The following is a 123,090-nucleotide window of genomic DNA, read 5'->3' on the forward strand; positions in this document are numbered from 1 at the left end:
TCTCACTTCATTATCCATGTATACTCAGCGTTCTTAAAACAACTGATTGTGAAAAGGTCAAAAGAGTTCGACCGTGATGAGCTGTTGTCATGGAGAGCGGGAAGGAGGAGTGGAGAGATGTGTGTTCTGACTCCCCAAACCCTCAGTGCTTGCCTTCCTTACTTTGTGTCTGCAGGTACAACTGACAGGATCAGAGAGGCTGCTGTCTACTTTAGAGTTACATAGAAAAAGGTAAATGGGGTGTATGTGATTTCAACATATCAATCTCCAATGGGAGATATTAGATCTAGCTATCACAGTTTAATTAGAGTCCCGTTATCTTGAGCTTCTTATTAGTCAGTCGATGCAGCAGCATCTAGAGCCTGACTAGACACAGCCTTCAGTCTGTAGCTTTGGTTTGTTAATGAGTGCCGCTGTGCCCCAAATGCTAATCCGACGTTACGGGAACAGAACGCAACGAGAAGTGGAGTGCCTCGGAGTTGGAAATGACACTGCCAGTTTCTCCCATCTATCCCTCTGCTTTTTCTTTGACCTCTCTTGCAGTATTTCAACACCACTGTCGGCATGTTCACTCCCTTTAAAGAGGAGATGGAGGGAAGTGTATACTTTTTTACAGCACAGCGTTCATAGCTGCAAAACGTTAAGGACACCTGCTCTTTCCCATGACGTAGGTTGACAAAGTGAGAGCTATCATCCCTTATTGGTGTCACTTGTTAAATCCACGTTAATCAGTGTAGATGAAGGGGAGCAGACAGGTTAAAAGGATTTTTAAGCAACTCAATATTAAGAATGTTATTGTTTTTACACAAATACATCCAGCAGCCTGAAGAATCTGGGTCATTTGTTGCTTGGGACCAAGCAACAAATGACCCAGATTCTTCGGGCTGCTGGATGTATTTGTGTGCACACCACTGTGGTGACATTGTCAGTCAAAATATTGCTTGTGTTGGATTAAGTAAAGGAGGTTGGGGGGGGGTTTCTGGTGGAATCTTGACTTTAAAGCTGACAGTTCTCCTTCCTTTGTCTATAACTGAAAGGGGAGTGTATCACATACTGTAGCCAGCAGTAGCATAGCCTCAGCCAGCTGACTGGGAGGTGTGGATGAAATGTGACTAAAACATTGATCCTGCGGGGTCTGTGTTGATAGTTGTAGTAATGTGATGGTGAAGGACCCACCACTCTACTGTCACATTAATACTCTTAACACATCAGTACACTCCTCCTGATGGTGATTGACTCCAAGGCCATTTCAATGTTGAGCTGAATGCTTTTTTCTGGCACTAAATCAAAGGGCACGGTCTTTTACACAGATTCCATGACACACACAAGCCAATTTACACACACACACACACTTACTTACTTGGAATACATCCCATTATGAATAATTTCCCCATCCCATTATGACCAATTTCATTTCATCTGAACAAAGACTGTGTTTATTTGAATTCAGTTGTGTCTTTGCTTGATGCAGTATGTCATTTGTGATAAAGTGCGCCAAAATAATGAACCCCAACCATGTAACTCAACAGACCCAAAACAAGTACGGAGTTCCTTACCGCATCTATTTGGATATAAACAGTATTTCAGTGGATTTTCTTGTCTGTATTCCCACCACATCCTCCAATTATTATATATTATTGGAAAACGTTTCATTTATCACAGTTTCCTCATTTTACCATGCCGTTTTATACATGTGGGGAAATATTTCTCAATATCTTAGCCTGTCACGCCCTGATCTGTTCCACCTGTCTTTGTGATTGTCTCCACCCACCTCCAAGTGTCACCTGTTTTCCCCATTAGTCCCCGGTGTATTTATCCCTGTGTTTCCTGTCTCTCTGTGCCAGTTCATCTTGTTTTGCCAAGTTAATCAGCGGTTTTCCTAGCTCCTATTTTTCCCAGTCTCTGTTATTTCCCGAGCCCTCCTGGTTTTGACCCTTGCCTGTCCTGACGCCGAATCCACCTGCCGGACCCCTCTGCCTTTCCTGACCTCGAGCCTGTCTATCGCCTGGTACTGTTTGGACTCTGACCTAGTTTATGAACTCTCGCCTGTCCCGACCTGCCTTTTGCCTACCCTTTTTGTTATAATAAATATCGGAGCTCAACCATCTGCCTCCTGTGTCTGCATTTGGGTCTCGCCTTGTGTCCTTATAGCCTGAATAATCCTGAAATGGGTTTTAGCCATGCACAAATCTTCTGCAGCACTCCAATCCCTACTACTCTGCTCTGTCAGATTTCTGGTTATCTCGTATTAGAGGAGTATGATGTTGCTGTCCTCTGAGGTCACCATGCTAATGTATCAGAGAACCCCCAGAGGGTGTATAGCAGAGGAGGCCGGTGGGTGGAGCTGTAGGAGGACAGGCTCATTGTATGGCTGAAATGGAATAAATGGAACAAAGTCAAACGTGAATTCCATGCTGTTCCAATTATTCCATTCAAGCCATTACAATAAGCATGTCCTCCTATAGTTCCTCCCACCAGACTCCACTGGCATATAGGTGTAACACTGGGCCAGGCGGAGGTGCTGCTGTGACAGGAGCGGACCCCTGTGGCTATTGGCTAAGCAAACCAACACACACACACAGGGCTGTTCTGTTTCCCTCAGTGGCTTTGCTCTTTTTGTTATAACATACGAGAATCCTCTCTGTCACCTCAAAGGAAGCTTCTGATTAATCTCATATCTACTGACTCCTGGCATGAGAAGAAGCCACCCTGCCTGGGCACAAAGGAGAGAGAACACTGGGAGAACTCGGTGAAAACCCAGTCGCTCTGTGAACTCATGTCTCAGGGGTACATACTGATTAGGCTTTATTTTACAGCAGAGACCAGGCTGCAGACTCGTGGATTAATCACACGTACACTTGATGTGAAATAAACGGATTGAGTCAAATGTTCCTTGAAAATATTGTAAGCTTGGCTGGATGTATTTCACTAAGGTCTTCTTGAGAAAGAGAATTTCTGGACAAGGCTGTTAATAATGACAATTTACAAACAGTACAAAAATCATTCATATAGAAGTTGTTACCTAGAATATTTTTTATACACAAGAGTGTGGGCTAGTTTGGATGTTATTCTAGGCCCATGAGACAAACCACAGGACTTTTTCCTCATTCGATTCTAACCTTGAGGAGTAGTTATGGACTTTGAGTGCATTTACACGTGCTGCTCTTGGATAAACACACAAAAGGAACTTGTAGCAATTCATTCCCAATATAATTTACTTAATTAATAAAATGTCCACTTGCACTGAAACTTCAAAGCAAGTTGTGCACTGCATTGCTGCTATGCTAATGGGATGTTCCTCTTGGCAAGAAATGAATGCATGTTGGTATCAAAACCCAAACATCTTCATTATTTTTCACTGCAGTCTACACAATGACCTTGAATTTGCTCAAAAACAAATGTTTTCACAATTTTATTGTGCATAATGCAAAACATAAGACAATTATGGTTTCACTAAATAGTTCACTCATGTATAAAGCATAAAAGCGTTATGACTTGCCAATTGATGGAAGTTCTCTTCTCTCTTTAAGAGACCCAGACGTGCTCAGGGAAAAGGCCAGTGTGGTCTTGTGTATACCATTTTGGCTCATCTGTGTTCTAGACTAGTGCAAAAGGCCAGAGCACCTGGGGGAGGGAGGCAGCCCTGCGGCTGAGTGGTGATTAAGCCTGGAACAGGGATGCTTCGGACACGGTTCCAAGTCTGACCTAGAGTACAACCCACCCCCGAATCCGTCTGCATCCGTCCGCATGCACTCACACTACCTCCCCTCTCAGCACTGTCTGTAGTCTGAACCCACCACTGTCTGTAGTCTGTACCCACCACTGTCTGTAGTCTGTACCCACCACTGTCTGTAGTCTGAACCCACCCCCGCATCCGTCTGCATCCGTCCGCATGCACTCATACTACCTCCCCTCTCAGCACTGTCTGTAGTCTGAACCCACCACTGTCTGTAGTCTGTACCCACCACTGTCTGTAGTCTGTACCCACCACTGTCTGTAGTCTGTACCCACCACTGTCTGTAGTCTGAACCCACCACTGTCTGTAGTCTGTACCCACCACTGTCTGTAGTCTGTACCCACCACTGTCTGTAGTCTGTACCCACCACTGTCTGTAGTCTGTACCCACCACTGTCTGTAGTCTGAACCCACCACTGTCTGTAGTCTGTACCCACCACTGTCTGTAGTCTGTACCCACCACTGTCTGTAGTCTGAACCCACCACTGTCTGTAGTCTGTACCCACCACTGTCTGTAGTCTGTACCCACCACTGTCTGTAGTCTGTACCCACCACTGTCTGTAGTCTGTACCCACCACTGTCTGTAGTCTGAACCCACCACTGTCTGTAGTCTGTACCCACCACTGTCTGTAGTCTGAACCCACCACTGTCTGTAGTCTGTACCCACCACTGTCTGTAGTCTGAACCCACCCCCGCATCCATCTGCATCCGTCCGCATGCACTCACACTACCTCCCCTCTCGGCACTGTCTGTAGTCTGAACCCACCCCCGCATCCGTCTGCATCCGTCCGCATGTACTCATACTACCTCCCCTCTCAGCACTGTCTGTAGTCTGAACCCACCACTGTCTGTAGTCTGTACCCACCACTGTCTGTAGTCTGAACCCACCCCCGCATCCGTCTGCATCCGTCCGCATGCACTCACACTACCTCCCCTCTCAGCACTGTCTGTAGTCTGAACCCACCACTGTCTGTAGTCTGTACCCACCACTGTCTGTAGTCTGTACCCACCACTGTCTGTAGTCTGTACCCACCACTGTCTGTAGTCTGTACCCACCACTGTCTGTAGTCTGTACCCACCACTGTCTGTAGTCTGAACCCACCACTGTCTGTAGTCTGTACCCACCACTGTCTGTAGTCTGAACCCACCACTGTCTGTAGTCTGAACCCACCACTGTCTGTAGTCTGTACCCACCACTGTCTGTAGTCTGAACCCACCACTGTCTGTAGTCTGAACCCACCACTGTCTGTAGTCTGAACCCACCACTGTCTGTAGTCTGAACCCTCCACTGTCTGTAGTCTGAACCCACCACTGTCTGTAGTCTGTACCCACCACTGTCTGTACCCACCACTGTCTGTAGTCTGAACCCACCACTGTCTGTACCCACCACTGTCTGTGTCATGTCTCTGTTTCAGCAGCAACCTGAGCTACTGCACACGTCAGCACTGTCTGTAGTCTGAACCCACCACTGTCTGTACCCACCACTGTCTGTGTCATGTCTCTGTTTCAGCAGCAACCTGAGCTACTGCACATGTCAGCACTGTCTGTAGTCTGAACCCACCACTGTCTGTACCCACCACTGTCTGTGTCATGTCTCTGTTTCAGCAGCAACCTGAGCTACTGCACACGTCAGCACTGTCTGTAGTCTGAACCCACCACTGTCTGTACCCACCACTGTCTGTGTCATGTCTCTGTTTCAGCAGCAACCTGAGCTACTGCACACGTCAGCACTGTCTGTAGTCTGAACCCACCACTGTCTGTGTCATGTCTCTGTTTCAGCAGCAACCTGAGCTACTGCACACGTCAGCACTGTCTGTAGTCTGAACCCACCACTGTCTGTACCCACCACTGTCTGTGTCATGTCTCTGTTTCAGCAGCAACCTGAGCTACTGCACACGTCAGCACTGTCTGTAGTCTGAACCCACCACTGTCTGTGTCATGTCTCTGTTTCAGCAGCAACCTGAGCTACTGCACACGTCAGCACTGTCTGTAGTCTGAACCCACCACTGTCTGTACCCACCACTGTCTGTGTCATGTCTCTGTTTCAGCAGCAACCTGAGCTACTGCACACGTCAGCACTGTCTGTAGTCTGAACCCACCACTGTCTGTGTCATGTCTCTGTTTCAGCAGCAACCTGAGCTACTGCACACGTCAGCACTGTCTGTAGTCTGAACCCACCACTGTCTGTACCCACCACTGTCTGTGTCATGTCTCTGTTTCAGCAGCAACCTGAGCTACTGCACACGTCAGCACTGTCTGTGTCATGTCTCTGTTTCAGCAGCAACCTGAGCTACTGCACACGTCAGCACTGTCTGTGTCATGTCTCTGTTTCAGCAGCAACCTGAGCTACTGCACACGTCAGCACTGTCTGTAGTCTGAACCCACCACTGTCTGTACCCACCACTGTCTGTACCCACCACTGTCTGTGTCATGTCTCCGTTTCAGCAGCAACCTGAGCTACTGCACACGTCAGCACTGTCTGTGTCATGTCTCTGTTTCAGCAGCAACCTGAGCTACTGCACACGTCAGCACTGTCTGTAGTCTGAACCCACCACTGTCTGTACCCACCACTGTCTGTACCCACCACTGTCTGTGTCATGTCTCTGTTTCAGCAGCAACCTGAGCTACTGCACACGTCAGCACTGTCTGTAGTCTGAACCCACCACTGTCTGTGTCATGTCTCCGTTTCAGCAGCAACCTGAGCTACTGCACACATCAGCACTGTCTGTAGTCTGAACCCACCACTGTCTGTACCCACCACTGTCTGTGTCATGTCTCTGTTTCAGCAGCAACCTGAGCTACTGCACACGTCAGCACTGTCTGTAGTCTGAACCCACCACTGTCTGTGTCATGTCTCCGTTTCAGCAGCAACCTGAGCTACTGCACACGTCAGCACTGTCTGTGGTCTGTACCCACCACTGTCTGTACCCACCACTGTCTGTACCCACCACTGTCTGTGTCATGTCTCTGTTTCAGCAGCAACCTGAGCTACTGCACATGTCAGCACTGTCTCTCCCTGCTGTACAACACCTATTCCAAGTCATTTATCATCCCCATCACTGAGTCCCAGTACAGTACCCACATCACGACACTCACGTCACACCATGCAATGAGCCTTTGTACATTCATCAACCCATACAGTGTGACTATATGATTTCAGTAATGTGTGCAAACGTGGCAATGTTCGCTAGTTGACGATTGCAGAACAGTGTCTGAATAACTAAATAAACAACCAGGGGTTTACTGTATATATTTACAGAGAGGCTGTTATTGACAATGATACCTCACTCTGGGTCAGCCAGAATGCGGTACCCCTGACAGACAACACAGCTCATGCTGGTAGCCATTTGGACAATTCTTTGATTCACAGGAACCAGCAGGGGTCTTACAGTGACAGTTCACTGCCATGTCTGTATTGCTTAATCGTTCTTGTACGGGGGGGGGCATGTAGGACGATCGACTGCAATCCATGATTTCTGGATGATTACTCTGCTTGACATTTTCATCAACCATTGGGACCACTTTCCCTGCCGCACTAATGTTATGACAAAATCAGATGGGGTTTCTTGTGATTTTCAATCATTCTGACAAGTGTCACCCACATTTCTCCATATGTCATGATTTTCTACCTCTCCAACTGGCATCTCTGTTCAGTCAAAAGCAGCTTTTGTCTCATTCCATCATATTTCAAAGACCCATCTGACACAGTTCTATCTCTTCCTCCCATTTTGTTCCAATCGGAAAATGCGTCCGGAATATGATTTATAAGTTATACAACGGGTGAGTCCAATCCTGGACGATGATTGGTTAAAACCGCATTCAAGGCGGTGTCTATTCCACAAATTACCACCCGGCTAAATCTAGAACGTCGAAATGCCTATTTACTCTGTTCCATCTCACTGCTCAATCCACTGTCTCATCAGCCCCAGCCAGAACATTAATGAACTTGATCTCCACCGTAAAAAGCATCTAGACATTATCTCCCATTTCTCTGAGACTAGCATTTGGTTTTCAACAGCGGAGATTTGTGTAAACCTTGCTGCCTGCATTTCGCTTCGTTTTACCTGTTTTCTATTGACATTTCTTTGTGTATGTCCATAAAAAGGAAGCTGATTCATGATTTCGACTGGCTGCGAAAAGCTGCCTGCCTGTCCGTCTCCTCCCGACTCCCGACCCCTACATGTTCATTACTATGGGACAGCTGGAGATCCAATTTCAATATTGAAACAATGTTGCATATGTCAGTCTTTCTAGCTTCAGTTTGAAGCGGTTGTGTTAGCTGTGTTGTTGGCTAGCTTCTCTGAACAACAGTGTCCTGACGAGAGAGAACATTTTCTATGCCAGGTGAAATCTTTAAGTTGGCCGTAGTTGGCTAGCTAGCAAGCAATGGATAAGAACATTGCCAGCCAGTATGGCAATAGAACATTTAGAACGAACGAAAAGACTGAACGACAGGGTCGTGTCTCTGGCAACCGAACGAACGACCAACCGGCTTGGGTAGCAACCCTAGATTTGTGTCGGGCCTATATCTCGTGGAAGGATGAAATAGTATGAATAAATTAATCTAACATTTTTTTAAATGAAAATACCTCAATCATTATTTGAATATGCTGGTAACCCATTGTATAAAAGTGATAATGCCCTCAGAGCCGATGTTTGGAGGATATTGGCAGGGTTTGCTCTGGCATTATCACTTAATTATATTTTAGACAATAACAAGAGTCAGGAGCACTACATGCTAAATATTCACAGTTTAATATTTAGTGTTGAAAACTCTTTGACATGACTTGGACCGTGCCGGGGGCCCACTTATACCGGTTTCACTGCTACCTAGCCCTGGGACTAAACTGTGGCAGCCTGGCTACAGCGCAGCACAGCCTCCTGGGCCTGTCTCGCTGTGTTCAGCCGTGGATCTAGGGCAGTGCAGTTAGCCAACACTTCTCAGAATAAAATGTTGCCGTGACGCCTTCCTCGGGGCCACCCGGCTCTTGGCTGCCAACCCTCTTGCGTGACAAAATGGTGGTTAATTATTCAATGGTTAACTGGGCATGAGGTTGATGAGCATTGTACCCGGTAAAAGCCAGAAGCACTTGCACAGTTCCACATTACACTGAAGACTACAGTGAAAGGTTGACTATGTTATTGATCAGCAAAAGCAGGTGAGGGCACAGGGATCTTTTTTTCTTCTCTCTTCCTATGACGCAATGCTTTGTTTTGTATTGAAAATGCTTATTGTATGGCCCATTCTCTTCCTGTCAGCCTGAGTATTGACCTGCAACCAAGTCAACCTTTAGATTCCACCATATACAGTGGGGAGAACAAATTTGATACACTGCCGATTTTGCAGGTTTTCCTACTTACAAAGCATTTTTGGTCTAAACTCCACTCGCGTGTTTGGAGGAAGAAGAAGGATGAGTACAACCACAAGAACACCGTCCCAACCGTGAAGCATGGAGGTGGAAACATTCTTTGGGGATGCTTTTCTGCAAAGGGGACAGGACGACTGCACCGTATTGAGGGGAGGATGGATGGGGACATGTATCGCGAGATCTTGGCCAACAACCTCCTTCCCTCAGTAAGAGCATTGAAGATGGGTCGTGGCTGGGTCTTCCAGCATGACAACGATCCGAAACACACAGCCAGGGCAACTAAGGAGTGGCTCCGTAAGAAGCATCTCAAGGTCCTGGAGTGGCCTAGCCAGTCTCCAGACCTGAACCCAATAGAAAATCTTTGGAGGGAGCTGAAAGTCCGTATTGCCCAGCGACAGCCCCGAAACCTAAAGGATCTGGAGAAGGTCTGTATGGAGGAGGGGGCCAAAATCCCTGCTGCAGTGTGTGCAAACCTGGTCAAGAACTACAGGAAACGTATGATCTCTGTAATGGCAAACAAAGGTTTCTGTACCAAATATTAAGTTCTGCTTTTCTGATGTAAGTAGGAAAACCTGCAATTTTCTCTGCTTTTCTCTTTGCTCTTGTTTTCCTTAACAGGATGTCTGTGGGCAGAGCTGGGAGGGTCGTCAGCGACATGGGACACACCTGGGCCTGAGTGGGTCCTGGGATAAATACACCTCTTCCCCATTCATTGAGAAGACTCTTTCCATGCAGTCACACCGTTAGATTTTCTTTGTGGCCGTTTTGTTGGTTTGTTTGTTTGCTTGCCTGCGTTGGCACCTTTCAACACCGCTCATTGTCACATTTATGCACGCAACCACTCATTAACACTACTGGTTACTGACGACACACACCATTGTTAATTGTATTTAGGTTACTTCAGTTAATAAATATATTTTTGTTATTCCTTATATCCACGTTGTCTCCCTTTTTGTTACGGACTTCGAGCCGGTTCGTGACAGTTAAGAACAAATTCTTATTTACAATGACGGCCTACCGGGGAACATTGGGTTAACTGCCTTGTTCAGGGGCAGAACGACAGATTTTTACCTTGTCACCTTTCAGTTACCTGCCCAACGCTTTAACCACTAGGCTACCTGCCGCCCCTATCAGACAGAGGGCATCACAACAACCCTGGCTTCACTCAGAGGGGCTTTATTTTCAAACCAGACAGTGTGTTGGTGCCCAGAACACGCCAAGGTATCTGCCAGGTCTGTGCTCCAGTCCAACCCCTTCCTAACTTCACCCCCTATCCCTCTCCAGGTCACTGTACTGATCAGCTGGGGAGGCTGACTATCCCTCTCTGGAGAAGAGTGGTTTAGGTTGCTATTGACAAGGGCATTAACAACATGGTTCTATATTGGCATGCTCCCAGGCATGTGATGGATCCATAAGGAAAGGCATCTAACAGACAGGATGGGCTCATTTATAGCGTCACCATGGGGAGAGAGCTGAGCGAGCGAGAGCTGAGCTGAGAGAGAGCGAGAGAGAGCGCGAGAGAGCTGAGCGAGAGAGAGAGCTGAGCGAGAGAGAGAGCTGTGCGAAAGAGAGAGAGAGCGAGCTGAGCGAGAGAGCTGAGAGGGAGAACTGAGCGAGAGAGAGCTGAGCGAGAAAGAGAGAGCTGAGCAAGAGGGGGTAGATAGAGGATATGTAAATTGACATAGTGTGAGAGTGTGGGCAATAGTGCTTTATACTGCTCTCGTCCTGGCAGTACTCAAAATCAGTCTCCTTAGCTCTCCTCTGCATAACTGTGCAGTGCCACTGGTTGCCGTGGTAACCAAGCTCCTCATATTAGCAGTTAAAAAGGAAATTATTTTTAGTCCTTTTGTTTGCTTTTCTCCCATTTAACTCTTCTTTTTAATGAACACACCAATCAATAGGATCTAAGGAGAGAGGATTAACCGGTATGTTGAATGTACAAATCTGTTCTTTATGCAGATCATGATGACATCTAGTGGTAGGATAATCATGAGAACGCTGGTACATCCATGAGTCAGTAACGTTCATAAAGGATACTGAATATCTTTCTTATACTAACTAGTAAAACACGTACTATTGCAATATCTCTGATTTGTTTGAACAAAATACTAAATTATTTATGATTGTGACCTGGGGTCTACAATGCAGTAAATTATGTTCTTTATGGGAAATTAGTACATTTGAATTGATAATTTTTTCTTAGTCAACATTTTAAACATTTCAAATGTCGCTGTTAGAGCGACTGTTTCCTCTTGGAATTAGTGAGACAGCACTATGGAAGTGGTTTGTGTTAGAAGAGAGACCAACGAGATAAACAGCCCTAAACCGCACAGGAAGTCAGAGCAGGATAGAATGCCTGAGGATCGGTTATCCACAACATTGATTCAGAGGGGTTGGGTTAAATGCAGAATTTTGGTTGAATGCATTAAGTTGTGCAACTGACTAGGTATCCCCTTTCCCTTCCCCTTCCCCTTCCCCTCCATCCATGCCAGGATTTCCTATGTGGAGGCCCTCAGTCTGCTGTGTGACATGTCTCTGGGAGGGCCAGCTGTGTGCCCCTGAGTGGCCCACCCGGGGATCCAGTCTAAACCTGCTCTGCTCACTGGACTCTGAGGGTAGAATTACACTGAAAAGACCTCCCAGAAACCATGTGACCATGTCATTACGGGGCTCCTACTGCCAGGGGCCTGGGACAGGGGTGGGAAGGTTAAAGAACGTTCTATGAAAGCTGTGTTCCACTACTTTTATCGTATTCATTCCATAAGTAGCATTGAAGCGCACATCCACCAAATAGCGGAGATTATTTCATATCTGACAGAAATAATATTACCAATTGAAGTCTCCAGTCTTGTGTATTGATGAGTTGATTTGAACGTCTGCCAAAGACGCGGAACTTCCTCAGCCCATTAGCTGGCTTTTCCATGGCGACTAGTGAGTAAGAAGCCGTGCGGCCACAACACCTTCAAATTGGGGCTACGGTCTGTGCTGAACAGGTGGATGGAAAAGCAGGTGTCAGATACAACACTGTAACACTACCTCACTGATGCGTGCAGAGCGTGACGCTTTCCGGTGAGCATGAATCCAATTTCATTTGAATTCCACTTCCTCCTCTTTTTTTCTTACGGCACGTTGTACATTTGCTCCGTGACTTCTCATTGCCTTGTAGGAGCACGTTCCTGCAACCACAATGCCTGTCATGACATTGCTCTGCATGTTGAAAGCTGCAGGTGACATTGCCGAGCCACGGGGAGGTTTATGTGACATAGAGCCAAAGGCCGTCACTTTATGGCTGTGATGTCATGTGTGTGGTTATTCAAAATCGTAAGGCATTCCATAATATTTGCATTATGGAATGCCTCTGAAAACGATACATCACAGAGCCCCGGTGTTCAAAAGCTTTCATTCCCCCTAAGTCCTTTTTCCTCCCTCTGTACGGCTTTGATGTGTGCATTTGTAGTGTTCATAATTAGTTGAGCTAATATCTAATTAGCCATCGTTTTTTTCACTCTTGTGCTTCTTTCATCACCCCTAACTGGTGACTAAAGAGACACCAGGAGGTTGTACACTGAACTGCATAAAGAAATGTTACACACTGCAAGAGCAGATCGACAAAACGTGCCGATCAACACTCAGTAAGAAGCTGCCGGCTTCTTGTCCCTGTCCCTCTCTCAGTGACTGATCATACAGTCTCAGTCTGATGTCAACCCATTCCAAATGGTAGCTGTGGGTTTTTTGTGGCCCGGCACCGGCACACACCAGGAATGAGCTCTGGAATTTGTTTTTTAAGACCCAGTGCAGTCAAAAATGTGAATTTCCTTCCAATTCAGACCACTCCCAGACACTCCTAGCTTGAGAAATATGGTTTTCTTTAACCATCCCACTGCCGTTCTATACCATCACTCATTCATATATTTTTTTGAATGTACATATTCTTATTCATTCCTTTACACTTGTGTGTATAAGGTATTTGTTGTGAAATTGTTAGGTTAGATTACTCGTTGGATATTACTGCGTTGTCGGAACTAGAAGCACAAGCATTTCGCTACACTCGCATTAACATCTGCTAACCATGTGTATGTGACAAATAAAATTGGATTTGATTTGAATCACTGTTACTGTAAGGAGCGGACTTCTTCTGAATGTTCTCCTGATGTTTTCCAGGGTGTCAGAGCAGTGAGTTAGGGAGTCAGTGTGTGTGGGGCTCATTGGAGTGATTCAACTTGACCGAACTAGGTAAGACTGGAGGCTGGAGCCTGTCAACATTCATCCCTGTTGATCCACTGCAATCAATAAACTGGTCAGCAGCTACAATAACAGTCCACCTCTTCTGTCTAACTCTGTAAACTAACACTAACTGAACAATGAACATTGTGCAAATTACTCTGACAGAGAAATACCTGATCAAAACTCTACCCCAGTCTTGACTAATCCTTCAGACCTTACATTGACTGGTTGCATTACTCACATCTGGGAGTGTCTACTGTCATAGCTGTTCTTATTCAGATTGAGTGTAATTCTAAAGCCAGTTAAACCCTATATAAAGCACTGTGTATGTGATGAAGCAGTGTCTGGCCTATGTTTATGGGGAGGAGGGTGTTTCTATGACAGCTTGTGCATTCCACCCGGTTGAGCATGTCGTCTTCGTGTCAGGCTACTCATATTAATCTGCAGTATTAGCTAGCAATGTTGGTGAAGCTACTCTGAAATATACAGTTTACCAGGCTGCTGATTTTTTCACACTGTAAGAAGTTAAGCTACACTTTAGCTGAAAAAGTAGTTCACTACATCCAAACTACTTTGTGAAAAAATATCATATGTAAATCTGAAATGTCATAAACTTCAAATTGCAAGGACAGATCACTTTGGGGTCAGATGTTAACAGCATGTGTAGTTGAGCCTATTAAACACAAAAACAAGAAGTATACAAAAACAAGAATAAGGTGGGTCTCGTGCCAAAAAAGAAAGGAAATTATTGCCTACTTCACCCATATTTTATTTTCGTTTTGCAAAGAGTAGTGTGTAGTTCCAGTAGTTAGCTACACAGCTGCATGGCAACAAAGTAATTAACTACTGAAAACACTACCTAGATTTGAATTTAATGAAACTATCACCAAAGTTACTGCAAAATGTAGTTACATTACTAGTTGAACTACATGTAGATCACTACTCTTCAACACTGTTTGCTAGTAACCTGGTGGTTACCCATTACTCGCTAAAGAAAATACCCCAACTGAACACACACTGAGACAAGTGATGATAGAATTGAAAGGATTTTGACAGGGGAAAGTGTGTAGAATAGGGCGCTGCTATGTTCCTAGCAACCTCTCAGAAATGTAATATAGGAAATATGGGCTGGTTTTCCCGACAGCTGGTCTCGGCCCGTATTACCACACAATGTAACCGTAAACAGATGTGGAGAGAGGAGGGAGGGACTAATAGAGATGGAGAAAGGAAGGAGTGCAGAGATGAAGGGGGTGTAGAGCAGAAACGGCCGGCCCTAGCCTTTTGGGCAAAACATTTTAGTGCCCCCCCTCTTGACAGCAGAGAGAACATTTGAAGTTTTAAAGTTAATTTCCTGCAATTCTACATATTTTGCCATGGGGTATAAAGAAAATGTTGCCGTTTTAAAGCATGTTTTCTGCAGTTCTACACATTTTCCTGGTGAGTAGAGAGAATTTTGAAACGTTATAAAACATGCCAGGTACTGTAATTCTACTAATTTTGCCATGGGGCAAAGAAAGAAAATGTCCGTTTTACAGCTAATTTCCTGCAATTCTACCCATTTGCCATGACTTATGCCATGTTAAGGATATCTGAGTTAAAGTGACTAACCAAATCAATGGGCTGCCCCTGGAGGTCAGAGCCCCTGGGCATGTGACCTGCATGCCCGATCAGTATTCAACCATGATTACTACACATTTAGTAGGCTGGTTAAACTAACTGGCAAATCAAAACATTGTTAGCTGACATGGCTAATAGAGTTACTGTTAGTGACTAACATAAGATAAAAACTGCCGATGCACAACATTTCGAACTTGCTGCTTGTGTATTCAGTAAGCTAAGACTCTGACAGAGTTCCTAAAAGAAAAAGAGGATCAGGGGCCCCCTAGTGCCTGAGGCCCCTAAGTGACCACTTATGCCGCTTATGCCTGAAACCGGCCCTGGGAGCAGATGAGCAGAGAGAGGAAGGAAGGATGAGAGCAAAGAGCATAGTGTTATAAAACTGAGGCAGGGAGTGGTGGAAGCTGGCACTGACAGTCTTGACATGACTGCTAACTGCCAATGTAAGCTTCAGAAACAAAATCCACCTCTCAACCCTTCAGAAAGTGTAGGCCTATTCATGTAGAACACTGGTGTGTTGATCTCAGAGCATAATGACGTGCTAATATTGAGGATGACCTTTGGAATCCACATTTTTGTCATTTACAGAGCCTTTAGAAAGAATTCACGTCATTACTTTTTCCACATTTGTTGTGTTAAAGCCTGAATTACATTTAGATTTTTTTGAGATTTTTTGTCTATGGCCTACACACAATACATATAATGTCAAAGTAAAATTATGTTTTTCAAAGTTTTGACAAAGTAATTACAAAATAAAGATGAAATACCTTGAGTATTCAATCCCTTTGTTATGGCAAGCCTAAATGAGTTCAGGAGTAAAAATGTGCTGAACAAGTCACATACAGTTGAAGTCGGAAGTTTATATACACCTTAGCCAAACACATTTAAACTCTGTTTTTCACAATTCTTGACATTTAATTCTAGTAAAAATTCCCTGTCTTAGGTCAGTTAGGATCACCACTTTATTTTAAGAATGTGAAATGCCAGAATCATAGTAGAGAGAATGATTGATTTATTTCATCACATTCCCAGTGGGTCAGAAGTTTACATACACTCAACTAGTATTTGGTAGCATTGCTTTTAAATTGTTTAACTTGGGTCAAATGTTTCGGGTAGCCTTCCACAACAAGTTTGGCCCATTCCTCCTGACATAGCTGGTGTAACTGAGTCAGGTTTGTAGGCCTCCTTTCTCGCACACACTTTTTCTTTAGGATTGAGGTCAGGGCCTTGTGATGGCCACTCAAATAGATTGACTTTGTTGTCCTGAAGCCATTTTGCCACAACTTTGGAAGTATGCTTGGGGTCATTGTCCAGTTGGAAGACCCATTTGCAACCAAGCTTTGATGTCTTGAGATGTTGCTTCAATATAATTGACATAATTTTCCTCCATCATGATGCCATCTATTTTGTGAAGTGCACCAGTCCCTCCTGCAGCAAAGCACCCCCACAACATGATTCTGCCACCCCCATGCTTCACGGTTGGGATGATGTTCTTCGGCTTGCAAGCCTCCCCCTTTTTCCTCCAAACAGAATGATGGTCATTATGGCCAAACAGTTCTATTTTTGTTTCATCAGACCAGAGGACATTTCTCCAAAAAGTACAACCTTTGTCCCCATGTGCAGTTGCAAACCGTAGTCTGGCTTTTTTTATGGCGGTTTTGGAGCAGTGGATTCTTCCTTGCTGAGCAGCCTTTCAGGTTATGTCAATATAGGACTCGTTTTACTGTGGAAATAAATACTTTTGTACCTGTTTCCTCCAGCATCTTCACAAGGTCCTTTGCTGTTGTTCTGGGATTGATTTGCACATTTAGCACCAAAGTACGTTCATCTCTAGGAGACAGAATGCGTCTCCTTCCTGAGCGGTATGACGGCTGCGTTGTCCCATGGTGTTTATACTTGCGTATTATTGTTTGTACAGATGAACGTGGTACCTTCAGGCGTTTGGAAATTGATCCCAAGGATGAACCAGACTTGTGGAGGTCAAAAAAAAAAATCTAAGGTCTTGGCTTATTTATTTAGATTTTCCCATGATGTCAAGCAAAGAGGCACTGCGTTTGAAGGTAGGCCTTGAAATACATCCACAGGTACAGCTCCAATTGACTTAAATGATGTCAATTAGCCTATCATAAGCTTCTAAAGCCATGACATCATTTTCTGGAATTTTCCAAGCTGTTTAAAGGCACTGTCAACTTAGTGTATGTAAACTTCTGACCCACTGGAATTGTGATACAGTGAATTATAAGTGAAATAATCTGTCTGTAAACAATTGTTGGGAAAATTACTTGTGTCATGCACAAAGTAGATGTCCTAACCGACTTACCAAAACTATAGTTTGTTAACAAGAAATTTGTGGAGTGGTTGAAAAATGTGTATGTAAACTTCCGACTTCAACTGTATTAAGTTGCATCGACTTTGTGTGAAATAATAGTGGTTAACATGATTTTGAATGAATACCTCATCTCTATACCCCACACATACAATTATCTTTCTGTATAGAACATTGTGACATCTGCTGATGTAAAAAGGGCTTTATAATGACATTTGATTGATTGATCTTTAATTGAGCTCAGTCGAGTAGTGAAATTCAAACACATATTCAACCACAAAGACCAGGGAGGTTTTCCACAGAAGGGTAGATGGGTAAATTACACTTTGGATGGTGTATCAATACACTCAGTCACTACAAAAATACAGGCGTCCTTCCTAACTCAGTTGCTGGAGAGGAAGAAAACCGCTCAGAGATTTCACCATGAGGCCAATGGTGACATTGAAACAGTCACAGTTTAATGGCTGTGATGGGAGAAAACTGAGGATGGATCAACAACATTGTAGTTACTCCACAATACCAACCTAAATTACAGAGTGAAAAGAAGGAAGCCTGTACAGAATAAAAAATATTCCAAAATATGCATCCTGTTTGCATCAAGGCACTAAAGTAATACTGCAAAAAATGCGGCAAAGAAATTAACTTTATGTCCTGAATACTATGTGCTTTGTTTGGTGCAAATCCAATCCAACACACAGTATTACCGAGATCCACTCTCCATATTTTCAAGCATAATTGTGGCTGCATTATCTTAGCAGTATGCATGTAATCATTAAGGACTGGGGAGTTTTTCAGGATAAAAAATAAACGGAATAGAGCTAAGCACAGGCAAAATCCTAGAGGAAAACCTGGTTCAGCTTGCTTTCCACCAGACACTGGGAGATGAATTCACCTTTCTGCAGGACAATAACCTAAAACACATGGCCAAATCTACACTGGAGCTGTTTACAACGAAGACAGTGTATGTTTCTGAATGACCAAGTTACGGTTTTGACTTAAATCTACTTGAAAATCTATGACAAGACCTGAAAATGGTTGTCTAGCAATGATCAACAACCAATTTGACAGAGCTTGAAGAATTCTGAAAATAATAATAATGGTACAATCCAGGTGTGGAAAGCTCTTAGAGACTTACCCAGAAATACTCACAGCTTTAATCGCTGCCAAAGTTGCTTCTACAAAGTATTGACTCTACAAAGTGTGAATATTTATGTAAATGAGATATTACTGTATATAATTTTCAATAAATATGAAGAAATGTCTAAAAACATGTTTTCACTTTCACAAAAAAATTGATTTAATCCATTTTGAATACAGGCTGTAACACAATAAAATGTGGAATAGATCGAAAGGGTATGAACACTTTCTGACTCTAACTGATGTTTTTGTTTCCAGTTGCGGAGTAGAACAGTGTCTCTAGACATTGCAGGCACCAAAGAACAGAGGAAGAGGGCATGAGAGAACTGGGATCAACTGTAACCATTGTAAAGCGCTTAATCCTTCATAGTCTCACAGAAATTCCATTTTCACCAGTTATGTATTTTCACATCGCAATTCTTACAAAACCACTTTCATTTGGCTCTGCAATCTCAGCCCTACATTCTTAGAATTAGTGGTGACTCGAGGAACCCTGGATATCCTCAAGGAACCATCACTAGTAAAATGTTCACAGCTGCATCTTTGGTTAGTTGTGGGGTTCTTGGAGGAACATTTCATGTTTCTATGTAGCAAAGGGTTCCTGTAGGAACCCTGGACTGGAGGCGTGGCTTAATAGGGGAGTGGCTTTTAAATGTATATTTTTGGGCTTCCCATTAGAGTAAATGTCATTCCTGTTCATTTCTATTGTCATGTTAAGGTTAAAAGCTGACATTTTTGTAGCTTCAATGAGGCTTACTGAGGTGTAGGAGTTCCCCAAGAGCCTATGCAACTTCCAAAGTTTGAAAAGTTACTATCTACTATTTGTAATCAACAATATTAATATTACACTGAATAAATCCAACATAAGGAACTCCTTCCTAATATTCAGTTCCCCGCCCCTTTTGCCCTCGGGACAGCCTCAATTTGTCAGGTCACAGACGTTCCACAGGGATGCTGGCCAATGTTGACTCCAATGCTTTCCACAGTTGTGTCAAGTTGGCTGGATGTCCTTTGTGTGGTGGACCATTCTTGATATACAAGGGAAACTGTTGAGCATGAAAACCCCAGAAGCGTTGCAGTTCTTGACACAGACCAGTGCGCCTGGCATCTCAAGGATTAAATATCCTTGTTTAACCTGTCGCGTCCCCTTCATCTACACTGAGTATGGTTACATGTACACAATAATGTGATTACTCTGGGTACTCAGATTAATATAATAGTTTGATTAAAACATTTACATGCTTTGCAAGAACGATTTCCCTTATAATACTGTTTACATGCACACATCTGAAATCAGGCACTCTGACAAATACAGAAAATGGCCAATCAAAATAAACGTTCTCCCACATGTTATTTTAGGAAGCATATTTGATTCTGAGTTCAGGCATATAAAGCTTGTATAAGTGACGTCAATAAGGGATCATAGCTTCACCTGGATTCACTGGGTCAGTCTATGGGTGCGGTTCAAACACTTAAAAGACACACCCTATCCCCTCAAATTAAGTGGACACTTCTGATGACTTATCATGACGTCTGACGAGAACATGCAGGGCAAGGCAGAACGGTATGGGGGGGTGATAAGAGACCTAGGCCTAGTAAGCCTAGGCAACCATACCACTTGACATGACATGATACTAACGTCTGCGTGACTCCTGCGTTACGTGTCTGACTGACATGGCATGATACTAACGTCTGCGAGATGCCTGCGTCACGTGTTAATGAAAGTCATAATATGCACCGTTTATATTTATATTAATTCAATCTCAACCATAAATGTTAGAAACATACAGTTTTTCCCCCTTGGACCGAAATTCGTCACTCGTTCATCCCGCGATGATTGTGTTTCAGCCACAGTAGGTGCTTTATATGCGCTTCAGTCAATTATACGTGTGTCTAACTTATAATTATTAATATACTCCTACTGTATGATAGCTAGCAAATGAATTAGCTAACTAACGTTAGCCTGCATAGCTGGAACTTCTGAAGAAGGAAAATGTTTTATTTCTACAATTTCCAAAAGATAACCAAACAGAAACATATTTACTTTTTACAAGACGTGTTTGTGCAGTCATGTGCATTAGTAGCACAATTTCTAACTTATCTGCATTCGATTTTTACTTACACTTGTAAGTAAACTTTAAACTCCCAGTTCTTCTTGACACCTTTACTTGTAAGAGTGTATAGGGGCATTAGTTAACATTTTGGTTTTGTGTTTTTTATAGAACAATGCCAAAATATAGAAGAAAACAATACACTCAACCTGATTGGCTATTCTACCTTCATCCTTCTCTTGGTCCAGCTTATGCAACTGTTTCAAAGTGTTGCTTTCTTTTGACAGTTAAGCTCAGCCTATCTCCTCAGTGGAAATAAGTAAGTATTCTATTCTGTTGAGCTTTGATTTCAGAGCAGCAGGTGGGCGAGTCCAGTCAAGTTATTTGGTGATCTGACCTCGTTCAAACCCTGAACACATTCTTAACCAGCCAGTGTTTGGGACAGTCATACAGCCAGTAAAGGGTGAGAAGGAGAGGTGAACCATTGAGGGGAAGGGTTCGGTAGCACTGACGCGTGTCTGAGGGTGAGATGTGTGTGAATCACCCTGGGCAGCAGACAGAATCACCCTCAACCATTCACTGTGCTCCAGCCCTGACAGGCAGAAAGAGCACTATTAATGAACAGGGCCTGCTCTGAAAAAAAACTGCACATGCCAATGGAATGTAATAGGAGTTAATCTGGCAGTTACCTCACATACAGGGGCAGCAAGCGAGAGGCACACACACACACACACACACACACACACACACACACACACATTGCCAAACCCCCATGGAACAGAGAGAGAGGTGCAGTGGGAAGAGAGGGATAATAGCGAGGGGGGTAGAGAAAGCAGGGAAGGGTGGATGGGGGAGGGAGAAAAGAAGGAGGTGATTGTTGGGGAGTTAGGAAGAATGTATAAAACGAGGGCCAGAGAGAGGGGGAGAGAGTGAATGAACAGAAAGAGAGCGAAGAAACATTGGGTGTCAAGATTTCGAAAGCAATAAAGGACTATCGAAAAATCAGGTGAATTGATATTTTTATGAATATGAATCAATCTAAAATTATTGTCTAGTCCTTCTTCTATGTGAATTACTAAAGAAAACATTTCTACAATGTTTTGAAGTCTATTGACACACATCTAACTCTGTAACTACTGGCATACAGTTGGGTTGGGTCGGGTTGTCTCTCTCTCACTGTTAGTGTAGTTCTACTGAACCTTACCTATGGTTGTTTGGTGTGTGCTGCTTGCTGTTAGATTAGTATGTTTATTAATCCATACTTGTTTATTTAGGGAATCTGTCAGGTAGATATATTTGTATAGAATCATGGGGAGATTGCACTGGCAGCTCTGCTGTAAGTGGGAGCAGCTGACAGGGCTGTTCTGTGTGCTAGATGTGTAAAGCCTGGCTCGAACCCACTGTGCAGATGTATTCCTCAGTGCTTCACAATGTTCCCAAAATGTTCAACATAAAAGGGTAACTGTGTGTGCAGAACTTTTGTACAGTATGGTCATACTGTATGATGAATATTAATCTAAAGCATCATGAATAACATAAAACTTGATGTTACAATTTCTACATTCATGGAGGCTGGGGATTCATTGTGGGATTGGGTCTGTTTTTTTTACATAACAAAGCTTTGGGTTTCAGATTAGCGTTTTAAATCCCAAATGATGGTGGTGCCAGTAACCACTTCCACGTTCACGTTTTAGCAGACAATCTTATCTAGAAGAATTAGGGTTAAGTGCCTTGCTCAAGGGCACAGACAGATTTTGCAACTTGCCGGCTTGGGGATTCGAACCAGCTACCTTTTGGTTACTTGCCCAACTCTCTTAACTGCTAGGCTACCAACCGCCCTGTGTGAATCTACGCTGGTCTGATTTATAAAAAGGGTTGAGGGAAAAAAAATTCTCATGTGCGATATCCCATACAGCACATGAAATCAAGCATTATTCACAAATGTAAGAATAACAACACATTTGGAATATATACAGAACCAGACAAAAGTCTGGACACACCTACTCATTCATGGGATTTTTCTTAATTTTGTACTATTTTCTACATTGTAGAATAATAGTGAATGCATCAAAACTATGAAATAACACATATGGAATCATGTAGTGACCAAAAAAGTGTTAAACAAATCAAAATATATTAGATGAGATTATCCAAAGTAGCCACCCTTTGCCTTGATTACAGCTCTCAACCAGCTTCATGAGGTAGTCACCTGGGATGTATTTCAATTAATAGGTGTGCCTTGTTAAAAGTACATTTTGTGGAATTTCTTTCCTTCTTAATGCATTTGAGCCAATCAGTTGTGTTGTGTCAAGGTAGGGGTGGTATACAGAACAGAGCCCTGTTTGAAAGAAAGACCAAGTCCATATTTTTGCAAGAACAGAGAAACGACTGTCTCTCATTACTTTAAGACATATAAGTCAGTCAATCCGGAAAATGTTAAGAACTTTGAAAGTTTCTTTAAGTGCAGTCACACAAAAAAATCAAGCTCTATGACGAAACTGAAAGACCCAGAGTTACCTCTGCAGCAGAGAACAAATTCATTAGAGTTACCAGAAATTGCAGCACGAATAAATGCTTCACAGAGTTCAAGTAAACAGACACATCTCAACATCAACTGTTTAGAGGAGACTATGTGAATCAGGCCTTCGTGGTCGAATTGCTGCAAAGAAACCACTGCTAAAGGACACCAGTAAGAAGAAGAGACTTGCTTGGGCCAAGAAACATGAGCATTGTACATTAGACCAGTGGAAATCTGTCCTGTGGTCTGATGAGTCCAAGTTTGAGATTTTTGGTTCCAACCGCCGTGTCTTGGTGAGATGCAGAGTAGGTGAACGGATGATCTCTGCATGTGTGGTTCCCACCGAAAAGCATGGAGGAGGAGGTGTGATGGTGTGAGGGTGCTTTGCTGGTGACACTGTATGTGATTTATTTAGAATTCAAGGCACACTTAACCAGCATGGCTAGCACAGCATTCTGCAGCGATATGCCATCTCATCTGGTTTGTGCTTTGTGGGACTATCGTTTGTTTTTCAACAGGACAATGACCTAACACACCTCCAGAATGTGTAACGGCTATTTGACCAAGAAGGAGAGTGATGAGGTGCTGCATCAGACAACGTGGCCTCCACAATCACCCAACTTCAACCCAATTGATGGTTTGGAATGAGTTAGACCACAGAGTGAAGGAAAAGCAGCCAACAAGTGCTCAGTATACAGTTGAAGTCGGAAGTTTACATACACTTAGGTTGGAGTCATTAAAACTCTTTTTTAAACCACTCCACAAATTTCTTGTTAACAAACTATAACTTTGGCAAGTCGGTTAAGACATCTACTTTGTGCATGACACAAGTAATTTTTCCAACAATTGTTTACAGACAGATTATTTCACTTATAATTCACTGTATCACAATTCCACTGGGTCGGAAGTGTACATACACAAAGTTGACTGTGCCTTTAAACAGCTTGGAAAATTCCGGAAAAGGATGTCATGGATTTAGAAGCTTCTGATAGGCTAATTGACATAATTTGAGTCAATTAGAGGTGTACCTGTGGATGTATTTCAAGGCCTATAAGACAAGACCTTAGAAAAAAAAATTGTAGACCTCCACAAGTCTGGTTCATCCTTGGGAGCAATTTCCAAACGCCTGAAGGTACCACATTTATATGTACAAACAATAGTACGCAAGTATAAACACCATGGGACCACGGAGCCGTCATACTGCTCAGGAAGTAGACGTGTTCTGTCTCCTAAAGATGAACGTACTTTGGTGCGAAAAGTGCAAATCAATCCCAGAACAACAGCAAAGGACCTTGTGAAGATGCTGGAGGAAACAGGTACAAAAGTATCAATAGCCACAGTAAAACGAGTCCTACATCGACATAACCTGAAAGGCCGCTCAGCAAGGAAGAAGCCACTGCTCCAGAACCGGCATAAAAAGCCAGACTACAGGTTTGCAATTGCACATGGGGACAAAGATCGTACATTTGAGAAATGTCCTCTGGTCTGATGAAACAAAAATAGAACAGTTTGGCCATAATGACCATCATTATGTTTGGAGGAAAAATGGGGAGGCTTGCAAGCCAAAGAACACCATCCCAACCGTGAAGCACGGGGGTGGCAGCATCATGTTGTGGGGGTGCTTTGCTGCAGGAGGGACTGGTGCACTTCACAAAATAGATGGCATTATGATGGAGGAAAATTATGTCAATTATATTGAAGCAACATCTCAAGACATCAGTCAGGAAGTTAAAGCTTGGTCGCAGATGGGTCTTCCAAATGGACAATGACCCCAAGCATACTTCCAAAGTTGTGGAAAATGGCTTAAGGACAACAAAGTCAAGATATTGGAGTGGCCATCACAAAGCCCTGAGTCAGGCCTACAAACCTGACTCAGTTACACCAGCTCTGTCAGGAGGAAAGGGCCAAAATTCACCCAACTTATTGTGGGAAGCTTGTGGATGGCTACCAGAAACGTTTGACACAAGTTAAATATTTTAAAGGCAATGCTACCAAATACTAATTGAGTGTATGTAAACTTCTGACCCACTGGGAATGTGATGAAAGAAATAAAAGCTGAAAGAAATCATTCTCTGCTATTATTCTGACATTTCACATTCTTAAAATAAAGTGATGATCCTAACTGACTTAAGACAGGGAATTTTTACTAGGATTAAATGTCAGGAATTGTGAAAAACAGAGTTTAATTGTGTTTTGCTAAGGTGTATGTAAACTTCCGACTTCAACTGTATGTGGGAACTCCTTCAATACTGTTGGAAATGCATTCCATGTGAAGCTGGTTGAGAGAATGGCTAGAGTGTGCAAAGCTGTTATCAAGGCAAAGGGTGGCTACTTTGAAAAATATTCAATATATTTTGATTTGTTTAACACTTTTTTGGTAACTACATGATTCCACATGTGTTATTTTATAGTTTTGATGTCTTCATTATTATTCTTTATTTTTAAAAAATAAAGAAAAACCCTTGAATGAGTAGGTGTGTCCAAACTTTTTACTGGTACTGTACAGATATACATACAAATGTATGTCTCCATCCGAATACCTTTCATAAGCAGATCCTTTGTCAAACCCTCTCTAATGGAGTGTTATTTTCTATCATCTTCAGATACCATGTCCGCCAATAAGGATTGTCCACCTCTACTGATAATCCTCTTACTGGCCCTTCTTAATGGCTCCTCCTCCTTTGCCGCACCTTCTGACGTCTCATGGACCAACCACACAGCCACCCTGCCTCTGAAGCCAAACGGAGACATGTACGACCTGTTGCAGCTCCACTCAGATGACTACTACGATACGTTTACTGATCCACCCAGTCACCCCCCACCTACCCCCTCACAGGGCACCAATCCTCAACCCTGTGACTATGACCCCTGCCGGGAGCTACAGCCTCCCTGTGCCCAGCTGGCATCCTCCAGCGGCTGCCTGTGTCCGGGGGTGAGTGGGCCCCATGCGGCCCCAGAGGCCCCCTACCTGAAGAGACTGTCTATGGACGGCTCAGGAGTTGTGGTTCAGTGGTGTGCACCCTTTTCTTTCGTGACCCATTATGAGGTGGTGGTGGGTGCGCTGGAGCCCTTGCTGTTTGGTGTAGACCAGAGGAGTGGTACTGTGAGGGGGATGGGGCAGGGGGCAGAGGTGTGTGTGGTGGCGGTGAATTATGCAGGAGTCAGTGAGCGTCAGGAGGGGTCCTGTACGATGTACGAGCCCCCTGGGGACAGCAGTGTGGCCCTCAAAGCTGGGCTGATCGGAGGGGCCCTGGGGCTCCTGTTGCTCCTCTCACTGGCTGTCCTGCTCTGGAGGCACAGGGCTCGGAGAAAATCAGATGCCAGGATCACCCAGGCCACAGAGGAAACACTATGAGAGGACTGAGGGGAGGCTATGGTAGAGGTTGACTCAGGGGTGGCTATCTAGGGCTGAGAATAGAGACATTTTATTCCTACTCTTCTGGTTAAAAATAAAAGCTATGCAGTGTCACACCAAGTTAAACAGATATTTAGGAGACCACATGATCTCTCGTAACCAGTTACGAGTTATGATAGAACAATGCAGTGAGTCAGTGGTTCCTCATGCGCCACATGCAATTGCTTTGGAGTTGTTATAAGACTGTTTTGATATTTCTATATGATCAGTCCATAAATAATCTAGACCTACATGCAAAAGTACCTCTCGCGCTTTTGACAATGATTTCACATGAGGCCTATTTCACAAATACTCAGGCTCATAAATAAACATGTTTTTCTTTCAATTATTTAGCTACCTACATCATGTTATTTCAAGTTATCCATTTGGAGAGCAACATCACCTTGAATTTTAGGACTCCTTTAGGTATTAAAAAATGATCTATATAAAACATTGAATTCGGCCTTTACTACTCAAGCCCATAGAAAGGCATTGAAAAACACATTCATGAATATTAAAAAAGACAGTAAAAAAATATATTATAAAGAATAAGGTTTTGAAGTGTCTGTCCTATATCTAGGAGATATAAGAAAGCTCGGGAAATACACTACATGGTCAAACGTATGTGGACACTCAATCAATCAATCAATGAATCAAATGTATTTATAAAGCCCTTTTTACATGAGCAGATGTCACAAAGTGCTATTCAGAAACCCAGCCTAAAACCCAAAACAGCAAACAATGCAGATGTAGAAGCACTGTGGCTTGGAAAAACTCCCTAGAGAGGCAGAAACCTAGGAAAAAACCTAGAGAGGAACCAGGCTATGGGGGTGGCCAGTCATCTTCTAACTGTGCCTGGTGGAGATTATAAGAGTACATGGCCATTAAGGCCAGATTGTTCTTTAAGATGTTCAAACATTCATAGATGACCAGCAGGGTCAAATAATAATCACAGTGGTTGTAGAGGGTGCAACAGGTCAGTACCTCAAGAGTAAATGTCAGTTGAGACAACTGTACAATCATCAAGATTAATTGTCCAACAGCAGATCTCTTTGTTTCTTGGGACCTAGAACTAGCATCTCTGTTTTGTCCGAGTTTAAAAGCAAAACATTTGCCGCCATCCACTTCCTCATGTCTGAAACACAGGCTTCCAGGGTAGACAATTTTGGGGTTTCACCATGTTTCATCGAAATCTGCAGCTGTGTGTCGTCCGCATAGCAGTGAAAGTTGACATTGTGTTTCCGAATGAACTCACCAAGAGGTAGATAAATAGTGAAAACAATAGTGGTCCTAAAACAGAACCTTGAGGAACGCTGAAACTTACCATTGATTTGTCAGGGGACAAACCATCCACAGAGACAAACTGATATCTTTCAGACAGAGGCAAGAACATGTCCGTGTAGATCACTTAAGGTTTCTAATCTCTCCAAAATAATGTGGTGATCGATGGTGTCAATAGCAGCATTAAGGTGCAGAGCCTTGGTCTGGCGCCATTAAAAGGTAATTGACCACCTTCACGAGTGCAGTCTCGGTGCTATGATGGGGTCTAAAACCAGACTGAAGCATTTCGTATATACATTATTTGTCTTCAGGAAGGCAGTGAGTTGCTGCACAACAGCTTGTTCAAAACATTTTGAGAGCAATGGGAGATTCGAATAGGCCGATAGCGTTTTACATTTTCCAGGTCAAGGTTTGGCTTTTTCAAGAAAGGCTTTATTACTGATACTTTTAGTGAGTTTGGTACACATCCGTTGGATGTGTTATTATGTTCAACATAGGAGGGCCAAGCACAGGAATGATCTCTTTCAGTAGTTTAGTTGGAATAGGGTCCAGTATGACGGTTTAGAGGCCATGACTACTTTCATGAATGTGTAAAGAGATACAGGATTTAAAAAACGTGAGTGTCTCCATTGATCCAGGTCCTGGGAGTTCTGTGCAGATCAGGACAACTGAGCTTTGGAGAAATACGCAGATTCAAAGTGGAGTCCGTAATGATCGTGATCTTTTCATCAAAGAAGTTAATGAATTTATCACTGCTGAAGTGAAAGCTATCCTCTTTTGTTGAATACTGCTTTTTAGTTAGCTTTGCGACAGTATCAAAAATTAATTTAGGATTGTTCTTATTCTCCTCAATTAGGATGATCGAGCAGCAGTGAGGGCTCTTCGAAATTGCACAGTACAGTCTTACAAGCTAGTCGGAAGACATCCAGTTTGGTGGCGCGCCATTTCCTTTCCAATTTTCTGGAAGCTTGCTTCAGGGCTCGGTATTTTCTGTATACCAGGAAGCAAAGGTTTTGTGACAAATATTGTTTGTTCTTAGGGGATCGACTGCATCTAGGGTATTACGCAAAGGTAAATTAAGATCCTCAGTTAGGTGGTTAACCGATTTTTGTACTCAGACGTCCTTGGGGATTAGGATATTGAATTTGAATTGAATATTTTTGAATTTGTAATGCAGAAATGTAATCATTAAATTCCTAAATTGAACTTGAAACTGAATTGAATGAATATTGCATTCAGATGAAAAATTATATTTTAATTCAAATTCAATATTTATATATTCAGTTTCAATATGGTAGATATCACAGTCATTTTCTGGGTATCAAGTTTACAAACTATTATTTCAAGTTGACCAAAGTTTTATCATTTCTCAGATCCATTCACATACAGTTTTCAAATATAGTTTTCAAATTCAGTTTCTAAATCCAGTTTCTAAATTCATATTCAAAACTGCTCACAACATCTGGGTACTTGGACAGCCAGGAAAAGTCCCGAGTGCCGCAGCGGTCATGAGCTGACCAGACCGGACACGTCGCGTGCACGAGCATAGCAAAATAAATGTAGAAATCCATATTTTTTAATTATTGCACACACACTGCTCGCGATGCCATGTCTGCGATGCCAAGGGCTAACAAGGAACCCAAACCAGCTGCGCGAGTGCATACATTTATTTTGTCCCCCTACACCAAACGCGATCACGACACGCAGGTTAAATATCAAAACAAACTCTGAACCAATGACATTAATTTGGGGACAGGTTGAAAAGCATTAAACATGTATGGCAATTTAGCTAGTTAGCTTGCACTTGCTAGCTAATTTGTCCTATTTAGCTAGCTTGCTGTTGCTAGCTAATTTGTCCTGGGATATAAACATTGAGTTGTTATTTTACTTGAACTGCACAAGGTCCTCTATCTACTCCGACAAATTAATTCACACATAAATCGGCCAACTGAATCATTTCTATTCATCTCTCCTCCTTCTATGCTTTTTCATCGTTGAAGTCATATGGTGATTGTATCTAAACTTTCATAGTATTACCACGACTCCCGGCAAAACAGTTTGTCTTTCAATCCCCCACGTGGGTATAGCCAATGAGGAGATGGCACGTGGGTACCTGCTTCTATAAACCAATGAGGAGATGGGAGAGGCAGGACTTTCAACACGATCTGTGCCAGAAATAGAAAGGACTTCTATTTTAGCCCTTGGCATGCAGACGCTTGTTGGCGCATGCGAGCAGTGCGGCTGCAATAATTGAATAACATGGATTTCTTGCACACGCGATGCATCCGATCTGGTCAGAATGTAAAATTGAACTCCTTTCTATTTCTGACACAGATCGCGCTGAAAGTCCTGCCTCTCCCATCTCCCATTTTATGTTGCATTTTATTTCATCAGAGGAACAAAAACGGCACAAAACAGGCTTCTTATGAAGGTATGTAACTAGCTGTGCTAGCAACTGTTCACCCCATACCATGGCCTGGTTAGCCATATCTAGATGTTGAGATGTGTTAACATGCGGCCATAAAGATATGAACACTGTTTTTTGGCAACCAGTCTGTGCCCTGCCTCCTAGAGGTTGTTTAACAGACAAATAAAGATACACACTCCAACTCAGTTTAAAGTGGGGAAAAGTAGTACAAAAAAATGTGACATCCTCCAACAGCTACATCATTTGGGCAGCTGTAAAGACCAATAAGCTTGGAAATTTGCTGTAACTTGTTAATGAATAGTCAGATGAATCTAACCAAGCCAACCCCCTATGTATGTTAATTTGGTTGCTGATCCAGCTTCTCCAACTAGTGTGTGTGTGTGTGTGTGTGCGTGCGTGTGCATGCGTGTACATAAAATATTATAATTATATATATTTCTTCTTCTCCTTCGCCACAGCTGCAGATGTAAAGGACACATTTAGCATCATGATGAATCTACAGCAGGCAAGTCAAGTAGTCTGCCGACAGTGCAGAGGCTGATGCTGCTTCCACTCTACGATGGGTACACTTCACCCATCTTGGACTTCCTGGGGGACACTTTTAGACCATGGTAAAGCTAGGACAATATGTCCACACCATCTCCAACTACAAGACCAGTAAGTGTTCCTTGTCAAAAATCCCAAGGTTTACACAAATGTCTCAATCCATTCCAAGGGGACCAAATAACCAAGCAGCTGAACAGCCAGTCATTCCTCATCCTCTGCTGCCACCTTGTGGTGCATTTATTTATATATCATTTATGTTGCTTCACAATAAGATTGACAAGCTAAGATGGAGGCTTTGAGTTATGATTTCATTAAAGCTGAGATCTGCAGAAGGTGAAAACAGCATCACTGGTCGCTTCAGGTGCATTTAAAATTGTTATGTACATCAAACAGAGGAGAGGAGCATCCAGCGTTGTGGTAAAACAAAAGTTGTAGTATGTACTCTGCTGTTCTATCAGTGTGCAATGATGTTGAGGGGGGGGGGGGGGCAGGGTTTTGTTGTTTAAAGTAACATCTTTGTTATAATATCGCAAATGGAAAGGGCAGTTTCACACCACAACTTATTTAAAAGTATTTGACACAAACATCATTTGTTTTGCTTTTCACGAACATGATAAAATGCACAATGACTCCAGAAGACACCCCCCCTTCCTCGGTGCAACCATCAGTCCAAGCCCCAATGGACCAGGCACAAAGTCGGTCAAGTCCCGATGGAGAGATACCCCAGTCCTCCAGAAGGAGATTCCATCCCAGTGGGACTAATCAGGCAAAGAAGGGGGTATATGCCAAAGTTCTTGCTTACCTAAGTTAACCAGCACCCACAGCCACAGAGTCTGATCCAGCTGTAGTTTTTGGGATGCTACCAAGACTTCACTTGATGGCCAAAAGTGGACATCCAGCAACTGCTGCTAAAGTATCTGTTTCAAGATTTGAACAGCGAGTGAGAATTGAGAGAGCAGAGATATTGCAATGGTGAATTATGTTTGTATGTATTCATTGTGCATACATTATTAAATCGATTAACCTACAGTTCTGACTCATTACGCTATACTTTTTTATTTGAATGATAATGGATCAGTAACAATAAAATAATGCATGAGATGGAATTCAATAGATAATCAATATAGGCTACAAAAAGTTGACATGCTAGTTTCTGAAACAATTAGGGCTACAGCAAGATGGTGTTAAAGTGTGACAATGATTATCGGAAAAGGTTCCACTGCCGGCTGACTACACCCTCAGGTGAGTTGAAGTAGTCCTGGTTCTTGTCTCTGAAATTCTTGGCTTCACTGGTGTGGTTATTGCTGGAACCTACCCTGATATCCAGCATGGACTCTGTAGGAGCCTTGGAGTGCCACTGGCTGGCACCACCACTCCACTGCCCACGTCTGCCCTGTACAACTGGAGGTGAGTTCAAATACAATTATTTGTGGATTTTGATGTGTGCTTGGGGTTATTATCTTGCTGGAAGATCCACTTGCGGCCAAGTTTCAGCCTCGGCGGGGGCAACCAGATGGTTGGCTAAAATATCCAGGTACTGGGGAACGTTTGAGGGTGTACGATGTTGTAATTGTGATGGCAACCACGTTCCCAATTCCCCAGAGTGTCCGGTTAGGGTAAAGGAGTGTGAAGTGGCAAGGGTCAGGGCTATACAGCAGGCCTCCTACACAGAGGCACGTGAAATAGTTGGAGTGAGTGGAGCTGAAGATATGGCTGTGGATGCTTCACTGACCGTGGAGATTCAGTGTTGCTCAACAGTTGAGGGAAAGTAATATGCTGATTGTGAAGAAGGTGGATGTTATGGTGCTTATTGCGCATGTGATTAATTGTACTGCACAAAGGAACAAAAAGTCTAAGAAACTGGACATAATAGTATCTGCTGCTCAAAGGATTTGGGGTTTCCAGGACTTCACTGCCGAAACATGGCAAAGAATACTGTCTGAAGATGCTCTTCTTTTCTCAGGTCCCAGAGCCCGTAGGGATGGGTGTTGGCAGTTGAATCTGAATAAAGGAGTACATTGGATTTGATTATTTGGGCTGGTATACAGCCAAAACAGTAGCTGGCGGCCAGGGTTGGGGAGTAACTGATTACATGTAAGGGATTACAAAAACCGTTACATATTACATAATCCGTTACTTTACCAACAAAAATATTGTAAACCGATTACAGATACTTTTGAAAAACTGGATTACTTCGAGGATTAGTTTTAAAATCAGAAAGGATGTTTGTGAAAAAACACATTTGACACTTCTGTTTTTTTATGACATTCAAATCAACATTGAAAAAAGGCGCAAATGTAAGTTTGTTCCACGTGATAGTGTCTGACCCCAAGTCAGAGACCACTATAATGACACACCAAATGTGTTTGACGGATCGCGGGAAAAGAGCAGGAAGAGGTTTTTGTAGGCTACAGACCAAGGTACGTCTTCCAATTGTGCGTCTGCTGTCGGCATCCAAAGATTATCCAATTCCAATAAAAGCTTGGAGGTAAGGATGAGAGCATTGTACTCTACGGCGATCCGGATATCACTTATTGATATCTACATAGAGCATTGATGTGACACTGCTGCTCTCTCATTTAGCTATTTGCATGAACTCAATGGTTAAATTCAAGAAGTTTGAGCTGCCTATCAATCATTGTTTTTGAAACTAGTGGACAGCCAGTGAAAAATGCGCTCTTGCAACAACTGTATAGTGCGGATCCCAGCCTGTGGAATAAAAGTGGGGCTTTTATTGCGCAATCTAATTCATGCTGATATAATTTTTTATCCATAGGCCTAATGGACATGCTCAAACTCGCACACTTTTGAGAGACTTAAAGGGGCAATCTGCAGTTGCTCCATCCATTTTTGGACTTATAAATGATATATATTAATGTAAAGATAATTTAATTATATTATATGTAGTAGAAAGTGATGGGTTGGAAGAAGCCTACACAACCAACACAAAGTAAAATTTAACATCCATATGACCAGCTATGTAAACTTTATCCTGTAATGGATGTTGTTCAATTGGTAACAAATATTTTTGTCTTCTGACACGCTGCCCAAACCGGTCACGTGCACGAGCATTGAAAATAAATGTACACATACATGTTATTCAATCATTGCACCCACACTGCTCGTGCACGCCAACGAGCGTCTGCGTTGCCAGGCACTAAAATAGAAGTTGTTTCTATTTGTGACGCAGAATGAGATGCAAAGTCCTGCCTCTCCCATCTCCTCATTGGCTTTTAGAAGCATATATCCACGTACCATCTCCTCATTGGTTATACCCATGTGGGTGGTTGAAAGATGAACTGAGGTCGGTTGTGGTAATACACCTTATTATGAAAGTTAGTTGCCAATCGCCATATAAAGTCCAAAGAAGAAGCCTGGAAGGAGGAGAGATGACTAGACATGATTCGGTTGACCGTTTTTATGTGTGGATTAGTTGTTGGAGTAGAGGACCTTGTGCATTTCAGGTAAAATAACAACTCAATGTTTATATCCCAGGACAGATTAGCTAGAAACTGAAAGCTAGCTAGCTAAATTGCCATAAATGTTTCATGCTTTTCGACCTGTCCCCAAATTAATATAATTGGTTCAGAGTTTGTTTTTGATATTTCAACCTGCATGTCGTGATCGTGTTTGGTGTGGGGGGACAATCAATTTGCGCATGATGGCACACGGTTTGGGCATGGTGTAATGCCTCTTAAAAGGGAAAGTAATCTAAAAGTAACAAGGTAATCAGATTACGTTACTGAGTTTGAGTAATCCAAACGTTACATTACCGATTACAATTTTGGACAGGTAACTAATAACTAACGGGTTACATTTAGAAAGTAACTTACCCAACCCTGGTGGCGGCATGCATCTATAGCATTTGTTTGCCGACCGCAATAATATGAAAAAAAGAAGACCCCGTACAGTAGGTGGCGGCAATACACCAATAGATGTTGTCTGCCATAAAACTTTAAAGAAGAAGAAACTTGCCAGAAGTAAACAGTTACAGTAGTAACTAGAATGCAAGGCTGAATCAATCAAATTGTATTGGTCACATACACACGGTTAGCAGATGTTAATGTGAGTGTAGCGAAATGCTTGTGCTTCTAGTTCCGACCATGCAGTAATATCTAACAAGTAATCTTAACAATTTCACAACAACTACCTTTTACACACAAGTGTTAAGGAATGATTAAGAATATGTACATATATGGATGTGCGATAGCCGAACGGCAAAGGCAAGATGCAGTAGATGGTATAGAGTACAGTATATACATATGAGATGAGTAATGTAGGGTATGTAAACATTATATAAAGTGGCATTGTTTAGATGATACGTTTATTACATCCAATTATTAAAGTGGCTAGAGATTGAGTCTGTACGTTGGCAGCAGCCACTCAATGTTAGTGATGGCTGTTTAACAGTCTGATGGCCTTGAGATAGAAGCTGTTTTTCAGTCTCTCGATCCCAGCTTTGATGCACCTGTACTGACCTCGCCTTCTGGATGGTAGAGGGGTGAACAGGAAGTGGCTCGGGTGGTTGTTGTCCTTGATGATCTTGGCCTTACTGTGACATCGGGTGGTGTAGGTGTCCTGGAGGGCAGGTAGTTTGCCCCCGGTGATGCGTTGTGCAGACCTCACTACCCTCTGGAGAGCCTTACAGTTGTGGGCGGAGCAGTTGCCATACCAGGCGGTGATACAGCCCGACAGGATGCTCTCGATTGTGCATCTGTAAAAGTTTGAGTGTTTTTGGTGACAAGCCACATTTCTTCAGCCTCTTGAGGTTGAAGAGGCTCTGTTGTGCCTTCTTTACCACACGGTCTCTGTGGGTGGACCATTTCAGTTTGTCCGTGATGTGTACGCCGAGGAACTTAATTTTCCACCTTCTCCACTACTGTCCTGTAGATGTGGATAGGGGGGAGCTCCCTCTGATGTTACCTGAAGTCCACGATCATCTCTTTTGTTTTGTTGACGTTGAGTGTGAGATTATTTTCCTGACACCACACTCTGAGGGCCTTCACCACCTCACCACCTCCCTGTAGGCCGTACCAACAACGGTTGGTAATCAAGCCTACCACTGTAGTATCGTCTGCAAACTTGATGATTGAGTTGGATACACGCAGTCATGGGTGAACAGGGAGTACAGGAGAGGGCTTAGAACGCACCCTTGTGGGGCCCCAGTGTTGAGGATCAGCGGGGTGGAGATGTTGTTTCCTACCCTCACCACATGGGGGGTGGCCCGTCAGAAAGTCCAGGACCCAGTTGCACAGGGCGGGGTCGAGACCCAGGGTCTCGAGCTTAATGACGAGTTTGGAGGGTACTCTGGAGCAAGACATCGGTGTCCACGATGGGGCTGGTTTTCTTTTTGTAATCAGTGATTGATTGTAGACCCTGCCACATACGTCTCGTGTCTGAGCCGTTGAATTGCGACTCTACTTTGTCTCTATACTGATGCTTAGCTTGTTTGATTGCCTTGCGGAGGGAATAGCTACACTGATTGTATTCGGTCATATTTCTGGTAACCTTGCCATGATTAAAAGCAGTGGTTCGCGCTTACAGTTTTGCGCGAATGCTGCCATCAATCCGCAGTTTCTGGTTAGGAAAGGTTTTAATAGTCACCGTGGGTACAACATCACCGATGCACTTGCTAATAAACTCACTTACCGAATCAGTGTATACATCAATGTTGTTGTCCGATACTATCCGGAACATATCCCAGTCCACGTGATCGACGCAATTTTGAAGCGTGGAATCGGCATTGAACAGACCTGAGCTCGGGCGTTTCCTGTTTTAGTTTCTGTCTATAGGCTGGGAACAACAAAATGGAGTCGTGTTTAGATTTGCCGAAAGGAGGGCGAGGGAGGGCTTTGTATGCGTCGTGGAAATTAGAGTAGCAATGATCCAGAATTTTGCAAGCCCGGGTCACACATTCGATATGCTGATAAAATGTAGGGATATATACACAGCTGTGATTATAATCTAAGAGAATTCTCTTGGTAGATAATGCGGTCTGCATTTGATTGTAAGGAATTCTAGGTCAGGTGAACAAAAGGACTTGAGTTCCTGTATGTTGTTATGATCACACCACGACTCGTTAATCATAAGTCATACACCACCACCCTTCTTCTTACCAGAGAGATGTTTGTTTCTGTCTGCGCGATGCGTGAAGAAACCGGGTGGCTGTACTGACTAATATCCTGAGTGAGCCATGTTTCCGTGAAACAAAAATTTTTACAATCTCTGATGTCTCTCTGGAAGGCATCCATTGCTTGAATTTCGTCTACCTTGTTGTCAAGAGACTGGACATTGGTGAGTAGTATACTCGGGAGTGGTGAGCGACGTGCCTCTCTACGGAGCCTGATCTCTCCTTCTGCCCCTTCTGTGGCGCCGTTGTTTTGGGTCGCCTACTGGGATCTGATCCATTGTCCTGGATGGTGGTCCAAACAGAGGTTCTGCTTCGGGAAAGTCGTATTCCTGGTTGTAATGTTGGTAAGTTGAGTAAGGAAATGTTCAGCCTATAATTAGCTAATTGGTAAATGTATAACTAAACCATACATTTGATTATCTAGCCGATTTTGGGTTGATAGCGAGCAAAAGTTATTAACGGGCTAGTTTTGGGAGGAAAATTGCTAGTTAGCTATGCTAGCTGACATTAGTTGATACTTGCAAGCCATTAGATCATTATGTTTTACAGGTTGCATTTGTCTAATATGTCACTCGTTTAAATGTAGAAGGGTTGTATTAAAATTTTAAAATGTGTCTAATGATTTATCCATCCTATTCATGTTAAGCGCAAACGATGCCCAAAGTTTTACGCTAGTTAGACTTCAAGACAGCACCCTACACTGGTTGGATGGCCCCGTTTCTAATGGAACGAATCCTGATCTATTGATCCAGCCAGTCAGTCAGCTCTTCTGGGTTCAGAAACACAGGACCTACCTTGCTGAGGGAATAGCCTCTTTATTAACGGTGCTTCGTGCAAGCAAAACAAAACCGCTTTTCCAGTCCTTTTCCAGGACTTGAGAGCTGGTGTCAGCCAGACAAATTTATTGGGGGACTAAGTAGCCGCGGGAGGTAGGGGTGCCGCAGCACCCTGAAAAATCTGAATTTTATTTGTATATACTGGACAAAACTATAAACGCAACATGTAAAGTGTTAGTTTCATGAGCTGAAGTAAAAGGTCCCAGAAATGTTCATATGCACAAAAAGCTTATTTCTCTCAAATTGTGTGCACAAATTTGTTTACATCCCTGTTATTAAGCATTTCTCATTTTGCCAAGATAATCCATCCACCTGTCACGTTCTGACCCTTAGTTCTTTTGTTATGTCTTTGTTTTAGTATGGTCAGGGCGTGAGTTGGGGTGGGTAGTCTATGTTCTTTTTTCTATGTTGTGGTTATGTGTTTGGCCTGGTATGGTTCTCAATCAGAGGCAGGTGTCGTTTGTTGTCTCTGATTGAGAATCATACTTAGGTAGCCTTTTCCCACCTGTGTTTTGTGGGTGATTATTTTTCAGTGTCAGTGTTTGTTCCACACGGGACTGTTTCATTTGTTTCGTTTATGTATTTCAGTGTTCAGGCAAATACAAATGATGAACACGTACCACGCTGCGCATTGGTCCGATATTTCCTACTCCTCCTCAGACGAGGAGGACGACAATCGTTACACCACCTGACAGGTGTGGCATATCAAGGAGCAGATTTAAACAGCATGATCATTACACAAATTTCATTTATGTGCGAATACAACAGGTCCTGAAACAACAATGCTGATTTTTTTTTTTAAGTAAGTAAATATTTGCTAATAAAATAAAGTAAAAACAATAAAATAATAACGAGGCTACAGGGGGTACCGGTATCGAGTCAATGTGCGGGGGTAGAGGTTAATTGAGGTAATATGTACATGTCGGTAGGCGTAAAGTGACTATGCATAAATAATAAATAGCGAGTAGCAGCAGCATAAAAAAGGGGTTCAATGCAAATAGTCCGGGTGGCCATTTGATTAACTGTTTAGCAGTCTAATGGCTTGGGGGTAGAAGCTGTTAAAAACCTTTTGGACCTAGACGTGGCGCTCCAGTACATCTTCCTATGTGGTAGCAGAGAGAACAGTCCTATACTAGGGCCTTCCCCTGACACCGCCTGGTATAGAGGTCCTGGATGGTAGGAAGCTTGGCCCCAGTGATGTACTGGGCTGTATGCACTACCTGGGGCGCAACTTTGATTTTAGAACTGGGGGGTGGGACTTATCTTGGCGGGGGGTCCTCCCATTTTTGGGGGCATCTAAAACTAATTTCCTGCTTTTCTACACAATCTAATATAACCCATCTATTTAGAACAACAAAAAGTAAGCAAAAATGCCCATAGTCATCAAACTAAGCTCAGTACCTCCAGGCTCTGATCAGGCCCTACACCCAAACAAGGGCACTGCGTTCATCCACCTCTGGCCTGCTCGCCTCCCTACCACTGAGGAAGTACAGTTCCCGCTCAGCCCAGTCAAAACTGTTCGCTGCTCTGGCCCCCCAATGGTGGAACAAACTCCCTCACGACGCCAGGACAGCGGAGTCAATCACCACCATCCGGAGACACCTGAAACCCCACCTCTTTAAGGAATACCTAGGATAGGATAAAGTAATCCCTCTCATCCCCCCCCTTAAAAGATTTAGATGCACTACTGTTCCACTGGATGTCATAAGGTGAATGCACCAATTTGTAAGTCGCTCTGGATAAGAGCGTCTGCTAAATGACTTAAATGTAAATGTAAAATGTAAATGTAAGTAAAAGATCCTTATTAAATATGTGTAAGTGATTGATAAGACTGAACTATATTTTTGTTTACTGTAATTCATATCATAGGCCTAATAGTACTGTAGAGCTCTTTTTATTTGCAAACAATATAGTTGGGTCACCCTGTCCTGCCCCTGTCCTGTCCTGTCCTCGGCCCTGCAGCATCCCAACCCAACACACCCCAATCAGCTTTAGGATCTTCGTGAAACATTCGTTATTGGTTTCATGGGGTTTAGGCCAAGGCTGGAGTGACAACCAACAGTATGGTAGACCCCCGGGGCCAGGACTGAGCAGCCCAGCAGGTAGGGATTGCCTAAATAGGTATCTCCCCTGACGTGGGCATGTTTTCAATACAGACTGCTTTTGTCGTATACGGCATCCGTACCTTTTGAAAGTTGCACATTATACACTTAATCTTGAAATAAATTGAGTGATGCATAACTTGACATTTCTTCCATCCATTGTGGGAGGATAACCAACCTTCCAATTAATGGCACTCAATTTCTTAGTCTATATAAATGCTTGGTTACACAGTTTCTTCTGATAAGTCTCCAGTAACAACATTTCCAAGCAAACAAAAACAGGGAGAATGGAAAATCTGTAGAGATGCTGAGATAAAATAACATACTCTGCCAAACTTCAGCCAGCCTTCACAAGACCATAACATGTGCAAATATGTCTCCTTTTGTGTTTTACACCTCCAGCAGAATAATACCATTTCTGAGTGCATGATATTCAGTTTCACTGGCATATAGTACGTTCTATGGATGGTCTTAAACTGCTGTAATTTATGTCTGAGGTGATATGAACGTGACTGGACATTTAACATATCTGTAGCCATCCATTCATCATCATCAATAGCGTCTCCCAGGTCTTCCTTATGTTTTTGTTGTACATGTTTTGTGTCATTGGGAAAATCCTCTGTCAACCCTTGATACAGTTTGGAAATAAACGTTAGAGGTATGTCAGACTGGCTTAAAAATAGTTTCAATCTTTAAAGCTGGTCCAGTGTTTGCTGCACATAGAGAATAAAGTGTTGTATCAGCAAAAGTTCACCTCTATGCAGTCACAGACTGGCTACCCTGGCTGCCTGACCCTGAAGAGACCCCTGTCACAGACTGGTCTTCCCTGGCTCCCTGACCCTGAAGAGACCCCTGTCACCATCTGATCCTGCTCAGATGAGGCATGACAAAGAATTACCTTGGTGTACATTTATACATTATGTTATCCATGAATAGAATCAATGGCTCATTCATTGAAATGACCATTAATCCCAGATCCCAGACTGTAGCCTACCCATCATCTCAAGATGGAACTTGTATGAATTCACTGATTGTTATAATATACTGCAAAATACACCTGAGCTCCGTAGACTGGTCTTCCCTGCAGGAACAACTGTCACCTTCTGATCCTGCTAAGACATGATGAGCACTGACATTGCACCATGACAGTGAATGCTGTAGAGCTGTTTATACCGGTTCAGTGTGAAAACTAGAATACCTAATCAGTTGTACAACTGAATGCATTCAACTGACATGTGTCTTCTGTATTTAACCCAACCTCAGCGAGGTGCGGGGGGCTGCCATAATCAACATCTACATCTTCGGCACCCAGGGAACAGTGGGTTAACTGCCTTGCTCAGTACAACAGATTTTTACCTTGTCAGCTCGGGGATTCAATCCAGCAACCATTCAGTTACTGGCCCAATGCTCTAACCACTAGGCTACCAATTAGCTAGGGAAACTGACAGATCAATAACATTACATCGCTATACTGACTAATAAAAACTTACATTGTGCTTAAAAAATGTAAGAATATCAGTCTTGGTTTCATGGTTTGGTTCAGGTCTATTGTGGTTGAGGCAAAAATAATAGCTAAAGTTAGAGATCTAGCTAACGTTAGCAAACTTTTGGCTAGCTCTAGCTAATGGTACATCATCAAATTTACTCATGTTGAAATGGGACAAAACAAAGGCATTTCCATACACTTAACAGCTGTTAGATACTGCTACCTGACAGATAGCTAGAGGCTAGCTAGAGCTGAACTGGCTGTGGTAGCTACTAGCTAGCTAACTAGTTGCTAGTAGCTAGTTCATTCACTTCAGTCAAGAGGGGATGAAACATTAGCTAACGTTGCATGTCAGTTACACTACTAGCTCAGCACTGGGAATAAATACTTTTTTTCTGTCAGCAGTTACCTTGCCAGCTAGATCAGTCAACAAAAGACTAGCCAGTTTCTGCTCTACTTACTTTTACAACTCAGAGAAAAAAGCACAACACAGATAGCAGCTGCCTCGGTTCATCTCTCCCGTGCTGGTCCTATACACCAGCCTTTCAGAAGCTTTGCCTTCACACAGCCTGGCCGCACTGCTCTATGGTGTCCATGTGGTCCTAAATTCTGCCTGCTGAAACCGGAAAACAGCCTACCAGCTCTGAAGCGTCCACATGGTCCTAAAGCACACCGGTGCCATGTTGTACATCACAGTGCAATTATAAAACTGGGGGGGGGGGCAAATATGCAATTTCAGAATGGGGGGCATGCCCCCGTCCCTAGTGAAGGTTGAGCCTCTGCACACTACTCTCTGTGGCGCCTTGCGGTTGGATACCGAGCAATTGCCATACCAAGCGGTGATGCAGCTATAGAACTTTTTGAGGATCTGAGGACCCATGCCAAATCTTTGTCTCTCTTTTCAGTCTCTCTTCACGATTGTCTTGGTGTGTTTACGCCATGATAGTTTGTTAGTGATGTGGAAAGCCAAGGAACTTCAAGCTCTCGACCCCCTCCATGACAACGCCGTCAATGTGAATGGTGGCGAGCTCGGCCCCGCTTTTCCTGTAGTCCACGATATGCTGTGGAAAATAAATGGCCACTCTAAAACACAATGCCCCAGTTGGCATGCTGACTGCAGGAATGTCCACCAGAGCTGTTGCCAGAGAATGGAATGTTACTTTCTTTACAAGGACTAAAATGTACTTTTTGGTCCACCAGCCACTGTGGCAGGTAGATGAAAATATCTACCAGCCACTGATTTTTTGGCCAGACAATATATTTTGTTTGCCATAATTACATAAAAAACAAATGGATGACCATGCTTTGTTTCTAAAACAAATGTATTAATAATATGGTATATTTCTCAATTTCATTTAATATTTTGTGACCAATCTTTGAACCAAAATCAGATGAGACAATGCTCAGCTGCCCCTTTAAGGATGGGAGGTTACTGTGGTAATGAGGCCACTCAAGACTGTCATGTGTATGCATGAGATTTGGGATCTCTTCGCTATCAGCTGAAGCAGCAGACTCATGCTAATGTTGAAAAACCACTGAGCTTGTGAACAAAACCATGTAAATAGCCAAGAAACACTAGGACAGCACCTCACTTTGTACACTTTTGAGTAAATAAGACCAACACATTTATGCCTGTGCGTAGCACCTGCAAAAATGAATCTATCAGCACTTGACTCAGAGCGCAAGGCTCTCCTGCCAGGCAGTGTAGCTGCTTGATGTGGGATATAGGATCCATATTTCTTTGTGTGATTAGAAGCTATGAAACAAAACAGCAGACATACTTTGAAAACCGCTACTGCAGCATTTTTCTACAATAAATTGCAACTCGCACATGCTCATACTTGACTTGACTATTTTTATTTGTAAATGTAATGCACTATAGAGCCCTGCAAATTGACCACCTGCCAACATGGCTGGTGAAATAGACATTCTTACCCACCAGTACCTAAATCTAGGTATTTGGAGGTTGTTAATTTTATGCCCTGTTTCTCTACCATAAGCCACCTCCAACGTCAAGCCCGGACTTGAACCTGATCGAACATCTGTGAAGCGATGCTCCCCATCCAACCTGACAGAGCTTGAGTGGATCGGCATAGAAGAATGGGATAAACTCCCCAAATACAGGTGTACTGTAATCGCTGCCAAAGGTGCTTCAACAAAGTACTGAGTAAATGGTCTGAATACTTGTGTAAATGTAATGTTTCAGTTCTGTTTTTAAGAAATTAGCAAAAAAAATTAAAAAACTGTTTTCGCTTTGTCATTATGGGGTATTTTGTGTAGATTGATGAGAAATATATATTTAATCAATTTTAGAATAAGGCTGTAAACTAATAAGTTGTGGAAAAAGTCAAGGGGTCTGAAAACTTTCCCAGTGCACTGTATTGTGGATTAGGTACAATGTTGTTGATCCATCGACAGTTATTTCCTATCACAGCCATTGAACTCTATAACTATTTTAATATCACCATTGGCCACATGGTAAAATCCCTGAACGGTTTCTTTCCTCTCCGGCAACTGAGTTAGGGAGAGCTCCTGTAGCTTTGTAGTGACTGGGTGTATCGATACACCATCCAAAGTGTTAATTAATAACTGAACCATGCTCAAAGAGATATTCAATGTCTGTTTTTTTTACCCATCTACTAATAGGTTCCCTTCTTTGAAAACCATTGGAAAACCTCCCTGGTCTTTCTTGTTGAATCTGTGCTTGAAATTCACTGCTTGACTGAGGGAACTTACAGCTAATTATATGTGTGGGGTACAGAGAGGGGGTAGTCATTTAAAAATCATGTTAAACATGAGTATTGCACACAGACTGAGCCCATGCAATTTATTATGTGACTTGTTTAGCACATTTTTACTCCTGAACTTATTTAGGCTTGCTTTAACAGAATGGTTCAATTCTTATTGACTGAAGACATTTCAGCTTTTCATTTTTTATTAATAAACAAAATTATTCCACTTTGACATTATGGGGTATTGTGTGTAGATCAGTGACACAAAATCTCAATTGAATCCATTTGAAATTCGGGCTGTAACACAACAAAATCTGGAAAGAGGTGTGAATAGTTTCTAAAAGCACTGTATGACATCATTAGAATTATACCTTAATCAAAAGCCATGGAAATGTGATAGAGCATGATGAGTTTGCCACTTGTGAAGAAAATTAAGACGTTTATTTTCTCAAGGCAAGAGGAGAGCGCATCTGACTGGTAGGGCTAAGCATGAATAGTCATTGGAAATGGTAAAAAAAACATCTATTACAATCGAATTAAAGTGAGATGAGAAATGTACGTTTAATATAGCTATAATGTGATCCATTTTAGTCCAATGAATATTGTAATGCAATATATTGTGGTTGAGCAACATTGCAATATTGACGCATGGTTCATTTTCATACATTTTGAACCTATAGCATTAATTATTCAAATCAACACAAACAAAAGTATGGCTGATAGTACATTTGTTGAAAGTAACAAGCATTACAAACCATGCAATACTCTGCCATCAGCATAATGCAACAGGAACCAGGATTTGTTGAACCAGGCAATGTTTTTCTACTCCTCAATTTTCCTGTGTTGGTGATCACGTGCCCACTGGAGGCACTTCTTCTTGATTTTAGCTGGTAGGATCCCGGTGTGGTCGTCTGTTGCAATAGCCCATCCAACAAGGACTGATGAGTTGTGCATTTCGAGATGTGGTTCTGCACACAACTGTTGTACTGCGCCATTATTTGCCTGTTTGTGGCCCACCTGTTAGCTTGACGATTCTTGCCCTTCTCCTTCAACCTCTCTTATCAATGAGCTGTTATCGGCCACAGGACTGCCGCTGACTGGATGTTTTTTGTTTGGCGTACCATTCTCGGACGTTTATGAGATACTGGAACCGGAGCACCTGGCACCGACGATCATACCCCGCTCAGGGTCGGTCACTCGTTTTGCCCATTCCCATTGAACAGTAACTGAATGCCTGTCTGCCTGCTTTATATAGCAAGCCACTGCCACGTGACTCACTGTCTGTAGGAGTGAACCATTTTTGTGAGTGGTGGGTGTACCTAATAAACTAACCACTGAGTGTATATAAAACAAAGCAAAATCATGTCTTTGACTGCACTGGGCCTTTAGGCCTGCAGCTAGTTACTTGAAATGAGACAACCATGCCAAAAAAAATATGCAAAATTGTAATTTACTGACAGAGAGAGCTTGACTACACCTGCATTGCTTGCTGTTTGGGGTTTTAGGCTGGGTTTCTGTACAGCACTTTGAGATATCAGCTGATGTACGAAGGGCTATATAAATACATTTGATTTGATTTGATTTGACTAACCTGGACCCCCACACATTGACTCGGTACCTGTACCCCCTGTATATAGCCTCGTTATTGTTATTTTATTGTGTTACTTTTTATTATTTTTTACTTTAGTTAATTTGGTAAATATTTTCTTAACTCTTTCTTGAACTGCATTATTGGTTAAGGGCTTGTAAATAAGCATTTCACGGTAAGGTCTATACCTGTGTTATTCGGCGCATGTGACAAATAACATTTGATTTGATTTAATGAAACACTAGGTTCCTGAGAAGGCAAACCAACATTTTACAGTAGCTAGCTAGGCTAGTTAAACTGTAACATTGGCTAGCTTTCAATACATTGGCTAAGTGGCCTCTCAGAAGATTTGCCTGAGCAGACGGTGTTGAAATATATTTTTTAAGTGTGCAAGGATTTATAGTGCCAACAAATGTTATAGTCATCATACGAATGTTTTACTGTCATATACAAAGAAATCTGCTCATCTTTCGACTGGGATCGATCAACTTCGGCCCACCATTTAGTGCGGATATAGCCTGAATGGGCGGCAGATGGCCTAGCAGTTAGAGCGTTGGGCTAGTAACCGAAAGGTTGCTAGTTCGAATTCCTGAGCAGATAAGGTGAACAATCTGTCGTTGAGCAAGACACTTAACCCTAATATAAAATCGTTTTCACCGCCATTTCTCGCATAATTCCTTTTCTTGAACAATATAACTTCTAAATGCCACATGATGCCCAACCCCATTCCTCAGCTGCTAACTAAAACTGTGGTGGGGCGGCTGCTTTGTTGTTGTTTGAACAGCAGATTGACCCTTTAGTGATGATTTATCTCACTGAGCAGGTAAGCACACTGCTGTGAGGACCAGAATGATAACTCTGGAGGAGGTGATTCCCATTAGGAAGTACAGATGGACTACCTTGGACATCCTCTCTTTCCTTCAACCCTGTCAGTGAGAGCTGAGCCAGTGCCTCAAACACTGGGACATTTAACATTAGATGAGCGTCTAGGTGTGTCTCTGGATGTATAGGAATTCCTTGGCTACTGGAGACTGGACCCTGTTTGCAGCCCTGGAGGTTCAATGAGCTGGTGGGTTAGAGAAGGAGGTGGATCCAGAGACAGTTTTACCACCTAACAAGACACTGACAGCCATAATGGGGGGTGTTCCTGTGTTTCCTCTAGCCTGAAAGGATCCTCCTATTTCATCTCTTATCTGGGAATACACTTTGTATGCAAAAGTATGTAGACACCCCTTCTAATGAGTGGATGCGGCTATTTCAGCCACACCTGTTGCTGACAGGCGTATAAAAATTGAGGACACAGCCATGCAATCTCCATAGACAAAAAATGGCAGTAGAACTGTTCAGTGACTTTCAACGTGGCACCGTCATAGGATGCCACCTTTCCAACAAGTAAGTTGGTAAAATTTCTGCCCAGCTAGAGCTGTCCCGGTCAACTGTAAGGGCAGTGAAGTGGAAACGTCTAGGAGCAACAATGGCTCAGACGAGAAATGGTAAGCCACACAAGCTCACAGAACGGGACCGCTGAGTGTTGAAACACATAGCGTGTAAAAATCGTCTGTTCTCGGCATTCACTACTGAGTTCCAAACTGCCTCTGGAAGCAGCGTCAGCACAATAACTGTTCGTCAGAAGCTTCATGAAATGGGTTTCCAAGGCCGAGCAGCCGCACACAAGACTAAGATTGCCAAGCATCGGCTGGAGTGGTGTAAAGCTGGCCGCCATTAGACTCTGGAGCAGTGGAAATGCGTTCTCTGGAGTGATGAATCACACTTCATCATCTGGCAGTCCAACAGACAAATATGGATTTGGCGGATGCCAGGAGAACGCTACCTGCTCGAATGCATAGTGCCAACTGTAAAGTTTGGTGGAGGAGGAATAATGGTCTGGGGCTGTTTTTCATGGTTCGGGCTATGCCCTTTTAGTTCCAGTGAAAGGAAATCTTAACGCTACAGCATACAATGACATTCTAGACGATTACATGCTTCCAACTTTGTGGCAACAGTTTGGGAAGGCCCTTTCCTGTTTCAGCATTACACTGCCCCTGTGCACAAAGCGAGGTCCATACAGAAATGGTTTGTCGAGATCGGTGTGGAAGAACTTGACTGGCCTGCACAGAGCCCTGACCTCAACCCCATCGACCACCTTTGGGATGAATTTTGAATGCCGACTGCAAGCCAGGCCTAATGCCCGACCTCACTAATGCTCTTGTGGCTGAATGGAAGCAAGTCCCGGCAGCAATGTTCCAACAAGCAGGTGTCCACATACTTTTGGTCACATAGTGTATGATTTTCAGATTGAATCAGGCATGACTCAAGTGAAACCTGCTGAAGAACAAAGTGTGAAAAACTACAGCAATTCACTATGTGTAACATGAAATGGTGGACATCAGAAATGAAGATCCCATATGGGCTAATTATCACATGCTTTTTTACAGTGATGTAAAAAAAAAAAAAAAAAATTTGAAGCCAAAATAGGAACATCTAGCATCTCTATGCCCATCAATGATCGAAAACAACCATCATCAGCCTGAAACCTCCAAGGAAATGCTGTCATTGAGGACTGAGAGTAGGCGACCCATCCATTATGGTCAAAGTATGAGTCTCATCATACTGACATTTCCCAGTCAGACCCGGGATCTCATTGAAATACAACAAGAACCCTCATTACCAATGCCAGGTACAGCTATAAAACATCTACATCAAACATCTACATTAAACATCAACCATCTACTGAAACAGAAATGATGAATAACTGCCAACTACGTGGGGAATCCATTGCTTCACATAAACAGGACCAATATCAGTCATGGAATGTTACGGTTTCATAGACAAAAGCACATCAGTGGCTTAAAATGTCCTGAGTGTGGAAAGTGTTTCAATATTAAACGTGACTTAAGTGTTCATATGAAGATACATTCTGAGGAAAGGCATTTCCCTTGTGAGGGAAAGATTATGGCACCGCAGGTCTCCGCAACGTACACATGTCCGTAAGTCACGGTATTAAGAGAGACCATCTGTCTAGAGTTTGGCAAGGGTTTTAGGCAAATAACCTTTCGGGAATGTCACAAACATTCACACAGGAAACAGACCTTATCAGTGCAGACTACCTTCAAGACACCCACGGTACTGTCTTCGCACGAGACTATTCATACGGGTGAGAAGCCCTTTCTTTGCCTGCCCTCAGTGTGGCAGGCACTTCCGCCTCAAAAAGAAATGTCACTAACCACCTGGCCACACTCTACCGCCAAAGACCCACTACACAGGAAGTCAAGGAAAAGCCAATCTAAGAGGAAAAGGGAGCAGTCAGACTCTGAATTGACCTCAGACTCCCTGTCAGACATACACTCCTAATCTGACTCCACACCTAAAACTCCCACCAAACAGACCAGGAGTAAAGGAAAACCGAAGCAGGTGGACTACTAAGGGTGATTGGAACGTGTTAGTGTTTTAATGTTCTGATGTTCTAAGGATCTGCTCTGATGTGAATTTTTTTTTTTACACGTAGGCCTTATTGTGACTTGTCTATTTTTTCCTGTGAAACATAGACAAGACTATTTTGAATGCAGTTAAAAAATATATTTTTCTATTTCGTTTTAACCTAATTTTCTCAGTAAACCATGCAGACACCTTAAAATGTGTTTGCTTACTTTGGTCCCCATTAGGTTTCACCCATAGCATAGGCCTACTGTGAGTCCACAACACTGTTGATACAAAAAATGACTGGATTGGTTTAACCAGTGTATGTTTTTGTGTTAACAACATGAGTCTTTCTCTTTTGTTCATAAATTAACCTTTTAATTTTATTTTAACATTAAAATGGATTAAAAAGTGTCTTCCAATGTGCTTTTTGCTCTGCTTACAAACTCTGTATTAAACTGACAATTTTTGACATCAGGCCACACACAACTAAAACCTACCTACCTACCTACCTACCTACCTACCTACCTACCTACCTTATTCCTAACTATGTTTCTGTTGAGAAACGCCAGAGAAAAAAAGCATTTACTGGGTCAGCACAGTTCCATTTTCGTCCCTACTCAGCCCCTAGGAACATAAAGAGATTTCTGAGATCTCTTTTATTTTCCTAGCCCAGCCCCTGCCTCCTACCTGCTTTTAGGCCTTTAGGCCCTAGCCACCCTACCACTTTGATGTGTGGATCTGAAATAATAGGACCTTCCCACTAGGCACAGATGTTAATTCAATGTCCACGTTGGTTCAGTGTACTTTCATTGAAATTACATGGAAACAACGTTGATTCAACCCGTGTGTGCCCAGTGGGTTCTTGATATCTGGACGCATGACTTGGGGAAATGGCTCGATCCCGAATAAGTACACGGACATTGCTGATTACAACATTTCAGGTGTGACTGAAAGGGGGAGGAGTGGCTACATATGTGAAATCAACTCTTGTGGTTATAGATGTGGCCACAAGCCAAAATAAATTATCCGTTGCACTGCCGGATGCTGTTTGTACTATTTGTAAGTATGTAAAACCTTTTCTGTCATCTGAATTAGTCATTTTAGGGGATTTTAATTTAGATTGGCTTACCCCGGCATCAGACCATTTTAATAATATTTGTCTTGACTTTAACCAGGCTCAACTAAGCCTGTTACCACTCCAATTTGCCACATCTTCAATTTAAGCCTACTAGAGAGTGTGTGCCCTCAGGCCTGGAGGGAAGCTAAAGTCATTCTGCTACCCAAGAATAAATAGTAAAGCCCCCTTTACTGGCTCAAATAGCTGACCAATCAGCCTGTTACCAACCCTTTGTAAACATCTGGGAAAAAATTGTGTTTGACCAGATACAATGCTATTTTACAGTAAACAAATTGACAACAGAATTTCAGCATGCTTATAGGTAAGGACACTCAACAAGCACAGCATTTACACAAATGACTGATTGATTGGCTGAGAGAAATTTATGATAAAATGATTGTGGGTTCTGTCTTGTTAGACTTCATTTCAGCTTTTGACATTATTGATCATAGCTGCTGGAAAAACCTTTGTGTTATGGCTTTACACCCCCTGCTATCATATGAATAAAGAGTTACTTGAGGGTGTTCTTTGATGGAAGCCTCTCAAACTATAATCCAGTTAGAATCAGGAATTCCCCAGGGTAGCTGTTTAAGTCCCTTGCTTTTTTCAATTTTTACTAACGACATGCCACTGACTTTGAGTAAAGCCAAAGTTTCTATGTATGCGGATTACTCAATACTATACACGTCAGCTACTACAGCGGCTGAAATGACAGCAACACTCAACAAAGAGCTGCAGTTAGTTTCAGAGTGGGTGGCAAGAAATAAATGAGCCTTAAATATTTATAAAACTAAAAGCATTGTATTTGTAACAAAACACTCACTAAACCCTAAACCTCAACTAAATCTTAAATAATAATAAATAAATAACGTGGAAATTTAGCAAGTTGAGATGACTAAACTGCTTGGAGTAACACTAGATTGTAAACTGTCATGGTCAAAACATATTGATGCAGTAGTAGCTAAGATTTGGAGAAGTCTGTCCATAATAAAGCGATGCGCTGCCTTCTTAACAACACTATCAACAAGGCTAGATTTGGTCTAATCTATTTCTCTTTTTCTCTCAGACAAACACCTCCCTCTAAACAAGTCCTTTGGTCTCCCAGAACTTTGAGATCCTGTTATGACGAGAAATCAGGTCCTACAGGCCCTAGTTTTGTCGGACCTTGACTACTGTTCAGTTGTGTGGTCAGGTGCCACGAAAAAGTACTTTGACTGCCCCTCTCCCAGCCTCTAGTTAGCTCGATGGGAGTTCTGTCAACTTCTAGTGAATCTTTATTTTCATTTCAACAACTTTATATGTGTGATGTTCTAGACGCCTTGTGCAAGATTGATGAGGAAATAAATTCACTGGGGCTGAGTTGCTTGATCCTTTCTTACTGTAGCTTTCAGCTCCTCTGATCGCAGAATCTTTCACACATATATTTAACCTTACAATTGATTCTGGTTCCATCCTCAGGGTCTGGAAAGTAGCCTATATACTCCCTCTTCAAAAAGGTGGTGAGCCGTGAGACTCAACTTAGATCCTTTTTAACTAGGAAATGTATTCTAAATGTACACTAGTCAGGTTTCAGACCAGGTCATAACATCATATCTGCTACTTCTTTGGTTTTCAATCATTTTCTCAATAATTTTTTCTTAATTTAAGATTTTATTTATGATTTTATTTTTTTACAATACAAAACATACACATACAAACGACAACATACAGACACAACATCACCCCAGTCCAGACTCACTTGCTCACACCCCCATCTCCAGCACCCATATTACTCTCCGTCACATGGCCTCAAACTGCACCATTTTGTTTCTCAGTCACCCATGCACTTTCAACATTTAGACAATAAAGCATTTGACCTTTCCATTGTGTTAACGATGGAGGATTGGTTGATTTCCAGTTTTTAAGTATACATTTTTTCCAATTGATTGATGAGAAAAGTATTGTCCAGCCCATCGATATCTCAGTATACCCTCATATTCCATGTCTTGAAATTATGTTCTTATTTGATTGGATAAGAAGAAACACTGTCTGGACAGTTTTATTGACCTGTCTAAAGCCTTAGATACTGTGGAACACTCAGTAATTATTCAGAGGCTTTGACTAATTGGTCTGGACCAGGCTATGTGTAGCTGGTTTGAAAATGATTTAAAAGACAGAACACAGTGTGTACCCACTGGGCACAGACGTCAATTCAACATCAATTCCACGTTGGTTTAATGTAATTTCATTGAAAGGACTTGGAAACAACAATGATTCTTCCAGTGTTTCCACTGAGTTAGGTACATCTGCTTTTAGTTGTTTTGCACCTCATATGGAATAATCTCCAAAACTCCTTAAAGGGGCAATCTGGAGTTGCTACATCCATTTTTGATTTATGGATGAATTATATATAGGCCTACCCATTGATCCTTTAAGAATATAACTTATCAATGCTCCAATGAGCTTAGTTCAACTGTAGTATCAAAACCCAAAATATAAAGTATTTTTTTCTCCAATGCTTGTCAACAAAGTAAATGTAAACAAACAGGCTGGGCAGAGATGCACTTGTTTTTATTTTTCTATTGGTAGGCCTAAAGGTTTTTAGGCAAAATAACCCACATTTAAAACGGAAAGCTCCTTGAACATGCATGGGAATATGACAGGCCTATTGGGTCAAAATCAATTATTGCATATTGTGTAGATAATAGAACAAAAATGAACAAACGTTTAAGAGATCTAATTTTTTGTTTATAAATAGTTTGCTACAACGACACACTTAGTTATTTATCCACCTCAGTCCTTTCTTTTAGGATGTGCACATAATAAGTACACCGTCATGCTTTCGGGATATGTGTCTTTTCAGATTCCACAATGATTCTTTAGTTGTGGACACTACATCACCGCACTCCCTCTCTTGCTCTTGGTCCTCATCTTTCTAAGTCACCTTGATTTTGCACCTGTGTGTTTTATCAGTTTCTTTGAAAATATTTAGTGAACTCCATGACAGTAGCTAAAGCAAGGGGCTATAGCAGCACACAGGATGACTACAAATGCATGATGGGCCGGGCATGCCCTGAGCTAGTGAAGTGAGCACTACTGGAGAGCGGGTGAGAAAGCCAACGCTCCAGCCTTTGGGAATCTTACTCTGTGCTCCAGTCAAATTGGGCACGCTCCACTCCAGCTCTGCCCACATATTATAGTTGGAGGTGACTTATGGTAGAGAAATTAACATTAAATGCTCTTGGACATTCCTGCAGTCAGCATGCCAATTGCATGCTCCCTCAAAACTTGAGACATCTGTGGCATTGGGTTGTCTGACAAAACTACACATTTTAGAGTGGCCTTTTATTGTCCCCATCACAAGGTGCACCTGTGTAATGATCATGCTGTTTAATTAGCTTCTTGATATGCCACACCTGTCAGGTGGATGGATTATCTTGGCAAAGGAGAAATGCTCACTAACAGGGATAAGCTTTTTGTGCATATGTTACATTTCTGTGATATTATATTTCTGCTCATGCGTTTATATTTTTGCTCAGTATAGATAGCCTATGTATAGTATGGGCTCCTGAGTGGCGCAGCAGTCTAAGGCACTGCATCTCAGTGCTAAAGGCGTCACTACAGACCCTGGTTTGATTCCAGGCTGTATCACAACCGGCTGTGATTGGCGAGTCCCATAGGAGGGTGCACAATTATCCCAGCAATGTCTGGGTTAGTGTTTGGCTGGGGTAGGCCGTCATTGTAAAATAATAATTTGTTCTTAACTGACTTAACTGCCTAGTTAAATAAAGGTTAAACATAATAAATAGTGTAATTGTTGTTTATTGATGTGTTCATGCATGTCTCATCTGCGAAAGAGACCGTGGTGTCAGCATCCCTGCTGAAAAAATATATATACATATACAAAATACATTATAACGTCTATTCACGAAGCTGTCTGATGCCTGCTCCCCGACGCTCCGAACGCTGCCTCAAGTGCTCCGCCTCAACGAAAATACGCCTTGGGTGCATACAATGTTCGAAACTTTTGGAACTGACTTTCATATCAGCGAGAAATGCAGGGGTGTATTCATTACGGAAACCATTTACCCTTTAATAACCAAACGGTATAAACGGGGCCAAACGGGGAGGGACCTACTATAGAAATAAGAATATTCGTATTTATAGTATTCTTATTTCTATGGGACCTACCTTATATTTGTCAAATAGAAACTCTCGCTTGCGTTTTCTGTTTGGAGTAAACGGTTTCTGTTCAAAACGTTTTGCAACATAATCGGCATAATGACTACACCGCCAGAACAGTGGTATGTCATTCATATGCGACGGTGAAACGCCCCTACTCTACCTAGAAAATGGACGTCGAGTCGCTTTAGGCATTGCGACGAGGATCACTATATTTTATATAACAGTGCAAGATTACCCCAGACACGCTTTTAATATAACGTTATAGTAATAAGAAACTTATGTTGCTGAATTTTCCAGAACATTTTTATTCATCACTGTCAGTATATTTTATTTCTAGCTAGCATTACGGAGTCAATTGACGTTAGCTTGCCTGCTAACGTAGCTAGCCAGCTAACGATAGTTAATTTTTTCCGCTTTAACTAACGTCAGTGAGCTAGCTAGCTAACTTGTCAATAACTAAGTTGACGCATTGTCATCACTATGATCGTAACAGGTAGGTAGCACTGCTTAAGGCGAGCTACTTCTCTTTCACGTTAGACTAACTAATAGCTAGTTCAAAGAATTTGCTAGCTACTGAAGTTGCGTTATTCTCAGGCGGCGCTAGCTGGTCACCGTAGTAACTACCTAGCTATGGCATCCAGGCGAGGAAATTGTAATAGCGGCGTGGATTCTCCGTTGAGTATCAATAGCACAGCCAGTGGTCCTAATCGTAAACAAAGTATAATTAACACCCCAAACAGATCTGGGACTACTCCTTGTTATGATCGTAAAGTAGGGAAGGCTGAGTATGGGCACCAAGCATGCCAGGGCAACATGACTGTATCCTCACTGAAGACACGTCTAGCCCCGACCATTCAAACCACGTTAACCGCTGCTGTAGATACCCTCTTGGGCGAGGTAGTACTTGTACTCAACGAGACCCAACAAGAGCTGGTTAACAAGGAGCAGGAGAACGAAAGACTCAAAGTGGAATTGAGGACGTTACAGGAATGCCTTAGCAGCGCCCAAAAGTTAATCGACCAGTTGCAAATTCCTTTCCCCGGTGCACAGACCATGGGTCAGTCGGTTTTCGCCCCGTCTCTCACATCTATTGGCTCTATGACCACAGCTATGGACAGGGACCGCCAGAGCAATCGTAATGTAAACGGTGCGGACGGCCGGTGTGTTTCCGGGGTCGACCTAGAGATGGGTGGCTCTCTTAGTGAGTCTCTGCATGGTTATAACTCCAGGGATGACTATAAAATGTGTCAGCTCTCAATCCAATCAGATGGCTCTGTGACCAACCATTCTATGGACTCCTATGCTGCAAACACACCTAACATCTGCTCTGACCCCAGCCGGACAGGTAAATTATTCCTATTTGTCATAAGGCAATCAAATGTTTATATGTTGATATAAAGAGGGAGAATATCATTACCAATTTGTTGTAGCTCATTTGGAATGAATGGAAACATCCAATGTCTATGTGCTTCTGACATCCCTTTCTGTTATTTTGTACTAAACAGATGAGAGGCGGCAGCAGCAGGGGACCCAAGCAGTAGGACCAAGGTTTGAGATCAAAGAAGAGCAAGGGCCTGGTCCAAGTTCAGGTCCAGGGCAGACCTGCAGTAGAGGGGCAGGGCTGAGGAGCTCCGGGGGTGCTGGTGGTGGTGAGCAGACTGCCTCGAATGTGGATGATCTGGGATACATCCATGTGGTGGAGCAGGAGGGGTCAACACGCTCCAGCAGCTACTCTCTCCGCCAACCAAAACCCATGCGGCCACCTGCTGCTACCTTTGGTCCGGCTCAGGGGGGACTGGCAGGACAGAAAGTGGCGTTGAGATCCCCTGGAGCAGTAGGAAGTGACCGCATGTCCCCAGGTAGGGCAGGAGGGACAGCAGGACCATCCACCTCTCCAGGAGACCCAGACGCAGATCGCCCCCACCATTGTCTGGAGTGTGGGAAGACCTTCCGCCTCATCTCCAGCCTGAAGAAGCACATCCGCATCCACACTGGAGAGAAGCCCTACCCATGTGGGGTGTGTGGCCGACGCTTCCGGGAGTCGGGGGCCCTGAAAACCCACCTTCGCATTCACACCGGCGAGAAGCCCTACTCCTGCTCTGATTGCCCTAAAATCTTCCGCCACCTAGACGGCCTGCGCAAGCACCAGCGCACCCACACTGGTGACAAGCCCTACGTGTGTGCCATCTGTGGCAAGCGTCTGAGCCGACTGCAGCATCTGAAGCACCACCAGCGCATCCACACCGGAGAGAAACCCTGCAGCTGCCCCTTCTGCAACCGCACCTTCAAGGAGCCTGCGGCGCTGCGCAAGCATGTCCGCACTCACCGTGAGGAGTCTGGCAACATGGAGGCAGGCGTGGGAGACGACCCGGACCCAGAATCCCTGGACAACATCAACAGCCTCCACCCTGCTGCCCCCTCCCCTCAGATGAGGTTTGATGAGTGGGGAGCCGAAGGGGATGATGTGGACTGTGTGTAGGATGGGCTCATCCTTCTGTCTACTGCCTACAGCATTAGAACGCGACCTTGAAAGAGTCTTCCTATTCCATTACTGTACTGTGTGAGAAAGCCTCCATTCCTTTCCTGAGAAACAGGCTATCTACCTACATCCTTAGTGTTGTCCAGTGACCAGGGTAGCCTATTGTTTTCAGAGACACTTCATTTGCCTGTCTGACCCTCTGCCACATCTATCATTTAGTGCTTTATAATCTTAGAAATGTGAAAGTATTTTATACAATATGAAATGTACCTATGTATCATGTCCCCCTTTCTCTCGTTGCTAATTACCTTCCTATACAACTCCCAACAGCCTACCTAAACTGTGTTCGAATACTCATACTAAACATACTATTTGTGAAATAAATTGAGTATGTATTATGCTTATTGTTATAGGTATGGATATAATTCGTATGCCTAAAGTTCCCAAATGTCGTACTACATTTGCCAAAATATGAAGTATACAAGCTGTGGACACTATTTCCATGCTTATAGGGCCCATAATGCAATTTTTCAGGAAATGGGTGTGGCTTCACAACATTTTCACCTTTATTTAACTATGCAATTCAGTTAAGAACAAATTCTTAATTACAATGACGGCCTAGGAACAGTGGGTTAACTGCTTTGTTCAGGGGCAGAACGACAGATTTTTACCTTGTCAGCTCGGGGATTCGATCTTGCAACATTTCGCAACCGTTACTAGTTCAACACTATCCACTAGGCTTCCTGCCGCCCCAGATTTGAAAAAATTGTGGAAAATATGCAGCCAAGTACAACGAGAGCGGATACAAATTCATTGCTTTAACTTATTATGACAAATGTTAAGAAAATGTTGTCCAATGTAATAAAGTAATGACTTTTCAAATAAGTTACGTTATATTGGCTGACAATTTGTTAGCTACGCTAGCCTTACAAACCGCATAGCATTGCAGCAGTTGCTTGAATATTCCACTATGTTAGCTACCTACCTTATGTTAGTTGGCTAATAATATAGCGAACTTGCCAGTATATTAACATGTTATCTAACTAACTACCCAATGTTTATTGACTTGATTATTCACATCATTGTTAGCATAGCTAAGTGGTAGTCGTTGTGCGTTCTCAATGGACATTATTAATGAAGTCTTAAGATGTCAAGTTAGCAATTTGTTATGCTAGCCAGCAGCAACCTCCGGTAGACAGGAGAAGCGCTAGTATGCTCAACTGAAAGGATACCGTTCGTTTACAGTATACTAAAATGAACTTATAGTATGTAGTGTACAGTATGTAAGTATGGGTATTCGAACACCGCTTTAGTGTACAACAGCCATGTGGCTGCTGGAAATACAAGTCTTTTAAGGTGCTCGTCGTATGTATTTTGAGACGGAATGGAGTTATATGCAACCGGCAGGGAGCCTAGTGGTTAGAGCGTTGGGCCACCGAAAGGTTGCCGGATCAAATCCCTGTGCTGACAAGGTAAAAAGAAAATCTGTCGTTCTGCCCGCTGTTCCCCGGTAGGCCTTCATTGTAAATGAGCATTTGTTCTTAACTGACTTGCCTGGTTAAATAAAATGTTAAAAAACATGCCCCAGTTAACTACTATTAGTGTCATGGTGACGTTAAACTGAGGTTCATCATTGTGACTTTACCATAAACAACTGCAACTTCAGAGAGAGTGGAAAGCCTTACTAGCACCTACCCCACACATACTGATAAACAACTGCATATATGTACCAGCTGGGAAATCCCTCCTCTTTCATGCAACGTGATGGCTGTATCCTACTCTCATGGTCAGAAGTTGCTGCTTATAGTCATGTCATATTGCTGAATGTTCCTTTAACTATTAATGCCACTATGTAATGTAAATATGTAATCACTTGCAGTTGTTCCCAATTCTTTCTGGTATTGATTGGCCCATTCAGATAGAAAAGGGGAACCATCTTTATCTGAAGGGGTGTCTGTCTGATCAGAGCACACTTCTAGTTTCAGCCTTTTAAAGCTGTCAATCTCTTTCCCAGTGTATGATCCTTGTGAACCAGACTTGGTCCATCTGCCATTATGGAAAATGTACATTACCGTTGACAATATTGAAAATATTCTTTCAAATGCAACGCTGGAGTTACATCCAGCATGCGTAGTGGGTTCTCTGGACCCAAGGTAACAGGGTCATGTACCGCATTCAGTGGTTATTTTTGCACGTCGATATTGAACAAATTGTTATATTTTTCTTCCTGCTCAGAATTTGGTAAGAAATGTTAAAGAACATGATTTAGTTATTACTTGTCCTCCTGTGTTTGAAATGTATTGTGACCCATCTGATGCGTAACGTTACTTTTGTCTTAATGTTGCCTATTAAAGGGCCTTTGTTGATATTGTCACCTTTTTAGTCATTGTATGTAATCAATAAGAGAATATGTATTGATCTTGCTGTGAGGGCTTGAGCTTGCAATATACTCTGTTTTCCACAATGTTTATGAGGATTAGTGGTGGAACAACTTCCAAGTCAACAGTGGAGCTCGGGCTCATTAAATGTAAGATGTTCCTGGTTAACAGAGGCAGAGTTGAACTCAGCGTCCCGTGGTCTCTCTGGTGTGGTCAGACGGCCCTGTATTTCTGATCCACTCTCGTTTTCCACACATGCAACCAAAGTGGTGACCCTGCTCCCCTCCCTGACGGATATGACCGGGCCGACACACCCTCACCCACAGACTACTTACAATGACACACACACACAGCCCCTCTTCCCTATGGCTTGATTATATTGATGGTCTCATGCACACACAAAAAAACAGCCACACACTCCCTGCTTTTTCCACAGGGCCCTCGTCATAAACGTCGATGACGTGCTAGTAGACTGGGTCACAGGATATGCCTGGAGAAGCACCATATTTAACATAATCAGGCCCATGGAAAACCAGTAGCGTATAAAGGTTAGATAAATAGAAAATCACAGCCAAACACTTCCATCCCTCCTCAGACTTAGGCTCAGCAGTCCCTCCTTGTTTACCCAGTCCAACTGAAATGCCAGTGCTGACCTCAGTGATGTCTGTAAGCCCACAGCCTCCCCCTTGCCACTGCCCTGTGGTCTTACAGTCTGTCCCGCTGGTACCACTGACCCAGTCTGGTGGTGTTCTGGCATTCACTGCTATCTCACACGGTGGATATGGGTTGTTGTAATGACAGTCACAGTTGCCGTACTACTTGGTCTGTAAGTAATAAATAACCAGTGAGTTTACAAAGGGGGTAATCTATAATACCTGGAATTCCTTTGTCCTCCATGGGACTAAAGACATTAGGCAATGACTTACCCCCCCTCCTTTCTATAGCTGTGACTCAGTCTCGTCATGAGTGGCAGTCAGAAATCAAACCTTTGATAGTCTTCTGTCCACTCTACGTGCAGGTGGCAGCATCCTGATTGTGTTATTGTATCCCTGACTCCATTTCTCATCAGTCTAGTCTGTAAGTACCTCTCCCATTCTAATGTAAAAAGCAGGACTGGGCTCTGAGTTGGGTATTAGTTTAGTTGGGGAGGGAGGCAGTGGACAACAGCTGTCTTTGTCTAGTTTGTGTGTTTGTGGTGTGAGTGAATGTGCTTGAGTAGGTGTGCTACAGCTCGACTGGCTTCTATTTTTGTACGCTTCTGTGAGTGGTTGTTTTATTCGATTGTGAGTTTGCATGTGAGTGTGTTTTGTGCAAGTGTCTGTCTTGGCAGTGGATGTCGCTGTGAGGGAGAGAAGCACAGGGAGAGAAATGTAAGTGCAGCCTGTGAATTCTCTCCAGGCCCATGCAGTCATTTCCTTAGCGACTGAAAGTAAATATTCATACTTTTTGTAGAGGAAGTGATTCAACCCTCTCCCCAACTCTCACTTTCTCTTTCTGGCCCATCACATGAACTCACCGGATGACATTCCTGACCCCAACTGTCCACCTTTGACTGATTGTGAAGGTCAGCTAATGGTGTGGGTGTGTGGTCTGTAAGTGAAGGGAAGAATGTGGTAATGCTCTTTATATTTCACTACTAAATACAGTAACAAGCGATATACTTTGATTGGATAGCTGGACTTGGCGCTGTTACTTTCTCACCTAGTCGTTTTATGGTGGCACATCTATACCAATATTGGTCATTTATTTAATAGTCTAGATTTGAGATTGAGTTTAAATTATGAAAACTAATGATGAATGTTTTTTTGTAAATTGAGTTTTGTCAACGGGCACCTCTTTTCCTCCCACAACTGTAACTGTAAACCATATGATGCTCTACATTCCTCTGACTGGAGAGCTGTTTCGCACAGTTGGCATTCACACTTGATTTGGAGGTGTTTTCCAGAGCGACACGCACAGCTGTGCCATTATCGTGCCTTGGTTAGGGGGTGTTATAACCAAGAAAGAACCAACAACGAAACCACTTTCAGCTTAGCTCCTGCGCTGCCTGGCCTGCTGCCAGCTCTTTCTGGAGAGGATTGGCTTGGCTCCCTCTCCCTCTCTCCTCCCTTCTTTCCCAAACCCAGATACGCACACAGTAACCATCCAAGCAACAGCAGGGAGAAAGGAGAGCGAGAAAGCGGGTAGGGAAATGAGAAAGTTCTCTCGATAACTTTTGGGTCCTGTATTTTAGTTAAAATAAAAATGCCATACATTTTACTGTTCGGAATGAATTATTTTTATATGCGGGGAGACTGAAATTGACTGTTTTCAAGGGAAGGAAGCAGTACACCACTGACGTTTTCTCAGCACTTTTTTCGTTGTATGAGGCACCTTTATAATCAACATTTTGGAATAACTCCGGAAGTTAGTTGGTTGTTTTCAGGGTTCGAGTGAAAGGAATAAAGAGCCCCTTAGTGTTTTGTTCTGAACAGCCTTTAACAGCATTACCTTTTGCCACCGTGAATGTCCCCTCGTCTTTGCGCACGGCGGTGAAGGATGCCAGGATGCCTTCTCTGATCATTTCCCATCTGCTCGTCATCTGGCTGGGTGTCCAGAGGCTGGCCTGGTGCGCAGAGCGCGCATCCACCCGGGAGCGCTTCAAAGTGATCATCGCCCCTCTCATCTGCAAGAGGATTTGTTTGAAAGGCCAATGCCAGGACACTTGTGAGCAGGGCAACAATACGACACTGATAGGCGAGAACGGACAGTCAGCGGATACTCTCACAGGGCCTGGATTCAGAGTGGGTGAGTGGTGATGCGATGATAAACAATAATGTTTTTCTTTTCTTTACAGAAATAAGGGTTATGTTGTTTACCCTGACCTAATTATGCTGTTTAAAAAAATCTAATCCATGAACAATATCAGTCCTTGTAGGGAAGAAAATACACATAGACCAATAGGCCTTAATCATCAGAATCCAAATTACCATTGCATTGCTCAGACATGGCTCATTGGCATATTTCAGATTTTCCCCCTTCTCTAATCTCTTGTCCACATTGTCTGGCTGGCATGAGTTTAGACTTTCTGAACAGTGTCAGATAAAATGTGGTAAACCACGGCTCCTGGGCCTATACCGTTTACATTCTGGAGCCTACACCGGAGTTTACTTAGCCAACTAAACTCAACTCCACGATTTACGACTAGTGTGGGCGGACTGGAGCTCCAACATCACATCAAATGAAAGTTGAGTTTTATCTGCTAGAGTTTACTGTTCCCTCTCACACTGCCCAGTATAAAGCTGCGACCAGCAACCTTTAAGTCAACACACTCTCACAGTGATAACAATTTTACCAGTATTGTGTTTTAAAAGCACCCTTGCCAGTTTACATTTGAATGATCTACTGTGATGGATCACAGGCTAGCAGCAGTTGTCAGACAATAAACACAGTGTACAAAAAAAATAGAAACACCTGCTCTTTCCGTGACATAGACTGACCAGGTTAAAGCTATGAGCCCTTATTGATGTCAGCTGTTAAATATACTTCAATCAGTGTAGATGAAGGGGAGGAGACAGGTTAAATAATATGTTTTAAGCCTTGAGACAATACAGCCCCACAGTGGAGGTTTCATAATACCCATAAAACCTAGCGGTCCAACAGGGAAATGGTTCCAATCGTTTTTCCATCATTCATTTTTCCCATAGGGAATTTTAAAAACACTTAAAATAAGGGTTGTTTTTCGTGTAGGCTTACCCTGGCGTGACGTTTTGATAACCACGTAAATCTCTCGGACAAGGTGACTTTTATCAATATATTTGGCTCTATTTACTCTCAGATTCAGAAATGCTAATTAGCATCAAAGTAGACATCATGCAAGACTACAAATCCCTGCATGTCAGCTCTACCTGGCACCTTTGCTAACAGGTACATTTAAAGAAAGCCATTTTATTAATTAATACATTTAGCTAACATTAGATAGTTCATTCAGAGATTCTTACCTTTGCCTTGATTTGGCAGTCACGTCCATATAATCATGGCTTTTGTAGTTCTTTATGAGCCACATTAGCAGACAATTAGCGTTTCATTTGTTGGGGGTAATTACAGGCGAATATATTGATAAGAGTCACCTTGTCCTAGAGAGATTTACACAGCTGTCAAAACGTCATGCCAGGGTAAGCCTACACAAAACACAGCCCTTATTTAAGTGTTTCTAAAATCCCCTATGGGAAAAATGAATGATTGAAAAACAATTGGAATAATTTCCCTGTTTGATTGTGCCTTTGAATGGGGTATGGTAGTAGGTGCCATGCGCACCGGTTTGAGTGTGACAAGATCCGCAATGCTGCTGGGTTTTTTCACGCTCGACAATTTCCCGTGTGTATCAAGAATGGTCCACCACCCAAAGGACATCCAGTCAACTTGACACAACTGTGGGAAGCATTGGAAGTCAACATGGGCCGGGCATCCCTGTGGAACGCTTCGACACCTTGTAGTCCATGCCCCGAAGAATTGAGGCTGTTCTGGGGGGAACAGGGGTGCAACTCAATATTAGGAAGGTGTTCCTCTTTGTTTTGTACACTCAGTGTATTTAAGGAGGCTGATAACTGCTGCTATCCTGTGATCCATCACAGTAGATCATTAAAATGTAAACTAGCAAGTGTGCTTTTAAAACAATACTGGTAAAAAAAAAGATTTAAAAAAATATTGCCTCTGTTTTGAGAGAGCACTGTAGTGCTCCGTTTTTTCCTTGGTTGTGATGAGTGGATGTCCATTTCTATGTTGATCTGTGTGGAGCCCAGGGTTATTTTAGTGTGATTTGATTTCCCCTCAAACCCCATATTAAGGCAGACTAAGATTTGCTTTAGAATGCGAACAGGACCCCAAAAATAAACTGCAGTAGTAAACGAGGGAACTGATTCAGTCACTGTGAAGAGCTACATTTATGGAAATGCATGCAGGGGCCGTCCTTAAAGTGTCGGCTGTGAGGCTCTGTGGTCAAGGGAGTTTGAGCAACATTCACATTCACTTAGGCCCACACATGTCCTATACATTTACACATATTTTCCCAATGTTTAGATTTTTCTTGAACACCTAATGACTGTAATGCCAGTTTACTGTCATAAGGTTGTCGTACAGATTTTGTTTTGGAACTTCTTGTGAAATGTGAAGTTCCTACACTTTCCCCCCCCCACCAGCCCTTCATCACAGAACTACAGCTTATTACAGAACTACAGCATATTACAGAACTACAGTATATTACAGAACTACAGTATATTACAGAACTACAGTATATTACAGAACTACAGTATATTACAGAACTACAGTATATTACAGAACTACAGTATATTACAGAACTACAGCATATTACAGAACTACAGTATATTACAGAACTACAGCATATTACAGAACTACAGTATATTACAGAACTACAGCATATTACAGAACTACAGTATATTACAGAACTACAGTATATTACAGAACTACAGCATATTACAGAACTACAGTATATTACAGAACTACAGCATATTACAGAACTACAGTATATTACAGAACTACAGCATATTACAGAACTACAGCATATTACAGAACTACAGTATATTACAGAACTACAGCATATTCATAAATGACCTAATGTGTTTTTGTCATAAGAAACTCTCTTCCTCTGCACTGTGAATGAACTTGCTCACCCTTTGATCACAAAACCATCAAAATGGCCCTCCTGACATACTCCAGTTGTAATTACAGTGCAACACAGGACTGTTCATTTTGTGTAATCTGAACATTTGGTCTGGAGAATCAAACTAGCGTACAAACGGCCCTGTGTCTGGTATTGTACGTACTGTAAGCTGCATTTAACCAGGCTTTAGTGCAGTTGTTTGGGTTTGTCTGGCAGGGGCTACAGAGTGCAACTTGAGCCCGTGTCAGCGTTTGGGAAACCAGAAGTGTGTGTGGACTGTGTACTCTATGGGCATGTGGAATTTTCTCTCTAGCATGTTAAAATGGCCGCGGTCAGCGACAGCAATATTAACACTTTTCCGTATATGAGTGGCTGGGACGTCAGCACCACAGCAAGGCTGAGGCTTTAGACTGAGCAGACATGCCAGAACCTTGCCGTGAAGCAGTTCACTTCCAAATGCAGTCATTTTCTGCCTAATGTTTCAAGATTGCCTTTCTTAAAGTCTTCACAAGAGCAATGTTGTTAAAGCTGATATTTTGAGGAAATTCGTAAATAATGCTTGGTGAGCTTCAGGGAAATCTACTGGCTCTCAGCGGGTTTTCCAGGTTGGCCTCACAGCTATTACATAGCTATTGCTATATATTTGTTGTTCAGTTGAAGATTTGGATTAGTATCTACTTGACCAGATTCTGACATGGAAACATAAACAGATATTTTGAAGCAGGATTACATTTTTTTTGTAATCTCTGCTAAATGAGAATTGACACAAACCAGTCAACCGCAACAGTGGTTTATTATATAAATAAGCGACCCTTTTCCATGCTCATTCTGTGCTCATTCTGTGCTCATTCTGTGCTCATTCTGTGCTCATTCTGTGCTCATTCTCTTAATACTTCTACTATGCTACTGTCTGAAGTGTCATGTTCAGGACGTCCCGCGGTTTGGTCACTTCTCCTCTCGTCACCAGGTGACCTGAGGTGAGACTGGACGTGCCTCCTTAAGGGGAGGATTTAGACATAGAATCACAGGGACGTCTTCATTCCGTTCTGTGGATTCTATGTATCTGTCCCTGGTAATGCAGGGCTGGCTACCCCCCTCCACCCCCAGCCCTCTGACAGACAGTGTGGGGAATCCAGCAGGGTTAGAGAGGGATTAGCTACTGCTACTGTTACTGCTACTTTTGCTGTTACTGCTACACTTACTGTTCCAGGGACAAATCAGCTGAAAGACAGCCAGGTCACACAGACTCCTGTCTGCACTGGACGATGGCCTCTGGATTCACATGCTGTAGTATGTGAAAATAAACTAGAATGGGAGAGTTGCCAAATAAACCTAGCTAAATAAACTTAAGCTTGCATTTCTCAGCATTATCTCTTGTCATGCTCAAATTACATATGAAAGACAAATCCTATATTCATATCAGAGATGGCATGTGCTGTATGTTAAGATACTGTTATATGTTTAGTTTCCGGCAGGTTCTACAGATGAAAAGAGTCAGTCGGCAGTTGGTCATTGGATCAGGCAGGCATTGGTCTGTGTTGGGCTCCCGAGTAGCGCAGTGGTCTAATGCACTGCTTCTCAATGCTTGAGGTGTCACTACCAACACCCGGGTTCAAATCCAGGCTGTATCACAACAGGCTGTGATTGGGAGTCCCACAGGGTGGCGCACAATAGGCCCAGTGTTGTCCGAGTTTGGCTGGTGTAGGCCGCCAATGTAAATAAGAATTTGTTGTTAATGGACTTACCTAGTTAAATAACGGTTAAATACATTTAAAAAATACTTTAAAAATGTAATTAAGAAAATAAAAACAATTTTTTTATGTCTCCACATAGTCGTAGAGGTTGAGCTGGGTTGTGCAGGTCAGACTGAAGCAGCACTCTGGATGTATGACTTAAGAGACTGGGAATGGGAATCTTAATAGACATTCCTCCCACCCCCACCGTCCCTGCAGTATTTACCCACGGTAGTTCTGAGCCTGTTCCCCCAGTTTGACTGCACACAGCTCTGTTTGGGTGAGGGACGGAGGACACAGCCTTTCTTCTCCTCAAAGGTTGCTACCGCGCAGGCATTCCACCCATCAACCTCAGCAGACCGGCAGCAGCTGCTCTCCAGCTCTTCTGGACCTGCTTCTGCTTCTCAGTCACTCTCACTCTGTATATGTCTGTATCCTAAACTGAACCTGCTGTCTCATTCAGCCCAGTCACTCTGTATCTGTCTGTATCCTAAACTGAACCTGCTGTCTCATTCAGCCCAGTCACTCTGTATCTGTCTGTATCCTAAACTGAACCTGCTGTCTCATTCAGCCCAGTCACTCTGTATCTGTCTGTATCCTAAACTGAACCTGCTGTCTCAGCCCAGTCCCTGTCATCTGTCTATCCTAAACTGAACCTGTCTGTCTCATTCCTAAACTGAACCTGTCTGTATCTCACCTGCTGTCTCATTCAGTCAGTCACTCTGTATCTGTCTGTATCCTAAACTGAACCTGCTGTCTCATTCAGCCCAGTCACTCTGTATCTGTCTGTATCCTAAACTGAACCTCCTGTCTCATTCAGCCCAGTCACTCTGTATCTGTCTGTATCCTAAACTGAACCTGCTGTCTCATTCAGCCCAGTCACTCTGTATCTGTCTGTATCCTAAACTGAACCTCCTGTCTCATTCAGCCCAGTCACTCTGTATCTCTATCTCTATCTGTATCTGGGACTCAGGTTTCCTCCAACTTTGATATGCAGGGAAGTGGTGGACCCTCTGACCTCTGCAACATTCCCATCCTTACTGTTGAGGCTGAGCTGACTTCTGTCTCTCTAGAATGGCCTATGTCACTCCCCCTGTGTTCAGTTCCCGATGGACTTCTCCCTCCATCCTACCGCGGCACATGTCTATCTTCCGTGACTCAGGACGGAGGTCATGTGAGAATGTGAAATGACCAATGTGATCATGCACAAAATATGAGTTTAATGGGTCATTCAAACCCAATCATTATTGCAGGGATTTATTTGGGGTTTCCCTGGGTATTGGTCAGAGGGGTAGGTCAGACGAGAATGAAAGGTAAAAGAAAAGTCAGAAAAACAAGCCGAACTGGAGCTGCCCAGGGCTTGCTGTCCCTGTTTAGAGACACACTTTAGTTTCCCTCTAAGAGTCCTTCCCCACACTCACTCACTTCCTCCTCTGATGCCAAGTTATGGGTGCTGTAGTAAACATGGGCAACCCAGAAACCTGCACCACTCCACAGTGTGCCGCAGGCTTGGCTTTGCCCAGAGGTGAGTCTAAGCAGAGCTTTACTCACACACACACTCTCTGCCAGTCTCTCCCAAGGCCATAGAGAGGGGGATTCACACTTTGTGTGTATGTATGTGTGTATGTTTGGTGCCATGTCATCAGCCTTCCCTCAAGGCTGTGTTGTAATGTTTCTGCGTGCATGGTTTAGGCTGCTCTCGTATGGAGGGCAAATATCTCAGGTTATTTAAGGTCACAGGCAATGTAGATCGACAGTCCAGTTTATTTGGGGATCTTAAACTGGGATTTTTAATGGAATCCGATTCCTCCTCTCAGGGCTATTCCTGTCCTGTCACTGGCTCTATTCAAGTCAACACTTCGGTGCAGGTTGAGAAGAAGAAAAAACGGTGTGAGGCAAATTGTTTTTGGCAGCTGAAGCTCCATAAACAAAACACCAATTAGAGGTCATTTTTGAAAGTGATGAGGGAACACAGTGTGTGTGTCAGGAAGGAGGCCGTCTCACATTTGAGGCTAATATCGGAGGAGCTAGCCTGGCTTGCCATGTTTAACACGCTTTCCTCCCATTTGCTTAGGGTGGGGGAGAAAGGGAACAGTTATTTAAAGCTGGCTAGTGGAATGTGAGCACTGTGAGACTGTGTAACTGCACCCCCCGACCAGATCTCTGGAGCCGCACAGCCATTAGCCAAGGTAAATACAGAATAACAGTGCTGCTGCCAGGACAGGGGGAGAAGGCCCTGAGATGCCCTGAGCCACTACAGACCCATACCTCCCCTGAGGGGTGTGCCATCGCATCGTCACCGGGCCTGGGCAGATAGCTCACATCAGCTCTGCTGGGTGTACTGTCAGCATTCCTCTCTCTACCTGGCCTGCTGATACAGTGTATACTACAGGACAGATTAGACCAGTGATTACATGACATCACTTACCCAAAGCTGGTGCCAACATTCTGTCTCCCTCTCCCCCCTCTCTCTCTCTCTCTCTCTCCGCAGACGTTAAATAGCTCTGGTGCAGGGGGTTGCCAGGTTACACTGGGATCATGCCTACCGCTGGCCTTAGAAACAACCTCACATACCTCCATGACATGTCATAATATGCCCATTGAGCAGGGATTGGAGTGATGGGTTTGGGCAATTATACATAATCAGACAGACAGACAGACAGTGAAATATTGTAGTCTCACACCAGATGAATGCTAATGATATGTCATGTTAGAAGTGATCTACGTAGATATTGTTTATTTTTACATCAAAATAAGAGTTCTAGATCATTTTGCTTTACAAAATAAAGGGGGTGGGGTTAATGAAGTGGACTAAAATGAAAGTCGATCAAACCCCGGCGAGGGGGGTCTTATTCAGGCAAGATTTCTGCTCGATCATTTTGTGCCAGTCGACTGTTAAAGACAGCAGTCATTTAGTGACTGCAAATGTTCTATGTGTGTTGAGCGTTGGAACAGGCACTGTTTGGAGGGCTGCATCCCTCCTTGCCAAGCGATCTGGCGTGGATGCAGGGGGTTGAGGGGGGGATGCAGGGGTACATTATGAGTATCTCGAGCCCGTTCAGTAAGCAGAGGCCCTTAACTCCCAGGCGGCCTGCTAGTCGGCAGGAGGAAGCAGAGGCCCTTAACTCCCAGGCGGCCTGCTAGTCGGCAGGAGGAAGCAGAGGCCCTTAACTCCCAGGCGGCCTGCTAGTCGGCAGGAGGAAGCAGAGGAGACTTTCTCAGGCCTGTGTTTTTAAAAAGCCAGTGATTATGTCATTTACCCTGGGCTATGGGCATGGCTACAGAAGTCTGGCCCAGTCCATAGTCCACTCTGTGTATGTGGTATGCGGTCTCACTGCGCCAGTTTAAAGCAGGCATATTTGGGGATGTGGTTTCTTGCTTTTTCTACTGACCGTGAAGGCAAGAGCGTCATAACACGCAGTGCCTCCCATTATTGTAATCATGCCCTTTTAATAGTGGTAGTAGTGGTAGTGGTGGTGATTGTTATTGTGGTGTGATGTTGTTTTTGTCATTGTCCTTTTGATGGTATTTTTTTTGTGGGAATAAAGAGAAGAAAATGGATTGATTTTGACTTGGGTTGTGTAGCTTACCGGCTTACGGTAACAGCAGTATAATACTGTAATACTAGCCTAATACTGTAATAGTAATACCGAAGGAAAAAATGTACTTAATATAATTTTCTGATGGTTTGGCAAACACTCCCTCCTCTATAACGCCATACTTTTTAAGGCATATAATCATAATCTCATGATGACTTTAAATATTTGTTAAACCATGAGAAGCTGGCAGGCCATCACTGACCCACTGACATATTCAGAATGATCTTCTAAGAAATGTAAGATATCAGACGAGCAGCTCACTCTACGTAGACCAGCAGCTCACTGTACGTAGACCAGCTGTAGACCAGCTCAGCTCACTGTACGTAGACCAGCTGCTCACTCTACGTAGACCAGCAGCTCACTGCTAGACCAGCAGCTCACTGAGACCAGCAGCTCACTGTACGTAGACCAGCAGCTAGACCAGCAGCTCACTCTGTAGACCAGCAGCTCACTGTCAGACCAGCTGCTCACTGTACGTAGACCAGCTGCTCACTCTACGTAGACCAGCAGCTCACTCTACGTAGACCAGCAGCTCACTGTACGTAGACCAGCAGCTCACTGTACGTAGACCAGCAGCTCACTCTACGTAGACCAGCAGCTCACTCTACGTAGACCAGCAGCTCACTGTACGTAGACCAGCAGCTCACTGTACGTAGACCAGCATAGCGTTAAACTATAATTTGATCATTTTGAGGAATATTTGAGTTGGAAGGGAGAGGCTGTGGTTGGACGGGAGGCTGTAGAGGGAGGTAACCAGGCTGCTGCTGTATCATCTCTAGACAGACCGAAGTGGGTGGGTGGCCACAGTCAGAGCAAAACCCCAGGGGCACGCAGAGGGCGCCCCTGAAACACACACACACACACCCTCCCCCACCTCTGTCTGCACACAGTACACAGACAGGCAGGAGATTCCCCCTATTAAAGTTACTGTTGAGGTCTGGGGGAAGTATGAGTCTGGCTGGTTTTCGATGTGTTGTATGAACTGTGATGCAGTGATAGTCGAGAGCTCCGAGTTGTCGTCTCTTCAGCTAGGTTTGATTTGAACGGGGACTTCGTTTAACCTATTGTTGCTCCGGGGGCTTTGGAATACTGAAAAGGAAATAGAATGATCCTTGTTCAACCTGAAGTGTAGAAACGTGAGTCTAGGTTTGGCATTGGACATGGGTCAGATCATTGCTCAAGTCTTGAGTTAGTAAGGCCTATTGTTGAAATATTATCCTTGGATTAACCTCTTCCACCCTGTCGCTCTCAAACGTGGGTGGTTGTAATAAAACCTAGCAGCCAGCAATTGGTCTGAAATAATAACATAATTAAACATTTCAAAGTGTGTGTGTTGGTGTGTCAGACTTTCTGTATATGTATAGCATGGTATGTATAGCTCTGTGTTTGTGTGCCAAATCTCTGGTAATGTGTCAGTGTGTGTAAAGAACATGTGTGTATAGCTGTCTCAGCTTGCCCACGCTACAGTTGAAGAATGACAAGTATGTATTTCTGAAAAGAAAGTCCCTCTGCATCTGAAGAAATAAATAACAGATTCATTTGGATCCCTCTGATGCTTTTTCCATTGCACTTTCTCTATTCTACTTCCCTTTCTTTCTCTCGCTCTTTCTTACACACTCTACCCCTCTCTCCACTCCTCCCTCCCTCTCCTCTTCTCTCTCGTGCTCTCTCGCCCTCCCCCACTCTCTCTTTCTCTCCCTATCCATCTTTCTTTCTCTCTCTCTGTTTTTGTAGTGCCTCCCTTGGCCTGTCTATCTCCTACACACTGTCAGTTTCAGTCAAAATCGACTTTTTCAGTGGAGACCCCATTTTTTTCTGCTGAAATTTCTGGGGACACCATTTTTTCCCCTATAATTTCTTGGGACCTCACCCCACCCCAAATCTAATGACAAAACCGTAAAATTTGACATCAACAAATATATATATATATGTATATTTAGTGCATTCGGAAAGTATGCAGACCCCTTGACTTTTTCCAAATTGTATTATTTTATTATTATTGCAGACCCCTTAACTTTTTCCAAATGTTATTGCGTTCCAGCCTTATGGATTCAATTATGGATTAAATTGATTAAATAGTCCCCCCCCATCAATCTACACACAATACCCCATAATGACAAAGCAAAAACTGGTTTTTAGAAATGTTTGAAAATGTATAAAATAAAATAAACTGAAATATCACATTTACATAAGTATTCAGACCCTTTACTCAGCACTTTGTTAAAGCACCTTTGCCAGCGATTACAGCCTCAAAGTTTTCTTGGGTATGACACTATAAGCTTTGCACACCTGTATTTGGGGAGTTTCTCCCATTCTTCTCTACAGATCCTCTCAAGCTGTCAGGTTGAATGTTTCTCATGGTCTGAGAGTCCTTTAGGTGCCAAGCAGGCTATCATGTACTTTTTACTGAGGAGTGGCTTCCGTCTGGCCCCTCTACCATAAAGGTCTGATTGGTGGAGTGCTGCAGAGATGGTTGTCCTTCTGGAAGGTTCTCCCATCTCCACAGAGGAACTCTGGATCTCTGTCAGAGTGACCATTGGGTTCTTGGTCACCTGCCTGACCAAGGCCCTTCTCCGATTGCTCAGTTTGGCCAGGCGGCCAGCTCTAGGAAGAGTCTTGGTGGTTCCAAACTTCTTCCATTTAATGATGGAGGCCACTTCTTGAGGATCTTCAATGCTGCAGAAATGTTTTGGTACTTTTCCCCAGATCTGTGCCTCAACACAATCCTGTCTCGGAGCTCTACGGACAATTCCTGTTTTTTGCTCTGACATGCAATTTCAACTGCAATTTCAATTTATGTAAGCTGGTGTGTGCCTTTCCAAATCATGTCCAATCAATTTAATGTACCACAGGTGGACCCAAGTTGTAGAAACATCTCTGAATACTTTCCGAATACACAGTATATAAAAAAACATTTTGGAGACCCCACCGCAATTACCCCGATTTTTGAATTCCACTGGTCTAACTCATGGCATTGTGAGGAACGAGCTCTTACTCCTCACATAAAACACTATGTCGAGAAGAGCTTTAAAGCCAACATTTGTTCCTTTCTTCCTCCCTCTCTCCCCCGCTCTTTTCTCTCTTTCGGTTCCAGCACATGCCGGACAGGAAAAAAAGATTTCCCCTTTGACTACGGTTTGGAACACATCTGACCCAATTTTGAGTATGAAATCTATTTCCTAAGACATGTCAATAAAATTGTATAATGTGAAAGTGAGATGTGAGCATAATTACATTTTGGGCGTCAGTATTAATGGTGGTGACTAAGAATTGATATCCATATTGGGATCATGGGTTCCATAGAAATGCTTTATAGTATATCGCACTGTATAATATAGCCTAGATAGCACCAAGCATTTGTTGGAGTGATTATATAGCTGGGTGGCTTTAGTGTTTCAGATGATCTATTCTAGGCCATTCTGACAGCCTGCTACCCACTCAACAGAGTGGGAGAATTTCCCATCTGCAGACTTTTTGTGCCCAGTCGGGTTTCATAATTCAAGGATGCAGTGGAACACATATTATCATGACTGGATCATAACAGTCCCACGATCACCTCACTCACTCAAGCACAGTCTGCAGAAAGCATTAGTCCATGTGCATTTTACACCCAGGTCTCTCAAACTGCCCTGTCCTGGGTTTAGATAGGGGAAGCAGATGTGGAGGAGAGTCGAGTTTAAATCCCTCCTATTGACTGTGAGAGGAGCAGTCTGAGAACTGGCTGCCTGGCCCAGTCAGCGTGGTGTAGTCGAATTAGTGGACTTGGAGGGCCACCCTCACTAATTCATAAGATATGTGTTTAGCCTGTCATGCTAAGCACCAGTACTCCACCCAACTAGCTAATCTGTGGGGAAGGGATGAACGTTGTAAATGCAAGCACACAGCAATAGGTGTGCTATAAATGGCAGACAGCTATGTGCTGTCGTCTCTGTTGTGAAGCCCCATGCTGGGGTTAATTCGAAACATCAAAAGAAAGGCTCATTCACCAGATTTTATTTTAAACACAGCTTATGTACAGTCTGCTTCAAGGCATGTGTGCAACATGTTCATGGAGACAAAGGTATCATTTTGACTAACTTTACCTCCGGGCTGTGTTATTTTCTTCTCCATAGAACCCCGTCCTGTTGTTGGCCATGGAGTGTGTGTGTGTGTGTGTGTGTGTGTGTGTGTGTGTGTGTGTGTGTGTGTGTGTGTGTGTGTGTGTGTGTGTGTGTGTGTGTGTGTGTGTGTGTGTGTGTGTGTGTGTGTGTGAATGCAGTGAGCTCCAGTTCCCCGTCAGAGGGTCTGCTCTGCTCTCTCTGAGACTGCTTCTCTGCCAGACGGGCCCTCTCCCCAAGCCTTACCAGACTTTTCCTATGTTGTCTCTCCGGTCCCTGTGGGTTGAAGTTGTATAATCGGGTTTGGAAGGAGGCTACGCCCCTGTCTTTTCTTTCTCCGTCTCTTTCTCTGTGTTCCCGTCCCGAATGCTCCATTCCCAACAGCTTTCTCCGCTTTCTCTCTCCGTCTTTCCAGCTTTCTCTACAGAGACAAAAGTAATCAGACACAATAGATGTCTGGAGAGCTGTGCACGGGGAAGGGAAGTCCTTCTCCACCTGGATTTGCTATACAGGTTTCCCCTTGCAATCTGTAAGCCTCACCATTAACCTGCTGCTGCGTGTAGCTGCCTGTTTTGGGTGTATGGTTAAAGACCACTGTCAAGTTTAATTATGGTGCAGGCAGTGCAGGCTGCGTCAGAACAGCTCAGCCTATCCCACTACACATTTAAACATAAGCTGCACAGCCTCGTGTCATCTCATTATGGCTGTGATTTCTCTGTTTGCTCTTTTCCTTGACTCTCATTGGTTTAAAGATGTCCCCGCTGTGTTTGAGGTGATCTAGTCCCGTCATTACACAGCGGCCTAGACTCCGAGGCAGTCCAGGCCTAATTGCTTCAGTGTGCGGAGCTCTGCTCCGCGGGGCGGGTAACACGAAGAGGCCTCTTCTCAACCACTGGGTGGGTCTCCATGTCAGTCCGACGTGCCGAGTCGTCTCTCTCTCTCTCTCTCTCTCTGTATCTCTCTCTCTCTCTCTCTCTGTATCTCGCTCTCTCTCTTTCCTACCGTGGGACTCAACACTGCCGTGATACTGCTATGCTAGACTGCAGGGCAAGACATCCAAACCACTGAGCTTCAACTTCTGCTTCATTTCATGGCCCCATTATGGGACAGAGAAAGTACACAACATATTAGTCATTGATTAATACGTTTCAAAATGTTATTGCGCACTTTTTTTGTATGTCTATTGAACTATGTGTGTATTGCAGCATATTTTAGCACGGCACATCTTGAATTATGATTCCATTCTTTATGCTGAACGTCTCAGTCTGGTATGCACTCCTAGCTCCCAGATCTTGGCTCCCACTGTTCCATCTGATTCTCCTTTTTAGGGAGACAAGTGGCGACTATAAAAGTAAACACAAAGGGAAGCCTACAGAGCGGTATATATATGGCATGAAGCTCTTTCTATAAGCAGAGCTCTTGTGGTTGAAAATATTTTCTAAATCCACAGTAAAAAGCCATCGTTTGTATCAGTGTTCTGCTCTGGATCTCTCGAGGTCCGGCATTTACAAAAATACACTGATTGGCCAGATGGTGGCGCTATAGTAAGAGATTGAAAATGCAAACTTTGAAAGGTCACACCTCTCACCCCGTTTGACCTAACGTCATGAAATTCGGTACATACTGTAGGTCCCCCTCCTCACAAGGACCACATCTGCCTAAGGGACCCATAAGGTCTGCCATGATGGATTTTCTGCCATTTTGAATATTGTGAAAAACACTTAAAATGCTACTCTTCTGGCATCGAATTACTAATCTGCACGGAACCTGCTACATGGCCTCTATGGACAAAGCTCTCTCAATGCAATATTTTCCAGAGTAGTACCTAAAACAATATGGCCTCTATTGACCAATAAACATTCACGTGGGTGTAGTCTGGCACATAAATGCATATAAATCAAAATTTGGTACACATGTTGCAAGCACTGTCAAGACTCAACATATGCAAGAACGTTCATATCGACCACACATTGACATTATAATGGGCACATGTTTATATCTCTTGATTTGTTTGACTCAGAGTCCTGAGATTTGGCACACATGCTCAGGGATGTGAGTCTAGCTAATCCATGCAATATCTCAGACACCACTGGTCTGATTTTGACAAAAAATATGTGTGAATGGTGCATCTTGATGCATCTTGCAATAAAAATCCTTCATTTGGAAAATTACACTGATTGGCCCAAGGGAGGTGCTATAGTAATCAACTTTACAGACATTAATTATACGTAATATCTCTGACACCACTGGTCCTATTTATTATTTTTGATCCTCTTTTTCTCCCCAATTCCGTTGATATACAATTACGATCTCGTGTCATCGCCGAGATTCCCCAATGGGCTCGGGATAGGTAAAGGTTGAGTCATGCGTCCTTCGAAACATGACACGCCAAACCGCAGTTCTTAACACCCGGCCACTTAACCCGGAAGCCAGCCGCACCGACGTGTGGGAGAAAACACTGTCCAACTGACGACCTAAGTCAGCCTGCAGGCGCCCGTCCCACCACAAGGAGTCGCTAGAGCGCGATGAGCCCGTCCGAACCCGTCCAAACCCTCCCAGAACCTGGACGACGCTGGGACAATTGTGTGCCACCCTCACTGGTCCGATTTTTACGAAACTCGGGTGAATGATGCGTCTTGCCATAGAGATCTGGGATTTAGAAAATTGTCCCAAGGGGGCGCTCCATCATTTGTGGGGGATGACATGTTTATTTTCTACAGGAACTATGGTCCTGCTATTATAAAAGTCCCAACTGTTCTCTGTTTACAATAATGTTCCAAATGAAAGAAAGCACAACATTACATTATGTTGATGATGTTCACCATGTGTACATGTTTTTCCTCTCCTCGCGTCTTGGTGATGTGTTTTACACCTCTTTCTCTCTAGTTGTGTGTCCACTGACCTGCATGAATGGAGGGGTGTGCAGCTCGCGGACCCACTGCCTGTGCCCGCCAGGTTTTACTGGCCGCCTGTGCCAGTTCCCGCTCCGGCAGATGCCTGAGGCCCAAGCGGCGCGGGGCAACAAGCAACCAGTCTACACGCTGTCAGTGCTGCCAGACGGCCAGAGCCAGGGCGAGCAGGCGGCCATGGGGCGACCACAGCTGACACAGACCCACTCTGTGTTCACCCTGCCCCTGGCACAGGGGGCAGGCCACCACTCATCAGAAGGTACCCATCATGGCAAACTGTGGGCACTGAAACCACAGTCATATTGCTGTATTTATCAATACCTGTGCCCATATAGCAGTTTATTTTGGGTGGCATGGTAAAGAACTGTAATCATATTCATGTAATCTCCCATGTGTTTGTCTCTCCCTGTCTTTCTTGGCGTCTCCCTCCTCTCTGCTACTCTCTCTCTGTCTCTCACTCGCGGCACTCTTTCTCTCTCTCTCTCTCTCTCTCTCTCTCTCTCTCTCTCTCTCTCTCTCTCTCTCGCTCTCTCTCCCTCCCTCTCACTCTATCGTTCTCTCTTTTCAGTGCAGTTCAATGTCCGTGTCCACCATGCACACGACACATCTGTTGTCATCCATCCTCTCGACCAATCGGATTCAAAGCCCCCTCATAAAACCGTGACACGCTTGACCCCTCAGACTCACAAACCCAGGGGGCGGTGCTTCCAGGAGACCACGCCCAAACAAGCTGTGAGTTACACCACCCATCAACATAGTGATTGTCACTTTAAATACAATAAGTGTATTATGGTTTTTCAAACGCCATTGTGTGCATTTCCCTCTTTCCTTCTCTCTCTCACGCCATGTGCTTCAGTGTAGTAGTACCCCTCTCCCTGTACTGACCAATCAGGAGGACTGCTGTGGAAGTGTCGGGAACTCCTGGGGACAAAACAAATGTTATAAATGTCCCAAGCTACCATGTGAGTAACAAATGCCTCAGAATGGAATTATTGACTTGCTTAAGTGTAAGTGTGTGTATGTGTGTCCTTTCTAGACTACTGGTGATCTGCCATTCTTTCATTTGTGATCTTCTATCCTACATCTCTAACTGCATATCTGTCATGTATAGTAATTATTATCTGTCATGTATCGTGATTATCTGTCATGTATAGTGATTATTATCTGTCATGTATAGTGATTATTATCTATCATGTATAGTGATTATTATCTGTCATGTATAGTGATTATTATCTGTCATGTATAGTGATTATTATCTATCGTGTATAGTGATTATTATCTGTCGTGTATAGTGATTATTATCTGTCATGTATAGTGATTATTATCTGTCATGTATAGTGATTAGTATCTGTCATGTATAGTGATTATTATCTGTCTTGTATAGTGATTATTATCTGTCATGTGTAGTGATTATTATCTGTCATGTATAGTGATTGTGATTATTATCTGTCATGTCGTAGTGATTATTATCTGATTATCTGTGATTAGTATCTGTCATGTATAGTGATTATTATCTATCATGTATAGTGATTATTATCTGTCATGTGTAGTGATTATTATCTGTCATGTGTAGTGATTATTATCTATCATGTATAGTGATTATTATCTGTCATGTGTAGTGATTATTATCTGTCATGTGTAGTGATTATTATCTATCATGTATAGTGATTATTATCTGTCATGTGTAGTGATTATTATCTGTCATGTATAGTGATTATTATCTGTCGTGTATTGTGATTATTATCTGTCATGTATAGTGATTATCTGTCATGTGTAGTGATTATTATCTGTCGTGTATTGTGATTATTATCTGTCATGTATAGTGATTACCTGTCATGTATGGTGATTAGTATCGGTCATGTATAGTGATTATTATCTGTCGTGTATTGTGATTATTATCTGTCATGTATAGTGATTGTGATTATCTGTCATGTGTAGTGATTATTATCTGTCGTGTATTGTGATTATTATCTGTCGTGTATTGTGATTATTATCTGTCGTGTATTGTGATTATTATCTGTCATGTATAGTGATTATCTGTCATGTGTAGTGATTATTATCTATCATGTATAGTGATTATTATCTGTCATGTGTAGTGATTATTATCTGTCATGTATAGTGATTATTATCTGTCATGTATTGTGATTATTATCTGTCATGTATAGTGATTATTATCTGTATCGGTCATGTAGTGATTATTATCTGTCATGATTATTAGTGTATTATTATCTGTCATGTATTGTGATTATTATATTGTGTGATTATAGTATTATCTGTCATGTATGGTGATTAGTATCGGTCATGTATAGTGATTATTATCTGTCGTGTATTGTGATTATTATCTGTTGTGTATAGTGATTATTATCTGTCATGTATGGTGATTAGTATCTGTCATGTATAGTGATTATTATCTGTCATGTATGGTGATTATTATGTATAGTGATTATTATCTGTCATGTATTGTGATTATTATGTATAGTGATTATCTGTCATGTATGGTGATTAGTATCGGTCATGTATAGTGATTATTATCTGTCGTGTATTGTGATTATTATCTGTCATGTATAGTGATTACCTGTCATGTATGGTGATTAGTATCGGTCATGTATAGTGATTATTATCGTGTATTGTGATTATTATCTGTCGTGTATAGTGATTATTATCTGTGATTATTATCTGATTAGTATCGTCATGTATAGTGATTATTATCTGTCTGTCGTGTAGTGATTATTATCTGTCATGATGATTAGTATCTGTCATGTATTGTGATTATTATCATGTATAGTGATTATTATCTGTCGTGTATAGTGATTATTATCTGTCATGTATCGGTCATGGTGATTAGTATTGTGTCATGTATAGTGATTATTATCTGTCATGATTATTATCTGTCATGTATGGTGATTAGTGATTATCTGTCATGTATGGTGATTAGTCATGTATAGTGATTATTATCTATCATGTGTAGTGATTATTATCTGTCATGTATGGTGATTATTCATGTATGGTGATTAGTATGGTCATGTATAGTGATTATTAGTGATTGTGATTATTATCTGTCATGTATAGTGATTATTATCTGTCATGTATGGTGATTAGTATGTCATGTAGTGATTATTATCTGTCGTGTATTGTGATTATTATCTGATTATTATCTGTCATGTATGGTGATTGTATAGTGATTATTATCTGTCATGTATTGTGATTAGTATCTGTCATGTATAGTGATTATTATCTGTCGTGTATTGTGATTATTATCTGTCGTGTATAGTGATTATTATCTGTGTATGGTGATTATTATCTGTCATGTGTGATTAAACTGTATAGTGATTATTATCTGTATGTATAGTTTCCATTCATGTATTGTTTATAATCTAACTCCTTGGCAGATGTCCATCTGATCTCGATCTCTGCTGTTATACGCATTAAGTCATTTGTTTATGGAGCCAAAAACACAAAGCGTCCATGCCAATAATTCATTCCCAGCTTATGAAATAATGAGCCTGCATTAACGCAAGTAATTTGTGTATGTCTATGTTTGTATAAGTGTGTACGCATTTGTGTGTATATGTGTGAGTGTGTGTTTGTGTGTGTGTGTGTCTGTGCATGTGTGTATGTGTGCAAGTGAGTGAGAGAGAGCGAGAGAGAAAAGAACTCTGCAGTGTCTTCCCATGTGCCAGGCCAGTGGAATACTGTCATCGAATTGCCGAAAATTGAATTTCAAGCTGCGCCCCATGAAAATCTTGGCCAACTTACCTTTTTCCATTTTTCTATTACTCCATTCCTCAGTTGTGAGTCAGACAAAGAAACCTTTGTAAGAAAAGGATAGTTATGGTTAATCTTTAAACTTGGGACAGCAGGATCCCTGTCTGGCATGCTTCTCGCCTCTTTTCTAGTAACGTTGAAGGAACGTTCTATTGTTTTCATGAGACATGTCTTCTGCGAATGAACAGACAAAAGCAACAAGTGGAAAATATGATTCTGGGCTTTTCTTGGGAAGCATGAACTTTTTGTAAAGTTGTACTTTTCTCCCATCTATTTTTGAAAGGTATTTTGGAACGCGATGCTCCCACAGTTTCCCACAAAAGCATTCTTACAATTTTTCTGCCTGGAGGAAAAATCACTCATAGACCACTATTTTTTCTATCATCATTTGATTCCTTCTGTTGAATCTCTCTTTCCCCCAGATGAAGAGTAGTTTCACTTGGTCACTCACCCCTCTTTTATTTTATTTCCCCTCTCTTAGTACTTCCTGGTTCATACTCATGCTTGAATACCTGTAATCTCTCAAACCCAGGCTCTGATCAAACATGTCTCATCTATACACATATCTCTGTCCCATGGAATCACACACATTTACTGTCTCGCTGCCTATGCTGACAGTGTGTTCAGACAGATCAAGGAACAGCTAAATGAGCTACTTAGTCCAGGGCAGCAGGTAGCCTAGCAGTTAAGAGTGTTGGGCCAGTAGCCGAAGGGTCGCTGGTTTGAATCATTGAGATGGTAAAGTGGGAAAAAAAATCTGATATTCTGCCCTTGAGCAAGGCAGATAACCCCCAACAACAACTGCTCACCGGTTGCCGACGACTTGGATGTCGATAAAGGCAGCCCCGCGCACCTCTCTGATTCAGAGGGGCTGAGTTAATGCAGAACACACATTTTTGGTTGAATAGAGTCAGTTGTGCAACTGACTAGGTATTCCCTTTCACTAGTGTATGACTAACTGGAAGCAATGATCACAGACGCTGCTGCTATTAGAAACAGAATAGGATCATTCTGGCGTAGGCCTGATCCATTACTTAATGGTTTAGTTTAGGCCTGTCTTTCTTCTCAGATTCTCAGACATTTTATGAGACATTATTTTACTTGATCGTTGATGAGCTGTGTGTAGTCTCCCCTTCCTCTCTCATTCTTCCATTCTCTCCCCTTTTCATCCCCCCCCCCTTCTCTGCCTTACCCTCAGATCCTGGGGTGAAGCTGCAGACCATCATAGAAGACTATGGTTCCACCTGCCCTCAGGGCTATAAGAGACTCAACAGCACCCACTGTCAAGGTAGCATGAACATACTGCCTCTCCCCTGACTGATTCAACGGATGTATCAAGGATGTATCAAACAATAGATAATTTACACAAGTTACACCACATTTTGTTTGGTGCGCATTTGGTATGCCCCGGTATGAGTGTAAATCTTTGCCCATTTGCTTCACTGATGTGAGGAGAAAAAAAGCCACTCCTCACGTTCTCTCTGTCCCCCACTCTTTCTTTGTCTCTCACCCTTAAGACATCAACGAGTGCACCATGCATGGGGTGTGTCAGAACGGAGAATGCCTGAACACCCAGGGTAGTTTCCTGTGTGCCTGTAAGCCTGGCTTCACCCTGGACAGGACCAGATGTGTGGGTGAGACTCAGAACCTCCTCCAGGCAGACCTGCTCTCCACACAACTCTGCATTCACTCAGCACAGCCATATCGCCTTCAGTAGCAGCAGCACTATACACTATACATCCTCTCCTCACATGTATATGAAGATGAATTGTTGTGGGGTTTTCATTTGTTGGCAGTGGAGAGGTCAAGAGGTGACCTCAGCGCCTGATAGGTAGATGAGCTGAATATGTTTCACATCCACAAAGCTGTCACCAAAGCTAGCCTTTTCTGTCCCAATAGTTAGTCCAGTATTTTCACAGATCCCTTATGTCCGTTATTTAAAATGCCACATCTGAAATAACCAAAATGTCATATGATTTTCCCTCCACGAAACGGCACTACCCTTAGTGACCTCTTCTGTAAGCCTAATGTCCTAACTCCAACCTCTGTTGTGTTTTGCTCTCTTCTGATTGGTCCTGGCTGTCAGAGTCTCCGTCTCCGGTGGAGCAGGGCCAGTGTTTCCTCATCGTAACAGAGGCGGGTCGCTGTGAGCACGCCCTACCCACGTCCCTGTCCCAGGAGATGTGCTGCTGCACCGTGGGCAAGGCCTGGGGCTCCAACTGTGAGAGGTGTCCCCAAGACGGCACGGGTCAGTGGGATGCTGGAGTAGGAGACTGGAGCTCGGTTTCTAGTATTTCTGACAGGTCAGATGCTGTATGATTACAGGTCAGATGCTGAATTATCTCATCCCCTCTTGTTTTTCCACCTCCATTCCTCTCTCCCTGGTCCGTTAGCCTCCTTCAGTAAGATCTGTCCAGCAGGGAAGGGCTACTTCCTCCATAGTGTCCGGGAGACGGTGGCGTTCCCACCTCAGATCCACTCCAGCCTGGAGCAGGTTCCCCTCAAGCCTGACAAGAACCAGAAGAAAGACAGTGAGTCACTGTGGCTTCTCCCAGAAAGTAGACGAAGGGTGGACATGATTTACCTTTGTCCGCCTGCCGGCAGACGTGCTTCATTCTGGATTCACTTAGTCACTTAGAACGATGCTATTGCTAAGATTTTTTGAGAGTGCAGTCGGGCTATTGGGGATGCCTCCAAATTACTGGGACTTTAGAGGGCTTAGAAATATAATCAAATGTTATTTGTCACATGTGCCAAATACAACAGATATAGACCTTACCGTGAAATGCTTACTTACAAGCCCTTAACCAGCAGTGCAATTTTAAGAAAATATTTACTAAATAAACTAAAGTTTTAAAAAAGTGACACAATAACAAAAACAAGGCTATGCAGTATACAGTACACAGCAGGTACCAGTGCCAAGTCAATGTGTTGCGGTACAGGTTAGTCGAGGGAATTGAGGTAAAATGTACATGTAGGGGTAAAGTGACTAAATTCATCATCTGTAAATGAAAATGGACAGTTATTCATAATTTTGACCTGTTTTTCTCTGGGTTCTCTTTTTCAGAAGTCAAGCACCTGGTAAGCAACTGTTTTTCTTTAGACATTATTCATTGTGTGAGAGACTGGGGGGGGCTGTCATTCTTGACTAAAAGTAAAGATACCTTAATAGGAAATGAGTAAAATTCTCACAGTAAAATTCTACTTGAGTTAAAGTCTAAAAGTATTTGGTTTAAAATATACCTAAGTATCAAAAGTAAAAGTTTAAATAATTTAACATTCCTTATATTAAGCAAACCAGATGGAACCATTTTCTTGTTTTTTTAATTTACGGGAAGCAACTGGCACACTCAACACTCAGACATAATTTATATAATGTGAATAATGTGTGTTTAGTGAGTCCGCCAGATCAGAGGCAGTAGGGATGACCAGGGATGTTCGTCTGACAACTGTGTGAATTTGACTGTTTTCCTGTCCTGCTAAGCATTCAACATGCAACGAGTACTTTTGGCTGTCAAGGAAAATGAATGGAGTAAAAAGTACAATATTTTCTTAAGGAATGTAGTCAAGTAAAAGTAAAGTAGTCAAAAATATAAATAGTGAAGTAAAGTACAGATACCCCCCAAAAACGACTTAAGTAGTACTTTAAAGTATTTTCACTCAAGTACTTTACACCACTGTGTCTCTGTGCCCTGTCCTGTAGGAGGAGCCTCCAGAGACGACCACACCCATGCAGCTGTCTCCCATCAGCACCCACGGCCCCCGCGTACCTGGTACGCCTCTCATTCCTTTATTCTTTATTCATTCCGAAAGTCCTATTAAGGTCAAGAGAGCCCCTTTTTGTTAGGGAAACCTGTTGATATTCATGGGGCCTTGATTGGGTCTGTCTGTTTCTCTGGTTGGTCCCAAAGTGATCATCACCAAGCCCACGCCTCCGCCCATCATCAGGTTGAACCCAGGCAGTGACCCCCTGGAGGTGGCACAGACGCAGGTCTCACGTGAGTTCCACTACACAGTCCAATCAAATCTAATATCAGCCTATAGCTGCAATGTTGTTGTCTCCATGATGGGATGTACAGTACAGAGATCAACTGTCTTAGGTAGGTTACTGTGTGCCCCCTCCCCACAGCAGAAACAGACGAGTGCAGGCTGAACAGGAACCTCTGTGGCCATGGGGAGTGTGTCAACGTGCACACTGGCTACAAATGTGAGTGCTATGCTGGCTACCGGCTCCACCCTCAGAGGAACGCCTGTGTGGGTAAGTCAAGGGACAGGACAGGCGCATGTCCAAAGGGATGGGAGGGATTTTGACCAGAGCCATGTCTGCACTCTGTATCCAAATAGTTAAATTGTGACCGACGGGCTCGATTCGGTCTAATGTAGTAAAAACATTTTTTTTTTTACATTGGATAAAGTAGAGACTCAGAGCTAGATAATGGTATATCATACACTACAGTTGAGGAACGATGGGAAAGTACAGTACAAGTCAAAAGCTTGGACACACCTACACACCAGGGTTTTTCTTAATTTTTTACTATTTTCTACATTTTAGAATAATAGTGAAGAAATCAGAACAATGAAATAACACATGGAATAATGTAGTAACCAAAAAATTGTTAAACAAATCAAAATATATTTTATATTTGAGATTCTTCAAAGTAGCCACCTTATGCCTTGATGGCAGCCTTGCACAATATTGACATTCTCTCAACCAGCTTCATGAGGAATGCTTTTCCAACAGTATTGAAGGAGTTCCCAAATATGCTGAGCACTTGTTGCCTGCTTTTCTTTCACTCTGGGGTCCAACTCATCCCAAACCATCTCAATTGGGTTGAGGTTGGGTGATTGTGGAGGCCAGGTCATCTGATGCAGCACTCCATCACTCTCCTTCTTGGTGAAATAGCCCTTACACAGCCTGGAGATGTGTTTGGTCATTGTCCTGTTCAAAACCATGTGATAGTCCTACTAAGCGGAAACCAGATGGGATGGCTTATCGCTGCAGAATGCTGTGGTATCCATGCTGGTTAAGTGTGCCTTGAATTGTAAAAAAAAAATCCCTGACAGTGTCACCAGCAAAGCACCCCCGCACCATCACACCTTCTCTCCATGCTTCATGGTGGGAACCACACATGTGGAGATCATCCGTTCACCTACTCTGATTCTCACAAAGACACAGCGGTTGGAACCGCAAATTTGGACTCATCAGACCAAAGGACAGATTTCCACCGGTCTAATGTCCATTGCTAGTGTTTCTTGGCCCAAGCAAGTCTCTTCTTATTATTGGTGTCCTTTTTTGCAGCAATTTGACCATGAAGGCCTGATTCACACAGTCTCCTCTGAACAATTGATGTTGAGATGTGTCTGTTACTTGAACTCCGTGAAGCATTTATTTGGGCTGTGATTTCTGAGGCTGGTAACTCTAATGAACTTATCTTCTGCAGCAGAGGTAACTCTGGGTCTTCCTTTCCTGTGGCAGTCCTCATGAGAGCCAGTTTCATCATAGCGCTTGATGGTTTTTGCGATTGCACTTGAAGAAACTTTCAAAGTTCTTTAAATTAACTGACCTTCATGTCTTAAAGTAATGATGGACGGTCATTTCTCATTGCCTATTTGAGCTGTTCTTGCCCAAATATGGACTTGGTCTTTTACCAAATAGGGCTATATTCTCTATACCACCCCTACCTTGTCACAACACAACTGATTGGCTCAAACACATTAAGAAGGAAAGAAATTCCACAAATTAACTTTTAACGAGGCACACCTGTTAATTTAAGTGCATTCCAGGTGACACCCACATGAAGCTGGTTGAGTGAATGCCAAGAGTGTGCAAAGCCGTCATCAAGGCAAAGGATGGAGAATGCTTTGAAGAATCTCAAATATAAAATATATTTTGATTTGCTAAACACTTTTTTGATTACTACATGATTCCACGTGTGTTATTTCATAGTTTTGATGTCTTCACTATTATTCTACAATGTAGAAAATAGTACAAAATAAAGAGAACACCTTGAATGAGTAGGTGTGTCCAAACTTTTGACTGGTACTGTAATTCTGCCTTGAAAGTTTATAAAATTGTAACCCCACTTTTGAATGTTTTGGTACATGTACTGGAGAGCTCTTCTTTGTCTACACCCATTCTGCATCGTTCACACCCTCTTAAGCCTGAGCCCCACCCATCTCTTTAAGGATTCACATGCATGACATCAGCAATCTGGTGGTTCAAAATAGCATAACTGGTGAATTTTAAATCCAATTAACCCATCCGTTTAAGTATATGTCAATCTAGCAAACCAGGCAACTAAAAGCAACGTTCTTACAATGTGGTTTGTTTCTAGCTTGTTATCTAGCTAGCTAATGTTAAGTTAGCTGGCAAGCCAGTTCAAATAATGACCGCATCATATAGCTGACTATGTCTTAACTTTAGCTCATTTTTATTCATTATTACAGGGAAATACACTCACAACAAGATCATATTTTACAGGGTAATGGCAAGCTAATTACATAAAATAGTTTACAGTTGTGAGTGTGACAAAATAAAAGCATGGCATTCTACCAGAGAATTTTTAAAACTTGGACACTGTCTCGTTGGCCTAACGTTATATCCTAATTTGACTTTGGTGCAGGTCATGTTGTTCTTCGCATTGCCATCTCTGATAAACACACACCATATCAAATACAATTCAAGTTTACTTGTCACATGCACAAGATACAGAATGTGTAAACGGTACAGTGGAATGGTACCTTGCATAGTGGAGTCTTTTGTTTAGACATGTAGCTAACTAGCTAAACAATTAACCATAATCCCAACTCATAACGATTCTACCCTGCATGAATCTGCAGGTAGCTAACCAACTAGATTCAATGTTAGCTAGCTAGCATCAGGCTGTAACTAGCAATGCAAATGGCTCTGAGATACGAATAATATTACATATACGTAACATTAGCTAGCGAGCCAGGCAGCTAACATTAGCTAGCTAGCTAACAGTACTCATTAACCTACAAGGAAAATGACTTTCTGACAAAATTAGAAATGTATAATACCTGAAAATGTACCTAGATACTCTTTTACCCGTATACATGGATGGATGCTTCTCCCTCTCTGTTACGGATGCCATGGTTGCCCTTAGTTTGAAGATGTAATCTGGAGACAAGTGTTTTATACAACAGCCTTCCGTGTGTTCTCTTTTCGACTCCCTCCACATATTTGCAATCAAACGCCAGAATTTTCTCCATCTCCTTAGCTATCATACTCTGCTTCCACCGGGTATTCCACTGATTTCAAAACTATGTCCTCCAGAAAGAGGACAGCAAAAGTTTTGCCGTAATTCATTATATCTTTGAAAGAAAATGGGTTAGAAAGGATTGCCTCCACATACTGAGCAGCCCTTTGTTATAGACAGAAGCGTACTACATGGTAGACCAATCCAAACTCATCTCTCGGCATGTCCAGCCCATCCATTATCTCAGTAAATCATGGCTAGCCGGAAGGTTCCAGCCTTTTTCTGTGGCTAAACCAACTAAGCTTATAATTTAACAATTTTATTCATATTTACAGATGGCATACAAGTTTGTTATTAAGGCACATGAAAGTTCACATGTTCCAGAAGGCATTTCTGACAATAAACACATTTTGATTAAAAATAAATGTTTACGTTCAAATGTCTCTCTTGTGAAGTAGTGATGTGTGACATATGCCTATTTTTAAGAAACGAGTCACAATTGAACTTGGATGTTAATTCTCTAATGGAGTTGTAATCTCTGAATTCCCTAAACTTCTAAGTTATCCCTCTCTGCCAGATGATGACGAATGTGACGCTGAGCCATGTGGCCACAGCAGAGGAATCTGCATCAACACAGAAGGCTCCTACCGCTGCCGCTGTCTCCATGGCTACAAGCTCCTGGTGTACCATGGGAAGCTACGGTGTATAGGTGAGTGGTGTGGTGTGGGCTCAATTGTTCAAATGCTATCTTTTAGTCATCACGTTGTCACTTGGGATTTTTCATGAGTGTGTTTTGATCTTATCTTTAGATGTGAATGAGTGCTCCAAGTTGGACATCTGTGGGCAGGGAGGTCAGTGTGTTAACCTGCCAGGGTCCTACAAGTGTGAGTGTCACAAAGGCTTCAGGAGCAAGTCACAACGCCAGCCAGCCTGTGAAGGTAAGAGCGGCATCTGCTGCCCTCATATTTCTTTGTGTGTGCAGTGTATATGTATGTGTGTCCGCATTGGTTTAAGAATGTTTATGGGTGTCTGTGTTTGTCTCGTCTCTTCTAATGTCTCAGATATAAATGAGTGTCTGGACCCCAACAGTTGTCCCAATGACCAGTGTGAGAACACACCAGGCTCCTATGAGTGTGTTCCCTGCTTACCTGGTCACCAGGCCCAGGGTGGGGTCTGCTACGGTGAGACCCAATAACTTCATGTATGCATACTGAAGAGAACACACACCAATCAACTCTTTTCATTACCTAGAACTGTCTATCTCGCTGTTGTTATACCTTTTCTAACTTGAGCCATTATGTTTGCTGATGTGTTGCCCCCTAGTGGCCAATCCACCATATTTGGCTTTACTAAAGAGGATAGTCTAATGGCAACAGGGAAAGCAAGTCAAATCAGCAATTAGAATATTGAATCTGTACATTCAATATGTTGATCTTCCCCAGTTAGTTTTGTCCGAACCATGACATTGAAGGTATTCACTATTCAGAGCTGTGTGTGATGTAGAGAATGGATTTGATCAGTCATAGTCAATAAATCAGCCATAGGGAGCCTGTCCCAGACACACAGGGCCAGCAGGCAGGATGCCAACAGGCACTGGGCCAGTCCAGAGCTGGTATTCCTCTGTATGACTGATTGTTTCCACCCCTACCCCCCTGCAACCCCTCCACCTCTCCACTAGATGTCAATGAGTGCCAGAAGCGCGGGGTGTGTCCCAACGGGCGCTGTGAGAACCTCCCAGGAACCTACCGCTGCCTCTGTGACGAGGGCTTCCTCCCAGCCGCAGGCAGCAAAGGCTGCAGAGGTCAGTGCACTGATTCATGTTAAATATAATATATCTTAATGCTGCACAGGCACTATTTTATACCTGCAGTGCTGTTGTGGTTACCAGTATTTCTGCACAATATTGAAAAAAGAGAGCTAGGTAGCATAGCGGTTGGAGAGGCGAGCCAGCAACCAGACGGTTGCCAGTTCGATATCCGGGAATGACGGGAAAAATCTGTCGGGAAGTGAGCTCGCAACCGGAGGGTTGCTGGTATCAAATCCTAGACGCAATTTCCTGCCGTTGTGCCATTGAACAAGGCACTTAAATCCAACAGCTCCTCGGGCTCCCCTGCACCTCTCCCAAACCTGTATATGTACTGTATGGGAATGCATGTGTGTCTTTCGGATGGGTTGGGTGAAAAGCGGAAGTCAAATTTCAGTTGGACCTTGTGTGCAATTGACCAGTAACGTGAGCTTATTATCTGAATGGGGATACGGGTTCTATTGACAGGCTGCATGTGTCTCCTCCTCTCTACCCTCCAGACATTGACGAGTGTGAGGATGACAGACTGTGTGCCAACGGGCGCTGTGTCAACACAGAAGGCTCCTTCCAGTGCCAGTGCTACCCAGGATACCAGCGTACTCAGGAGGGCAGCCATTGTGAAGGCAGGAGCTACTTGTTATTACTTGTTATTACTCACTACAGCTTCATGGAAATGTTATCAACATTATTACACTACCAGTGAAGTATAAGTAATATGCTCACTGCATAGGCAGCGTGTGAGTTTCCGATTTGCAGAAGCTATTTGCTTACCATGAACCTTTTCCTTTAAGATAATGCATTGTATGCGTCTATCATCACATTTGCAGACGAAAGCAAGATATTCCTAGTGTGATAAGTACATAGATTGGGTAGTCATAAGTAAGGTTAGGTTATTAATATAACTCAATCGTATAACCCTCCCAAATTGCGGGCTTCCTGACTATAGGCTATGCCCTTGTGATTTACAACATGTTAAAGAAACAGATCCTCTTTGGCTAAATCATACTCTCTGGTGTAGTATTTTGAATGGATTTATCTATTTCTGTATGGACAGGACTAATGATATATTTTTGGCTAATTTAATTCAATTTACTTAAAGGGGAGCTTTGCCGATTGGGTATGCCGCCTATGGTCCACTGTATAGAGCTGGTGATCAAACACATGGCCGCTGTTTGATTGTCGTCTTTTCCTCCCTCAGATATAAATGAATGTGAGCGTCCCTCTAACTGCCAGAGGGGGCGCTGTATCAACAGCATGGGATCCTACCGCTGTGAATGTCAGAAGGGTTACATGCTGGTCGGAGGTCGGAGGTGCCAAGGTCAGTCCGTCTCCACCCTCTCCATTAGTTTCAGGGAGATAAAGTAGCAGTCAAAAGTTTGGACACACCTACTCATTCAAGGGTTTTCTTCTTTTTTTAAACTATTTTCTACATTGTAGAATAATAGTGAATATGTCAAAACTGTGAAATAACACATATGGAATCATGTAGTAACCAAAAAAGTGTTAATCAAATTTAAATAGATTTTAGATTCTTCAAAGTAGCCACCTTTTGCCTTGATGACAGCTTTGCACACTCTTGGCATTCTCTCAACCAGTTTCACCTGGAATGCTTTTCCAAACAGTCTTGAAGGAGTTCCTACATATGCTGAGCACTTGTTGGCTGCTTTTTCGTCACTCTGTGGTCTAGCTCATCCCAAACCATCTCAATTGGATTGAGGTCGGGTGATTGTGGAGCCCAGGTCATCTGATGCAACACTCCATCACTCTCCTTCTTGGTAAAATAGCCCTTACACAGTCTGGAGGTGTGTTGGGTGATTGTCCTGTTGGAAAACAAATTATAGTCTCACTAAGCGCAAACCAGGTGGGATGGTGTTTCACTGCAGAATGCTATGGTAGCCATGCTGGTTAAGTGTGCCTTGAATTCTAAATAAATCACTGACAGTGTCACCAGCAAAGCACCATCACACCTCCTCCTCCATGCTTCACGGTGGGAACCACACATCCATTTCCCGTACACTGGGTCTCACAAAGCAGTAGGAACCAAAAATCTCAAATTTGGACTCATCAGACCAAAGGACAGATTTCCACCGGTCCAATGTAGCTCGTGTTTCTTGGCCCCAGCAAGTCTCTTCTTATTATTGGTGTCCTTTAGTAGTGTTTTATTTGTAGCAATTCAACCATGAAGGCCTGATTCACGCAGTCTCTTCTGAACAGTTGATGTTGAGATGTCTGTTATTGAACTTTGTGAAGCATTTATTTGGGCTGCAATCTGAGGTGCAGTTAATGAACTTACCCTCTGCAGCAGAGGTAAATCTGGGTCTTTTGAGCCAGTTTCATCATAGGGCTTGATGGTTTTTGCACTTGAATAAACTTTAAAAGTTCCTGAAATTTTCCACATTGACTGACCTTCATGTCTTAAATTAATGATGGACTGTCATTTCTCATTGCTTACTTGAGCTGTTCTTGCCATAGTAGAGACTTGGTCTTTTACCAAATAGGGCTATATTCTCTATACCACCCCTACCCCTACACAACTGATTGGCTCAAACACATTAAGAAGGAAAGAAATTCCACAAATTAACTTTTAACAAAGCACACCTGTTAATTGAAATGCATTCCAGGTGACTACCTCATGAAGCTGGTTGAGAGAATACCGAGAGTGTGCAAAGCTGTCATCAAGGAAAAGGGTGGCTAATCTAAAATATATTTTGATTTGTTTAACACTTGTTTGGTTACTAATTGATTCCATATGTGTTATTTCATAGTTTTGATGCCTTCACTATTATTCTACAATGTAGAGAGTAACAAAAATAAAACCCTTGAATGAGTAGGTGTGTCCAAACCTTTGACTGGTACTGTAAATCATTAGTGTTAACCATTCCGGCAGTTGAGCTTTGTAACCAGTGGAAACTGTCATAAGTCAAGCTTAATGGAACTCATGAGGATTGTAGCAGATGTTTGTAACACATTCTCCCTCTCTCTCTCTCTCTCCGATACCCAGACATAGATGAGTGTGCGACAGACAGGGGTCTGTGTCAGCCGCATGGTGTGTGTGAGAACAGACAGGGCTCCTATGTGTGTGTGTGCAAAGACGGCTTCATCCTGTCTGAGGACAAGCACAGCTGTGAGGGTAAGATTACTGATATCTTCTCACCCCTCTCTCTGTATAGCTATATTCTACAGACAGACACACACACACACACACACACACACACACACACACACACACACACACACACACACACACACACACACACACAGTCAAACAATCTATTTCCTCTCTGCCCCCTTCCCCTCCAGAGATTGAGGTGGCCGTGGAAGATAAGAAGGAGTGTTACCTGAACCTGGATGACACAGTGTTCTGTGACAGTGTCCTGGCCACCAACGTCACCAAGCAGGAGTGTTGCTGCTCCATCGGCGTGGGCTGGGGGGACCACTGTGAGATCTACCCCTGCCCCGTCTACCACTCATGTACGTACCTCAGGCCCAACACAGGGGTTAAAGGAGCTGAGATGACATAGTCTAATACAGACAGAATCATGTCTGTTCTACAAAATATATTCCCAAATAAATATATTCTGAAATGTTTTATTTTCTCTGTTAGCTGTGTGCACTGAACGGACATACATGATTGTTGATGACACTCCGATGTTCCGATGAAGAGAATGACATAGTCTATAATGAGCACCACAGCAGCGCTCAATTCAGACAGCGGTGTGAGGCCTACTGTAGCTGCTGGAAAAGTAATTCATGAAAGGGGAGGTTAACTTGGCCCCAGACAATCGATCTGAGATCGAGTGAAGTTTCAGTCTTCTGATTTTCCTTAGGCTTTAACCCCTGGCCCAACAACATTCACACTAGTTTAACAAACCATCAAGTGGGCTGGGGGGTCAGTTCACTTATTCATTCATTGGTCACCTAAAGCAGGCAAATTAAGTGAATAGGTCAAGTGTGATAGGTACATTGCTTAATTGACTTCCTGTTTTTCCCTCAACCAGCTGAGTTCCACTCCCTGTGTCCAGTGGGCCGAGGTTTCTACCATGAGGAGGGAGTGACTGAGTACGGCCTGTCTGTCCATAGAGGTGAGTAGCTACACAACCTCAACCCAACACTGTAGGTTTGCTGTTTTCTGATTTACAACATTCCTTTATATGACAGTATTTGTTCTCCGGGGGAGTTTGTTTGTGTTGAGATCTGTGTTCCTGTCCCTCTGTGTACAGATATCGATGAGTGTGTGCTGTTCTCCAATGAGATCTGTAAGGAGGGCCGCTGTATGAACACACAGCCTGGCTATGAATGTTACTGCCAACAGGGCTTCTACTACGACAGCAACCTACTGGAGTGCATCGGTAACCACAGAGACCCACCCCCTCGCAGGCCTGCACCAAAACACACCTCTGTATTATTACATATTAATACACATCAGATATCCCATTTAGTCACAGATCCTCTATGGTAATGTGTCTCCTCCTCAGATGTGAATGAGTGCCACGACGAGTCTCTGTGTACCAACGGTCAGTGTAAGAACACCAGAGGCTCCTACTACTGCACCTGTAAGTCCCCCAGGATCTATGAAGCCTCCAATAAGAAGTGTGTCATCCCCACTGTGGCAGGTGAGATCTGGCTAGAGCCCTCTACTGTACATACTATACCCGCATCCACACACACAGGGAGGTGCAGGACAGGCCATACAAGAGGACTGGTGTTAAGTCAGCAGTGTGTTTGTGTTGCTGCAGGTGTGGATGAGTGCCAGGACTCATTGAACTGCAAGAATGGCCACTGTGTGGACACCCCTGGGTCCTACTACTGCATCTGCTCTCCCCCCTGGATCCTGGCCACGGACCGCAACAGCTGTGTGACTCCAGAGGAGCAGGCTGGTGAGTGGAGGAGAGGGTACTGCTGTCCTTAGCAGGGCAGGAGTTGAGCTCAGGAAGCTCAGGATGGATGATTGGGAGATGGGGGTGGTGTGAGAGTGGCTGGGCAGCCTAGTTCACAGTGGGTTGGTTCTCAGTGGTGTGTCTGAAGGTTGAATGAGAATGTTTTTTAATGTTAGTTCCAGTCTAACACTACTAATCAGCCAGACCTGCCCCTTCAGCCTCACCCGCTCTGACATTTACATAACCTCATGTCTGTCACATACATCATAGAAACTCAAACACAACCCTGGTCCTATAGCCACTTCCTGGCCCTTGTTCACTGGAAAGATCAGTGTTCACTGTTGTACCTATAGACACCCAAACACTCTGCATGCTCTCAGGAAGCAGTGTAAACGTAGCGATCTGCCTGCAGGCCTGTTCAACGTCACTTTAAGCTGTGAGCTGGCCCCAGGCTGGTGTCCGTCCGTCCGTAGGGTGTGTAACCGTGTCTGTGGTGTCTGTGGTGCCCTTGCAGATATCAATGAGTGCCAGGACCCCTCGTACTGTAAGAATGGGAGGTGTGTGAACACGCCCGGCTCCTTTCACTGTATATGTACCCAGCCCCTCACCTTCAGCGCAGCGCTCAAACAGTGTGTCTATGACGGTGGGTATAACCAATCGGCGCTCAGCTCACCTGAGCCTGACCAATCAGTGCTTAGCTCACCTGAGTTTTGGCTTACCTGTACACCTGCCACTCCTGCTACTCTTTTTTTAACTCCTCCCCCTTTGAGCCCCCTCTCCCCAATAATGACCCTATGCACAGGCTCACCACTCCCCCTCTTGCTTGTTTCTATAGGGACACACTCTCAGTATAGTGAGGGAGATCACGAGACTTGAGTTAGCCAATGTGATCTCAGTTCTGTAGATGCAGTGTGATCTCTATGGTACATTTCTCCGTTTCCATGGTTGTCCCACTAAGCTTTGCATAGTCACAGGAAAACACTTCATTACTTCATCCTTCATTGTTGTGCACTTGCTTGTGTGTCTGAGAAGCAGTGAGGGAGTAGACATAAAAGGGAGGCAAATGAGATGGCTTGTGGCATTTTCTGCACCTTCCTTTCTCCAGAGCAATGTTTCTCCTTTTTTAACCAAACCGTTTACTATTGTGATTACATGTGATGTTGTAACATGTTGGAGACGTTGTTGTGACATTACTGTTATGATTGTGTTACTTTCTTTCAATCATTTTGTTGTAAACCTCCCACAAGTTTGAGTTGACAATACAGCGTTCACTTCATTGTATCTAGCTGATCTTTATGGCTCCGTCCTCGTGTGTGTGACGTGTGACCGTAAATGAATGTGTCGAGCAGAGGTCTGGTATAGCTCTGAGCCCTACCACCTCAAGCTAGGCCTTATCACTTATTCATATCTACCTGCTGGCTGTTAACATACTAAGCAATTACCTGCTTAATCGTAGAAGTCATGCGAAGCTTCAGGATCTGGCCTGCTTGTATAATGCAGGAGAAAAGATTGGCTTCTTTATTTGATTAAATAGTACTTAAAAATCCGCTCTTTCTTTGTTTTTTGTTTTCTCTCTCTCTCTCTCTCTCTCTCTCTCTCTCTCTCTCTCTCTCTCTCTCTCTCTCTCTCTCTCTCTCTCGCTCTCTCTCCCTCCCTCAGACCGCACAGCGGCCCATAAGGACGTGTGTTTCCTGCAGGTGGATGAGGACCTGATCTGCAGCCAACCCAGGAACGGTTTGGTTGTCACCTACTCTGAGTGCTGCTGTCACTATGGCCGTGGCTGGGGCCCTGAGTGTAGGACCTGTCCCCAGAGAAACTCCGGTGGGCACCAGCACCATTTCTTTCACTGGTTTTTGGTCTGCTGGTCACTCCAATTTCGGCTTTGCCCATATCAGCATAAACAGTCTAATACTAATAAATTAAAGGGCCAATGCATCTGTTTTAATGTCAATATCAAATCACTTCTGGGTAACAATTAAGTACATTACTGTAACAAATTTCCACAAAATTAGCAAAGGGCTGTCTGGAAATGGTCTGAGTGGGGATAGGCAAATTGAAAACTAGTTGTTATTGACAGAGATGTTTGGAACTCTCTTTGTTATTGGTCTATTAACCAATTTAACGCATGAGGATGTTACCATGGAAAGCCAAACCTCCCGCCCATGCAAACCTCCTGATTAGAAGGTCCTGTGTAGATTGTACATTCAACCAGCATCTATCAGGAAATAACATACATCATTTTCATACGTTTACAGTGTTAGTTTCATCAGCTGTTGTACAATATGATATAAAACACAGAAAAACTGAATTTTGACTGCACTGGGCCTTTAAGAAAACGTCATTCTTCCTCTCATTCAGGGATCTTTAACCGGCTGTGTGAGATGCACTTGGAGACAGAGTCTGATGGTGAGGGAGATTTCCTGGCAGCTTTCGCCAACTACAGCCCAGGTATTGGTAAGGCCTGTAATATATTTGATTACACTCTGAATTTCTTTCTAAATGTACCTCAGAGCTGTTACACCACTTGAATAATATTTTCTCTGTACCTTTCATTCGCTCTCTCTCTTTCTGTTTTGGCTCAGAAGGGGACAGCTCAGAAGAGGACTCAGATGAGTGTAGTTGTGCCAATGGTCGCTGTGTGCGTTCCTACCTGGGCACTATGTGTGAGTGTAACACAGGTTTTAGACTGGACCACTCCCGCACCCGCTGCACAGGTATGTTGACAATCCACCTGTTCTGTCTGTCTGCTTCCCTTTAACTTTGTGTTGGATTAGAGTGAAGGCGATTGCTTGGATTGTAGCTTCAATTCAGTCGTCTCAATCTTTAGGTGGATGCCAATTTGGATGCTCATCAATACCGCCGAACAGAAGTGTCTCTGTATAATTTGTAGCTGTTGTCCTTTGTTCAAGTGTTTTGACAGACATGCCTGCAATTTTATTTAGCGTTGAAAAGAACATCTGTTTGTTGATTTTATATGCAATGTTCCCTCTAAGCTGCGTGCGTTTGTGCGCGGGCGCCAGCTCCCAGGACTGCAGCGCAGAAGAAATATCAGTCCGAGCAGAGAAGCATGAGACTGAACTTCACTCAACTTTCTAGTTTTCCCCTTTAGTTAGCACTATAAACAATTCCCTCTACTGTGGGAATTGACCATATTAGCCACATTCAATGCAACATACCGAAACAAAACAAACTATTCAAGACTTAGTATGGAAAACGAACTATGCAAGAGATATTCTTGTAGGCAGAACGCACCGGAGCAGGATTCTATTGCATTGACAGGCACAACTCAGCCCGTACTCTACAGACCAATCAGAACTGCAGTATCCCTATATGCAAATAGACAATTGCCATATATGGATCTGTGCCATTCACTTTGAACTGGACTGTGTTTACAGCATGAGTGGTCACGAGTAGATACACTTGTTTTGAGATCAAAGTCGAGAGCTTCATGTAGCTACGTGTACACATTTGTTCATATTCTTTGCTAGTTAGTAAGTTATTAGCCCTGTTATAGATAATCAGCAATGGGGGAGTGGTTGCTTCGTACAAGAGCACAAAACGTGTGCATTTCTAGCCATCTTTGAAAAAAAGAGTCAGGTAAAGAGCCTTTTTTCTCTCTTAAAGGGGCAGTGTTGTATTTTGAGACTGGCTTGAATAAGCTAAGTAGCCAATGGGCAGAGGGTAGGCTAATTTGTCTGATTCTCTAATGGTATGGGAATAATAATAAACTTTATTTTGTAAAGTGGTTTCTTGCATTAAACAACACATTTTCAGTCACCTCCTTGTCTGAAGGCCTAGTGGAAAACAGGTTCATGTTAAGCCCTGCATATTTTTTTCAAAGGTCTCATAGAATGTAGGCCTACATTGAACACCACACATTGGCTGCTACTATAGGCTGAAAGATAGAACAGCTATTTAAAACGGCTAGTTAAAATGTTATGGGATGCATTTTCTCCGCTGCCTCTCTGAATGGCCTACATTATGATCAAGTAGTCACAGTAGCCTACTTGGCCACTGTAATAACTGTAACTTTAAAGCAGGTACAGCCTCAGTGTTCACAGTAAACGTGCGCCAAACGTTGCACAGAATTTTCACAAGTTCAAGTTTGCGCGCAGCAGACCTAACATTTGCCCTGTTCCGAATTGTTTTGGAGGGAACATTGATTAAATGTAAATAGATGTGCAGGCAGATGGCAAGCTCCCTGTTTTGTTTCAAACCACCTTCCTCTTTCTCTCTCCCTCTCTGTCTTTTCAGATATTGATGAGTGTGCTGAACCAGGGGTCCGAGTTAATCCATGCAAGAATGCCCGGTGCGTCAACACCATAGGCTCGTTCAAGTGCTACTGCAAAAATGGCTTTGTCCCTGCACGAAGGCCCAACATATGTGTACCAGGCACGAAGGCCCAACATACCCGTACCAGGGCTCTATAACAACTTTGTCTCTGTCAAACATACACAAATACACACAAGCAACGCCTCTGTCTTATATGTTCAATATTCAGTATGTTGTGGTGCATTTTGCCTTCAAAGGGCTTTGAAATGTTTGAAATGTAGAAAATGTGTTGTTGTTGTTGGCTCCTCCTTCACTGAACTTAGATGCAGCATAGGCTTCCAGTTTTGTTCTTAGCAATTATGTTCCTTATACCTAATTAAGATAATGCTTTGGGGGCAAGAAATTGAAAAAGGTAACATATTCGTTTATTTTTTATGTATTTTTGTAATTATTTTTTTTTTAAACTGTTTGTGTCCTTTGACTGTTAAACTTGTGTTCTTGTTTATTTGTTGAGTTGTTTCCTTGTTGCATTGATCCCATACATGCATGAATCTTAAGCCCTCCTGCAGGCAGTTTGATGAGGAAGTTCCTGTCAAACCCACTCCCTTCCTGTGTGTCTGAACTCCTGTATGAGTAGAAGACCCTTATTGTACAGTTTGGGATATTAGACTCTTCACTGTCCAGTTTTGTGAAGTATGTGAAGTGGAGATGACTTTGTTGCCTGTTGGATCGGGGCCTGTCAAGCTCCTGTAATCACTTGTTTTACGGGATGTTTTGGAAATAAATTGTACTTCATTGGAAACCATTTAGGTGCCTTGTAGATTGTTGACATGTGGATATTGAGTGCAAATGAAGCTAGACTATAGGTAAAAGGTCATATTCAGACCTAACTCGTGTCTCCAGAGGAAGTCCTCCGGAGTACGATGGAAAATCAACCCCAAAGCAAATGGAATGGCATGCTTACTGACTTCTATGAACAAAATGACAGAGTTTGTTTGCCAATGCATTGTAAGGAACCAAAGTGGCTTTGAGAGAAAGAAATTAAACAGCAGAGGTCAACCACTAAATGTGTGTTTGTGAGTGTATGCTTTATGGCGCGGATTTGTTCTTTCTTTGGGATTAGACATTTTTTTTCCGTCCATATCCTGTTCTGTCCATGAGAAGAAAATCCAGACAGGCTCATGCACTATAGAACAGGTTGCTTCATAAATGAATCAAGTTGCATGTACTCAGTGAGATGACGAGCCTCTGCCAAACAAATACACAGGGTTTCTTCTACCTGCCAATGTCGATGGAGAAGAAATAAGACTTCAGAGCGAATGGCTGAGAGAACTCTATTGTGATCCACATACTGTAGACCCTTAGTCCACCAAACATCAACATGTTGGGGCATGGACTCTACAGGTGCTGCCCACAGTCCAATGCTTCCCACAGTTGTGTCAAGTTGGTTGGATGTCTTATGGGCGGTGGACCATTCTTGATACACACGGGAAACTGAGTGTGAAAAACCCAGCAGCGGTGCAGTTCTTGACACAAACCGGTGCGCCTGGCACTTACTACCATACCCCGTTCAAAGGCACTTAAATTTGTTGTCTTGTCCGTTCACCCTCTGAATGGCACAAATCCACAATCCATGTCTAAAAGAGTAAAAATCCTTCTTTAACCCGTCTCCTCCCCTTCATCCACACTGACTGAAGTGGATTTAATAAGTGACATCATTAAGGGATCATAATTTTCCCCTGGATTCACCTGGTCAGTCTATGTCATGGAAAGAGCAGGTGTTCCTAATGTTCAGGGTCCCTGCTCTCCCTGTCTATAGTTTTTACATATTTATTCTGTATGCCCATTATCAACATCATCCATATACATCAGAATGTTAATGTACTTACGATGGGCCTCCCGAGTGGTGCAGCGGTAAGGCATTGCATCGCAGTGCTTGAGGCGTCACTACAGAAATGGGTTCGATCCCTGGCTGTGTCACCACCAGCCGCAACCGGGAGATCCATGAGGCGGCGTACAAGTGACCCAGCGTCGTCTGGGTTACTGGAGGGTTTTGCCCGTCTGGATGTCATTGTCTCATCGCGCTCTAGCAACTCCTTGTGGTGGGCCGGGCGCATGCATGCTGACTTTGGTCACCAGTTGTACAGTGTTTCCTCCAACACATTGGTGCGGCTGGCATCAGGGTTAAGCGAGCAGTGTGTCAAGAAGCAGTGCGGCTTGGCAGGGTCATGTTTCGGAGGACACATGGCTCTTGACCTTCACCTCTCCCGAGTCCGTACGATAGTTGCAGTAGTTGCAGCGATGGGAGGAGACTAACGAGAAAAAGTGGTAAAAAAATTTAAAAATAAAAAGGGGGTAAAAAATATATTTTACAAATTAACTTATGATGTAGTATCTCATCATACTAGAGCAATTTCTACCAAACTTTCATCATTTAGAATATCAAAGCAAATCAAATTGTATTTGTCACATGCGCTGAATACAACAAGTGTACTGTAGATCTCACAGTGAAATGCTTAGTTAACCAACAATGTAGTTTTAAGAAGAAAAAAAATATATATATATACAACAAATAATTAAGGAGCAACAATAAAATAACAGTAGCTAGGCTATATACAGGGGGAACCGGTACAGAGTCAATGTGTAGGGCTACAGGTTAGTCGAGGTAATTGAGGTAATATGTACATGTAGGTAGAGGTAAAGTGACTATGCATGGATAATAACAGAGAGTAGCAGCTGCGTAAAAATGGGGGGTGGGGTGGGAACAATGCAAAATAGTCCGGGTAGCCATTTGATGAACTGTTCAAGAGTCTTATGGCTTGGGGGTAGAAGCTGTTAAGAAGCCTTTTTGACCTCGACTTGGCGCTCCGGTACCACTTGCTGTGCGGTAGCAGAGAGAACAGTCTATGACTGGGGTGGCTAGAGTCTTTGACAATTTTTAGGACCTTCCTCTGACCGCCTGGTATAGAGGTCCTGGGTGGCAGGAAGCTTGGCCCCGGTGATGTACTGGGCCATATGCACTACCCTCTGTAGTGCCTTGCGGTCAGAGGTGTAGCAGTTGCCATACCAGGTGGTGATGCAACCAGTCAGGATGCTCTCGATGGTGCAGCTGTATAACTTTTTGAGGCTCTGAGGACACATGCCAAATATTTTCAGTCTCTTCACGACTGTCTTGGTGTGTTTGGACCAGGATAGTTTGTTGGTGATGGGACACAAATGAACTTGAAGCTCTCAACCTGCTCCACCACAGCCCTGTCGATGAGAATGGGGTTGTGCTCGGTGCTAATTTTTCTGTAGTCCACAATCATCTCCTATGTCTTGATCACGTTGAGGTAGAGGTTGTTATTCTGGCCCCACACTGCCAGGTCTCTGACCTCCTCCTTATAGGCTGTCACATCGTTGTCAGCAAACTCAATGATGGTGCTGGAGTTGTGCTTGGCCATGCAGTCATGGGTGAACCGGGGGTACAGGAGGGGACTGTGCACGCACCCCTGAGGGGCCCCTGTGTTGAAGACCAGCGTGGCAGATGTGTTGTTACCTACCCTTACCACCTGGGGGCGGCCCATCAGGAAGTCCAGGACCCAGTTGCAGAGGAAGCACTTCATGGCTACAGATTTGAGTGCTACTAGTCATTTAGGCAGGTTACCTTGGTGTTCTTGGGCACAGGGACTATGGTGGTCTGCTTGAAACATGTTACATGTATTACAGACTCGGTCAGGGACAGGTTGAAAATGTCAGTGAAGACACTTGCCAGTTGCTCAGCACATGCTCGGAGTACATGTCCTGGTATTCCGTCTGGCCCTGCGGCCTTGTGAATGTTGACCTGTTTAAAGGTCTAACTCACATCGGCTACGGGTATTCTCTCATGCATGCTTCAATGTTGATGCCTCGATGCGAGCATGGAGGTTATTTAGCTCGTCTGGTAGGCTTGTATCACTAGGCACTTTGTAATCCGTAATAGTTTGCCAGCCCTGCCACATCCGACGAGCGTCAGAGCCGGTGTTGTACAATTCAATCTTAGTCCTGTATTGATGCTTTGCCTGTTTGATGGTTTGTCGGAGGGCATAGCAGGATTTCTTATAAGCGTCCGGGTTAGAGTCCCACTCCTTGAAAGCGTCAGCTCTACCCTTTAGCTCAGTGCGGATGTTGCCTGTAATCCATGGCTTCTGGTTGGGGTATGTATGTACGGTCACTGAAGACGTCATCTATGCACTTATTGATGAAGCCAGTGACTGATGTTGTGTACTCTACAATGTCATCGGAAGAATCCCAGAACATATTCCAGTCTGTACTTGCAAAACAGTCCTATAGCTTAGCATCTGCGTCCTCTGACAACTTCCTTATTGAGCAAGTCACTGGTACATCCTGCTTTACTTTTTGTTTGTAAGCAGAAATCAGGAGGATAGAGTTATGTTCAGATTTGCCAAATGGAGGGTGAGGGAGAGCTTTGCACACGTCTCTGTGTGTGTAGTAAAGGTGGTCTATAGTTTTTTTTCTCCCTCTGGTTGCACATTTAACATGCTGGTAGAAATGAGATAAAATTGATTTAAGTTTCCCTCATTAAAGTCCCCGGCCACTAGGAGCAACGTTGAGTGCCGTCTTAGTGCCAGCAAAATAAGTACAAAATAAGTTAAACCAAGTTGCAGAAAAAATGAACAAATAGCACAGTTGGTTAGGAGCACGTATAACGGCAGCCCTCCCCTCCGGCGCCATTCCTTCCATCTGATATAGAGTAGAATTCAGAACACTTTGTCTTCAGATCCAAATGTATTTTACTCCAGATAAACTTAAAGGTAACACTAGACTTGGATAGTCCACCTGCAGACGCTTTACATACTTACTGACTGGCCGACCCCAAGTGGTGAAGGTCGGCAACAATACCTACGCCACGCTGATCCTCAACAAGGGGCCCCATAGGCAATATCCGCACTGAGCTGAAGGGTAGAGCTGCCTCTTTCAATGAGTGGGATTCTAATCCGGACGCTTATAAGAAATCCCGCTTTGCCCTCCGACGAACTATCAAACAGGCAAAGCGTCAATACAGGACTAAGATTGGATCGTACGATTGATTCGCACCAATAAGATTTGATTTGAGACTATCAGAAACATTTCAACTAACTATCTACTAACCCTAACCCAAGCCCTAACCTTAGCCTTTATCATAACCCACTTAACACTAACCCTAACCTTAACCCTTACACTCTAAACCTAACCATAACCTTAGCAAGCAGTTGCTTATCAACAGATAGCTGGTTGATAGTATGACCATCTGTAAATAATTTACAGATGTACTATCTGACCAAATTAAACAATATGTCAGTCTATTTACAATCATTACATGATACAATATTAAAAGCAAGGTTCTCTTGGTTATTCGTAGTGGCACCATGCCCAAAATCTACACTCTTAGAAAATAAATTGCTATTTTATTTTACCTTTATTTAAACAGGGATTCCCCATTGAGACCAGGGTTTCTTTCGCAAGGGAGCGCTGCATATACAATTCAAAGTACAAAAACAAACAAAAATACAGCACAACAAACAATCAAGAAAAACAGCCACATTCCTCAGCAAATAGTTCCCCAATCAATATTTTTAATTCCCCAAGCGACATCATCTGCACATCTATCACTCCAGTGTCAATTGCTAAATTGTAATTACTTCGCCACTATGGCCTATTTATTGCCTTACCTACTTACTTCATTTGCACACACTGTATACAGATTTTCTATTGTGTTATTGACTGTACATTTGTTTATGTGTAACTCTGTGTTGTTGTTTTTGTCACACTGCTTTGCTTTATCTTGGCCAGGTCTCAGTTGTAAATGAGAACTTGTTCTCAACTGGCCTACCTGGTTAAAAAAAGGTGTTCTCAACTGGCCTACCTGGTTAAATAAAGGTGTTCTCAACTGGCCTACCTGGTTAAATAAAGGTGTTCTCAACCGGCCTACCTGGTTAAATAAAGGTGTTCTCAACTGGCCTACCTGGTTAAATAAAGGTGTTCTCAACTGGCCTACCTGGTTAAATAAAGGTGTTCTCAACTGGCCTACCTGGTTAAATAAAGGTGTTCTCAACTGGCCTACCTGGTTAAATAAAGGTGTTCTCAACTGGCCGACCTGGTTAAATAAAGGTGTTCTCAACTGGCCTACCTGGTTAAATAAAGGTGTTCTCAACTGGCCTACCTGGTTAAATAAAGGTGTTCTCAACTGGCCTACCTGGTTAAATAAAGGTGTTCTCAACTGGCCGACCTGGTTAAATAAAGGTGTTCTCAACTGGCCTACCTGGTTAAATAAAGGTGTTCTCAACTGGCCTACCTGGTTAAATAAAGGCGAAATTAAAAATTAAAAAACATCAGAGCATCCAATTGCAGTGATTTTTGCAGTTGGTTACAACAATGAGGTGCATTAAAACTAAAAGCAGATTTACCTAATTCAGTGGAGACCCGAGGAACCTCAAGAGTTAACGAATCATGTGAGCGGGTTTGGCATCCCATGTTTTTATAATACTTTAACAACAAAGTTACGGTAAGTTGGAAGCTATCTAGAACCTATAAGGGTTCTTCGCCTGTCCCCATAGGAGAACTCTTTGAAGAACCCTTTTTGGTGCAGAAGGTTCTACATTGAACACAAAAGGGTTATATCTGGAACCAAAAAGGGTTTTCCTATGGGGACAACCGAAGAATCCTTTTGGAACCCTTCTTTCTAAGAGTGTATACACAGTGTACAAAACATTAGGAACGCCTTCCTAATATTGAGTTGCACTCCCTTTTGCCCTCGGAGTAGCCTCAATTCATCAGGGCAAGGTGTCGAAAAGAATTCCACAGGGATGCTGGCCCATGTGGACTCCAATTCTTTCTCACAGTTGTCAAGTTGGTTGTCCTTTGGGTGGTGGACCATTCTTGATTCACACGGGAAACTGTTGAGTGTGAAAAAAACAAGCAGCGTTGCAGTTCTTGACACACTCAAACCGATGTGCCTGGCACCTACTACCATACCCCGTTCAAAGGCACTAAATCCTTTCAGGTGACATCAACACGGGATAGATTTCTTACTCTCCCTTTCTTGAGGTTGCAATTGTCTACTACGTGAGGTCCTTTCAGTCAAAAATACATTTTGTGTCAAAGATGTTATAAATTATAGGTCTCTCTGCAAGGATTTTGATCAAAGATAAAAATAACTAAAGTTATAGCAACCAACATCAATAATAGGATAACCAAAGTAATGGTCATAAAGATATCATTAGTTGATGAGGTTGGAGGTGGGATTGGCACAGGTGTGGTCGTTGAAGATTTAGGTTCGATTGAGTCAACTTTGTCTGTCACACTGCCAGTTTTAGTTATGACTGAACCTGCAGTGGCATTTGTCGTTTTTGTTGTTGTTGTCATCCGAGTTATGCTGTGATTTGAAGTAGTTGCTGCAGAAAAGGTAGATGTTAAAGTAGATGTCAAATTCTGAGTTGTGATTTCTGGGAGGGTACTCGATGTTGATATACTCATCCTCTCTGAAGAGGCTGTAAATGCTGATGTAACACGTGTGTTTGTAGCTGGAGGTTCCGGAGTGATGGAAGATGGGTTTTCTGTTTTTCCCTCAGTAGTTGAAGCAGATATTGAGGATGTGATTGTAGTTGTCAATACATTTCCAGGTGAGGTTGTTGCTGTTCGACTTTCTGTTGTAGCTGATATTCCGGTGGGGGTTATCTCTGTAGTTACTGGAATGGTTGATATTGATGTCTCAAATGTAGCTTTGGATGTGTCTAATGGTGATTCAGTTGGTGGGGCCGTAGTTATCCTTCCTGATGTAACTGTAGACAGTGTTGCAGGTACAGTGTTAGCTGAAGAGTCACTTGGTGTAGAAACTGGAGTTTCAAGTGTAGTTATTGATGTCTCAGTTGTGGTTTTAAATGTTTGAAGGGAGGCTGTTGAACGTTTTTCTACTGAGATAGTGGTTGTGGTTCCATCTATTGTAAATGTTTCAGATATGACATTCACTGATGTTTCACGTTTTGATATTGCAGATGTTGTAGTTATGGATGATGTTTCAGTTTCAGTTGATAGGGTTGTTGTGGATGATGTTTCCGTTTCGATTGATGGGGATATCATGTATGTGGTTGTGTATGATGATTCAGGTTCGGTTGATGGGGTTGTTGTGGATGTGGATGATGTTTCAGGTTTGGTTAATGGGGATGTTGTAGTTGTGGATGATGTTGCAGTTATGGTTGATGGGAATGTTGTGGTTTTGGATGATGTTTCAGTTTCGGTTGATGGGAATGTTGTGTATGTGGCTGTGGAGGATGTTTCAGGTTTGATTGATATGGATGTTGTATCTGTGGATGATGTTTCAGCTGATGGGAATGTTGTGGATGTGGATGATGTTTCAGTTGATGGGGTTGTTGTGGATGTGGATGATGTTTCAATTTCAGTTGATGGGTATGTTATGGATGTGGATGATGTGTCAATTTCCGATGATGGGGATGTTGTGGATGTGGATGATGTTTCAGTTTCAGTTGATGGGGTGGTTGTGGATGTGGAGGAGGTTTCAGTTGATGGGTAAGTAATGTGTGTGGTTATGTATGATGTTTCTGGTTTGGTTGGTGGAGATGATGTGTTCCTGACTGTGGATGATGTTTCAGGTTCGGTTAATGGGGATGTAGTCGTGGATGATGTTGTAGTTATGGTCGTTGGGAATGTTGTAGTTGTGGATGTTGTTTCAGGTTTAGTTGATGTGGATATTGTATCTGTGGATGATGTTTCAGTTTGGGTTGATTTGGATGTTGTGGATGAGGTTTCATTTTCGGTTGATGGGGATGTGTATGTGGCTGTGGATGATGTTTCAAGTTTGGTTGATATGGATGTTGTAGTTGTGGATGATGTTTCAGTTGATGGGAATGTTGTAGTTTTGGAGGATGTTTCTGTTTCGGTTGATGGGGATGTTGTGTATGTGGCTGTGGATGATGTTTCAGGTTTGGTTGATATGGATGTTGTAGTTGTGGATGATGTTTCAGTTGATGGGAATGTTGTAGTTTTGGAGGATGTTTCTGTTTCGGTTGATGGGGATGTTGTGTATGTGGCTGTGGATGATGTTTCAGGTTTAGCTGACATGGATGTTGTAGTTGTGGATGATGTTTCAGCTTCCGTTGATAAGGTTGTTGTGGATATGTATGATGTTTCAGTTTCAGTTGATAGGGATGTTGTGGATGTGGAAGATGTTTCAGTTTCAGTTGATGGGTCAGTAATGTATGTGGCTGTGTATGATGTTTCTGGTTTGGTTGATGGGAATGTTGTAGTTGTGGATGAGGTTTCTGGTTCAGTTGGTGGAGATGATGTGTTTCTGGCTATGGAGGATGTTTCAGTTTTAGTTGATGGGAATGTTGTAGTTTTGGAGGATGTTTCTGTTTCGGTCGATGGGAATGTTGTAGTTGTGGATGATGTTTCAGGTTTGGTGGATGGGGATGTTGTGTATGTGGCTGTGGATGATGTTCCAGGTTTGGTTGATATGGATGTTGTAGTTGTGGATGATGTTTCAGTTTCAGATGATGGGAATGTTGTAGTTGTGGATGATGTATCAGGTTCAGTTGATAAGGTTGTTGTGGATATGTATGATGTTTCAATTTCGGTTGATAGGGATGTCATGTATGTGGTTGTGTACGATATTTCAGGTTCGGTTGATGGGGGTGTTGTGAATGATGTTTCAATTTCGGTTGATGGGAATGTTGTGTATGTGGCGGTGGGTGATGTTTCATGTTTGTTTGATATGGATGTTGCAATAGTGGATGATGTTTTAGTTTCGGTTGATGGGAATGTTGTAGTTGTGGATGATGTTTCAGGTACAGTTGATAGGGGTGTTGTGTATGTGGCTGTGGATGATGTTTCAGGTTTGGTTGATGTGGATGTTGCAGTTACGGTTGATGGGAATGTTGTAGGTGTGGATGATGTTTCAGTTTCGGTCAATGGGGATGTTGTAGTTGTGGATGATGTTTCAGGTTTGATTGATGGGGATGTTGTGTATGTAGCTGTGGATGATGTTTCAGGTTTGGTTGATGTGGATGTTGCAGTTACGGCTGATGGGAATGTTGTAGTTGTGGATGATGTTTCAGGTTCGATTGATGGGGATGTTGTGTATGTAGCTGTGGATGATGTTTCAGTTTCAGTTGATGGGAATGTTGTAGTTTCGGGCGATGGGAATGTTGTAGTTGTGGATGATGTTTCAAGTTTGGTTGATGGGGATGTTGTGTATGTGGCTGTGGATGATGTTTCAGGTTTGGCTGATATGGATGTTGTAGTTGTGGATGATGTTTCAGCTTCCGTTGATAAGGTTGTTGTGGATATGTATGATGTTTCAGTTTCAGTTGATAGGGATGTTGTGGATGTGGAAGATGTTTCAGTTTCAGTTGATGGGTCAGTAATGTATGTGGCTGTGTATGATGTTTCTGGTTTGGTTGATGGGAATGTTGTAGTTGTGGATGAGGTTTCTGTTTCGGTCGATGGGAATGTTGTAGTTGTGGATGATGTTTCAGGTTTGGTGGATGGGGATGTTGTGTATGTGGCTGTGGATGATGTTCCAGGTTTGGTTGATATGGATGTTGTAGTTGTGGATGATGTTTCAGTTTCAGTTGATGGGAATATTGTAGTTGTGGATGATGTATCAGGTTCAGTTGATAAGGTTGTTGTGGATATGTATGTTTCAGTTTCGGTTGATAGGGATGTCATGTATGTGGTTGTGTACGATATTTCAGGTTTGGTTGATGGGGGTGTTGTGAATGATGTTTCAATTTCGGTTGATGGGAATGTTGTGTATGTGGCGGTGGGTGATGTTTCATGTTTGTTTGATATGGATGTTGCAATAGTGGATGATGTTTTAGTTTCGGTGAATGGGAATGTTGTAGTTGTGGATGATGTTTCAGGTTTGGTTGATGGGGGTGTTGTGTATGTAGCTGTGGATGATGTTTCAGGTTTGGTTGATGTGGATGTTGCAGTTACGGTTGATGGGAATGTTGTAGGTGTGGATGATGTTTCAGTTTCGGTCGATGGGGATGTTGTAGTTGTGGATGATGTTTCAGGTTCGATTGATGGGGATGTTGTGTATGTAGCTGTGGATGATGTTTCAGGTTTGGTTGATGTGGATGTTGCAGTTACGGCTGATGGGAATGTTGTAGGTGTGGATGATGTTTCAGTTTCGGTCGATGGGGATGTTGTAGTTGTGGATGATGTTTCAGGTTCGATTGATGGGGATGTTGTGTATGTAGCTGTGGATGATGTTTCAGGTTTGGTTGATGTGGATGTTGCAGTTACGGCTGATGGGAATGTTGTAGTTGTGGATGATGTTTCAGGTTTGATTGATGGGGATGTTGTGTATGCAGCTGTGGATGATGTTTCAGGTTTGGTTGATATGGATGTTGTAGTTGTGGATGATGTTTCAGTTTCAGTTGATGGGAATGTTGTAGTTTCGGGCGATGGGAATGTTGTAGTTGTGGATGATGTTTCAGGTTTGGTTGATGGGGATGTTGTGTATGTGGCTGTGGATGATGTTTCAGGTTTGGCTGATATGGATGTTGTAGTTGTGGATGATGTTTCAGTTTCAGTTGATAAGGTTGTTGTGGATATGTATGATGTTTCTGTTTCAGTTGATAGGGATGTTGTAGTTGTGGATGATGTTTGAGGTACGGTTGATGGGGGTGATGTAGTTGTGGATGATGATTCCGTTTCGGTCGATGGGAATGTTGTAGTTCTGTATGATGTTTTGGGTTCAGTTGATGGGGATGGTGTGTATGTGGCTGTTGATGATGTTTCAGGTTTGGTTGATATGGATGTTGTAGTTGTGGTTAATGTTTCAGTTTCGGTGTGTGGGATTGTTGTGTATGTGGCTGTGGATGCTGTTTTAGGTTCGGTTGATGGGGGGAATGTAGTTATCCTTTCTGCTGTAACTGTCAACAATGTTGCAGATACAGGAATAGTTGAAGAGTCACTTGTTGTAGAAGTTATAGTTGATGTATCAGTTGTAGTTGTGGTTTGATATGCTTGAAAGTAGACTGTTGACAGTTTTTCTGATGAGCTCATGGCCATGGTTACATCTGTTGTAAAGGGTTCTTTAGTGACTTTCACAGATGTCTCAGGTGCAGTTGATGGGAATGTTGTATAAGTGGATGATGTTTTAGGTTTAGTTGATGGGGTTGTGGATGATGTTTCAGGTGTGTCTGTATCAGTTGTTTCATACGGAGTCGCAGCTGTGGTTTTAGGATTGCTTTCACCTGTACGTTCTGTCGTAGCTGTAGCTTTAGTTTCCAATGGGCTATCAGGTGTAGGAACTGATACAATAGGTAGGAATGCAACAGTGGCAAAAGTTATCCTTGGTGATGTAATTGCAGACAATGTCTCAGAAACGCTGCCTGGCGCCGAAGAAGCAGATGTGGACATTGGCATTATAGTTGACGTCTCTAATGTTCTTTCAGATGGTTTTCCAGGAGAGGTGGCTAACAGCTCAAACGTTTCCCGCCCTAATGTCCTAGTTGTTGCTATGGTTTGTAATGTCGTTGTTCTTAACATGCCAGATGAGTTTGAAGCATATACAGATGCTGGTGCAATTTCTGATTTGATTGCCAATTTCATTTTAGGTGTTGTTATCAAAGAAGAGGTTGTGGGTGTAGTTATCAAAGAAGAGGTTGTGGGTGTAGTTATCAAAGAAGAGGTTGTGGGTGTAGTTCTCGTGTCTTTTGAAGTTGAGGATCTTACAGGAGCGTCAACACGGTCCGGTTCAAATGCACCTGTCCACATTTCAGATGTTTTAACCTCTGACTTTTCCGATGATTCTGCAGTTGCAGTTGTTCTCTCTGTTGTTTTTGTCTCATATGAAGTTTCTTCCAATTTGTTTGTAGTTTCTATGGCCTTTACATTTGCTATTTCAAATTGTGCGGGCATTTTCGTCGCAAGGTCGATCTGAGACGTGCTTCCAGGGGGTTCTTTGGTGGAAGGTGCTTGTGTAAAAGTGGTTGCCAGGACATGTGAGGTTTCCGTCATGATTTCATCCCCAGGTGAGGGAGCTCCTAATGTTGTTGAAGCGGGGTTTGACTCTCCCTGTTGTGACTTTGTAAAGGATGTTTCAGTGGTGTATACAGACAGGTCCATGGATGTGGTGGTAGCTAATATTTCAGAGGAAACTGTAGATTCAGGATATCCTGGACCAGTAGTGGGTTGGGTAGTGCCACTGATGTCAACATAGGGGTCATGTGCTCTTCCATTCACCCTGAAGACAAACCATTGAGATAAATGTAATGGTGTAATGATCCTCTTTTATAAGTGTACATTTAGTAGTTACTGACATGGAGTAAACAAGGCAATAAAACAATGAAACCAAAGATACTGTAAAGCATAGGATTTGTATACCTGAACGCATTGCCTGGCAATGGTGACATAGTGTTGTGAACAATTCCTGCAAGAAGACAGAGGTGTGCTGATTGTATTACTCATCATTGAGGTCACACTTTATTTGGACAGTCCGGTTAGTCCATCTGTAAATGCTCTACAGATGGACATACTATCAACAAGCTATCTGTTGATAAGCAACTGCTTGCTAAGGTTAAGGTTGGGGTTCGGTTTGCAATAAGGGTTAAGGTTAGGGTAAGGGTTAAGTTTAAGGTTAGGGTTAGGATACAGGTTAATGTTAAAGTTAGGGCTGAGGTTAGTAGAAAATGAGTTGAAATGTTACTGATAGTCTGTAGAGCATCTACAGATGGGCTATCCAAAGAAAATGTTCACCTAAGCAATTCATGTTGATCATGGCTATTTGTAAAGCAAATGAATTTAGTGGCCATTATATAATTGGAAAAACAATTTGTCTTGCATACTGACAAACATCTAAAACATCTATTGTATCTGAAAAGTAAATCCATACTGTGTTCGTTTTTATGGAAAGAGCTATACTTGCCTGTAATGATAATGAGAAGAGAGAGGGTTTTCTCTGCCATAGTGTGACCAGGACATTCCCTCATGTATGATCCTGGAGGGTACACAAGTGTGTGTTCATACAGTACATGGGAAAGTACGTTCACTCTTAATACATACTGGCATGCAAGCAAATTGCAGCAGATTTCAGTTGAATGCATCCAGTTGTACAATTGACAAGGTATCCCACTTTCCCTTTCCCTACTTGAAATCGACCTGCCATGCTGTCTTAGTTGTACTCTGTACAGAGTACCAAAGCTTTCATAAACATATCAAATCTGAGATCAAATGCATCCAGGAGAACATCCTCACATGCCAAAAAGGGGAATTATGTTTATAGTTTCAGCAGCAGCTGACTGTTAACTTTGGCAAACCAGGCAGAACAACATGGTGTGATCAATTCTCAGCTAAGTAGTGAAAGTTCAAAACACAAGATGTCGAGCAGTAAGTTCAACCGAGTCTGAAAGAGATTCGTGATTAACTATACAGAGGACAACTGACACATCTTTAGCCCTCGGGTGACTTCATTTGCCTGAGAGATACAGTGGTCATGTAGCTGTCCGCAAGGAGTGGTGCATCTTGCAAATGAGGAAATCATGCAAAACCGGCATCAATAAGGCGGCATCAATAAGACTTCTATTAGTAATGTTGACTCAAAACGCTCATTCAATTATTAGTCTGCGTGTTTTATTCTTCTTTCTCCTCTAACCAAATGTCCCCGATATCACTTCTGTCCATGACATATTCTGTTGTTTCGCTTTCCTTTACGTACCCTGGACTCTATGCACCATACTTTACGCACGCCAATCAATTTCTACGTATGTTTTAAACTTTTTGTTTGTTTGTTATTGACCAAATTGGTTAATAGCATCAGTGACAAATGCACTTTGCAACATCTTACATCAGACGTTATGTTGTAATTGAACCTAAGCAATACAAAAAAACAACAACACTGTAAACAAACTATTTCTCTGAGATAGGGGTGCCATATTTACCTGAGATAGGATGAGTGGAAGGACACGGATAGTCCTGGACCATAGGATGGTCTCACAGTGTGTGGCACACATGGTACAGTAACTCATTCTTACCCTCCTATGCCTTACCTGCTTTGCATCCCAGCCAGTCATATACTCTCCATCACACTTTCTACCCTGTCAGAGAAACACCCACATTTTTTTGGTACGCATTTACTACCCACACATCTTTAACAGCAACATTTCAGGTTTTGTTTGTTTGTGGTGAGTTATGTTGTGGGATGGGATGAGAAATGTTTGCTGTCGATTGTTTTATTTCAACAGCAGCTGGTGTATTTTTCCCTCTGTTCTAGATGTTCTGGAAACACTTGATCGGGGCAACATAGATTCAGTTTGTTTACGACTCGTGTTTTCAACTGAATCACATAAGATCTCCAAATTGTAGGTATGTTTTCATGTCGCGTTTGTAGCTGCTGCGGCTTTGAGATGTTCTATTGTTTATCCACTAGGGGGAACCCTTGCTTGAAAATGCAGAGCGCTTCATGCAGTATTTTAACAGGGAATACTTAATCAGGTATACATATCTGTACATTTATAATTAACTGAGAGATGTTATTTATAGGCATGGTATGCTGTCAGCAACTGTAACCTCTTTTTATGAGAGATGTGAAGGTGGTAGTGGTGAGGGGGTGGGAGGCATAAAAAAAGTTGGGTCATTCAGGGCAAAAAAAAAAAAAAAAGACTGTTATCGTTACAGAGTTATTTGTACCTGTTACTAGACAGCCACAGCCACCATTGATTCAGTTCTATTCTAGTTCCAGGATCGCCTAGCCACTCTCAAATCTCCCTCCAGCTCAGTCTAAAGGTCTGCGAATTTGAGATTATCTCTAATCGCCTGGCCCTGGAGGTCAGATAAGGTAGAAGTGTCAAGCAGCTATTACAGTGGCCTCCTGTAATAGATCACTCCAGTGTAGGTGAAGGTGAAGAGGGTGAGGATGGAGGGGATCATAGGTCAGTGCTTGGCTGGGCGGAGTCAATGGGAGTCAATGGGAGTCAATGAATGGCAAGACTATTTTGGGGGGATCAGGTTTAGAATCCGCTAACATCCCCCTTTACTAGCTAAATACTTACAATAATATTGTGGTAGTAATTGGTTACTCAAAAGCATAACCTTTTTCTATGTGCCACCCAAAACGACGAGCAGCAGTGCTTTATATTCCCTAGCTCTTACATCACATGCATGTTGACTTGAACGGATTAGCTTCTTATTTGATTTGCTATGAGCTCCATGTTGTACTGGTAATCTGATCAAAAATAGAGAGTGATACTGTAGTTGCATAGCAACAGGATTCATGTTTGACTGGTTCTCTCAGTCAAACTGTCGGGATGAAAATGATATTGGCTCATAATGAGCGAGGAAGACTGTTCCTATCCGAGTGGTAACTAGGCCAGAGGTGATGGGTTTTCCGCCATACTGTCTCACTTCCCAATGTTAATCCCACAGACCAGATAAAGAAATAAGACATATAGACTTCTTTCTTTAAATATTGAAGTGATTAAGGCCCCACAGGCCCGACACCTCATTAGGGTATAATTAGGGAGGTCTGCTAACGAGGAGGAGGTAGCAGATCCCAGTCCACAGGGCCCAGGGTCGAGGTAGAGAGGAATGGAGGGGGTTATATATGTGGGGCAGTACTGTGATTCTCACAGAATTAACACATAAACTCTTTACACGGGGGCACACTTACAGTACATTAATACTCACCTACACCCACCACTCCTACACAAATACACTGTCTGTTATACAAGAGAACACCTACACTTACTAGCACACCTACTGCTGTTCACACACATCTTCTCTATACAGTACACTGTGGAGTATCCTAACCCACTATCTAACATGACATGCTCAATGCACGTCCTAAGGCCAGTGCCCAAAAACCCTCAGCAAGTCACTTACATAAACAAAACAAGCCGACCATTCATAAACCCAATAATGCTATGTGACAGAAGTCCCAGTTCCTGGCTTTCGTGGTGAAGACGATGTTATACATTTAAGCATTGTATTACAGAGGAACATACTAAGGTTCTAAGGAAACTACACAGAGGTGCAGTGAATAGTGATGAACTGTTGGGACGGTGAACTTCAGAGAGGAAGATGAAATAGGAAGGCTGTGCTGTAACGACAACCTGTTGTGCTCCATTATAACTCAAAAACACATCTTGCCATAACAACGCATCAGATGTTCATTGTGGGAGTTGTCCTGGAAACAAGAGCTTGCGGAGGGAGCGTGGAGACGAATGGATGGTTTTAGTTTATCAGGTTCTATTCTACGACGGGCTGATTCTCCTGTGACCTCATTTTATCATTCCCTCCCTCCACCCACAAGTGTAACAATGGTCTCAAATCAGGTCATATCCAGGCGAGATCTCTGCTACATCCTCACACTGAAACTGGATCTCTCTCCGGCTCTGCTTTTCACTGCTGAGCCAAAAAGGAGAGCAGTCAGGTTAACCATGTGATGGCTACCAGTAATGGACTTGAATGAGAGCATGCATTGTTTGTTGGAAAGCTTGCTTAGTGATTTTAGTTCTTGCTCAGGTGTAATTGTTTCATCGTACATGATTCAGACTAATGTAGCTAGTTCTGTCATAAATCGGGATGAGAGTGACGCTGGCCTCAAAAGGTAAACTGACAGTAAAGGTCTGTTCTGTCCTGTTCACTTGTCAGCTATACGCACACACCTGACTGATCACATGATTATGCCTATCGAGCCATGTTGGCAACTACGGAATAAAAGGAAGTGAAGTGAAAGAGGACAAAATACAGTTTGTTACAATTTTTGTGTACTGTATTTAGTAAGTATATGCGACATATCCACAGGAGATCATTAAAGATGGTAAAACAAGCAGCTGAATCCTGCCCACACTGCTCATGCCTCATTGGAGGTGACCTAGCTGCAGTCTATGCAGCGGAGGGGTCATGAGGGAAACTCTTCCCATATGCTGTCCATGTATGTCTCTATGCTGTTAGTCTTGTGTAAGTCTTGTGTATTTAGCAACCGCCTCCATTGATCCACTTCTCTGTCCCCACACAAAACCTCCCTCTTCTACCTCACTAGCAACTAGGGTAGGATGGTGAGGAAGTGACAGCAACTGACTGAGCTTTTGCCAATCATGAAGCAGAAGTGTGGTGTATATAAGTGTCGTCGCCCACTGAGCTACAGTACGACTTCCTTCCTTAGGGACGTCGATACGCAACAGACCTGAGGCACCCGTCCCCTGATCTCACTGAGTTACGTTGCCGTGGCACCAGCTCTCCTCACTGTCCTGGTTTCATTCTGTCTAATTATTCTCAAAGTTCAAACTAGAACAGCAGGCTGACCTTCAGGAACTAGTTTGGGGAGGCAGGGAGGTGTGGAGAGGGGAGGGCGAGAGGGAGAATGAGCAAGAAAGACACCAGAAATAGGCTGGTTGTCCCAGGGAGATGACTCCAAAAAGCAGTGGGAGGAATATAAATATCTTTTAGTAGGTCGTATCGACCAGAAAGTAACCCGCTATACTGGTGACGGTTTCCTGGAGACTGCGACTTTGAAAGTTTCAGAGGCATGGGAAGGTGGGGGTGACAGATACCAGTGAGTCACTTAGCTCTATCGATACCAGCAGTGCTGGACTGCTTTTAAATGTAAACCTCAATTGGTATGATTAAAACATGTAACTGACACAAGTCACATGGAGTTGATCAAGTCATGCTGACATGATTGGAACATTTTTGGGTGGGGATTCCTTTTGTTATAGCAAATGCATCAGGGACCCCCTTAAAATCAGAACACAACTCCAACTTTAGATTACAACAAAAATAGCACACAAGGAGTTTTACTATGACTGCTGCACCGCATGGCTGGACTAACCAAATCTTGGGCCTTGGGAAATAACATTTTAAAGGCCCCCCCTCAATTTTTGCAGTTGTCAAGGTAATTTACTGCAATTCTAAACATATTCCCATGGAGCAGAGACAAATCTTCCGGTTTAAATCTTAAATGACAGTGCATTTACGTTCAAAACAACATTTTTTAGGAAATACAAGTTGGATGTCATAAGGTGAAAGCACCAATTTGTAAGTCGCTCTGGATAAGAGCGTCTGCTAAATGACTTAAATGTAAATGTAAATGTAGTTGAAAACTGGATCCTTGATGGAGTTCTGTGGATCCTTGTGACCCTCCCAGGCCCTGTTGTGCATCTAGCGTAGCCTATATTTGTAACAATCCTCTTCGTCTGATGAAGAGTAGTCAAGATCGGACCAAAACGCAGCGTGGTAAGTGTCCATGTTAATATTTATTTTAACTCAGACAAAATAACAACACTAGACCAACACGAAACAGTTCTGTCTGGTGCAGAGACAGAAAACAACTACCCACAAACACAGGTGGGAACAGGCTACCTAAGTATGGTTCTCAATCAGAGACAACAATTGACAGCTGCCTCTGATTGGGGACCATACCAGGCCAAACACATAGAAGTACAAAACATAGAACAAAACATAGAATGCCCACCCCAACTCAAGCCCTGACCAAACCAAAATAGAGACATAAAAAAGGAACTAAGGTCAGGACGTGACAATATTGGAGATGAGTAATATTACATTACATTGTATTGTATTGCATCCTCTTAACTTGTTCCACAGATCCCTTGGCCAAATGTGTTTAATCTGTTGTTGCTAGCCACGGACACCCTGCAGTAGGACCCCGGTTTGGGAACCACTGATATAATTCACTGTAACCTGAACAAACATGCATGCTTTGATTAGGGGACATTCAAGACCTCCATCCACAATCTTGTGCTAGGCTAACACAATGTGAAAATGTGTTCTTACTATCTATATAATGACACAGATTACTACATTTATGTAATTTAGCAGACGCTCTAATCCAGAGCGATTTACAATTGAGTACTGGTCCGCCGTGGGAATTAAACCCATAACCCTGGAATTGCAAGCGCCATGCTGAACCAACTAAGCCACATGGGACCCATTATATAGCATTATAAACTGGATGGTTCGAGCCCTGAATGCCGATTGGCTGACAGCTGTGGTATATCAGACCGTATAACATGTATTTTTACTGCTCTAATTATGTTGGTAACCAGTTTATAATAGCAATAAGGCACCTCTGGGGTTTGTGGTACATCTATACCACTGAAAGAGCTGCAAAATCTGGACCCCTACAAATCAGCCGGGCTAGACAATCTGGACCCTTTCTTTCAAAAATTATCTGCCGAAATTGTTGCAACCCCTATTACTAGCCTGTTCAACCTCTCTTTCGTGTCATCTGAGATTCCCAAAGTTTGGAAAGCAGCTGCAGTCATCCCCCTCTTCAAAGGGGGGGACACTCTTGACCCAAACTGCTACAAACCTATATCTATCCTACCCTGCCTTTCTAAGGTCTTCGAAAGCCAAGTCAACAAACAGATTACCGACCATTTTGAATCCCACCATACCTTCTCCGCTATGCAGTCTGGTTTCAGAGCTGGTTATGGGTGCACCTCAGCCACGCTCAAGGTCCTAAACGATATCTTAACCACCATCGATAAGAAACAATACTGTGCAGCCGTATTCATTGACCTGGCCAAGGCTTTCGACTCTGTCAATCACCACAACCTCATTGGCAGACTCGATAGCCTTGGCTTCTCAAATGATTGCCTCACCTGGTTCACCAACTACTTCTCTGATAGAGTTCAGTATGTCAAATCGTAGGGCCTGTTGTCCGGGCCTCTGGCAGTCTCTATGGGGGTGCCACAGGGTTCAATTCTTGGACCGACTCTCCTGTCTGCATACATCAATGATGTCGCTCTTACTGCTGGTGAGTCTCTGATCCACCTCTACGCAGACGACACCATTCTGTATACTTCTGGCCCTTCTTTGGACACCCTCCAGGCAAGCTTCAATGCCATACAACTCTCCTTCCATGGCCTCCAATTGCTCTTAAATACAAGTGAAACTAAATGCATGCTCTTCAACCGATCACTGCCCACCTGTCCAACATCACTACTCTGGGCGGTTCTGACTTAGAATATGTGGACAACTACAAATACCTAGGTGTCTGGTTAGACTGTAAACTCTCCTTCCAGACTCACATCAAACATCTCCAATCCAAAGTTAAATCTAGAATTGGCTTCCTATTTCGCAACAAAGCATCCTTCACTCATGCTGCCAAACATACCCTTGTAAAACTGACCATCCTACTGATCCTCGACTTCGGCAAAATAGCCTCCAATACCCTACTCAATAAATTGGATGCGGTCTATCACAGTGCCATCCGTTTTGTCACCAAAGCCCCATATACTATCCACCACTGTGACCTGTACGATCTCGTTGGCTGGCCCTCGCTTCATACTCGTCGCCAAACCCACTGGCTCCAGGTCATCTACAAGACCCTGCTAGGTAAAGTCCCCCCTTATCTCAGCTCGCTGGTCACCATAGCAGCACCCACCTGTAGCACGCGCTCCAGCAGGTATATCTCTCTGGTCACCCCCAAAACCAATTCTTCCTTTGGCCGCCTCTCCTTCCAGTTCTCTGCTGCCAATGACTGGAACGAACTACCAAAATGGAAACACTTATCTCCCTCACTAGCTTTAAGCACCAGCTGTCAGAGCAGTTCACAGATTACTGCACCTGTATATAGCCCATCTAAAATTTAGCGCAAACTACTACCTCTCCCCCTACTGTATTTATTTATTTTGCTCCTTTGCACCCCATTATTTCTATCTCTACTTTGCACATTTTTCCACTGCAACTCTACCATTCCAGTGTTTTACTTGCTATATTGTATTTACTTCGCCACCATGGCCTTTTTTTGCCTTTACCTCCCTTATCTCACCTCATTTGCTCACATCGTATATAGACTTATTTTTCTACCGTATTATTGACTGTATGTTTGTTTTACTCCATGTGTAACTCTGTGTTGTTGTATGTGTCGAACTGCTTTGCTTTATCTTGGCCAAGTCGCAATTGTAAATGAGAACTTGTTCTCAATTTGTCTACCTGGTTAAATAAAGGTGAAATATATATATATATATATATATATAATATATATATTTGGCCAACATACCACAGCTGTATCCAGGCACTCTGTGTTGAGTCGTGTATAAAAAAAGCCCTTAGCCGTGGTATATTGGCCATATACCACACCCCCTCGGGCGTTATTGCTTAATGCTATAATTTCATAATTTCTACATGAATTAATGTTGAACAATAATAATATATTTGCATTCCGTGGTTCCGGCCAGGAGCAATCAACCATAGCATTTCAACCATGGAATCCCATTCTGTGAGAGCCCTCAGTTGAGGATGCTCATTCTTCTGGAGTGAATCACGCACCGGAGGTAAGAGCTGAGAGAAAAGACCAGCACTAAGGAAGACGAGGTGGGACTGATGTTGGAAATTGTGGTAGAGGGCCGTGTGCTTTCTGCCACAGGCTGCAGAGGCCTGTTCTGTTTGATCTCCACCCTCTCTGGGGTATACTCCCTCCCTCCCTAACTCTCACCTCCCGTGTCTCACTCTCTCTATATACATCCACCTCCTCCCCTTTCCCCTCTCCCCTGGGGTTAGCTACAGCAGTCAGGCCCACAGCAATGGTAGCAGGGTGGTGGGCCCCGTAATGGAGTCACATGTATCACATACCCTGGCTGAGGATGGGATTATCAACCGCAAACACACATACTCACAAAGGACAGACACACTCATTATGAGAGCAAACCATGCGCTGTGATCATGGACAACAACATAAAAATGGTGTGTAAAACAAACCGTCAAAGAGACAAACCAATCATGACTGATTTAGACTACCCCGACCCCACACCATCCCTCACACTTGTGATGCCCTCCTCCCTCTCTAGGCCCTGTCCATAGTGAGTGGACAGAGGGGGGTTTAGCTCAAACTGCTGCAATCTGCAGAAAGCACCCCTGTGTAAGCAAATGTGCTGGCCAGAGTCTGGCTGCCAGTAGCACCCTGATATCATGCACTCAGCTCTTTCCCTTTGTCACAGTGGATTGTGGATTGGCCGTCTGTTTAAAAGAGGGGACCAGGTAGGGGCGGGACAGGAGCGGGAATGGAATGGAGGGGCTCTGGGGGGATGGGATGCCCTATTGAACACTGGTAAAATGCTCTAGCTTGTTTCAGTCTACCACAGATAGAGAGCGAGAAACACAGAGTGAAAGAGAGATGAAGAGGGAGACAAAGAAAGTTTGGAGGTAGAACAGCATGGTTGTCCAAAGTGGGTTGGTGAGACATTCCCAAGTTCCCAAGGCAGAGGTATAGACAGTTTGTTAAACATAATCTGCGACACACACCCACACACACCTATTCCCGATTCAGATAGATGAGTGGACTGGGTCACTCTCTGACTCGGTGTCAGAACTGTTAATGTGAAGGGAGAGTCCAGATGGTAAATGTCTAGTCCTGAGGACTTCCCCTGGACCGACTGGTAGATTTGACTCTTCACCACCCCGTCAGATTTCAGCCCCCTGTCGAGCATGGCACACACGCCAACAGACAACCGTTTGAGCCATCTCTCATCTCCTAATCACTGCACTATATGGCTCATAGAACAGATAAAGGTGGGACAGACACACAGAAATATAGAGTGCATGGGGGGGGGGGGGGGCACAGTGACCAACATAGCAACACACAAGAACAATAGCGACGACTTTGATCATTGTTTTGTTTAGACCATTTTCTGAGTTAAATACAGTGACTATCCTGCCTCATCCTGCAAACAGGCTCCTGTGTGACTGAGATTGTTTTCTGTGTGATTGTTTCCCGGTGCAAATAAACTCAACTGGAGAAAAAAAAGTGTTTTACTGAAATGCATAGGCCTTGGAGGGCAACAGGTTTGTGTTTAGGCTACTGTTTATTGACACACTATTGGGGAGTGTGCCGCTATAATCACACTATATTGATCAGTTTCTATTTCTATGGAGGATGGAAGGATAGATAAATAGCCTATGGTCCGATTTAAAGAAAAAAAATCGATTTGCCAGGAGGATCATATCGATGTAGACGCGTCAGAATCACACGTTTTGCGATAGTTCCAACACGTGATTCACATACGTATTTTGATCAATTTAGTCACTGGTATAGGCCTACCTGACTCATTTACAGACAATGTTCAATATTCATCCGCCCCCATTAAAA

General features: G+C 43.1%; 4 protein-coding genes across 10 annotated transcripts; 3 read left to right on the top strand and 1 right to left on the bottom strand.

The window, feature by feature from the left end:
* Nucleotides 1–21,315: 21,315 nt before the first annotated feature.
* On the top strand, nt 21,316–26,720 carry LOC115135635 (LRRN4 C-terminal-like protein). Its single transcript, XM_029670535.1, has 2 exons — nt 21,316–21,465; nt 25,581–26,720. Exon 2 carries the CDS (start codon nt 25,586–25,588, stop codon nt 26,330–26,332), a length of 747 nt encoding a protein of 248 aa, XP_029526395.1. The 5' UTR covers nt 21,316–21,465; nt 25,581–25,585; the 3' UTR covers nt 26,333–26,720.
* A 27,620-nt stretch (nt 26,721–54,340) lies between these two features.
* On the top strand, nt 54,341–59,046 carry LOC115135614 (zinc finger protein 316-like). Its single transcript, XM_029670508.2, has 2 exons — nt 54,341–55,546; nt 55,707–59,046. Exons 1-2 carry the CDS (start codon nt 54,832–54,834, stop codon nt 56,678–56,680), a joined length of 1,689 nt encoding a protein of 562 aa, XP_029526368.1. The 5' UTR covers nt 54,341–54,831; the 3' UTR covers nt 56,681–59,046.
* Nucleotides 59,047–60,811: 1,765 nt separating this feature from the next.
* LOC115135596 (latent-transforming growth factor beta-binding protein 3-like) lies at nt 60,812–100,060 on the top strand. 7 transcript variants are annotated; one of them, XM_029670464.2, is made up of 29 exons: nt 60,812–61,845; nt 77,033–77,314; nt 77,624–77,787; nt 77,912–78,017; nt 82,019–82,108; nt 82,338–82,454; nt 82,907–83,068; nt 83,214–83,351; nt 83,888–83,901; nt 84,524–84,593; nt 84,732–84,818; nt 84,950–85,078; nt 88,618–88,749; nt 88,850–88,978; nt 89,102–89,221; nt 89,719–89,841; nt 90,345–90,467; nt 91,043–91,162; nt 92,846–92,974; nt 93,145–93,315; nt 93,843–93,926; nt 94,065–94,193; nt 94,320–94,457; nt 94,581–94,721; nt 95,236–95,364; nt 96,381–96,542; nt 97,080–97,169; nt 97,307–97,435; nt 98,976–100,060. In XM_029670464.2, the coding sequence occupies exons 1-29, from the start codon at nt 61,605–61,607 to the stop codon at nt 99,149–99,151; spliced, it is 3,825 nt and encodes a 1,274-aa protein (XP_029526324.1). In that variant the 5' UTR covers nt 60,812–61,604; the 3' UTR covers nt 99,152–100,060. The 7 variants fall into 7 exon arrangements, with proteins under 7 accessions (XP_029526324.1, XP_029526321.1, XP_029526326.1 ...); XM_029670461.2 differs by having other exon boundaries at nt 84,953–85,078; nt 97,080–97,175; nt 97,304–97,435; XM_029670466.2 differs by having other exon boundaries at nt 84,953–85,078; nt 97,304–97,435.
* Nucleotides 100,061–105,130: 5,070 nt separating this feature from the next.
* On the bottom strand, nt 105,131–112,220 carry LOC115135593 (mucin-2-like). The gene has a single exon (XM_029670443.2). The coding sequence runs from the start codon at nt 112,107–112,109 to the stop codon at nt 106,119–106,121; it is 5,991 nt and encodes a 1,996-aa protein (XP_029526303.2). The 5' UTR covers nt 112,110–112,220; the 3' UTR covers nt 105,131–106,118.
* Nucleotides 112,221–123,090: the final 10,870 nt, after the last annotated feature.

The sequence above is a fragment of the Oncorhynchus nerka genome, linkage group LG10 (genome assembly GCF_034236695.1).
Source record: "Oncorhynchus nerka isolate Pitt River linkage group LG10, Oner_Uvic_2.0, whole genome shotgun sequence".
Lineage (NCBI taxonomy): Eukaryota > Metazoa > Chordata > Actinopteri > Salmoniformes > Salmonidae > Oncorhynchus > Oncorhynchus nerka.

Bases quoted from the DNA above. Each gene is read 5' to 3' on its own strand.
- LOC115135635 (XM_029670535.1), top strand. From the start codon at position 25,586: ATGTCCGCCAATAAGGATTGTCCACCTCTACTGATAATCCTCTTACTG.
- LOC115135614 (XM_029670508.2), top strand. From the start codon at position 54,832: ATGGCATCCAGGCGAGGAAATTGTAATAGCGGCGTGGATTCTCCGTTG. The intron at 55,547-55,706 runs GTAAATTATTCC...TGTACTAAACAG, and splicing joins CTCTGACCCCAGCCGGACAG to ATGAGAGGCGGCAGCAGCAG.
- LOC115135596 (XM_029670459.2), top strand. From the start codon at position 61,605: ATGCCTTCTCTGATCATTTCCCATCTGCTCGTCATCTGGCTGGGTGTC. The intron at 89,842-90,344 runs GTCAGTGCACTG...TCTACCCTCCAG, and splicing joins AGGCAGCAAAGGCTGCAGAG to ACATTGACGAGTGTGAGGAT. The intron at 95,365-96,380 runs GTGGGTATAACC...TCCCTCCCTCAG, and splicing joins CAAACAGTGTGTCTATGACG to ACCGCACAGCGGCCCATAAG.
- LOC115135593 (XM_029670443.2), bottom strand. From the start codon at position 112,109: ATGGACCTGTCTGTATACACCACTGAAACATCCTTTACAAAGTCACAA.